Below are 144,179 nucleotides of genomic sequence, written 5' to 3'. Positions count from 1 at the left end.
AGATTTATCATAATGAAGTTCATTGTATAAAAAGCATTTTCAATTGTTTTGTAGTGGCTGTGTTGCATTTCTCAACCCAACACTTATACTAGGAAAAGGAATATGACAGATTATATGTAGTAGATGCTGATATCATTTAAATCTGACCACTTTGAGGCAGCAAAAACAAGCTGTAAACACAACAGTGACACACTGTATAATCTTATCATATCAAAGTTTTGCTTTTAGCTGTTTTTGGTCTCCACCGTCTCACAAGGGAAATATCTGCCTCTGCAGCTGCTAACTGCTGTTTAAGCTCACTGACTACAATCACCTACTTTTCCTGTTTGTTGGTGCACATGGTAAAGTAGCCAACTGATTTAACAGCTGAAAATGGCACTAAGATTTGCAGCGGCAGTAAATACAAAAAGCAAAGCAAGGAGCTAAAAAACTAAAGTGTAATCCAGATCTGTGATACCAGAAATGCACAAATGGTCAAATAAAAGTCTGGTACTATTCTCCGAGTAAATCCGTCTGACACTTGTGTTTAGAAATCCTTCACAAACTTAATCCATCCAACCAGTTTTTAAGTGCTTATAAACTCGCCTCCCTGAAGTACTGTTTGCGTTTCAGTTCCTGAATATGTATGATACTATTTACTCGGCTCCTAATTTAATCAATTAGCAATTCAACGCCTCATAAATTAAATATCAGACGCTCTGTTGGATAACGAGGATGTCATTAACTCGGCTTCCTCTTTGTTTCAGCGCGGATTTACACCACCACGGTGACAACTGGAGACATGCAGGGTGAGTCAGTCTGAATCGCAAATAAGGAATATTTAATGAAGTCTGTAAACATTTCAGAAGGAAAAAGATTTGTTTTCTAAGTCACTTCCATCGTGGTGTCAAATGAGGATTTTCTTTGGTGGTTTTTATGGGGAATCTTGGTGTGCGCTTAGAGACTCACATTTCATCAGAGGGCTGCTTGACTACAAACAACACAGCCATATTATTATGTTGTTGTTGTTTTGCATTTATTTGTGGTCTGTCTACTTTTAAAATGAGCTTTGTGACTTTTTGACAAGAAATGTTCACGTCAACCGGAGGCCTCCTGACCACTTTAAGCACCTGGATCTGATCAGTGATGTGTCTACGCATCAAAGTCAAACTAATTCTACACAACGTAGGAAAGTACTCAGTCGGGACTGTCATTCCTGTCTTCACATAAACTCAGGTTAACGTGAACCAGGCTGCTGAAAAGAGGAAATTCTGTTGGTAATAATTGCCAACTTTGAAGCCAAATGAATGTTTTAAACAGGAAGTGAGATTAGATTTATGAGTTATTTGTATTTTTTTCAATATAAAGAATCCCATTTTCTGCTGATGTCTCACGATCTTCTGCCGTGAATGAAACTGATCTCGTATCTCTCGTGGTACATCTTCTAAACCGCAGATCTTTGAGTGATCGGTATTCATTCAGTATTTATAAATAAAGCGCTACTTTACCGAGACGATTCACGCCAAAACATTTTTCATCAACTCGGTTGTTTCCGTCTCGCCATCTCGGTTGTAATAACGTCTCCCGCTCGTCACAGTTCTGGTGCGGTTCGTCGTGATGACCCTGCTGAACCTGTGGGTGCTGTTCACCGTGCTCTTCTACCAGAGACGCAGAAGCAGATCCAACAAGGACGACTAACGTCTTCAGAGTTGCATCGTGGAGCTGACTGAAGTTCATTCTTCACATTTTGCTGCATCAGTCATTAAAACAACGGTTATCTTAGCAGCTGTTGCAAGACTTTTTTTACATGTTTTTTTTTTTAACTCGGTATTAAATCCACACATTTTTTTCCTCTGACATTCCAGTGTGTAAAAATGAACCTGTAATGAGAACAAATGCTTCTTTATACTGACTGAACAAAATACTCATATTTGATAGTACAACTGAGATCGTCCTACTCAGGATAAGAAATACTGTATTTTAAAAAGCTTTTATAAATGTGAAGTTATTTTATGAACTATTTTAATAAACCAAACATTCTTCCAATTTGCTTATTTCAGTGTTATTCATGAATTTTTTTTTTTTTTTTTTTTTTAAATCACTCAACTTGTGCAGCTCTAAAGAATTTACAGCATCCAAGACAGAGAAAAATAATCCAAAACCAAAAGGCACATCCATGTCTTTATTGTTGAAGTGGTTATTATTATAGAGCTGTTTGGTAGCAAACATGCAATCTGGATGTAGAGCCCTTAAATACAAAGTGGACAAGGCTGTATAAATAATATAATGTGCACTGTATGGCATGTAAAATATATACTGTGTATATTTATATGTATAAAACATGCTTCTTGGGTAAAGGAGAGAGCACACACACGCACGCACACACACACACACACACACACACACGCACACACACACACACACACACACACACACTCACAGAGTTTACTCTCCACCTGCTATAAGTCACATACACACAACGAAGTGTCCAAACTCTGAGTCTGGTTACTTTTAATACAAAAATATCAGGACAAACACTTTTAGAAAAACTTTGAATGGTATAGTGCTGCTCAGTACTTGACTGGTGGATCAGGATATGATTGCATACCTTCATTGTTTCTGCTTCTTACTGGTGAACTTCCTCTCATTTCTACATTTAAGGCTGAATAAAGAAAACAAAATGACATTTGCTTGTAGGCGGTGGCCTGCAGGGTGACGGCACTCGAGCGCGAGGTCCTGAAAAAGCAAACGCATGCAAGTTCACTCAAGAGGAGTTGGTGATGAAATAAAAAGGGGGCTTCAGTCAAGTATATTTGGATACACGTAATACAATGCCTGTGTGTCGTCTCTGGTGACGCCCAGATGTACATTCAAAGCAACAAAAGGAGCTGAGCTCGGATCAGAGAAGCATTAACGGTGCACCCCTTGGATTCAGTAAACATTAACCCCTCAGAACTGACAGTGCAGGTTTGTATTATGGGATTGTGAGGATCTCGTGTGCGGCCCCCCTCCGTCTAATGCCGTCCGACGAACCGGTGGTTCAGAGCGACGCCCGAGTCAGAAAATCTGAATAAGAGGCACTCAAGGAATTATTTGCTCAAACCCAGGAGGGATGTGACACTCCCTCCCCGCCTGAATGTCCTTCCAACAAGTCACAGCTCATTTGCTTAAGTACCTTATTCAAGATCCTGTGACCCCCGCGGACACGCACCTGAAAGCAGAACTGTGTGGAGCAAAGAAGCTACAATCATTATGGTAAAGAGCTTGAAAAGTACAGACCCTCCATCCAGGATCAAGTTCAACAACCTCAGCTGTGGGTTTTTTTAAGCTGACAAAATACAGAAATCTTCTGAGTGTAGTGTTCCCCATTAAACCCTTCATAATCATTAAACACAAGAACGTCCTTTTTTTTTTTTTTTTTTTTTTTGGCCACAAGAATCCCCCAAGGTGACGGCGAGGAGTTGTCCTGTCGGGTCCTTCAATCAGACCGTGTGTCCTGGTGAGAACTGTTGAGGTAAAGTTTCATCCCCTCGTGGCCGGCCTCAGTCACGCCTACGAGAGTTCTCCTCTGCTGTGCGGGGGCTGAACGAGCCACTCCAGCCACGGAGACACCAAATCGCTCCGGCCGAGGACCCCAGAGAAGACTTTGACTTCTGTGTTTACGAGCCGCCCGGTTTGTAAGTGTCCGGGATACAAAGTTGAACAGAGAGGGGGAAGACAGACTTTGTGACTCTCAGAGGCTTGAAGCAGGGCGGGGGGGGGTGGGGGGGGGATGCGTGAAGTGATGTTGGAGTTCAGTGTGCTGATCTGCAAACAGAGCTTTGTATACAGTCTTTGATTTAGGAGGAAACACACCCCCGCCACCTCGGAGATGCACCACACTGCCGAGCAAGGTTAACTGGAGGAGGAGAGACAAACAGAGGCAAGGTTAATCTCACTAAATATTTCATGTTATGTCTGGAAGATTGCACTGTGATTTAATGGTACGGTGAAGTCATCCTGTTGCACAACTGTCAAACCAAGGCTGCGGCTGAACTTCAGACAACAGGAGAGACGATCCTGGATTTTAGAACCTTTTGAACTCCGGGCTACTTTCAGGGCGATTTCACTACCTTCACTTTTAAGCTCATGTCTTGGTCATTGTTGAGGCTCCCCATTCATGCTATATATTCATGCTAGTACACTCAAGGCCATCAAATCTGTCATTATTTAAGTTGATAATACTTAAAGAGATTTTGTACATTAACCTTTATATCAAGGAACATTTTTTTATTTCATCTTGTGAAATTGGTATGTTTCTACATGTATCTCACCAGCAAATATTGTCAGTGGCGATATCTTTTCATAGTTGAGTAGGGGAGATTGTCTATAAGCTGACAATATCAGAACCATGTTTGTGTGACACTGTGTGACTCGGCAGTTTAAAAAAAATATATGTTTAGTGGATAATGGAAAATAAATGTAATGAATGACTCCGTGTGACCAGGAACCCAAACCAGGGACTCGCTGGTTTATTTAGATATTCAGCATTTTATGAAGCGACCAGGACTTTGAGAATTATTCAATTAAGAGTAGAAGGGGAGGTGGAGATGGTTCATGCTTCATGCAGAGAGTAATGATGACGCAACTTCAATTATCTTTGCAAACGCCTGGTCGTACAGCACAGATTGGACATTTTGGAAAGTTCAGGTTGTCCAGTTTCACAGGATCAGCATTACATCTCTGTGATGAATAATCGCTGCGCTATTTTACTGACAAGAGGAGCATGTTTGAATGCACTTTGCGTTCATCGGATTCTAAGAGTTAAATGTTTCCCGACATTTATTTTAAATCAAAAATCTAAAAAAAAAAAATTTGCGTAACTTTTATTCGTTTTATAGCACAAATAATATGAAATAAATATATACATTTGAACCTTTTTTCCTGATATACAAGATGATAAGAGTCAAGTCGCATTTGGACCAACTATGCCCAAGTCCCGCTTTGGTATAAAGTGATAATGTACCTAGTATATCAAATAAATACAACCCATGATAGTCTAAGATATCTTAGATCCATACATCTGCTTCAATTTCCACCCATTGGAAAAGTGATCCCAACTATGAGATGAACGGATCCCAAAACGTCCATGTGTATTCACCACCTCAAAGTGCCAACAACAAAGTGGTAAACAAACATAGACACACATTCAGGATCTGAGTCAGCGCAAAGGAAGAAGCCGACGGGAGAAGTCGTCATTGGTAGTCAGTGACTACCGGAGTCTTCTCGACTCATTTTGATGCCATTTGACCTGCGAGGGCTGACGTTAGAGGAGGTAACGTCACCAGGGGGGGAGACAATTTTAAAATGGAGTTAACAGGATAATGTGACCAGTGAGCAAATGACATCAGATGGTGGACGTGATAAGAGACGTTTTTACAGTTCCACCACACAAACGGCATCCTGCTTCTCCTGTTTTTTTTTCATGGTCGGCACTGCACAGCACACACTGCACACAGTGTTACCATATGTGGTCATCAGAAATGTATAGAGGAACAATCATCATCGATATCATCCAACGCCCAGTGCCAGTCCTGAAGACTGAAGTCCTCCAATCTGAAAGGGGAGATTGGTTTTCATGGCCATGTGACGACTACTGAACACACACACACACACTAGTATCCGTAAAATAAAGTCTCCTCCTTTAAAGTGCAGGACTGTTCTGACCAGAAGGGAAAATTAAAAACAGTCAATCATCTTCTGCAATAATCCCAACATATATGAAGACTGAAGCTCCGCAGATAATCACTCTCCAAATAAAAACAGGTAATAATCACTTAAAAAACAGCTCGTCTGGATAAATAATATCCAACGTGTGCAGAAATGTCTTATAGCTTTGGTTGCTTTGGGTAACTCTTGGTGCACGATGGAGGAGACGAGTATTTTCAGGCCCAAAGTAAAAAAAAAAAAAAAAATACAAGTCTAGTACTTCGATACTTGCCCTTTGAATCTGCTTTTTATCGTGTATTAAAACCCACAGCCTACTCTTCCTCCTGTATGTCCTTCTAATGTGTCTCAATAACATGTAGAATGTATTCGTGTGTTGCTGAAGTATAACGGCTCTTTAGTTTGGTGCGTCCTCTGCTACCTGCTCTTGCTGGTGGGCAGCTGTCGGCTGGGCCTCCTCATGGACTGGCTGGGCTGAACCTTCATGGAGGCGCGCGGCGAGGAGCGCGCAAAGTGCTCCGGCGGCGGCGGCTTCTTCGGGATCTTCTTCACCAGCCGGCTCACCCACTTCTGCTGCTCCTCCTGGGACACGGCCAGCACCAGCAGGTTCTTGGCGGTGGACACGTCGTAGTTCACTGGTGGGAGAAGACGGGTCAAATCTTCAGCATCGACACTTTTATTTTCATTAGAAATGTCTGTTGTAAACCTGAAAAAGCTGCACTGAGGCTGCACCTGTCCTCAGTGGCTGGTCCTTCCAGGATTTAGCATTTTTGGGGAGTTTAAAAAATGCCTGATGGTGCGGCAGATTTGATTAAAAAACAACAACAACATTTTTTGCAGTTTTTAAGTGAAGGAATTAGAAAAAAAATCACAAGTGGAGCATTTTTTTTTTTTTTTAATAATATATCTTTTTAAGCACTACCTAACAATATGTAATCACTTCTTTTGATAATAATCATGCTGCACATCGCAGACATATTTTATTTATAATCTTTTATTGAACTTAGAAAACCATGTGACTCAAAGTAACCAAAAAAGTCATAATAGTGACGTAGCTTTACAAAATGGAGTCTGTGACTAATATAGAAACAACGACTACATGTGCTGTCAAAATAAGAGCTTTAAATGGTGTTTAAGTTATGTTAAGTCAACACATAGGCCAAAGTGGAGTCTCTTACAACTTGACGCGTATAAAACTAATTAAACATATAGTAATATTTAATCACTTCCTTTGAAAATAAGCATTTAATTAGATCATTTTATTGTGAAGACCACATTTCCACAAACTCTGTCACTTCCAGGTTTTCTGCTCATTCCTGTTTGTGAGTTTGTTTTGGTGCTGAGAGGAGAAGAGGAGATCCCTGCTGGTTGTAAATGATTATTTGTGTTAATAGTGAGTTTTGTTCTTAAAGACTACTTTATTGCGTAATATTTTCAGCACAGCTGTCTTTTTTTTGGGGGGGGGGGTGGGGGGGGGGGAGAATTGCGAGAATAAAAAAAAAAAAAAAAAAATGACAAGCTCCCGCAGATATTACAGAGATTGCTTGAATTTGTGTCAATTATTCGCACTTTCCTGGAGGGCCTGAGTGACCTGCACTTCTCAGTTCACAGATCAGTCCGTTGATAAAACCCTGGACTGGAGCGTCCTACCTTTGCAGGGGGCGATGATCTCCTCCTTCTTGTCCATGTGGTCCTTGTGGCACTTGATGTGGCAGCGCCGGCACTCCAGAGCCGGCGGCGGCTTGAACATGTTCCACAGCGGCTTGGTGCACGCCTCGCAGTTGGTGGGGAAGTGGTAGAGCGTGGGGATGAACTCGTGGCCTTTGTGGCAAATGTAGCTGGACTTCTCTCCGATGGCCAGCGACTCCACAGGGAACTCGGGCTCCTTTTTGCTTTCGCCTTCGTTGGCATAAAGAATCTGGGGAGGAGGACAGAGAAGGAGGGTTTTCAACTAAATTTAAGCTGTTTTCATCTTTTTTTTTCAAGAACTATCTATATCACCCAGAAGTTCAATAATAAAACGAATAAAGCAATGCGGGTGCAGACCTGGAATATCCTGGGAATCTCTTTGGCGTCGGCGCGGTACACGTCGGTTTGAGTGACAGGCCTCACGTGGAAGAGTTTGCTGTGTGATGGAAACAAGTATTGTGATGCTTCTTTATCAAAGTGTTTGAAACGATGCAACTCAATCCAACAGAAAATGTCTCTACAAGAAATGATCTGATGGGTGTCCTCTCAGCGGAGGTGCGTTCAGGTGTCACACTCACTCGATGTCGAGCACCATGTAAGGGATGGACTGCTCTTTGTCCTGCTCGCTCTTATAGAAGAGAATCTTCTTGCTGCTTACGACAACATACTACAGCAACAGGAGAGACATGATAAAGACTCACGTTAATCAGCGAGACTCCGTTTCACATGATTGAAGCAGCTTCAGGGGTTTTATTCATACCTTCTTCTCCCAGCCAAACTTCTTGGTGTTGTTTCTGACGGGAAGAGACAGCCAACCCTCGAGCCTCGTTTCTGAGAGAGAGTTAGGAACATGAACTATTACAAATAAAAGCAAACAGATAATCTTATCCTGAAATAGTGGTTATTCAAAACAACAAACAAAAGCAAAATAAATAGTTGCTTGACTTTCACATCCCAGGAGTGAACTGGATATCGTATTTACAAGCGTTTGATACGAACTGAAAGAAGTGTATAAATCCATTATGTTTAGATTTGTTTGAAGCAAAAGTGTATAAACTACGCTGAAATGAAATGCGTGTCCTGTCAGAACTACTGAAAAACGCTGCTGTATTTACAGTTGCCGAGCGTTTACCTGTGTACGCATCATCGGCATCAAACTCCGGCCCGCTGCTGACGCTGGTCGAGTCCATTGACTGAACACTGAGCGACTGCAGGAGGTTCCTCAGCTGCTCGATGTCACTGTCCTTACTGTCCAGAGCCATCTGCAGCTCAACACGCATCAGGCTCTCATCCGCCAGTTGCTGCGCGTTAAAAACAAGAGAAGAAGCAACGTACAGTTAAAGATATCGGAGCAGAGTATCTTCTCTCAGCCGGGGAAACCACGAGACTGAAGAAACTAATCGAAATGTGGGTGATTCTCACTTACTGCCTGCATTTCATTGATCTCTCTCTGGTATTTGATGATGCTGCTGTTGAGCTTTTCCTTCTCCGACCTCAGCTCCAGCTGCAGCTTCCTGTTCTCTTTCTCCTTTCGCCGCATGTCCGTGTCGTTACCACGGCGACTGCCTCCGCCACGCACTTCCTTCCTGTTCATGATCTCCGCCAGCTTATTGACGGCCTGTGAAAGGAGGCGAGCACCACGGGGTCAGGTCTTTTCAGAGTAAAAGAAGACTTGGGAAAATAGTCGAATTTATCACATGAATGGTGCCATTAGGTTCAGTGGTCATTGGTCACGTTGTGCGTTATGTTTTTAAAAGCACCGACCTGAGTCTTCAGCGTCCTCTCTGACTGCAGCTGCTTCTCAAACATCTGTCTCATCTGGCTTATCTGCTGCTCACAGTCCTTCGACTTGTCTGATTCTGAAGAAAAAAGACACACAAATATAAAATGATGACTCTGATGACAATATTAAATGATTACACATTACACCTTTAAACACTGTTAATTACCTTCCACTGCTTCCTTCAGTTTGTTGTTCAGCTCTTCCTTCTCATTGGCCAGGTTGGCGACGTCACTGGTCAGAGTCCTGTTAGCCTCCTCCAGCTGCACGAAACAGGAAAAATACTGTCATGTTCACTGTTATGGGTCATAGTGAGCACTGTCGAAGCTGTCTGAAGCAGCAACCTAAACTCATATCAGTCTTTTTTCTTTTCTTTTTTTTACTTAGGACCTTTATTTGCATGAGATGTGCATCATATTGTATTACGACAGCAATGAGGAAAATGACCCTCTTTATCTAAAGGTGATGAACAGTTGAGTTACTTACCAACACATCAGAAACAGCTGTTGAAGTGCCGATAATACAAAAACATGTTGGAGACGGGCACTGCTGCAACTCACCGAGCTGATGGTGATGTCCTTCTCAACGAGCTCTTGACGATGGCGGGCCATCATCTCCTTCAGCTCCAGCTCCTTCATTATCTTCTCCTTCTCCAGGTCTGAGTACTGCTCCTCAGCGATGGAGCGCGCCAGCTGCTCCGAGTCAGCCTTCGTCAGCGTGATCTCCAGTTGAGCGGCCAAAGAGTCCCTGGAACAAATTCAAAACATAAATCCAACACTGAAACGTCCATAAATCCAAAATGAACAAACGTGTTATTCAGAGATGAATAAATTGACTTTTTCAGATCTTTCATTTGTCTTGGTTTTGTTTAAGTTTCAAAAAACAGCCAGTAAAGTCTCGAAGTTTAAAGTGAATATATCTATTTTATTCAATATTTTCAAACAGCGAGACCCCACCTCTCCTCCTGCAGCTCCTGCAGCGACTGCTGCACGTCTTTGTAGAGTTTGTTCCTCTCCTCACATTCCTCCTTCAGTTCACGAACCTGCGTCTTGTACAGAGTCTGGAAACCAGTGAGCAGGTCAAGTACAGCTCACAGCTGACACACTTCTCTGTGCCTCTACACACCTCATGAATCCTGCAGTCTCTACTGGGGAGACCAGACGATTCCAAAAGTTTCTTCAAAGCAAGAACTACTTGTCTTGAGTAATAATGGACATGAACAGTGTGTGCGGATAAATGAAACTCTGATCATGGAAAACATTCAATTAGGTTTCATTATTCACGAGATTATTATTATTGTTATTATTATTATTATTACTACCATGTACTATGTGCTATTTATATGATCATAAAAACACATTCACTAATTTGGTGGTCATTGAACAGTGAACTCTTCATGCATTAGCAACTGAAATAATGATTTTATGTTACAGCCAACCAACTAAAAGCTACAGAACTACAATGTGTTGTCATTTTAAATGCTCATTTGTAATCACAGAGCAGACTCACAGAGAAATACTGCTCAGCCTCGAGCTGGTCTTGTAATTCCTTCATTTGTCCGTCTGTGTCCTGCCTTTCTCTGTAGACAATAACAAAATTCAGTTTCTCATCATCTGCCAAAACACGAAGTCTTGACAACTACAAAAGAGTGAAACCAAACGGACTTGCGCAGCTCTTGGTTCTGCTTCTCCAAGCTGCGTTTGATGTCCAGCAGGTGATTGGTTTCCTGCTTCAGCTGCTTCTCCGAGGTTCTCAGGGCACTGAGCTGCTGGTTCTGGGCCTTCAGGTCGTTCTGGGTCAGGTTACGCTTCTGGGTCTCCTGCTCGATCTTCAGCGTCAAGTTCTTCACCTGAACGAGTGGATCAAATATAAAAGGTGGAACATTTGAGGGGTGGTTTGTACACATGATTTAATATGCACACTTATTTCCTCAATTGGAACAGTTTTTTTTTTTTTTTTTTTTTTTAAATCTGCATTGTTTCATATATAAAAATGTATTTTATATCACTGTATTAATGAGCTCTCCCATCATTTCCTCAGTTGAATTTGCTTTTCTTAATGTTTTCCTGTTTTTATAAGTTGGAACAGAATAAAAGTTCAACTCAGACTTCACACATTGTGATGAAGGACAGAAAATCGGTTTAATTAGTATTTGTTGTTCCCGTTACCTTCAATTCTGTGTGCGTGAAAGTTACCAGCAGGTGAACGTGGAATTTATTGTGGTTCATCTGTTTACTATTGTCCAACATGTGGCCGCTCGTTTGGTGTTATAGTTTTATTTACTGCCTTTATTTTTGTGTGTTTCAGCTGTTCATGTTATTGAGAAAGCAGTGATTTGTGTATATATAATATTATTATTATTACTATTATGTGACTATTAAATTGCTGGTTTCACTTGTAGTCACAATCATTTACTGCTATAATGTCACGTGTATTTCATGTCTCAGATTGGTTAAATCTTCAATCGTTGGGGAAGCGTTGTTACACTGCACGTGCGGACCAGGTGAAAACAGAACTGTTCGTACTCTGTAAATATGATTCGAATTTTGTTTTTGTTCCAGAAGCACACGCAAACCTATAAATAAAGACAACCTGCAAACATTTCAGAAGTGCGTTCTGATCTACGTTCCCACGGATGCCATAAATGAATGTAAACCAGCAAAATTACATTCCATGTATTCACCATGACACACAGCGCTACAGGAGCAGCTGCAGGATTTGTGTCTGTAGGTGGCACTTAATATCTAAACACACACTTCACTGCTGTCCCGTGTGGAATATAAACACTCACTTCCTCGGTGAGGCGGTCCTTGTGTCTGCGCAGCTCGTCGAGCTTCTGTAAAGCCTGTTTATAGTCACAGTCCATCATGCTGCTGTGCTTCTCCAGCTCCAGTATTCGGTTCTCCAGCCGTAGTTTGGCCGCTCGTTCCTCCGCCAGCTTCTGCTCCAGCTCTGGAAATCAATTATTCAATTAGAGAAACATATATTTTCCACATGTTGTTATTTTCGCCCATCGTTTTTTTTGAAGCTCATATTAATAAATGTACAATGTTTATGACGAGGCAAAAGCTCAGTTTTCCACCGGCCTCCAATTATTTCACAAAGTTCAAATCTTGCATGAACGGCTTCTTCCTGGTACAAACTGCAGGGAATAGACTGTGAGAGAACAACTTCCTGGAAACAAAAGGTCAGCGCCCTCACCTTTCATGGACTCTGACTTGGCACCCTCGATGGTTACTTTGATCTTGCTCTTGTCTGCCAGCAGCGCCCTGGTAGCCTTATGAGAGCTCTCCTCCTGCTCCAGCTCCTGCTGCAGCACCTTCAGCTTGTAGGTTAAATCGATCTCCTTGTTGCTCTTCTCCTGCACGGAGACAGAACAAGCAAAAAAAATTAATATATCTCTATTAATAACATTGCGGCGAAAGCACTGCACTCTTTGCATTTCGTGAAAAACACGAACTGCAGCAGAACGGAACTCGCATCGTTTATCATTTGCATAAGAGCGACAGCGAGCTGATTCAAGTGTTGAACAGTTTCAGTACTCCTGGTAATCATCTGCATTATGCAGCGTTTCCCAGTTAAATTATATCAGTGGGTTTCGACTTCTAACTTGTAACTCTGATCTTAGGGGAACCTTATTTCACTCATTTCAAACTTCTATGTTATTGGGCACACACCTGATTGAGATGCGTGTGCTACAGCAACGTACCCTGCCTTCCAACATCCACACTACCGTACTATTAAATATGCCAGAAAAAGATTTCCTGTCTCCCACTACATAGTATGTTAAACATAGCATGTCAGAAGTACCAGGATGTCCTACTACATCCCGTCATATTTTGAAGACTGCAGACCATCATGCTACTCTGGCTGTTGTGACCCACAATGCTTTGCGCGGCGGAGTGAACCGCCGAGACAGTTGGTGGCGTTAATGCTCCGCCCACAAAAGGAAGAAGGAGGAAAGAAAGAGACGGTAAAAGGAAACGTACTCGTTCCAAATCACAACCTTTTTCTTTTTACTTCATATGTCCTGATCGCGACGGATATGACCAAGAGGGTCAAAGTTCAAGGCGCATTTTTGTGATAAAAGTAGTATGTCTCAGTTGTATACATGCTACATGCATACAGCGTAGTTTGCAAGGCCAGCTGCAGTACGTACTAAAAGTAAAAAAGAAATAGTCAGTGTGTGTATTCAGCCTCCTCGCTGGCATCTACTGCTCACCTGCATGTGAGGGCAGCCGTAATGTTGCAAAGTCATCTGTAATCTAAAGAAGAGGCTTTCAAGTCTCTCTTCTCTAATTTTGTAGATGGTTTATCTGCCTCTCTGTTGTGATTCTCCAACTGTTGCAAACAGCAGCATGAAGACAAGACAGCACCAGCTGCTTTAATAAAAGAATCCACTGATGCCAAACAACCTGAGTGGTCTGGACTTTTGAAGTTTATGTAACAGTCCACCTAAACAAATAAAAGTACTATTTGTGTGACGTTAAATCCAGAGGCACATGATAAACTGTCTGATATCATTTCGATGCCATTCAAACTCACAATAAAAGCCAGATAAACTTAATACCAAAAAGTGATATATTTAAAATCCAATAAAAGATGAATATGGTAAGTAAGGTTTAATCAAAAATAATGTTTCATTTTGTTTTCATATTTTTCTGATTTACCTTCTCCAGATCGGTGAGTTTCTCCTGCAGCTGTCTCTTCTCCGTCTCGCCTTTGGACAGAGTCTGTCTCTGCTGACGAGCCTCCTCCTCCAGGCCAGAAATACGTCCTGCAAGATGAAGCCAGCAGAGTCCTCAGAGGAGAAAACTTCACAAGCGTGTTGTCTATAAAACCTTCAAACTAACTATAAGACAACACATAATTCTAGTAAGCAGACGTGGGATCCGTCGTGGTCCGTCTATTGTCTGTTACGTCCATCTCTTCATCGTATGTATTACAGCACAACTTGACATCTACCAAGTGTGAGTGTGTTTTTTCTTTCTTGTAGCGATGACATGTGATACAAAGGGTTTATTTATTATCTAAATATTTGAGGAATTCATTATTTTTCTTCAACATCCTGGTTCACAGATTCACTAAATGCAACACACAAGTCGCTGCATCCAAAGACCTGCAAATGCAGTTTAATCACGGCATATTCACAATAATTACGACCTCACCTTAATGAACACGATCAGATAATAGGTTTTACGTGACAGTTTAAGGAGCCCGAGAACCACTTTAATCAGATTATGGTTGAGTTATTAGCCTTCATGTAAACATACATGTACAGTCACACACAAGTGTGCGTGGAGCTGACGACTACAACCAGTCTGCTACTGTAACACTGACAAATACACTTAACTTCACCTCTTTCTCTCTCACACACACACAAGTAGTGAATGTGATATTTTCTGAATGAACTAGAATGGTTTTCCAGCACAAACTTCTTATTCAGGCCTCAAAGCCTCTGCTGCTCTGAGTTTGGCTGAACCTTTACTCTTGCCCATCCAGCTGCCCTCAGAAAACCTACAAACCATGCAAACTGCAAATCAGGCAGAAAATGACTTGAGGCGACAGCACTACTCGTCTTTTATCAAAAGCACGTAATAGAAATTTCCGCCTCATAAAAATACATATTAGAAACTCCTGAAAAACAGCATTTCATACACAGGAGTACCTTGAATTTTGAATTGATTTCCAAGCTGCAGCAACCTTCAACTTTAGAGCCATTTAACTCTTCAAAATGTTCATAAAGACTGCAGAAATAAATATTTATTCAAAGATGGAGCTCGGCCGCGACCAGATTAACACAATGAAGTGGTCTGAATTATACCTGCACCACTGTCTTCCCAACTTAATGTACACACACACACACACACACACACACACACACACACACACACACACACACACACACACACACACACACACACACAAACAAACAGGGCAATAAAGGAGAGGAAAAATTTAATGAGCTCCCGGATTCTTAGTTTCCCCTCCTTTATTTTTTTGTTTAACATTTCGATTCTTATTTTTTAATCCTTTTCTACGTTGTATTTTTGTTCTACTTATATTATATAGTATATTTATATTCATCACTATATTGTGCTGCACTTGTTTTTGCTTTATTGTTTTATGTGTTTATTATTTCTGGATGGGTCGGAGGGGCACATGTGTAAGAACTTGGCTTGTGGACTGAGAAATAAAATCACTCACTCAATAATAAAGACAAAATTTCACTATAAATGAATATAAATACACTGGTCCATACAAACTAAAATATAAAACGTCATCTCACCTTGAAACCAGATAAGTAATATTTAGTTGTAAATTTATGCCCCTTTTCAGCAATTCCCAACTTTAATAATCACTATTAAAACATATGAATGGCCATTGTTTGCAGCCTCTACAGGCCTGTTTAAGAATCTTTTTGTGTGAAATGCATGGCGAGCGTTTCACCCACCCATCAGGTCGCTGATGGTCTCCGAGCCCTGGCTGTGCTCCCTCCTCTCCGTCTCCAGCGCCGCCTGCAGGCTGATGCACTCCTTCTCCAGACTCAGCTTGCTGCGTTCCAGCAGGCAGCATTTGTCCTGCAGCTCGCGTGCGTTGGCCTCCAGCTGCTGCAGCTGCTTGCTGCTGTCCGTCTGCGTTTTACGGAGCCTCGTCGCCGCCTCGGACTCGGCCCGCAACAACGTGTTGGCTTCTTCCAGCTGTCGGAACAATAATTACCCTTTAAGAAGCCTCCGCGTGAATGTGAATATGGGCGAGAGCAACAAGCTGACTTGATGTTCAGCCACATTTTAGTCTGACTGGATGAAGTCATCACTTTGACTCATTTTCTCTCTCCACTATTCTATTTAATGCAGTTAAAGTATGTTCTGATATCCCCAAAAATAAGCATATGCACCATACGCACTTCTTTAGTGACACAAATGTATGAAATGTGTGATTTCTTCGATAATATTCCTCTTTTTACAAATAAATCAATATATTTATAATACTATTCTAAATTTGTATATTTGTAGGAAAATAATTAAACAAACTTGTTAATTTATTTCAAAGAGCTCATCTTCAAAAAAACAACAGCAGGTAACTGACCTGTTTCTGCAGGTGGATGTTCTTCTCATTTGAAATGTGTGAATTTTGGTTTCTTCTCTTCATATCATCCAGCTGATCTCGAAGGCCGTTGACTGAACAAGGCAGAAGAACACGGAGCAATGCATTATGGACTGTTTCAATAAAAGGACGTCTCAATGTCAAGTTGAAATACTTGCACCAAGTCATTTATGTAAACTGTAGGACAAAAACAAGAGATGAGAAGTTTAAAATCTTTTTTTTAAATACAAAACTCTTTCTATTTAGTTTTAATCAGTGAAGAATTTGGGAGTAAGGGAAGACCACTTACATCCAGTAGTACAATATTATCATGCACATTAGACATTACTGACAAGTCATTTGTAATGCAAAGCAGACAGTAGCCTTATTTAACTGTTTGCCACCGGTCCCTTTGACCAGGCGATGGCAGTATAATCCACACTTTCTCAGTCAGTCAACTTGCATCCAAATTCATTTACTATCAAAAGCACAAACAAAAAAGTTTTGAAATTTACCCGAGAAGCTGTCAAACCGCAGGTGATCTTTAATTAAGTGATTTAGAAAATAAATACTCAACGGCACCTAAAAGAAACTCTCCACTGCATGTGTTGACTTCATAGCTTGAGCATCAAATTAGCTGCTAATTATTAAGGAATCTTTTTTATAGTGCCACTCTCTCAATAAATAAAATTTGCATTTTATTATGCAGCAGGACAATGTATTTATTGCGTCACATTAGCACATGACATCCGCTTCTTTTATAATATTTTTTTGATTATTGCCATTTGACTTGGTCTCATATTGGAAACCAGTGAATTGCAAATGACTTGAAAACACTTACAAAGCATTTAACTGAAATATTTTAATCGTACGTGCAGAATCTACTGTGTGTTTCATTACAATATGTCTGGCGTCACCTTCGTTCTCCAGACAGCGCTTCCTGTCGGCCTCGCTCTCTGCCTTGCGGTGGCTCTCCAGGCTCTTGTGCTGCAGCAGCGCCTTCTCCCTCTCCAACTGCCTTAGACTCGACTCCAGGTTCTTCCTGCTGCTCGTCTAAAAATCAATCACGCCAGACACTTTGTTCAACATTTCCTACAGGGCTACTTTCACGCTGCTCTGAATCCATAACTCACTTTATGAGAAATGGTTCCTGAGAATCCAATGGGGGCTTAACACAAATCCAATTCCAATAGATATATTAATGTGGCTGTTAGGATTCAGCGAGCACTCCAGCCGAACCCCGGTGGAAACGACGCGCTGCCGTTCAACCGGAACATGGTCAAGTGTGATATAAGAGTCATTATTCTGCCTCAAAAAGTCCACAGAAGGAGAGGAAGATAGAACTCATAAAATCCCAGCAAGGACGACGGTCACAGCACCAGCAAATATTAAAAGTAGGAGAGAACAAAGAGTATTCATGTAATTTCCAACAGTTCAAAGGTGTCTGTAGATGTGTTTGTTTCCGAGTGATGAAACTCACCTCTTCCTCAAGTTCTTTGGAGATTTTATCCAGACGACTGGTGGTGGCTCTGCAGTGACACAAACAAAAATCTGTCAAAGTTTGACCAGGAAGATGTAATATTATCATTTATATTTAATGTCGTCACACATCCCGTACCTGTATTTGTGGTCCAGCTCGTCTTTGACTTGCTTATCATTATTAATCTGCACCTCTAGGTGGCGGAGTTTCTTCTGCAGCGCTGCTGACTGTGAAGAGAGAAACAAAAAACATCAACTCATCACACGTCTCCCAGGTCACATAAAGATCAAAAACTTGTCTTCATTGTCTCCTCACTTGAATCTTAGTTGCTCCCATTGAAGTCGCAAAAAAGAAAAAAAAAAGAGAGTAGGATAGAAACAGAGAGGAGTTAAATAAACAAGTCTTTATAGAAGAACCAAGAGTGAGTCTGCAGGTGTTAAAGATGGTGTGCACTTTTGAGTTTCCATAGAAAATGTGATAATAAGGGTGCACAGCAGTGTAGTGAAATATTAGATTAAACACATTACCATGCACCGGTCCAATTATAAAAAAAAAAAAATCAAACAAAAGCACATAAAGCAGCAATGTTTTTGTTCATTACTTTTTTGCACCTGCATCATATTCAGTTTGAAAATTATGGAATAATTCAGGTAATGATGAGACTGCCTCAGAATTTGAGGAAATAATTTGTGTAATTACTTCTAACTGATGGTAAAATGTTTTTACTGCTGAAAGACAACAGACAGAAAAGATTGACAATGAAAAGAAAAATTAAATCTGCTCCTTGATCACAGCTGTTTTATGATTTATTAATGAGACCTACCACAGATAAGCACAGTTAATAATAATAATAATAATAATAATAATAATTCTCTGTAGGTTTGTCCCTACAGAACAACCTGCTTCACATTTGATCCTTTGCTTTAATGATTTCAATTCAACATAAAACTTAAATATGTTGAAATGTTTCTCAATATTAACAGTGAAATATAATATTGCTGTTTGAAGTATCTCCTACATATTGCCAAGTTTTGCTGAGCTGAATTAAAAAAAAGAAAAAGTAAAGTGAAATTCTAACAGTTGAAAAAATGAAGTGTATCAACATGTAATCAGGTCAAACTGAAAATAAAACCTGGGCCTTCGCCTTCCTCCTGCAGACTGTCGTTAATTGTGATGGGCGGCAGCCTTTTAGCACTGAAGTCAATGAGAATTCCCCAGATTAGCGTTCAGCTCAACCACTAACGCTGAAAGCTGCTTAAGTCTCTATGTGCAGCTAAGAACGCTGAAATTCTAACAAAGTACAAATAAATCATGGGATCAGTGAAAGAAATCCCATTCGGAGTCATTTCCATCGTAATCCTGAACATCTTACGGTCTGAAGCTGGACTGATCACAATGTCAACAAGCCTGCTCTGTGCGCTCGTGTAAACTGACGCCCGTCTTATTTATTTCCCGAGACGTTCGGGCCAACGCTGCACTTGATCGATGTGCACCTGGCAGCCATTGTGTACTCACCTCTCCTTTGGAGTTCTCATGGGTCACTGCGGAGTTGTTGCTTGCAGTTAGTAACCTAAAGGAAACGAACAAAGTCAACACAAGATCAAAACCGCAACCAAGAACAAATCTATAATCTAAATTATGCATGTGGCAGCATTCAGGTCCCGAAAATCATCAGAGACAGATGGAGGATTTACTGGTTTTCTTTGAAGTAGGTGAAGCCAACGAAGGGCAGCTGATTTCCTACAAAGGCCTTCGGTGTGGGGAAGGTTTCCACATCGCCCTTGTCATCTTCGATCTCGTCAAAGTTACTGGTGTCTATGTCACTGCTGAGCTCTGGGACCACAGGGGCAACGGCTGAGGAGAGGCAGACACAGAGAGGAAGAGAGGAACAGGGCAAGCGTGAGTTGCTGGAAAAAGGAAGTGCTGTGTAAACAAAACTAGCTTCAGTGTAATAAATTACTCGAACATGTTCTCTGATTCTGTTCTGAAAGGAATTCCTGCTTCAAGTTTTCGTGACCGGTTAGAAATATTTCTCATTACTCGCTTCACCGAAACTGTTCGAAAACACAAACTTTCCACCTCCACGAAGAAAACAATTCATCCAACAAAATGAAAAGCGAGGTGGAAGAAAAGGTGACTTAATCCTGGGATGATGCTATAAACCACAGTTACAAAATGATGAGGTCCCCTTTCGTTTGGGCACGTTAATTTATCCTCGCATGCTCACATTGCCTGAGTGTCCAGCGTAAGGTTTATTTTAAAAATGCTTTTGTTTAAATGGAGCAGCGCCAGCAGCTCATCTGTCAGACCTGAGGCATCCCTGTACCATACATCTCCTGCTGAGGTCATTGGACCAGCAGCTTTCAATGGTTCTTGGATCCGGACGGGTTCTCAGGGTCGATCAGGTCTTCTAAATGCTCCACTTATAGATCAGGTGATAAACTCCACTACTGGTGTTCAAATCTCTTTTGAAAACATAATTATTCTAGTTGTCGTTTCCAAAATTGGCCCAATTTTTGTTTTATTTTATTAGTTACTGATCATGTATACATTCAGTGTCTTAGCATTTTTGACTTTAATTTGTTATTTTGTTCTAAATGCTTTATTTGGTTTTTTTTTTAATGGCCTCATTTGTATTAGTTTTATAGGATTTATTTCAATTTGTCTGAAGTTGGGTTTAAAATGTTAAAAGAAGGGTTTAAATGTTCTCTACAGACAAACGAAGGCCGTAATGGCTTATGCTTGTTTTTCAATTTCTTTTTAAATCTAGATGAAGCAGAATGTAATAAAAACATTAATTTTGATAAAAGTCCGTAAATGTGCAAAAATGAGGCGTTTCTGGTGGTTGCGTTTGAGAGAGGAAACAGTTTATCTAAAGATCCACAGTTTACTCCAGACTGACTTCTGTTGAACTAGAAAAATAAACTCTGTTGAAAATGAATGTTGTAAACAAGAATAAATAGAAGAAAAAGGCTGTTGATACTAACTGTCTCTGATGGTGTCGAAGGTCCACTGGTCGTTTCTGAAGAAAGGATGACGCTTGATTTCCTCCACGCCGTTTCTTCCCAATCGCACCTCCCTCAAAATAAAAAGAGTCAATGAGTTGTAGAGCGAGGAATAAATCTAACCATTGTCCTCCGTTCAGGAACAGGAAAACATCATTTACATGACTCGACTAAGGCAATAAATTAAAACTTTCATTTTCTTTTGGCATGAAGAATAACACAAACCTTCCACGTTCATAAACACAAGTGTTCAATGGCTCCGACATGGTATGTAATATCTGAGTGTTGGAGCACTAAAACCCTTTGTAAACAGTCCCGCTGTGCTCCTTCTGCATCATCATCATGAAAAAACTAGATTAAACAGATTAAACATTATAAAATATAAGAGATGAGTCGTATGAATCTTCTGCTTTAACTCTCTGCAAGAAAATGAATCATTTTATTTCCCATAATGTCAAACTGTCCCTTTGAACTCCTCCATGTAGCTCTTCATACCTGTCAGTCAGGAAGGCACAGATGATGTTCTTGGCATCTTTGGAGATCTCCACGTCGTCGGGGAAGTTCAGGGAGTTCTTGTGGTCCATGATCTTGCTGTAGGTTCCCACCAGAGAGTCGGCGTAGAACGGCGTGTCACCTGGCAGCCAGAAAACAGGAGTGAAGTAAACTGCTTCACCGTATCTCTGCAGTGAGATTATTTCAACATGCTATTAGTGCAGAGGTGGGAACATCAGGCCACACACCGGAAACAAATGACCAGAAAGTTATCTCTCCATTACTGTTTTGTAAAAATGACTTTATGAAATGTTCACTGACCAACAAGCATTTCGAAGATGAAGACCCCGACGGACCACCAGTCGCACTCTCTCCCATAAAAACCATCTCCTCCCTGAGATTTCAGCACCTCAGGAGAGATGTAGTCTGGAGTCCCAACTGCTGTGTCACAGTGCACCATGCCGGTCTGCAACACAAACCCAGGATTCATGATGAGTCACAACCTTACAGGTGCACTTTGACCTGAGAGTGTCAAATCAGTCTTTGAGTCCCGTCTTCGGGAAACTGGCATAATTCATCCAAACGTAACAGTTTATGAGAACCTACACTTTCTCTCTGATTGATTAACCTTCCATGTGAGTGGAACTGACTGCCAGCATGGTCGAGTTAAACACTGCAACAGATTTGCTCTTAAATTAAAAAAGGGCTCCTACAACATTTAAGAAAAATCGAATTCCAAACTCTTACTTTTGCCCAAATTTTGTGTTTCTGCTTTTCACGCATGTTAAATCTGATAAGCTCTGACAAGCTGGTTGCTGACAAGTCACACTCAGTATTTCAGTCATTGCAGTGTGATTCACTGACTGAAGGGTCGATCAAAAAGTTCCATGACCTCCTGTTGTGCACGAACGGAGCAGAAGGAAGCCATAACTTCTGTAAGTCACATCACTTGATCAACATCAGCACGTGTTTCACATGTTTTTGGAGCCACTTGGATGTGAGCATCTTGCCATGTCACCATGTACTTGATCAGAGAGTGCACATCAAATTATGTATCAAAATCGGGGAGATCAGCAACGGAGACCCAAGAGGTGCTTCGAGGAGCTGACGGCTGACGGACGCAATGAGCCGGCTGAAGTGCTTTAAGGGGCAAATCAAAGAAGGTGGGTCGGGTCGGGAGCAGAACCAGCAGCATGCAGGTGGTTCTCTTAGACATTTGCAGGGTTGTGCATCATGAATTCGTCCCCGAATTCTACTCTGGTGTTCTGAGGCGGTGGAGGGAAAATATATTCGGCACAAACGACCTGACTTGTGGCGCGAAGGCAACGGGGTTTCTCCAACATTGGAACGCGTCCACTCCACGTTTACTGGACAAGGGGTCTACTTCGAAGGGGACCGCTGGCCAAACTTAAACCTGGTACCATTTTTGGTTGTCGTGGGCGCAGTCTCCGAACTTTTTGAGCCGACCTTCAATTAAGCTGTGATTTACAACAGTGTGTACAAGATGCTGATCACAGTTCAACAGTTCTGCCTTTGCATGCAACTTTTCCCTTGTAATACAAAACAAATGTGTTTTCGCTGTGCACCTTGTTTTCATGTACCACAGAACCATTTTGTTGGCATCCAAACATACTCAGAGGTTCCTTAAATAAACAGATGCATGTCTGGTTTGGGTTTCCTCGCATCTGTAACTTGGTAGCTCGGACGGTGAAGTTTGAAAGAAATAAGATAAGCACGACATGCGGCTGCACTGAGGTTTCCGCTGACATGCTTCAACTCACAGCGTCCATCTTCATGCACGTGCCGAAGTCGGCCAGCTTCAGGTGTCCGAGTCTGTCCAGCAGCATGTTGTCGGGCTTGACGTCCCGGTGGATGAAGCCCATGGAGTGAATGGCGTCGAGGGCCATCACCACCTCCGCCGTGTAGAACTTGGCCCACTTCTCTGGCACGTCGTAGGTGCTGGTGAGGTTGACCAGGTCGCCGCCCGGCATGTACTCCATCACCATGTAGAGGTAGTGCTCATCTTGGAAGGCACAGCACAACTAAACACACAAATAGTGATGTTTTTAGTACCATGCAGGTTGGCTTTAAAATGGACGTATCTGCAGAACTATCATATTTCCCACTCGTTTATATAATCAAATAACAAATCAAAAAGATCAACACTTAACCAACATTTTATCTGTATTAATTCAATGAAAAATCTTGGAGAATATAACAATCAATGCACCAGAAATCCAATTATCTGCTGATCTTAAATGTCGTACCTGCACAACCCAGGGACTGTTGGAAAAAGCCATGATGTCCCTCTCCTCCCAGAAGAATGCAGAGTCTGAGCGCTTGATCATCTCAAACTTGCTCAGCAGCTTCATGGCGTAGACCTTCTGCGAGGCTTTATGTCTGACCTGAACGATGGCGGGAACCAGTTACTCAAAGTTAAAGAAGGAATAGCAATATGGAGATTCTCCAGAGTTTCTGTGAGATGTATTTTGACATAAAGTATATAAATTACAATCATAACAAAGATGCAGTGCACCGCTTCATCTTTTACAACGTTTTCCCCCTTTGGACCGCAGACATCCTTGTGGTTCCTAAAGTTTCCCCTCAGCTGTGAAAGCAGCTCCCTGTTTGGGTTCAGAAGGCGGACACCTTCTCTAATTTTAAGATGAGGCTTCAAACTTCCCTTTTTGATCAAACTTACAGTTAATGCAGGCTCAGATGACCCTAAACCCTCTCTTCGTTATGCTGTTATAGGCCTGACCTGCTGGGGGACCTCCCATGATGCACTGCGCTGCTCTCCTTCTACTCTACTCTGTCTTTCATTCTCCATTGCATTAATAAACCACAATTGTCCCACGCTAACTTTGTGTCTTATGTCTCCTTGTCTCTTTCTGCAGGGATCTCCGGCCCTGTAAGCTGCATGTTTCTGATCGACGGTCGCAGGCCTCATCAACCTGCCCAGTGTTTATTGTTTGTTGCATCTCTATGCTGTTCTTTTCTCACTCTGCTCTCCCATCAATCCAACCGGTCGAGGTAGATGGACGTCCACCTCTGGGCCTGGTTCTGTCCGTTTAAAAGGCAGTTTTTTCCTTCACACGGTCAACAAGTGCTTGTTTAATGGGGAATTGTTGGGTTTCTCTCTATAATACTGTAAAGTGTTGACCTTCCAATATAAAGTGTCCTGAGATGGCTGGTATGGTTCGGGCCTATATGAATAAAACTGAATTCAATTGACAGTAAACACAGTCATTATATTTCTCCACAGAACCCCTGATACCCCAAATAATAAAGCATTGACTGTTCAATACGCACCAGTTGGACTTCACCAAACGCCCCTCGGCCGATGACTTTAACCCTGTCGAAGTCTTCAGACTTCATCTGGAAGTCTCGAGCCTGCGATATGACTTTCTCATCTGAAGCAGAAGCGTATTAAAAGTACAGAAGAACGAAGTGAGCATTTAATAGTTTAGCTTTGCGAAAGTAAACATCCTCGATATCGTTATATCACTCACACAAAAAAAAACTACTCACATCTGTTCAAGAAGGTTTCTATGTTTTTGTTTTTGCGTAGTGCAGGGTAGTCCAAGTCCAAGACCAGAGCATTTAGGGAGTCCTACAAACAGAGAACAATCCTCCATCAGCTTTAATCATTGAATATGAAAAGAGAAAAACCTCCCAAACAGTTACGTGTCCAAGTTATCTGCTTCTCATTAAAACCATTAATGATACAGAGAATCTCCACGATCCTAAAATATCGTAAAGGGAGGCCAAAATTGTTTTAATTACAGATCATAGCATCGTTACGGCAGTAAATATCAAACAGACTTGTTTTGAAGCAATGCTGTGCCAAATTTGTGTTTATTTATTTTTATTGTGTGACAAATGTTCAGCGTCATATCGTTTATTTTTTTGTGTTGCAAATCACTCTTTATGGAAATACTCTGTGTTCTTCCACACGGTTCAGACGCAGGCAGGAAATTTGCATGAAGGCAACACAAACAAACATGGAGGAGCGTGAATGGGACACAGAACGAAGTAATTAAAAAGGAGGAGCTGGTACCTGGAACATGGGCTACTTCTTCCACTTGCACATAGTTTGGGTACAGAAAGTCTGACGTGAACCCGAAAACGTGTACTTTACTGCACATTATACTGCCGATGAACATCTTTAACCACCGACGAAGAGATTCTACGGGCGAGAGCCACAAAAGTACAGTTGAGTGACCAAAACAAACCCGACCGACTGAAACGCAGCATGAGGCTTTCGTCCGCGGCCCACCGTACGGAAAAGAATCCCAAAAGTGGAAGGAGATAACAGCTGACGTTAAAACTTACATCTGCAAAGACACAAAGTTTTAAATATAAAAGGAGAAATCAAATTGGATGTGAGTAGGTTGTTTTATTTGGAGTAGTTAGAGTAGTTCACATCAGTGTTAGCACCGTCATCACCCATCGGTTTGTGATCTGGCATTTTGAAGCCTCGAGCCAGAAGTGACCATATTTGGGCGAGCTGAGGAGGAGCAAGCTTGACCAAAGGTATGTCAATCAAACAGAGCCCCTCCCCCAGAAAAAAAACAACTTTTTGAGGCTTAATATCGAATTAATGACAGGATTATTTTTTTAGATGCACTGCCAGAAAAATAAGAAGAAGGATACTGATTTGACACGTGAAAAAAAAAATGTATGGGCTTTGTATTTCATGACATAGACATCCATTTTTATACACAGTCTGTGCATCAGGAGGGTTAACAAACTAACAACATTTTGACCCTCCATCTTCTCCCCTCTGAGTGACAGCGTTTTTAAAAACCTGCTGACTCACCAGCTTCTGCAGCCACTGAGCTGTTACAAAGCAAACGAAGCGATAACACATTCCCCAAGTGGAGGAGTCAAGTCACTGTGTCGCAATTAAAACATGACAACTAATCCTGACCAAACAAGGAGGCGCTTCTCTTTTCATCAACTTTCATTCGCACACAAGAAAGCAATTGTGAAATAGTGTGAACACTCACAGCTCAAGTTTATTGGAAATTCACATAACTTGTTATTTAGCAAATTATATGAATGAGATTTGAATCATTCAGCCTGATGTTGCCCTTCCTATTTGAAAAGAGTATTCACACCCAGCTACACAGGAAATGTGTCATCCATGACGAACGTACTTTCACTCTTCATCACTTAATTTACGAACGAGGTGTCTGACATCTTCCTCCCAATCACGCCGACAGAGAGCAGGACCGACCACTTTCTGAGGAGAGTTGATTTTCTGTCTAATTTCTCCCCACGGCACAGAACAACAACAGCAACAACAGCAAAAATCCTCGTCACTGCAGCCCAGCAGGTCTGACTGAGAACGACCAGCTTCCCCTCCAGCAGTTCATCCAACAGCGATAAACTCGACCGACTGTATACACAAACAGCAACTACGTGCAAAGAAAATAGTTTGAACTGGACGCTTCGTTCTTTGAGAGACACAGAAAAGAGACAGGGAGGCTCGATGACTCATTTTCTTTTTTTCCATCAGCAGCTGCCTACTTGATTCTGTCGATGATGTTCATCTGCTTACAAACGACGAACGCTGTTTCTGTGACCTTTTGAACACAGTCAGACTGACAGAGATGAAGCCTCCACCACAGCATGTCGTCACGTCCACATTTCTGTCTGAACACAACAAGAAACAGATTCTTATGAGCACACGGGAAGAAAAATGTGCCGTGTATGACTCCGGCCTTTTTGCTATTTCTGAAGAGCTGTGAATTCAATCTGTCCTCACGATTTCAGTGACAACGACATCTGACTCACCGGGTGTTGAACGTTGGTAAAAACTTGTCATTGGCCGACTATTACAGTCGGTATGCGTTTACCGTTTTCAAAATCCCTGTTGCGATGGGAGACAATAACAACCACCGCTGCGTCCTGGGCTTAATGTCCCCCAATGCTATTTAGAGTGGTTTAAAGAAATAAAAACAAGCCTAATAACCCTTCAGCAGAATGATAGATGAGCAGCAGATCTTTCTCCAGCGCTGCATTGAAGACACTGAAAAGCTACTAGATTACACACAATGTCTTCTTTCTGAATAAAGACAAAACATTCTGCAGCTAACTCAAACAAATCCAGAATCTTTCAGGCCGTACCTCCCAGCAAAGACACATCCATCCCCAATATTTGATATATTATTTATAAATACAGAAGATTTCCAAGCTTTTGCCTGATTCTGATGCATTAAGTTCTCGGGGATCATCGCTGGGAGCCTCAAATGACAAAATGCACATCAGACAAGTCAGAACTACACATGAATTCAGCGATTAATAACGTTGTTTGTAAAACAATTACGGAATCATTGAAGTCCAAGATATATTTCTATTATGGTCCTGAATGTTTTTGCTATTGAAGATGAGGATAATGAAATAACAATAGAAGCATGGTGTCTTTGAATTTCCAAGTAGCGACAGCAGGCTAACTAACTTCCTGGCTAAAAACACAGACTACTGGTCCAAGAGTTGATCCAGTGATAGTCGAGCACGACGCAGTGCAGGACACGGATGATTACCATCAGCAGCACCACCCTGCACACTTTTATGATGGAAGATAGTTTCAGCTTAACAGCAAGCTAAAATGGGTGTTGCTTATTTAAGCTCGCAACAAAGTTCTGTAATTTGCTTCGGTGACGTGACACACACACACATGTACACACACACACACACACACACACACACACACACACACACACACACACACACACACACACACAAACACACACGCACACAGCCTTGACTGACCACCTCTTGACATACTGTTTCATGGACAAACGAGGAAAATGTGTGCAAAGAAAAACAAACGGGGCAACAAAGGAGACGAAAATCAAATGAGCGGGTAAAAGATAAATAAAAGAGGAAATAAAGTTGTAATTTATCTCATCAAACTAAAAAAAGCTTCTTCTTTTTTTGAAATCGACGACCTTCCTTTTAGACCCTTTTTCTTATCATGTATTTAACAATATTACTCTGATGGATTTCCGTCCCGTTTCGACTCAGCTGATAACCTTTTACTTCATTATGACAGTTTCCATAAACATCGAAGAGTCTCAAGTTCTTTGGTTTATTTCCATGATGCATGCTGTTATATTATACTGAGTGCACACTGCCGCAGCCCGAACAGGAACACAGGTTGGGAAATGAATTGCGACACCGCAGTGTGTTCATTCAACTCAACACAAGCCTGACTATTTGTGGCATTCAGACATTTTATAGTTATAATGGACTCGGGGCGATGCAGGGAAACCATTAAACAAGCAACAGACAGACCGATGCCGACCTCTAATCGTTACAGTGTGTAACAATAAGGAAGTCATCTATCAACTTTTGTCAGCTGTGCATTCCTGAACAGTCAATACGAAGCCGTTCGACGCACCGGACGAAGCCAAATGTAACAACTGAGACCGCAAGAGCCCCGACGTGACCCGGAGCTGGAGCTGCTTTCTTTAAAACACATCGTCCACTTGTCACTGTGCTTTCTGCTCTTGCTCTTCCAGCATCGCAGTGCCGGGCGGCGGTGCTGCGATCTGTTTCGTGTCTCCCTCACTTTCCCTTTGTGCTCTCGTTCCTCCACCTTCCTCTCGCCTCCTCCTCCTCTGCCTGCTCTCTCCCTCGGCCTTATCTGCCCGTCCTCCCGCTCCCTCCATCGCGCTCCGCTCGGCTGAAGTCGGACCGCAGCGCCGCTTTATCATCTCGGCTTCACTTCCCCATTAAAGGACTGACCTCACACAAAACTACTATTTAAGGGAAAAAAATAACACACGCCGAGATGGAGGTGGGGGGAGGAGATGGGGGAGGGGGTGGTTTGCCGGTTGTGTAGTGCGCATACATCTACACGCACACATGCAGAAGGATCTCCCAAAAAAGCATGGCAATACAGGAAATGATCCACCCCACCCCCGGGCTGCCAGATAATTTCACTGTCATTTCCTCTGGGGGCACATTTCTCTGCTGCTGCTGCATTCGACTGCTGCTGCTGCTGCATTCGACTGCTGCTGCTGCTGCATTCGACTGCTGCTGCTGCTGCATTCGACTGCTGCTGCTGCTGCATTCGACTGCTGCTGCTGCTGCTGCATTCGACTGCTGCTGCTGCTGCATTCGACTGCTGCTGCCGCTGCTGCATTCGACTGCTGCTGCTGCATTGCTGCTGCCGCTGCTGCTGCTGCTGCTGCATTCGACTGCTGCTGCTGCTGCATTCGACTGCTGCTGCCGCTGCTGCATTCGACTGCTGCTGCTGCTGCATTCGACTGCTGCTGCTGCTGCAAAGAAAAAAAAACTAAAACACACAAATGCATGGCATCTCCAGATACAACCATGAATGCATACGTGCGTGTGCATGTAGGCTGCGTGCACTTAAGACTCCAAAAAACATCTTCAAAGCAAACACAACCACAGTTGAAATCATTTCTTGGCACAGAGTCACTGATTGATGCACACCGTTTGTAACTTCCACTGAGGTCTGTTTTAAAGGCGTGACTGCTGTTGGGTTTACATTACCGCTGCGGTTATGTGACGTTGCAGATGAAACAAGACAAACGACCACAGGTGACTTACTGTTTCCTCTTTCAACGGTTCTTTTTATTCATTTTACTCCCTCTTGTTCAGTCCGACTTTTCTTTTGTGATTTTGTTATATTACATCTTGACTGGCTGCACCTCTGATTTTGTACGTGCATCTCCGAATAACAACAGACTCTATCCGTGGTTGTCCTCACTGCTTCATTGCTCCTGATAAATCGATATCATTTTAGATGGTTATGAAACCAGTCGCAGCATGTGATGCCGGACGTCCATCAGTTACACTGTAGGTCCACGGAGCCAGATAACAGGTCCACTGCGCATCAATCAGCAATGCTGTACATCCTTCTCATACTGTCTGCAGCAGGGCTCGTACAAATGGGGCATTTCGTTTTCAATGCTGATAAGAATTTAAACCGTGAACAATTGGATTGTTACGTATCTCTGTGCTTTTCTGACAAATGACTGATTTATTGCCGTCATCCTTTAAACACATGATTTCATAGCAACTTACGATCCAAACCTCAGCAGCCGGAGGGTGGTAACCGAAAGCAGCTTACACGCCTCTGCAAACCAAGTGTGATCACTTCGTAAACGATCATAACGATCTGGATGAATTATTGGATTGTCGATATTCCTCAGAGGCGTAAAAGAAAACCATGAAACCACAACATGTGTCATGAATCCCAGTAGGAGTGAGAAATACGGTCGTAAAATGATGTCACGATATTTTGTGGTATTTTGCTGATAACAATATTCTTGATGACGTGACAAAATACTGAAACATATCTAATTATCAATCGTTAGTATTGTTTTTTTTATGTCAGCATGAACCTAACAGTTTGCTGTAAATATTTACATAAAACCGAAATAAAAATGATCTCACTTCATTTCATGTTGAACACAACAAAGTGAGAATCACACCTTGCAAGAACCGGCGTGTTGTTGCACGTAACGGTTACGTCAACGAGTTCGAATATTGTAATTATCTTGAGATACATTTTATTACAAGGAAGTTTTTAAAAGGAATTTAGTTCGTCTTCGGTCTCTTCAGTAAATGTGAAGCAACAGCGACTGGTTAGCTTAGCTTAGCACAAAAACTGGAAACGGGGGGAAGCTTTAGCCTGCCTGCCTGTCGGGAGGTAACAAAAGCCACAACTCAAAGAACTGCTGTTTTACTGCTGCAGCGATGTGGTGACGGGAATTATTCAGCAAAAGTCTCTTTTACAAACAGAAAGATAACGATAGTTTAATAATTAAAGGGAGAAAATAATCAGAAGTGCATCTTTGGGTTTAGTTGAATGAGATGTTTCTGCATCTGTGCGTGAGCCAAAGTCCAAGCATCGTATATATGATAACGTATGATATTACTGTGGACGATACAATATGGCACATCCCTCATTACAGGCAAAAATGTAGCTTTGCTTGCAGAGGCAGAACAGCCGGACACATGTGCAGCTTGTATATGTGGTTTGTGTGCGTTTGTGCACAATGACGTGTGTGGAAACATCAACAACTCGCCTTTCAAAAGCAAACAGATTCAGTAGTTTGGATGTATTTCATGTTCATCACAACAAACCACCTTTCACATAAAGTCAGACTGCAGGGGCTGGAGGTCCTGAACAATCAGTGTCTGAACAACAACAACAACAACAACAACAACAACAACACAGCAGCATGGCAGGCCGCAGAAGTCGCTGGTCTGTACCAGAGTGTTCAAACTATGAAGACCTGAATGCACGGCGGATTCAGCTCCACAGACTTCCAACTTTGGACATGAAAAAGTTGACAAAAGCAGTTCGCTGACAGTTGCCGTGAGAAATGAGAAGTAAATGCTTGTCGTAACGCTTGGACTCTGCAACGGCACGTAGCAAACATTCCCCGTCTACAAACCGGACCCGATGGTGACATATTATTCCTTTCTCTGTCATTTCTACATCTCCTCCTTAAACAAGATGAATCAAGTGTGGGGGACGGATAGATAAATAAATAAATACATGTTGCCCTGGTGACGGCGAGAGGCCGCAGTGGCTGTGTGCATCTCTGCAGTGAGGAAGTGGTATTGTGTTGGTGCATTTTGTTTGCTCAATTAAAACCTCACGCAAGACTGTTTGGCGGATAAAGTGGCGTTTAGGCAATCAGAAAGCTTTAGTCTGAGACGACAGCGTTTCTTCCAGAGCAGAAGAGGATACAGGAGGAGCTCCACTCTAAAACGTAGCCGTTAACCACATTTGCAGAAATTTGAAGACATCAGGATTTGCAGAGGCCCCGCAGGTCGTTTAATGGATTGCAATTACACAACAGAAATGACTGCATGCAGCTCTTCCCATTAGCATTACTGTAAAAGACGCCAACAGGACTCTGGAGGACATTTATCAGCTACTCAGAGGAAGTGGCTATTTATGAATATTAAATAAGTGACAAATGTCTGGGGAGGTGTAAAGCTGTAGCAGTGGTTCAAACTTGAATGCGTCTGGCTTACTGTATCCGGACAGATCCTCCCTTCCTTATCCACAGTAGCGTTGGCTTCACTTACGTAACGTACTAATAAACCATATCGTCAGGGGTTGTTTTTTTCCCAGCACAGTTTGATGCATGTATGCGGGACACTTCCACGTACAGCTGCACTAACAATCTCACAGTGAGCTGATACAACTATCTGTCCGGTTATTCTTATCAGCAGGAGTTGTTATGTATCTATTAGATAGCACTTTATCTTTGCTATACTGTAATCCAGCCGGTGGGTTATGGCTGGTTGCTTAGCAACTCCAGCAAAATACAAAGAGCTGAAAGCGGTTGAAGCTCCAGAGAAGCAGCAGGCTGGAGTTTCATAAGTGCTCCGTTTTCTGCACATTCTCTTCTTCTGGATGTTATTCAGCCAACCTGCTGTTGACATTTTGAGGCGGTCGTTCTCCCCTCGCCTGCTTCAAATCCTTATCACCCTATAAAAAGCCACGTGGATGCACCAGTCAGGAATGCGATGATGTGAACGCGAAAGGGGGGACGAACACAAGAGAGCAATAACGCAACTTTTAGTTTCACGTCACAACTTCTTGTCTGAGCCGCGTGCAATTCGTCCCACTGAAAGAAATAACAAAAAGAAAACCCTCTTCCTCTCCTCATACCCATCTCATCAGCAGGCATGTGGAACAGAAAACAAGCAGCACTGCTCTGGGCTTAAAAGGATTTGAGCAGAAAAGTTAATGTTTTGATCGAATTCCAGCCGTTTTAAAAATAGTTGTGGGGATAAACGGTGGTCCGGGCAGACGGAGGGGACGGTGCCAGGCAGGTCCCGTAAACCCTCCAAGAAAGACACAACGGCAGGAATCCTGTGCCCACAAATAGCACGGCTAATGTCTCCCCGGGGAATAACAAGAGTATGTCTTACTCTCGCCATATGACAGATTTCTGTCCCATGCTCTTGTGCCCTGCACATTTTTGGCACCCACGTTATATTATAAAGAACCAGCATATACTGAGGAGTGTGCCAGGAAAAATAGCAAAGGGAGTACTGCATGTACAGAAGGTCCTGCTGCATGTAAGCCTCACGCTCTGCGCTGTCTGAATGCTCAACGTGTCCCGCCAACAAGCCATAACGTTGCCTCAACATTTACATTTACAACAAGTTTTTTTTTTCTTTTCTTTTATGTATGTGGTAAAACTGCGTCAGTACTGCCAGGAAGTGGCAGCACCTCAAAGCAGAAGAAGAAAAAGAAGAACAGGTTACTGTCGTTGTCCAATAAAACGTGTGTGTGTGTGTGTGTGTGTGTGTGTGTGTGTGTGTGTGTGCTGCGATACAAACAGACAACTACAGCCAACAAAAAGCTCTCGGAGGAACTCATTCAGAAAAAAGTACACAAAAGGAGCCGTTCAGACTCTGCCAGGTATCAAATCATAAATATGCAACAGAGCAAATAACATCTCAGAGATGATCATAAAGATGTGCCTCTCGTCAGGTTTGTCCAAGGTAAGAGTTGGATGGCATTTGTTGAGAACAAGGTGAGTCACTCTCTTTGTGTGTGTGTGTGTGTGTGTGTGTGTGTGTGTGTGTGTGTGTGTGTGTGTGTGTGTGTGTGTGTGTGTGTGTGTGTGTGTGTGTGTGTGTGTGTGTGTGTGTGTGTGTGTGTGTGTGTGTGTGTGTCAGCAGGGGTCTTTGAACAATACTTGAATAGTTCCCCAGCGAGTATATTGAATTGTATTTTTTGCTTAAAATGCCCGTCCCTAATATGCAACTTGGTTTATGTGGGATATATTTAAAGAATAGGAAGTCTGCTGTTTTTAATCATCCACAGGACTTGAACAATTATTTTCAGTAACAATTACTTTACAATTATTACAATTTAAGCTGAAGGGGTCAAAAAATGATTAAAGAATGAAAAAAAAAATCATCTTTCTATAATTATATTTTTGTGTGAATTTCTCGTTTTTTTTATACGTATTTTTTCAAGCTGAATGATAAAAAAATAGTTGGTTAATCATGCAAATAATTTTTTTATTTACAATTTTTTTTTTTATTCTCCAATTCCAGCTTCTTAAATGTGAATATTTTCTGGTTCCTTTCGTCCTCCATCATAATAAACTGAATATCTTTTGGTTGTGAACTGTTGGTCGGGACAAAATAAAATATTTCAGGCTGCAACTTCAGCTTTTGGACACAGGTTGACATTTTTCACAATCTTCTGGCATATTAAATACCAAACAACTAATGGATTAATTAAGAAAATGATTGACAGATAAATCAATAATGAAAATCCTCAGTAGTTGCAGCCTTACTATTTTCCAGTAAAATATCAAGCTTTGGGAAAAATGTTTAAATTAAACAATCACAGAGAATTTAACTTTGATTGAACTTTAATTGAACTACTCATAATTCATAAGTGGATATTGCCTCATTTTAAGAGGGTACCAAGATACAAAAATTGGAAAGCACTGAATTATCACGTAATGATTATTTTCAGTCAAAACAGAGCACAAATTGCCAATCATGAGTTCCCAAAGTCATCTGATTAGTAAGATAGAAGAATTTTAAAAAATAAATTTACATAAAGCACTTAAATGATTCTTAATTTCCAATGTTTCACAATTTTGGTTTTTTTTTTGTAACATTATCCAAGACATTAAAAAAAAAAAAAAAATCTCATTTTCATTAATAAATCTGCTTCTGTGCAACTGAATAAACATATGGGGCAAACTTTGAGCAAAAAAAACCACAAGCCCCACAATGAGGTAATTAGGCTTGGTTTAATTTGAGAGTTTCAATTTCAATCCACTGGTATGAACATTATTACATTTGTAAATAAATATCCTCAGTATTGGCACAAACTATTTGAATTAGCAGTGCCAGCGTCGGCACTGAAACACTGCCGGGTCCAAACTCAGCCGCTCACATATAAACGTTCCTGTTTGGGTTTTGTTAAAGCAAATGAAAGCTGCACGAACTCACTGACGATCCAGAGCTGTTTGGTAATGCGCTGCATTGTTCCCTTGTTGCTGCTGGCTGCACACAATGCAGCTTGTGTGTTGCTAAGATCAACCGAATAATGTGTTTGCTTGTGAAAATCAACACAAATGCGTGTCCATGAGTAACTGAAGCTGTGCATATTGTGTGTGTGTGTGTGTGTGTGGGAGGTTGTGCTTCAGCAGCAGGTTGTGATGGAATGATAAGACTGAGGCCAGATGGATGGGGTTGTGCGTTATGCGTGGGAGCCTCCAGTTCTGCTCTTCTCACTCACACGCCTCATTTGAAACCAAAAATAGACCAAGGTTCAGGTAGAGAAACTCTTTAACACTCGCACCACGGGGTGAAGATATTTTTGTAATAAATTGAACAACGGAGGGATTTGGTCGGTCGTCCGTTAGCCGCGGCGCACTTTGCATAACTGACATGCCACTTTGATCAGTGCGAGAAGGGAAAGTCTCTCAAAAGTCAAATCTTCCACCGGGTCTGTAAAGTTTGCCTAAAGACACTGACTAATGCTACTGACTAACTTTATCACCACAATCACTGCGGTTAGTATTCACTAGTTTAAATCTCAACTACACCCTTTATGTCTAGACAAGAAGATCCACCAGATTAAGACGAACCTCAGGCTGCATACGTTTCCTTTCACACGAGAACCATACCGCATCGTCCTATTAAGAGGATGGAGGAGCTTTACAGCAGTTTATTTAAAGGTTCATCACAGGAACTGGACGGGCAACTCGGCTGTAGTAGAGTAGTAATCATTTTTAATTCAAGCAGCGTTTCAGTTTTTCTGTACTTAAAACACACCAATTAAATTCTAGCGATAAGGCTCTTCCTCATTTTCTGAATTCGTCCTCGCAGCCCTGCGAGGTGGATCTCGGCTCATGTGTTATTTCATTAGTATTAATTTATGAGCAAACAAAGTGCAGAGAAGAATGTGCCTATTTATTAATTTATGTGTTGAGTGTGGGGGTGTGTAGACTTTGATTTTTGTCCAGTAAACAATGAATGTTTAACAGTCGCCTGGGGGAATCATGTTGCCTTTAAAAAGCAAGTAACAAGATTGGAGAGTTATCAGTCATCAGACATATTTGTTCCCCAAGACGTTGTTTCTGAAACAAGAACCAGAAACAAGACCAGTTTTTACCCACAGGCCATCACTCTGTCAAACAATTAACATTAGACAAGCAAAGTCAAACCAAAATGTCCATTTATGTGTTTGTACATTAAGAAAGCAAGTTATAACCAGAGTTAAACTCCTTGTTTTTGAAAACATACGTTGCCAATAAAGGTGATTGAGTTTCTGATTCTGATTTCTTCAATAATTTTGGACATAATATGAACACAATGAATTGTGAGAAACCAAAACAGGGTCTCACATCCAAAATAATAACATCCAAGCAAATAAATATATACCAACACAACAATGTGACCTATAACGTCTCCTCACAAGATCTGGTACCAGCTTTGTATAATACTGCTAATCAAATAATAAACCGTGTGCCACATAAGACCCTTTTATATTCACTAATATTATACGTGGCAGCTTCAATCCGCGCAAACACCAAAAGGTAAACATGACAGGTCGCGATTATTACCTGGACTTTGACTGTGTCCACAATCACTCCCTGTTTTAATAATGTGGCTCATTTACTGTCTACCGTTTTATCTGAGAGTCCGAGTGTAGAAATCTATCGACTGCAAAATGTGGAAAAAGTACTGGATGTACACTGCTTTCTGCGAACAATCCCACAATGCAATGTGATGCATTTCACAGAAGTAAAAATAGCCGTAATGCAACAAAATGACGGTGACAATTATGAAGTCTTTACAATCTCAAATTACTGCTGCTAATGAGAGTGAACTCTTCGGTGTTCGGATATGACTGCTTTCTTGGTCAGGTGCCGTGTCTTTTTTGCCAATTTTTTTACAGTGGAATTAAACAAATGAGATATAATGAGTTAATTAGTCAGCTTTAATAGAGTTGATTTTGTGAACTTCAGCGAGCCAGACAAGCCATTTACCTAATTATAAAACTACGCTCAGCTAACCAGCTGCAAGGAAACGTGCAGTCGTATTAATCTTTCCGTCTAGCGCTCCGTGAGAAACAAAATGAGCTTAATTCCCCAAATGTCCAACAAGTCCTTCGACAACATTAACTTTCAAATGTGAATACTGTGAGTGAAACGGGAATAAACTTCGGTGGGCCGTTTATTGGTTTGAGTAGAAAGTGGAAGTAGAAAGTCCAGTTTCTTTGCTCCGACCGCTGACGATGACCAGAAGCCTCGTGGCTGAAGTGGAGGGTGACATTTTCAGACTGCCGAGGTCTTCTTCACTGGAGTGGAGCAAAAACCAAAAAAAAGCCCACGGAGAGGCCCGACTCACCAGAGGAGGTGTGGAGCAGAGAGACTGGCTTGTTTTGAAGAAAAAAAAATTGGCCAGGGACACCGTCCCCAGTGCCTTATAAGGCAGTGTTTCTATCCAGCTAGCACACTGAAGTCAGGACTGCTGCTGCTGGCCTGACATCAACACAAACTGCACTCCAGAGATGAAGTCTCAGGTTGACTATCCGGGTGAGGAGAACATTACATGTTGAACTTATCTCCACCTCCTCCGAGAGCTGCACAGTGCAGGAGGAAGGTCCTTGTGGGTGATGCAGTGAGCAGTGAGATAAAAGGGACGGATGGGGTGGGGAGGAGGGAGGTGGGGGAGGTGAGGGGGGCGGCAGGAGACGCTGGGTGAAAGAGTGATAAATACTGGGTGGGAGATGAGTGGGGAGAAAAGCATCACAGAATATATGACTGGAGATGAAGGGAACAAAAGAGAGCGGTTCAAAGTTCCTGTTCCCGGCATCCGACTGAACAACTACAGGAGAGAACGTCGGTACTTTTATGGCACCTACAGAACCGCTTCGGTACTATCTGGCATCCAAAATTAACTCGTCACTCGGTGCAAACTTTCGATACCGATGCTACATCCGAGACGTATAAAACTTTGGCTTCATTTACGTGGGATTAAATGTGGTCGGGGTCAGTTAGCTCCAGCATGTAGCCTCTACTTCTGTAGATCTGTGCTGGCCGGCGTCCGCGGACAGCGCGTGAGGTGTTTAGGGAATATCGGTAAATCGTAGCTCCAGAGAAGAACACAGGTTACACTCTCCGGCTCTACGCTGCATAAAAACTAGAAAACTCGTACTTCAAAGTGAAATGTAAATTTTTTTTTTAATTTTTTTATTTGATCTTAAAATGGATTTAAATTGTTTTTTTTTTTTTTTATCAAAGTCTCCAAATCGTTTGCACTTTAAAAGCTGCGCACAAACTTAACCGGACGTACCGGGTCGGCAGCAGGATCACAAGACGTCGGACTACAGTTAAAATACCTGCCGAGTGTTTAACGAGGCTGAGAGAGAAGCAGAGCCAGAGAAAAAGAGATGAGGCTAAAAAGTGAAAGGGGAAAGTGCAGTCATTCGTAGGGACTTTGAGCCCCATATATAGCTGCCAACTATTTACTCAGTGAGGTCATTTCCTGTAGGACGGCAGAAAGGCAACTTAAGCGACTCGCAATCAAGTGTCCATATTTCTCTTGTTTTTTCTATCTTTGAAATGCCCCTTTTTCTTCTGCTTGCCCCTTTAACAATCACCCGCTGCACTCGGAGCTGCCAAGTGAGTCCGGCGCTTCAGTCAGCGGTGGTGTGCTGCCAAATAATGATCACAACAGTTTGCAGCAGAGGAAGGTTGCTGAGACTTCAGGTTACACTTGATCGAATGCTGATGGAGGCAATACAGAGATTTACAGTTTGTATAACCGCAGCGAACCGCAGCATTAAAGCACCGCTTATGGGATTTCTGCCGGCTCGCCTGGTCTTTGTTGTTTTTTTTTAAAGCAGGGGGTGAATTGTTGTCCCTCACAGGTCACAACGTCTCTGTTTTTAACGTCAAGAGTACAATACTCTAGAGTCAGCTGTCTTTAAAGGAAAGTGACTCAGTTTCCTTGACAGATGCTGCAAATTCCTCCCTTTCAGTTTTCCGTATCCTCGGGGAAAGCCGGCCTCCTCGGTAACTCCCATATACATCAAACTTCGTGCTGACCCAAAAAAAATATATATACAAAGCTTAAATCAATTATCGAGTTTCTTTTGCAAACATATTATTGCGAAAACTAAATAATGGACAACAATGCAGCTTTTTCCTGTTTTTTCCTGTTGCTACGCCACAATGGCAGGAGATTAGTGATTCGTTATTTACTGAATATGAGCCTGTGAGCAATTATCAAGGCACTCTAAGTATGTGTGTTTTTATTCCACCTGCTGCTGCTGCAACAAACAAAAAAAAGGGCATATCTGCGGTCTCTCTGTGTTTGAGCATGTTTTTGAATCCCAACCTGAGCAGCAGCAAAACTTCTTGATCCCAGCGATGGCACCTCGGCTGCTAAAAATGGAAACCTGCAGCCTGTTCTCTCCTACGCATGCTTCCCACTCAACTTTTGTCTCCAGCGCTCAACACCTCCCTCTCTCTCCCCGGCTCGTGTGCAGGAAGTAAACACCACCTGTGTTAGAGTCGGTTTTCTGCTAAATGTTTTAAGGGAAGAGGGAATAGTCGAGGAGTGTCTCCAGGAGGGGAGGTTTGGGGGAGGGGGACGTGAGGGGGGTAGGGGGTACAGGGGGCCCCCAGCTAGCTGGGGGCCCATTAAAAGGGGGTGAGGTGATGCTTTTCAAGATAGACCTGACAGTGTGTTTGCCCTCTGTCAGGTCCAGTTAGGAGGGCGACCCAGGAATTCAAACACCGAAAAAAAACCTGCAATGGATGTTACTTTACAGCGAAAGTAGGAAACGTTACACAATGTTGGTTCAAGATTACAGGTGGAGTTAAAAGTTAGAGACACGGGGTGACAAGGACAAGAGATGTTAATGATTCCAGATGTGATCATTCCTGCACATAACCAACACCAGAGTTTAGTTTGGGAAAATAGGGTTAATCTAACGACTCCGAGGACCTTTTTTTTTTCTTCTTCTTCTTCTTCCTCCAGCAAAGTGATGATATACACTGGAGTAATGGAAGGATTTTTCCACTGTCTTATGCAACTTCAGGCCATCACCAAATTCACCAGAAGCAGCTGTCATAGGGAACATCCTCTTTACTTCATCGGGCACGACTTGAGCAGCATCTCAAGCTGTAAACTATTGATTCTTTGCCAAATAGTATGACCACAAAAAAAAAAAAAAAAAAAAAAGAGATTAAACTTGTATCTGCAAAAAGGGGACAATGATTTCCCTTTGGCTCGCTATCTCTTTGGACACATGCGGGCATTCGGCTGTGTCAGTAGCGTAAGTTTCAAACAGTGATCCCGTGTCTGGCTTCATGTAACGCTTAATATCCATTAATAGCACCGGGACATTCACAGTCTGGTCAATCAGACTGAACTGCCGTTCAATTTCACCTCATCCACCGATCTGCCGAACAAATCATCAGACGTGGGCGGTAAATGAGACGTCTGCAGCCAAGCAGGTCCGTCGCCTGTCAGGAAAAATCCTTCGAAATTTGATGTCACGACACATAAAGGAGCTGCATAAACAACACCGTAAACAACACAGTCAGTCCTGCGAGGGCAAACACGGAGGAATGAAAGTTTGCTTACACTTTCTGACCACTTCAGCTCAGAGGAACAAATGTAGGAAATGCACAAGCTCACTTCCTTTGATTTTATGAGGAATGCAAAATAAAAATAAAAATGCTTTTCTGTGGAATAGGTTCAAAACGCATTTGTGTATTTCGGTGGTTTATAATTAAAATGTATAATTGGGCTGGACTGACAGGTTGAGGGTGGTATTAAAACTCATCCTACCAAAAATTTGCATCCTGTGTTGTTGTTGTTGTTGTTGGAGTAAAACTACCAAACAAATTAAGGCAAATAGTTGTTGGAAATGTTCCATAACCGGCGGACAACATCCTTTTATCACATCAATGCAGGATGACCACAATCCGTCAGGGGCCAGTGGTTCTGCAGAGGTTCTGCAGGGCCCAAAGAGTTTCAGCTGGAAATATTAGTCTCCACGAAACACACCGAGTGGGACATTCTCCACAAGTTAATCCTAATCTGTAGACACGCTTCAAAGAGCCCCAAACTGCCCCGTCTGCACTCAGTCTTAACTATTAATCAGGCCTGTCTGCAGTATATATCCACCCTGTTGATCTTATTCTGGCTGCTTCTTATTAAAAAAAAAAAAACAACAAGAAGAAGAAGAAGAAGAAAAGAAAAGAAAAAGGGGGGTGTTATGACGAGGTGTCTGATTTCAGTGCAAACTGTGCAGCTTCATGTCAGACTGACGTGAAGAATTAATAAAGAATAACACAGAGTTGGAAACACAATGCCAACACCTCCCAGCAGCTCAATGGGAAGAACCCATCAGCACAGGGTTGTGTTTGTGTTGCAGTGGACAGACAAACACGGCATCATTCATAACCTATGAATCCCACTTGACTTACCAGCAAACTTTCCAGGTTTAGGGCAGATCTGGGGTCTCGGATCATGTCCTCCAGCTTCTTCAGCCGGGTTTCCATCCTCCTCTCGGCGCCCAGCGACATGACGGCGGTTCAAAGTTGAGCTGAAAATATATTTATATGTATATATACATATATATTATATATGTATAGTTGGGGGTTTTTTTTTCTTCTTTTTTTTTTCTCCCCCCGAGCTTGTTTTGAGTTTTACATGTGAAGCCGTCTTTGTTCCTGGCTAATGGCCGAAGGGGCCTAGCGGAGCGGCATCGGGCTCCCGGCCCGCCGACCCGCGTCCAGCGGGAGTTAGTTGCGCACGATGAGGAGGAAATATTCCCGAAGCAGGAGAAAGAGAGAGAGACTTCACCAGGAAAACAAACAAAAACAAAAACAAAACAAAACAAAACAAAAAAGAAAGCAACTTGTCCAGTGAGCGGGCCTTTCTGTGAGTTCACCAGCGACTCGGAGCCGCTAAAATTAAAAAAACCAAAAAAAAACACCCAACCACGACGACACACTTTGAATTATCACCTCCCGTTAAACTGGAAGATGGGGTTGTTTTTTTTTCTTTTTTTTAATCCCAACTCGGGACGATGAAGTTTGAATTTGGAGAGATAGCAGCAACAGGCAGCGGGGCGTTTTCTTCGTCCCCCCCCCCCACCACCACCACCACCACCACCACCACCGCCTCTCCTCCCCTTCCCCCTGCGCGCTTTGGACGCTTTGGAAACGCTTTGGACTCGAGCGTTGTTGTTTTGTTGTTGTTGTTGTTGTTGTTGTTGAGGAGGAGGAGGAGGAGGAGGAGAAAAAAAAAATTCCGCTTCGTTTTCACCCCATTCAACAACGTTTGCAGCCCCCCCTCGCAGAACCGTCGTTTTTGTTGTTGTTGTTGTTGTTTTGTTTGTTTGTTTTTTTATCCCCGGTGCTGCCACAAGTCACCTGAAAGGGCGATAAAGTCTGTTCTCCCGCGCTGAGTTTTTAATAAGCACTCGCTCGCTTCCTGGATTTCTTCTCGCATTTTTCGCATCTGTCCTCCTCGTCTTCGTCCTCCTCGTTTCCGGTGCGGAGTCGCGGAACAAAAAAAATAAATTAAAAAAAAATAAAAAATAAAGTTTTCTTCGCGGAGAAAAGTCCTCTGGCAGCGGACACCTCTTCACCGACACACACACACACACACACCCGGAGGCTGGAGAGCGTCTCCTCCCCCCTGACATCAACCATCAACCACACCGAGGACTCGGTTACCCAGAATGCCTCTCAGTCTGCAGGCTGGTTGTTGTTGTTGTTTTTTTACTGGAATATATTATAATCATTAACTGCAACTGGGTTCAAGGCAAAGCAAACAGTCACCTGATTGGCTGTTTTAACTTAACTGGGTTTTTTTTTTGTTTTCCAGCTTTTTAAACGTCATAATCCTGGCTAAAAATGCACCAAATTATAATCAGCTGTTCAGACAGGAGGTCAACATGTCCACCAGATTTGGTGGAAAGTTCTGCACTTGATTGACTAATAAAAATAAATTTAAAAAATAAATCCTGCTTGTTTGTATTTCTGAAACAGTTAGGCCACGTATTTACACGATTTACCTGATCATCTTTTACCTGCGGCAGTTCCCATGCACCCAGGTTGGTCCCTTAGTTATACCAGACTTAATAAATGAACACCTCTATTCAGGCGGGGACGAAAACCTTTCATGATGTGTTTACAGTGGTGGAACCTGACGAAGCACGTTTGCTTAACTCTTACTTTAGTCAAACTTTCCAGGTACTATAATTTGTAATTCCACTGCACTACGTTTCAGAGGAAATTAACTCTCTCCTCGATCGCTTTTATTCAACAACTTGAGTTACTTTTCAGATAATTTGGCGTAATGGATAATATACCAAAGCTTTTTAAATACAACGCCGTTGAAGATTAGGTGTTGTATTTCGGGTGTCTCACCAACAGCAGCGTGTTTGATCCGGTATTTCACCATAAATCAAAGATTAGAGTCAGAAAACTGAAAACAAATTTGTGTGTCAGAAACTTTTCTTCTTTCTTCTCCCAGTAATCATCTGATGACACTTCAGATTTATCTGCTGTGCCTCCATATATATATATATATATGTATATATGTATATATGTATGATGTAATGCAGTTTTAACTGGCGTCCCCTGCAACAGCTACAACAGTAAAATGCTGCTTTAATCACAGATGCTTCTGTATTACTAATCTAATGATGTCATCCATCGTGATATATCAGTCAGAGGGATCAAACCATTGCTTATATATACATATATTTCACTCAGGTACCTATGTTATTTTCCATACAGGAGTATTTTCATATTTCTTTAAGCCTATTGGTACTTTTACTTGATCTGAATACTTCCTTCACCACCGTATGTTTGTCTATTTTTTTTCAGCCAATTAAAAAAAAAAACATTCAAAGTACCTTCATGATGCTCAAAGCTAATGGTCACCTACTATTCCACATCAGTCATTCAACTTGTCGCCCTTTACATGAGTTATTCAATACAAAGCAGGTGCGTGAATGCTATTTCCTGGGAAAAGTCTGGCATCGTGAACAGGAAGTGATGCACTTGTCCAATTTCTTTATTTGGAGCTGTTATTTTGCATGTGGAGGAACAGCCAATAGGCGCTGGAAGAGATGAACACTCATGCGCCACCTACAGAGACAAAAATGTTCCAAGGAAAAAGCCCTCACAGCAGCAGACTATTTATTAAACAGGTAATTTCTGGGAAATGCAGTCTGAAATAGCTCAGTGAACAGCTGCTGAGGACATTTATCACCCTTTGTGGATCTCAGTGAATCATAACTTTACTAGAGAGTAAACGTTTGGACAAAGGCTGATGAACTATGAATGAGCTCATCAGGTTCGAGTTGGATGTTATGCTATAATACAGAAACCATGTCAGCCTTTAGTTGTAGAAAATATCAGTACATTTACATTGGACCGTATTCACCTGTTTATGTCTGTAACAAACACAAAGTCAGTGTTTTTGTCTCAGTTGATATATTGGACAGGGAAACTAAAAGATGGTGGCAACCAATAATAACAATGATATCTAATAATGATTTATTTGCCCATAATAATCACTACCTCCTGTTATTTTTGATGAATTGAGGATATGCGTGACCACACAAGGCTGTATGATTGTTTGACACGATGTCACGGTGCTTATAAACCGAATGAGTCCACAGCAGCAGTCAGAGGTCATAGAGGAACAACAAGCTTCACAAGTCTGAGACAATGATCAGTAAATTTGACACTTGTGAATTGATCAGGGTAATAAATTAATCAGATTACGTGTTTAAATTTGAACAGGTTTCAATTTGTGGGTCCGACCAGCTCAATTCCCATTTCCAGTGCCTCTGTATGTGTTCGGCTACTGTGTCGCTTAGTGCAGATATTTTGACTGATAAAGCAAAGTTGTTACGAATATTAAAATGGCTTCGTTCCAATGAAGCCAAAACAGTGTGACAGTGAGTCACCTGAAGCTAAACAGCAACTGGAATTTATTATTCATTTTATTATTTGTTTGTATTATGTGACATGTCAAACGGTTTTCTCTGAGACGGGTCTGTTAATACAGGACCATTTTATAACCATGTATAATTAGTACTTGCCTTATTTAAACTGTGAAAACACCCAAGACAATGATGGAAAAGTCCAGGATTTGTGGTTCAATCCCAAATATAATGTGTACTTTATATAATATGTATGTAGTATTTACCTGATATGATGGTATATAGATAATATTTTGTCTGTATTTATTACATAAGTGTTGCAAAAAATACGAGGGACACCTGAGAGTATTATGCAGTGCAATAATCTATAATAAAGCTATAAAATGTTATTTACTTTGTAAGGTGCAGGGTTATTTTTGCCCCAGCCTGTATAGATGGTGATATAATATGAGTATTTTAATCAACTCAACACAGTATATAACTGACTCACAAATGAAAAAATAAATAAAATCAATCAAACACACCTGTTGTGTTGGATGCATTTTATTGAGCGTTCATTAAACTGTATCCACCACTCTTATTTCTCCCCTGAAATCAAGCCTTCATCCCATCACCTCCCTGCTGAGGAGAGAGACACTACCTTCAGAAACCATAAGAGGGCACTACAGACCATCAAATCCACAGTTCTTATCTGAGAGCACTGCAATTAAACAAATTTACAAATGAGATCATAACAGACGGAATAATTTGAAAAAAAAAAAAGTTACTGAAACGGGTAATATCTCATCATCAGTGCTTTATGTCTTCTGGTGATTTATTTACATGATTTATCAAACAACAATTTGCTATCTTTTATTGGTCCAATAACAAACGTATTGCTTAATTCATAGCATCTGTTTTGGGCTAATTGTCAGTAATTACTCAACTAATTCTTGGTGCACTTACTCTTTTTTTTGTTCAACTGACCCTATATTGACCATGAATAATTAAATAATATAACCAAAGCCTGGCTGGTGATGGATGATTTAATATTCTATAATGTGTTTTAACACGTTATTACTTTTGCATTAATTATTAAATACATTTCATCACGACTGTAACCATGATTTTATTTGACTGACATGTAAGATGGCATTCTTGTTTTCAGAGGCAAGTTGTTGTTGTTGTTGTTGTTTTTTAATTGCTGAGTATTTGTTGCTTACTAACCACTGAATTCTAAAATGGGTGTATGTACCAAGTTTATAGTAGAGTATCATTGATTCCCAGCATTAAAATGCAATATGGACACAATCTTTCACATCTAGCTTCTTCATGTGGTCTTGAACTTCATACAAAGAGAGAAAATATGGGAGAAGAAGCATTATTAGAGATGTAATTTGCACAAGGTTGACACTTTTTCCTGAAACATTGAGCTGCACAGCCTTTTCTGTGTGTATATGAAAGGTTTTACTGTAGGAAATTATGACAATGAACAATGGGACACCTCTGAAATCCAAATATAAACTTATTGATTGGGATTTTCACAGGTTTCCACTGATTCTGGGCGACGTGTGATGAAGAGGTGAATCATGTCAACACCTAAATAATGCCGAAAGAAAGTCAGTAGTTTCTATAGTTTCATGTTGTCTCTTGTAAAACTAACATGTTGTCTGAGCTGTATGTGTGTAGGATGTTTGTATACACAGAGATGTAGTTGAACAGATGATGACCCGTCTGAAACACAGTTGTGTGAGCCTCTTATTTATTTGTCGTCATGGGCAATTCACTGAATAAAACAAATACTGTTACAACACAAAAAATGATTATTTTTCCAAAGCAATTTTTGGCCACATGTTATGTACATGTTACAACGTCATAATAAAAAGACCTCCTCATATCACTGTTTTCTCCATTTTAATAATTAAAAAAGCATTTCACTGTTCACCGGGCATTTACATTGGAATCGAATGCTCAGGTCAAACCACCTTCACTTTTTTTTATTATTATTATTTGCAAATGCAAAACTTGTCAACAATAAATAATACTATAAAATGTACACAAAAAGATTGACAGTCCACCACGAGTTAAAACGTTGAACAGATCGGATGTTTAGGAAGAAGGAACTGGGGAGGAGGGTTTTTCTTAGCAAAAATGTGACGGTCCATACAAGTTACAGAAAAAAGCTGATCGTCTATACATTGACACTAGCAAGATAACAAAGTCGTTGTTTCTGGTATATTTCTTTTTGTACAAAGAAGGGAGAGTCTTCTTTACAAGCGAGCATCATTGTCTTAACTGTAGAGATTATACAAGCAAAGAGTTAAGGCAACTTCTCTGTTGTTTTTGAAAAGTAACATGAAGTCCTATCATGTTTTATTTTGTCGGTGGACCACTTGCTGCTTTTAGGTTTGGAGTTAGTTGTCATTGCATAATTCAGGCTGCTGACCAGGCCTGTAGTCCATCATCAAAAAAGGAGGAATGCTGGGAGATTTGTCACGAGTCTGGTAGCCATCTCAAAGACTCATTCAGTGGTCCAAGGTTTCCACATGAGAGTCAGGCTTTCATATCGCCGGTATCTGTCTCAGGCACGGACAGTGTACCGCTTGTATGGTGCAGATTAGGATCACACATAACTGGACATGTTGTTGTAGTCTGTGTGTGTCTGTATGTGTGTGTGTGTGTGTGTGTGTGTGTGTGTGTGTGTGTGTGTGTGTGTGTGTGTGTGTGTGTGTGTGTGTGTGTGTGTGTGTGTGTGTGTAAGGGTGTCAAGCAGGAGGAAAAACAGACGTAACAATGTGGTTTGTTCCTCATCAAAATCAAACCCTCTCAATGTTTTTAATCAGTGTGAACTTCTGGTTAAGATGATGACCTACTTAGAAAAAAATTGGGGAGGTCAGTGACTAGTCGGACTAAAATAAAAAATGTGGCCTCTTGGTGGCGCCAGCAGAAAGGTCAGGGAAAGGTCACCAAGACGATTAGCATTTGTTCTCTGGAGAGGAAATTTAAAATGATAATCTGCAGCGAGATACAGAATAACTCACATCTGTCCATACTGTCACATCTGCCTCTCCCTCCACACCTCTTTCTGCGTCTCCCTGACCTGTTGTCACTGCCTCAGTGGTTCTCTGCCTGTCTGTGATTGTCTGAGTGGAAGTAGTGCTGTGTTCCAAATAACGTATTTTTGTGTCCTGACTCTCACTATTTTGAGTGCATGCAAGTACAGGAACCTGCAGTTCACTACAAGTACCAGAATGATGCATTGAAAACGGTCCAAAAAAAAGAAATGTTGAAAAGCTGGACACTTTCCACCCTAAACGGTCGCCATCTTGGCTACGTACAGGAAGGGGCGGGACTTCTGACGTAAAGAATTTTAAAATTAAGGCGTCTGAAGAAGCTGCAGCTGTTCCTGAACACCTCACAAAAGTGTTTCTTTTCCACTGCTGCTGCTGGACAGAAGAACCCGTGTGTTTATTCAGTGTGTTGAACAGAGGGCACGAAAACATGTTGATTTCTGGGTAAAATCATTAAAGCTGCAGATATTTTGGCGGGTGATGTGTTCACATGCTAGATTTAAAACTACACGACCCTGTCAAACTTCCTGCACTACACAAGTAAGAGTCCTGACATGTAAGAGCCATATTTGTTAGTGTACTGAGGGAAATATGTCATTTTGAACACAGCATGTGTGTGTGTGTGTGTGTGTGTGTATATGGTGTCAGAGCAGCTTCACACCTTAATCCGGCCGTCTACCAACACCCATCTCTGCCGCTGCCACCCTGCCACATCACAGCCTCCGCACCCCTCGCTGTACTTCCTTCTCCCTCCTCTGTGGCTCAAGCCTCCGCTTTCTCACCAGCCTGCACCGCTGGTCTCATCCTCAACCACAGCACCATCATCTCCATCACCTTTCTCAATAAATTATTTTTTAACCAACAACGGGCCAAGATTGTGTTTTGTAGCTGCACGACTGCAGCATCCAGTTTTTAAAATTACATCAGCCCTGGTTTTTGTGCTTTCACAAGGAAGGAAAGAGAGAAAAATCAACATTTTTGAATATAGCAGCTCATAAAACAGCTAAAATAAGAAGAATATGTTCTATTCTGTTAACATAAACTAGAATTTAGCAAATGCTGAGCATATGGATATTTGAATATCTTTTTGTCTAAAGATGAATACAAAAGGCAGACAAGAGACTTAAAAAGCCTGTTTTCACTGACTTTGCTTGAAGCGGGGGCAAGGAAATGCTTAAGGTGACACCAAAGCTGGGCCTTGGCAAGCTAAGTCTAAATGCCTGACTAACAGGCAACAGCTAGAGTTGCACACTTTTTACTCCGAGTCAATGCTCTGTGATATCAGCTGTGCTCTCTGCTTGCACCGGCCTCACACACAAACATGTACACAACGTTACATATTCTTTTATGTGCAGTTTGTGTGTGACATGAGTATGTAACGCTTTGTGATTCGTGAATAAGTGTTTAAATAAACGTTGGGCCTCATTTGGACACAGTGGGAATCACTCAGTGTCCGACCATGACAGAAGGCAATAAAGCAAAAGGCTGCAGGACAAACAGGATTTAAAAACAGTGTAGACATTAAATGTGATGTTTAGTTGTCTTTTTTTTTTTTTTTTTTTTTTTAACCAGAACTGTGTTCCCCTCTATTTATTGTGACATATCATAAAGTGTTAACAACAATACTGCTTCTGACATTCACTTTCAGTACTTTTTCCGGTTTCTTCCTTTCTTTCTTTTTTTTTTGTAAGATAAGTGCTTGTTATTTTGGCAACTATAAATTATCCGGTCAAATCTTCAGTTTAAAGATCCCATTTCCTCTGAAAACGACAGGGACATGTTGTGTTTCAACACACCAGAGGCCTTTGGCATATGATAACACCTTGTCTCACACTGGTACAATGTACCTCCTCCATAGGAGCGTGAACTAAATGCTGGCTTTGTCCGAGAGCGTCCCAGCTCACAGGCTTAAGCCGCAGTGTAACCGGATCACATCAAACTGGACAGGTGACAGTTGTGTTGCATTTACTTGCCCTGCTCTAAAGGCTGTACACAGAGCGTGACATTGAGTCAAGGACAACACTGACTCTATAAATTGGCTTAAAACAGATGAAATTGGCAACAGAAAAAAAATGAAGTAAATTGGCAGGATTATTGGACAACGTGTTTTCAAATTACAGCCAGAATGAATTTGTTTTCCAGTGTGTTGAAATATTTCCGGCTGTGTTACTTCAGCAGTTTCCCTCCAGGTCCCAAAATAATAATTTATGAAATAGCCGGCTTCCCTCTTCCCACCCCCCCCCTTCCCTCCCCCCCACCCGCCCTCTCAGCGCAGTCAGTCTCAAACTAACCCATGACAGGAACATCACTGCTAATGTATTATAGAAAAGATGAAGTACCAGTCTGCGGTAGCGAGTACCCGCTGCAGGTTGGCAGAGTTTCCACGCTGCCATGCCGCTGCAGCTCTTTTGGTGGTGCAGTAAGCCTTGAAATGCTCTCAAACAGCAGGGACCTGTGTTACTGTTACTAGCATGTGTCATGGCTCATGCCCCCCCCCCCTCCTCCCCCACCTCGGGTTCTCAAAATGTCAATAACAGGAATGATTATCAGGACAACTTGGTGTCAGTCTTGTGTAGCAATGTTTCTCAAATTCAGTGGAATTTTGAGAGCAAACCAGTAGATGCCAAAGGAAAATGGCAGAGATTGCATGATTCCACCCACACGTCTCTACTTGCTGGTGAAGGTTAACATTAACTCCAGTTTGTTGCTGATTCGGTAGGAATAACTCACAATACCACTGAGGGTGATTTTTAAGTCCAAGGACGGTTTTCCAGCCTCTGACTGAAAGATATCTCTACATTGCCTTTCGGTCAAATTACATCAGCTGGATTTATGCTTGTTCGACTTCCCACCCGCTGCAATCCCCCAGAACACTTGGTGTCACGTTGGCAAGTAGATTTTTATTTATTTTTTTTGCTGGTTGTGAACAAGCAAAGGCCAAGAAGACTTTTTTTTTTTTTTTTTTTTTTTTGCCAGCTTTGTAGCTCTACAATCTAAACTTTGTGGAATCAGTTAGTGACAAATAAGAAAAAAAAATAACACTTACAGGAGGAGCGATTTCGTACCTGTGGTGTGGCACTAAAAGCTTTTAACTGAGGGATGAAACCTCTCTTTTGGGGGCTCCTTCGCTAATTTCCGAGCAGCGTCAGCGTTGAATATCAGACACCGCAGTAGTAGTGAAAGACGATAAAGAAGGTTGTTGTTCAATAGAGGAGGGTGGATAAAGTCTACGGGGGCAGTGTGGGCTGACGGTCTCTGAACGAGGAGAGAAGCAGCGGGGTGAAGTCCTCCTGTTCCAGGAATAAACTGTCCTCAGTTCAAAGGTCAAGCGGTCTTTGCTGGCCACAAACATCCAGTCTGTCACACAGACAGTAGGAGTCCCGTCCGCTCTGCTGTGATACACATCATCATGTTCACTCGGACTCTCGTCAGTCGTCGAAGGCGGTTTGTGGTGCTGGTAGACTGGACGATGGGTGAGAACAGTGTGTGTGTGTGTGTGTGTGTGTGTGTGTGTGTGTGTGTGTGTGTGTGTGTGTGTGTGTGTGTGTGTGTGTGTGTGTGTGTGTGTGTGTGTGTGTGTACACGTGTAGAGTGGTGTAGTTGGGAGTGGTTGGATTTGGAAGTGGGGTGGGGGTGGGAGGGTGGACAAGTGAGTGTCGTTGATGGCACTGCGGTCCTCAGAGCATCCATCTGTGAAACAGAGTGGGAGGAGAAGGAGACTGAGTCAGAGCTGCTTTGGCTATAAAGTTGATGCAGGAACTCCAGCCGGCAGCTCCACCTTTGATTTGAAGGTAAGTGGGGGGAAAAGTGTTTGTTCAGTTGAGAGGAAGAAAAGGTTTTGTTGTTCAAACCACCGTGGATCCAATTAAAGAACATGCAGCTTTTTGGCAAGCGCTTCCTAATTTGGGGTTTATTCTCTCTGGTACTCACAATCAGTATCAGCTCGAGGACACTTTTGGGCAAATAAAGAATGAAATATTCAGCATCTGCTTCTCCGGTCACATACATTTTACATAATGTTTTACATATTTCATAATGAATGCCTTGCGATATCACAGGCGAGTGAGAAAGGTGAGACGCAGCATTTGACATTTTGCCCTTGCCCATACCAATAATGATAAATAGTGAATGGTACCTGAAGGTTACATCACTTCGGTTCACTTCAGCTGTTGCTCTGCTTTTAGCGATGCCAACGGTGCACCGGGCTGGATTTCCATCTTTTGTGGTTCCTAATTAATCTTATTCAGAGCGCCCGCCTCGTGTTACCACAACCTGAATTGGTCTTCAATTGCTCTTGAATACAATTTCATTTAATTAATAACTCAAGGAGTGCATCATTAAATTTAGTATTAATGTGCTGAATAAACCCTTTGACATGAGAGATTTCCCATTTCCATTCTGGAGCTCGTGGAGGTGAACTGCCAGTTTACCTTCCTAGAAAATGAGAGCAAGCTCAGGTGGAAATATGTCTTTGGTAAATTAAAGTGTTGGTTAAACACATGGTCGAGCAAGAAAGTCATAAAAAATCATAACAACAAAGACTGCACAAATACAACATCTAGTTTGTTGACATTTGTATTTAAGCCATTTGTTTATCTGATATCGAGTCTTAAAGCGGTTCTAAAGCAGTGCATTCAAGGAAGAAAAACAAATTGGACTAAATTTACTGTAATAGTCAACATTAGTGCCGACTGGCTACACCTTCACTTAAAAGATCTCATAATTACGAGATATGCTGTAAAAAAATTATTTCTTACATAACCGCAATCTGCTTCCATCTTTCGTGAAGACGCTCCTGGAGACCACCCGCCTGCCCTGGATGTATCAACGCCACCTTTTAGTCGTACTTCTATATCTCATCTTTTCACAAATGGCTTCATGTTCCCTCCAGGTTCACAAACCCTTTTATAGCCTCTTCCCTGTGAGTGCCCATCCATGTGTGTTTCAAATGGACTCTGACATTATTTTAGGCTATTAGCTCAGCAGATGCTTGTTTGACCTCTTCCACCGTCTGTATGAAGAAACACCGCATTCACCCCTTGAATCAATTATCTCCTGGTGAAACTCTGATTCGGTGATCAACCTTCTTATGTCATTTCAAACTGATATAACATATAATAACCTTTCTGCCAGAGCTCCTCAGACTTGAAACACTAAATATGTCACAAACAACTCATTAAAGACTATTTTAGAAGTGAATAATTCAAAGATGCCTTCTTGGGAGTGAAACATTACAACCGAGTGACAATACAATGCTGCGAATTATGAAATGTCACTGAATGAATCTGTGTAAATTTATACTGAAAGGCAGAGACATCGTGGTGGGCCCACCTCATTTGTTTTGATTGCGAATTCGCAGACACCTCCTCTTCAGCGGCGGCTCCAGCTCGGGACTCCCGTCTGCCGACAACGGTGCACTGATGGAGCAGGACAAGATGGCCGCCTTGTCGGCGGCGGGCTTTGGCACGGGCTGGATGACCACGCAGCCTCCGGTCGACAGCAGCGGCAGGGCGTAGCCGTGCTCGCCCTCCTCCACGTTGGAGTCGGGATCCGGCTTACCCTCCGCCGTGTCCACTGTCTCGTCTTGTGCCGAGACCCGTTTCCCCGGCTCCCGATCGCCCACCGAGCAATTGTTCTCCTTCAGCGCCTCGTGTTCCAGCTCGCCGTTGGCTGGCTGCTCCTCCGCTTCTCCGTCTCCTGCGACCCCGTCTCCTCTGCGGTCGGGGCAAGATTCAAAAGCAGGAGTGAGAAGTGGATGCCATCCCGTACCGTTGACTATGACATTACACGGGGCAGCGGGGTTGGTTTGGAGCTGGGGCGGGGGTGGGGCCTGGGTCTGTACTGTGCTGGATAAAGGTGGTGCGGTAAGGTTGGAGATGCAGGAATTCAGCTGGCTCACTGGGGGATCAGCTTTGCTGAAGGGGCTGCTGTTGCTGGAAGGTAGGGCGGATGACTCCAGTGTGTTAAGGTGTGTGGTCCCTTCCAGCTCCGCAGGACTGAGGAGGCCCTGAGACAGCAGAGCCCCTTCCCCTCCATCCCAACCACCTTTCCCTTCCCTCCCTGTCCCAGCAGCTGGTGGAGACCTCGATTCGAACTCGGCCTCTACTTTGACCTGCACCCCGGGTAGCATTCTCTGAATTACCTGCTGTTGGCATGACCTTTGGGAAACAGTTAGATCAATAACCCCGTCCATCGGTCCAGAGCCACTGGCTGGATAAAGGTTGCCTGAATTGTCCTCTGCCTTCACAGTCAAGTCCACTAACGCTGTCCTGCCTCTCTCTGAGCGCCCAGGAGAGACACGCTCTCCACCAGCTGGCTCCGTCTTCTGCTCCCCTCTGTCCCCTCCAGAGGAGCCGGGCGAGTGGAGCCCAGACGCTGACGCTTCTGAGGACTCTGGAGCGCTGCGGAAGAAGCCACTGGTCTCAGGTTGGTCCCTGGACGTTTTGGGGTTGAAGGGGATCGGGATTGGAATCGGGATTGGGACTGGGAGGGGTACAATGACAGGGTAAGGGACCAAAAGGGTAGGCGGGGGTACCAATGGAGCCAAGGATGGCATGCCGAAGTTCATCATTGGGGGTAGAGGGATGTGTCCGTTGGGCATCATGTTGACCGGGGGGAAAGGGGGCAGGCCTGGCATGGGGAGACCAGGGTGTGGGGGCATCATGCCAGGGTTGGGATTGGATGAGGGGTGGACATGCGGGGACAGCATGGGCCTGTGCATGGGGCTTGATGCTGGACCAAGGGACCGAGAGGGAGGTGGTGGACCGATACCAGGGATCATAGGGTTCGACAGCGGGCTGTTGTGCCCTGCTGAGTGGGCGGAGGGGCGAAGAAATGGTGGACGAATATGCTGCATCATTTGGTGCTCCATGAATAGAGGCAGCGGCATGGGTCCCCGGGGGGTCATCACCATGGGAGGGCTACCCGAAGGAAGCCCCATTGGTGGGTGCAAAGAGGGAACAGGCGGATGGGGAAGAGTGGGGCTCTCGTGGGGTCTGGGTGTGGGGATTTTGGCGGATGAGGAGGGGGACGGGGAGCAAACAGCAACATTGTCTGATGGTGAGGTGGCAGAAGAAGTGGAAGGAGCCAAAGCAGAGGCGGCGCAAAGCCCCCCCGGCGAGGGAGCTTTACGCCGAAGGTCCGTTAATGGCGTTCCCCAGGATTCAGGAGTGAGCAGCTGTCCTCCGCTGCACTCCGGCTTACCCTCCCCACCGGCCCCGTGTCCCGGGTTACACAGCGCACCGGGCAGGGCGGCCTGGGTCTCCTTGTAGAAAATGTCCATCTTATATTGGTTTAGGCATTTGGCACTGCAGAACTGCAGCCTCCGCTCACCAGCACCAAAGTCCAGGTACTCCTTCGTGTGGCGGATGTGTTTGCACCAGTCACACACCTGCAGGAAAAGATAAACACAACACATAAACTGCATCAGCGCCAGTCCCCCTGCATACAGAAGACTTCTAATTTGCTTTTGATGATAAAACCTGAAAAAGAAGAAGCTGCAACGCCACACCATCTGGATATAAGCTCATTAAGGAAACTAATGCTGTTTCTAGATTCTTTCATAGATGTGGGTTTGTGTTTGTGAATGAATCGTCATTGTTGCGTTTCCTCTGCTCTACACAGACAGAAGTAATTGTGCGCTTAATGGCGTTCTGCTGCTACGTACGATTGAAGTGACTTTGCCTCTAACTTTCTGTCCTAACAAGGAATGCCCATTTACACCTTGTGTTGGCAATAAAGGCACTCTCAGTCTTATTTAACCACAGTCTCCTTGGGAGACCAACGCCTCAAGCACAGACGAAGAGATGATTTCCCTCGAGTGGCCTTGCATACTTAGTATTGAATTGTGTGCTGACTAGTCAACAGATATCAATGTAGTTATTTACAGGTATCAGCTTAGTGTAGAACTTTCAAATTTCCTTATTTTAGCTCCTAAATTTATAGCTGAAGTATATTCATCCTGTGGATGACTGGCTGAACATCTTACTACTAAAATGCAGTACTAATTGAAAACATTCGTGATAAGTGTGAGGTTTTGGTGTCAATTAATTCAAATCAGACTGCAAGTACCTCTTTTTTTTTTTTTTTTTAAAGGATCTGTGTCGGGTCCTTTGGGACATTCACGTGTTACTTTCAAGGCAAGATTTGACAATTTGAAGTAATACCATTTACGCATGTTGTGATGGAAAGTGAAACAATGCATATTGCTTTATTATCTATTTTAACTCTATTTGTGTTTAATTTTATGCATTCTATCTGTTCTTATGCATTTGATTCCCTTTTTTAAAATTTCCATTTATATGTGAAACATGGGATGTAATTTTCTAGCTGTAAAGCACTTTGAGCTGCATTTCTTGTATAAAAGGTGCTATACAAGTCAAGTTTATTATTATTATTGAATGTATATTCTCTTTGAGGAAATTATGCAAAATTATGCACAAATCTATTAAAAGAAAAATCTAAAAAGCATTGAACTGTTATTTCACACCAACAATGGGATCTTGTGTATTTATGATTGAAACAACTGGGTGGAGCAACACAGCCTTGTTCATGGTAAGGTAGTTGCATCATTTTATCTGCAATACATATAATAATGGAATAATTTGGTAGAGGATTATGAATTCATTCATTTTAACTGATCTCTGACTTCTAATTCTAATGTCCACTGATATCTAAACAATAGGATTTTTTTTTTTTTTTAATTTTATGTCATACTAATGAAATTCTGTAGTAGCAAATCCTTTTTTGAAACTAATCCAATTACTAAGTCACGATCAGATCAGCTTCTAGAGTCACATTGGGATTTTCAAAGTGCGGTCAGAGCCAGTGATTTTATTTTTAATGAGCTAGCTTAGCTTTGTTTCTCATCATATGTTGTGCTTGAGATCAATTCTGTGTGCAGAAAGCAGCGGGATCCAAACACGTGGAGGCTCGGCTGAAAAGTTGTCTTTCTCAGTCGCTGCGGTGGCAAAGATCCCCGAACGCCCTGCTGCACTGTTTCATCAACGTTATGCACCTTTTCAGTGCTAAACGTGCACATTTTTCTTGGTGAAGAAAATGAATGTGACCCTGGCAGAGCAGATAGCGGTGGGCGAGCCCCGAACACGGCGTTACTCGTCAGGCCACACACAGCTCACTCTGTCAGCTCTGGGAGGAGTGGCAGGTCCTCGCTGCAGATAATTAAGGCATTAATCAGTTGTCAGACCCTTCAACGACATCCATCCATCACACGGACCCTTAAGCCCCCCTGCTGAATGTTAATAAGTCGAGGGATGCAACCGGAAGGTGGATAAACTCCTTTTTGCATGCTGCATAGCAACATTGGCTTATTTGGCAGGATCGTGTCTGGCAGCAGCTGAAAGACTCACATGGTCTGTTTGGGCAGATGCACCGGACCACTGGCCAGGATTTCAAAAGAATACATGGCATGCTGTCCTGCAGCTGCGACATGTGTAAAACATCAGGTTCTTTGCATACATTACGTGTTTTATATCCGATTGTCTCGGATAGGCTGGACTGATTGGAATCCACGAAAAGTATTATATCTAATAAGTTTAGAGTCATCAAGCAGAAACTTAATAACTGATTTGAGTTGAGAACAAGCAGCTGGAGAACATAAGGAACCAAAGCAAGAACAGATCAGAGACGTGAGTACACAGCGACTTCTCTGCTTAAACAGTGCTGGAAGGACTCGGATGTCGCTCCCTTGAATTCTACACGTTTTAACTGCCCATTTAGTTCTCGCTAATTCAATGAGCCATGACTGAGTAAAAGTCAAAAAGGTGCTCTCACAAGTTGAGTTTGATAATGGCAGGCCCAGGATATTTTAAATAATAAATGTGCTGAAATTTTCCTCGACTCAGAAAGACAGATGGAGAGCACTTAACGACTTTCTGCACCATGAGTGAAATTTCACTGCGCATTACACTAATGGAGTTGTGCTTTCTCTTTCTCGCTCGCTCCCCACTCCTGCACACAGATGTTTGCAGTTGAATGTAATTATGGTCATTTATTTCCGTCGTGGCCAACGAACCAGCGGCGGTGGTGCAGTTTAACCATTTGCGCTACAACAATTAGCGTACTTCTGAACAAGCACCATCGCCTCGGCAGTCGTCACGTTCTTCCTCCTCTCGCCCGACGACCCGGCGAAATTTAAGAATCACCAAATGACAACTAGTTTTAGCGCGTAATTAGTTTAAACTAACAAGTTAGGTGGGATGACGATCGCAGGCGGTTCTCAGGGGGTTTAGGGGGGGGATTGGTACAAGAGGATTTAATTGCTGCAGTCACAGAGAAGAAGGAGAGGGTCGTGGACCAACAGGTTGCAGAGGAAGATGAGACGGTGAAGAAGAGGAAGAGGGCGCAGGTGTTAGAGAGATTGCAGAGGATGTGGAGGATTTAGATAATGAAGAGGAAGAAAAGAAGGAGAGTTGCAGAGGGTTAAGAGGTTGGAGAGTTTCAGACGGTGCAGAGATTGTACGTTTTCACAAGAGGCTGCAGCGACCGAAGTGGTTTTATATTTAGGATGAAGCGGTTTCTGAGAATGAGGGGGTTTAAAGGAGGAAAAAGTGCATCAAGGGACAGGCTTGTGTATCCCACCCCTCCCCTTGTTAAGGTCGATACGCGATTCTTCTGACACTTCTCAGATTGCTGGCATAATCACATCGTACAAAACAGGAGGATTAAACCCGTGAAAATGAACCAGGTGCTCGAAGTGAGGCGGTCTCTTGGTTTTTTGTTTTTTTTGTTTTTTTGGTTAAGTCGTCTTACACTCCAAACAATCTGCAGCGAAGTATCCACTCCTGACAAACACAAACACTGCACCTGCTGCACAGCCCCAAAAAACTAGATTACGTAGCAACCGAGTGCCATCTTAAAGCACCTGGTCCATCGGAAAGAGAAAACACAGTAAAGATTATGCTGAGCTGTACGCAAAGAAATTTAATTTTGGCGATGCTTAAAAGACCATCTGTAACATGCGGACTTATTGCTATGATTAGCCGAACTATCAGATTACAGTGGCCTCATTCACTGTTGCAATAGTTATAATTACCTGGCTGATAAAAGTGGAAACATAGCCAGGTCGTATGCTTTCTGCTTTATATTGGCTGCACTGTGAACCTGACTTCTTCATTAAAACCTGAATGTATCATGAAAAGTTTAAACCGCAGATAAAAGCCAAAGAAGACGAGACCTGCACTCCCCGCGAGGCTGCTCTTATCACAGCCAGGCCGTCCCATCACTCATTATAGATGTGACATACAAAGGCCATTCTCACTTGGTCGGTTGAAGCTCAAGTGCGCCATATTTCACAGCACAAACTCACGCACGGCGAGTAGAATAACTCCGGCTGCAGGAGTGATGAGACGGAGCTGGCGGACTGTGTTGGGATGTCACCGCAGCAGACCGGTCCGCGTTTCCTTTCCCACAACGGGGCGTCTTTGCTTAGAGCGAAAGAAGTCACTTCGCTGGGAAAGATTTAGACGAGAAGATCAATACTTCTCTCATATCTGAACTCCAAATATGAACCTCGTGCCTGCCACTAGTTAGCTTCGCGTAGCATAAAGACTGAAAACGGGGGGGAACGAGCTCGTTTGTTAAAATCGAACAAAACCCACCGACTAGCATCTTTAAATCTGACGCATAAACACTTTATACCTCATTTATTTAATCTAAAAGAAACAAAATGTAAAAAAAAACATTCTGTGTTGGACTATTTTTTTGCAGGGAGCAGTTACTTCTTTACTAGCTTCCTGACAACTTTGACTTATAATTATTTTTACTTTTTCTGCCGATCAAACAATAAAAAGGTGCAAGTTTCGCAATGAGGGGAAGATGTGATATAATTTAAAAATGGGGATAACGGTGGCAGTCTTTCTCAGGAAGACATTCATGGGTTTGCACTATTGTATATAATCCATAATTATCAGTAATCATTTCAAAACGTGTGATCAAAGTTTAAATTCACTGTTTCTCTCCGTTCTGAAAATAATGGTAGATTAAAATATACGCTGTGATCTTTCTTTCCTCACATTCAGTAAATATTGGTAGGATTGAGTGGATGAAAAAGTTGTTTAAAGTGCCTTCATATTAGCTCCAGAAAATACTGTCTTTGACTGTTTGGAGACCTCCAGTAAAGTGCAGGTATCTGATGAGAAGGGCCAGAGTGGCCGTCTGTAGCCACATATTGGTGGAAAAAACCCCAGAAATGAACTTTTAAAAAATAGAGTGAACAATCTTTAGCCACACACCGTACAGGCGTAAGTTATCTTTAGGTGTAAAAAGAGGAATCCTCAGTGATGCAGCCAGAGGCACTTTCCATGGACACCAACTCTCAGATTTGCTTTACTGTCTTTTGATGTGCAGTAAATCTTACATTTCTTTGTATTTTTGTCTCACTTTTTTGTATTTTATTTATTAAACTCTCTACCGATTGCTAGAGAATAGATCATTTTGAAGAATCTGAAGACTCCTGGCCTGAAAAAAAAATTAAGATTGTTGTTTGTTGTTTACATGAAAAGTAAACTGGCGCCTGAATTTTCAGCAAGATAGCATAACTTTAAAGGAAAAACTTCTTGTGGCCTGGGTCCTTTTTTTTTTTTTTCCCCTAGTTTTGGCTACTATTTAATTTAATTGTTATAACACTCTGCTCTCTGGAGTAAAAGGTTAAGATCTGGAAACACAGCAACATTGTACAAAGAAAATCTGAAGGGGTGAGAAACGAGCAGATTATCAGACATTTGGACGCCTTTTTCTTCAGAGGTCAAACTGATCTGTGGGTTTGTGTGGAGGGTTTAAGAAGCAGCTGTTTGTAAAGTGTCATTTGTGATCAGAGATTAAAACATACAGTTTGGGTTGTAACTTTACAGTCTGATATTGTTTAGATTTTCTTATCTGGTGTGTTTTTACTTAGTGAGTACATGGAGGAATTGCTATTGTAATATTATTAGACATATGCCATAGATTGCCAAAGAATTGGTAAAAGCTATGAAAGTTGGAGTGAAGTTGAAAGTTCCACATTAGTAGCATAAAAGTGGCATGTTAGTGGATATATTTTATGAATCCCAAACTGTTTTCTTTCGCTAAACACATTATTTACAATGCTCAATAAATATGATTAAATAAACAAAATGAGCTACACATTGCATCTTACTTTCACCATAAACATGTTACAGTTGCAGCAATATTTTACCCTCTCTAATTCTGGATGAGTTTATAAATGTCTCAATACCTACAACCCCCAACACAAGTCACTGAATGTGATGTATAATGAAAACGAGCAAAGCAAATGATTAAGCATGAAAGAAATTATGGAAAGCTCAAACTGAAAAGTATGCAAACTTTACGTATAAACATGACTTGTGTGCTGCGAGCTGAGGTTGAGTCTGCTGTTTGATGTCTCCTTTTACAGTCATGCCCAAATATGAACCATCCAGTCACATGTCAGGAAAGAAATGACTTGAAAATGACACACCAACAAAGAACAACAGTCAAAAACATATTTGTGCAGTAGCCATCAAGCTTAAACTCTATCTGGTGTTAAATGGTTATGATCCTTACAAGCACATCGCTGTTTGTCTTGAAGACAAGCCTGGGCGTGTCCTGAGTAAAGCTGTGCTGGGGTAATTTCCCACCGAGGCCATCGTCGTCTCTCGCCTGGGGGGGGAGAAATAATGGCTTCTTTTTACGAATGGACAAAATAAACAGGTGAACAGAGGCAACAAGGAAAAACTCAGAAAATGGAAAACAACACTGAGGAAGATGAACAGAAATGGTTGACTGTAAAACGGGTGGACAGTCATTGGTTTGTGGACAAACCAATCTACAAAAATCTCTGGAACGAAACAGCGTGTGAGTGTGCAGGCATGCATGTGCAGGTTGAGGCGTCGGAGAGACATTTAGTTCACACATTGAAAACGCTGCCCTCTAATAACAGCAGCGTGTTTTAAAACATCCATTTATCTAAGTAGAAAATATAACATTTGAAATATAAAACAGAATATATTAATATCAATCTATACTAAGCATAAATAAAACATACGGAGGGCTCTGAAGTCTGCGTGACATCGTTTTTTTTAAACTTTATTTGTGTTAATATTAGCGTAGCAAAGTGTACCAAGCGGGAGCCATAAGTAAGAAAGTCAAACTTGTTTTCTAATCACTCAATAAATTCATAATGAGGTTTGATACCGTGTTTAAAAGATCTGCAAACTTTTGCTCAGGCTGACTGTGGGGGAGCTTTGCTGAGAATTACATCTCAATGCTAACAACGCCAACAGTGAGGGAAATGTTAATTAAGTACAATTAAAAGCAGATAGAAACAAAATCGATTAAATTAGAGCCAGCGCTGGACTTTATTTTGATGTATCGACCAGCCGTAGTGGCGGCCATTTGGCGACACTTCCTAAAGTTGCTGATATCTCTGACTTGGAATAACAACACAAAATTATCTCCGACATCTGACAACCAGGGAATTTATAGGTTTTGAACAGAATAACAAGTCGCTAGCATCATGCATTACTCGTTTGTTAATGGATGAGCTTACAATCAAAGTAATTCCCTACAAGGTGAATAAAACCTCAGTCAAAAGAAGGCAATTATTAATATTGTTGAATATCTTCTGATTGGACAATAAACAGACTTTGCACCAACCATTACTTGAAGCGTTTAGGTATAAACTTGCAAATTAATTTCAGTTTAGATTTTTTTTATTTTATACTAAAGTCATTGGTTAGTTGCTATGTAATAAGCATTGATACCATAATATTGCTGAATACAAACTGACTATGATAACGAGTTAAATTGGAGAATATTATGGTTGACTGTAAAGCTGTATAGCAGAGGAGGAGAGGGAACCTTGTGACCTCAGCCTGAAATGTTGTGGATATTGTTGGTCATTATTTGACACACTTTTCCAGTAGCATGACGTGTCCTGTAGCAATAAAATGCTTATAATACACAATAAAATGATAACTTTTCCCCAAACAGTAGCTGCTGTGGATTCCTTCTCATGGCTGTGCTGTTACAATGCCAAATTTCTTTAAACATTCACACCAGCAGGAGAAGTCGCCACCCTCTCCTGCACTCTGAGAGTCATTCATTATGCCCAGTGTGAAATCTGAGTGAGTCGATGCCGTTATGCCAGGCGTGCGCAATTTGGTTACTAAGAAGTTATTGGAGATGCCTTGTCTGGCACGGTGCCCAATTGCTCCATTGTGTTTCATTAAATGAAATGCACTTTTATATAATATAAGCCTCAGTATGATATAATTAGTTGATATTTTACAGCCGCGGGGCACCGAGCCGCCGCTATCAGAAATGGAGTTTTTTACGTCAATTATAAATGTTCATCGTGCCGTTCGCCACCCTGAAGCTGACATTTCAAACTAAGTCTACACCACTGACAGGTGAACCGCTGGCCGGAGCAGCTCTCTTTCATATTATGTTCCCTTCAAATTGCTCCCTGCAACCTTTGATTTATCGCAGGTAATTTGGCCTCCAGCTTTGTTCATCTCTCGCTGATACCAAAGGCCAACTCTGGCATATATTTTACATTTTTGGGTCCAAAGACTGATTGAGTTTGCCTCCGCTTCCATCTGCTTCCCTCACCTCCAGGTAGGGTTTCTCATTCCAGGCATACTGCCGTCGTGAAGCTGGTATTTGTACCGTAATCGACACATTGTGAGAATTTGACAGTAAAACACGGTTCTGCAACAATTTACAATGTAACGGCCAATTGTTGTTGTTGTTTTAGCTCTGTTACAAAACAAAACCAGAGACTGTCGGGCTCATAGTTAACCATGGTTAGAGTCAAGCTAAATGAGCAGTAGGTGTGGACACACACAGGTAAACGCACTTAAATTAATACACAAAGCTGGGCAGGCATTTGAGGACACACACACACACACACACACACACACACACACACACACACACACACACATACCTCTCTCTGTGACACACACATACAAAGATGCACCATTGTGCTATTATTCTGTCTCCAGTTTGTGCTCTGACCCTCTGGCCCTGCGCCAGTTCATTTGCATATTGTACTAATGAGGTGTTGGCACTGCGAACGAGGCGTGAGCCGCACACAGGGAGCCACACAGATAAAGGAGAAGGGGTGAATAGATGGATGGATGGATGGATGGATGATGGATGGACGGATGGATGGATGGACGGACGGATGGACGGACGGATGGATGGATGGATAGACAAACAGATAGATAGATAGATAGATAGATAGATAGATAGATAGATAGATAGATAGATAGATAGATAGATAGATAGATAGATAGATAGATAGATAGATAGATAGATAGATAGATAGATAGATAGATAGATAGATAGTAAATTGTAGTCACTGCTTCACCTTTGCACAATGAGGACATGAAATGCCAGTTGTGTCTTTCTTTCTTTCTAAAAGCTGTTTTTTTTGCTGCTGCTCCATCATGCCAGTAAACTGCAGCTGCCACACAGTTGAAGTTCCTTATAAGAATGACAGCGCAGGACATCGTCCGCCTGTCTCCCCTCTGGCGACGCCACCGTCCTGAGGGGGACGTCATGCCAGCTGCCACTGCGCTAGCTTTCCATCTGGCCATGCATACACGTCCAGGTGTGTGGTGTGTGTGTGTGTGTGTGTGTGTGTGTGTGTGTGTGTGTGTGTGTGTGTGTGTGTGTGTGTGTGTGTGTGTGTGTGTGTGTGTGTGTGTGTGTGTGTGTGTGTGTGTGTGTGTGTGTTTGTGCCCGTCACCTGCCAAAAGAGCTGCGCTTTCCCAAAGAAAGACGCTTGTAGGCAGGCTTTTCCAAAAATCCAAAGCCAAACACTACGGAGCGCGCTAGAGCTCATCCTAAAGCCTGAAATGAAGGTGCAGTCCCGGCACGGTGCAAACACCAGGTAGGAAAACACACTCTTACCCTAAAAAAAAATAACTTTCAGTTTACTTATATTTACACGGCGTTGTAGATGATTTACAACCACATGCACAGGAATATTTCACACGCCTGTGATCTTTGCAATTTAAATTTCGAGCAGGTTTTTTTAAGGGTTCTCCGGAAAGGGAAGTCATAAAAAAAAAAGTACATGAGAAGAGAGTAATACCTTCAGCCCGTTAAAAATTTAACACTTTCTTCACAGCAGAGTACTGATCTATGTTTCTATTTGAGCGTATTACTGTGGCTGACATCTCTACATTTTCTTTTTATTACAGAAAGAATGATGTAGGCCCATTTCCTTACACTAAATCTCTCTTTAAAGAGCTTTTCTCAGTATAAGTACCTCTGGAATAACATCGCTTTGGCATACTGACTTCGAATTTAGAATTACTGAATTGCTCTTGGAACTTCACAAGGTTACAAAGAGCATTTTCTTGCTTAAATCCATCATCACTACAGCTGAAATGTGTCTGCAAATGAAGAAATTAAGTTTGAATTTGTTTTTTACAGCACTTTTTTTGCGAGAGTCGAGTTTATCGCACCAAGTTTAAAAAAACGACACAAAGGAAAGGCAAGTTCATGCGTGCGGTTTCACCTTTACGGTCTCGACGCCTAGTTAGTCAGAGTTACTTTTGTCTTTATTTGAGCTGAATGGCTGGCAGCTATGAGATAATCACCTTCCTCTCTGTGCCCCGAAGCTGTGTCAGGCAGGCCTCAAGGCTTCCTAACCGCCAGTGAGGCTGAGCTATTGCAGACACTTCATCACACACACAAAAATTTCCACAAGCAGCTACATTCATATATACACACACACACACACACACACACACACACACACACACACACACACACACACACACACACACACACACACACACACACACACACACACACACACACACACACATGCTCAGACACCCTATGAGTATCTCTCTTATTAATTTTGCGTGTGTGCCCTCCCTGGCAGCCGATGGAGATGCAAAGTAAATTGCAGAGCGTTCGGGTGCAGGGAGGCAACCGACAGGGCTGCGTGTAAGGGGAGCAGACGGGTGTGTGTGTGTGTGTGTGTGTGTGTGTGTGTGTGTGTGTGTGTGTGTGTGTGTGTGTGTGTGCGTGTGCGTGTACGTGTACGTGTACGTGTACGTGTGTGTTGGAGGTAATGTGACATTTCTGGGCTGACATGAAGCGACACTCTGCCCCCTCGTGCCTGGAGGGAGCTCCCGGGGAAAGACACTGATGGAGGTCTGGGGTCTCCGGGGGGGGATCTCATGGTGTGAACAAAAAGCCTCACGCTGCGGCAGAAACAACCTGCATAACACAAGCTGGAGCGTCCTCACTGCCTGTTTCAGCCTTTTTTTTCAAAGTAATTTTTGCTTTATTTGCACGATGCATGAGGGCATAATTTAACTGTATATACACAAACAGATCGTATGTGATGCTTTCGTCAAATTCTGCATGAACAAATATTATAAATCACCCTCGGGATGACACATGAGCAACATTCAAGCCGCTTGTAGGAGCCAAAACATGTGTGTTTACTTTATGTTTGTGTGTTGATCACCTTTCGTTTATCTGTTCGAGGCATGGCGGCACTGAGACACAGTAACACAGAGGGGGAGTTTGGCTCCAGTGTTTTCTGTTGACCGTTGAACGACAAGCAACACGGCAACACAGTTGATGAATTTGTTAAGACTCCTGCATGCAGCATTTTAAATGCGACCCTAAATGATATGTGTGTTTCATGTGCGATGCATAAAGCTGGCTAACTCAATGAGGCGGCAAAGTATTCTCTAACCTGCACCTTTCTGCCACTGTGCTTCCCACTCACAGAGGGTAATTCATCACTGCTAATTGCCTAACTTAATCTTGGCACTGTGTCCAATGAGCAAGCATGTTTATCGGTGTATGTGTGGGTGTCTGATAAAGGGGGAAACCATGCGGCTGCATGTAAAACCGTGACTGTTGAGCAGGTTTTACGTCCGGCTGAAAAATAAACTCCAACCCTCAGTCATAATTCACGGTTTTAAACCCACAACCTGTACAATATCGAAGCTGAAAAGTTCAACTTTCCCTTCAGTTGATACCGCCACAATGTGTTCACAGCGGTGCCAGAGTTTCAGTGCATCACCAAATAAGAAAAAAGAGCCAAGCTGTGTCACTGAATTACCAGCGGACGGTCAGAAAGAGAATGAAAGTGAGCAGGCAGAGTGAGGCGACAGACAGAATAACTGAGCAGCGTGAGCGGCGAAGGAAGCACCACCTTCCATACCAACTAATCCGGGAGCTTAAGGCACACGGTAAACAGGCACATAAGTGATTAGCTTGAGTTAAACTATCAATCATCTTTCGCCCCACACACACACACATACGCACACACACACAAACACACACAAACACACACAAACACACACACACAACACACACTACATAATGTGGAGTTATGCGGCGATGTGAGAAACTAGCAGCCGTAGTCACCCTCGGAGGGGATTGGGTTTCATGGATGAGGCAGCTGAAGATATTTCATGCAACATAATGCCCACCCTCTACATCCTCTCTCCTCCCCCACGTCTCCTCCCGCCTCTATCCACAGCACATGCAGACATGAGATACTTTTTTTTTTTTTTTTTTCAGCCATGACAATTTTTGTTTTGTTTTTTTCCAGCTGAAAAAAAAAAAAAAAAAAAAAAAAGGAGAAAGCCTGCAGGCTGTGTTGTTGTGGCCAACCTTGTGGGTGCATGAGAAAAGAAACATGTGGGTATCGCTTTACACAAATGGTCTGCATGAGTGTGTGAGAGCCAGACAAAATACAGAATGTGAGCCGCTGTGGCAGAGCAGGCCTTTCCTGTGTTTGTGCTGTTTGAACATGTGCATTGCGCTGATGGATGAGAGAAATATCCAGCAGGTCCGACTGCTTATTAACAGGACTGTGTGTAAAATGATAGTATTTATGTAAACTGTGTGTGATGTGTTGGAAACTGTTGATGACTTTGTTGGCGCATTCGTACAATTCTCTTCTGCAAATGAATAGCTCCGATAAATGCAGCGTTTATGGAGCTCAAATACTAAAAAACTGTCACATGCAAACCATCATCTGTGGTGGTGATATTTCACCATCACAGATAAGACTGGCGGCATTTGCCATGTAACATTCGATTTTAAAATGTGAGTCAACAATATCGATCCAAAGGGATTGTCCAGCACAGTAACTACACCATGTGGTAACCTCAACTGGACTGAGTTAAAAAAAAATTCCCCTCGGGGATTAATAAAGTAACTACCTAACCTAACCTAACCTACATCTAGTTTAGTTCTTTGTTGTTATTCTAAGGGCATCACATGCTGCTGTTTGGTCAAAGCCCGCCGGCATCTCCGAGACATGAGGAGGTGTCTCAGGTGTAGGCACCAAGACTAATTGATCAGGGTCAGAAAAAGATCACGGTTTGCGGTACTTTACTTTACGTATGTTAAATACTTTACATAAGTTTACCTACGTACATTACTTAAAATAAATCCAAGTTGAGTTTTGTTTTCATATCGACATGGACACAAAGTTTCATCCCTCCGAACCTCATTTCAATGCGGACTTTCTCCCTTCCATCAACCTGACTTTCTTCTGTGAATGGTGTGGTCGTGGCACCGATGTCATTATGAAAATCTCCGAGGCACCAAGTGGGCCTTGAAGGAATGGCAGTATTTGACGCCCTGGGAATGAGGCCGCGCTCACCAGGCTATATTTACCCGTTAGATGGCGAAAAGATATCAAGTATAAGATACAGTTTGTACTATAGCTAGTGAGATGGATCAGGTTATTGTCTCTCTCAGAACTAGTTTTTTTTAGTTTTTTTTTTTAAATGTGCTGTTTAACCACGTTGGAATTTAAATGTGTTCATAGTTCATACAAACGGTCACACTGGAAGGCTCAATGGGACACAAGTGAGTCACTTTGCACATTATTTTGAGACTCCAGGTGATGCCAGAGTTTAAAAATGTTAACTTTTTAAGGGAGAGCAATGCAGTGATGGGCAACAAAGTTCAGTACTTTTTTTTAAAGATTATGTTTTGGGCATTTTGCTTTTAACGGATCACTGAAATAGAAAAATGTGGGTAAAGGGAGGAGGGTAATGACATGCACCAAAAGTCCAACCAGCCGGGAGTTTAACAGGCGACTCAGATGCTGAGCACATTTTTAACCATGTGGTTATGAGCCCTAACTACTCGGCCATCGAGTCTCCCCTTAGGGTAGTTTTTATTTGGTGATCATTCATACCTGTGGAGGAGAAGATTTTTATACTCCCACTGTCTGGATGTCCGTCATGGTCACAGAATACAGTATAAATGCAGCTTAAAGAGCCTGTTATTCCACTGACATAAACATTTAAAACATTTTCCATGAAATTAAGAGAGACAGCTCTCAAATGCTGCAGCTTTTCTGCTTATAGCTGTGCTGAAGACATCTAAATTTATAAAATCGTGTATTGGGACCATTAAACGTACTGCCTCCTCTCATAAATTAAATGAGTTAAGAAAACACAGACATGGTGCAGGTCCCAAGTTGTGCAAACAATGTACAGCTTTAAAGGTCAACGTTTTGGAAGAGCATTTCTGCCACTTGAGAAAATAATCCACCATCATTTTTTTTATTCATCTGGTAGAATTAGTCGTCCATACAAATACTGTATGTGCTTAATTTTTAAAAGGCTACCACTCAATACTGGTTAACCTGCTTTATTAGGCTCAATCTGAAGTGGAAAACGTAATTAAATTTTACTGCATTAAGCGATTGAGTTCATGAAGTGGTTTTGAAGAAGCAGCACACTGATTACATCCTAAAATTAAGCAGTCAAAAGGTGCAATATTAAGGTATTTTGAAGTATTGGTATTATAATAAGAGTTTATTTTAGATCACTAGCTGAACAATAAGTCAGAACTTTGACTTCTTACCGTGTCAGAAGTCAAAATGTAGATTTTTTTTTTTTCAGTTTCAAGTTTGAACTTTTCTATAAGTAGTGGAGCTGTCACTAAACTGAGACGACATGCTGTGAAATATCTGTCAAAAGTCTGGGGCGGGTTAACGTGGAGAGCAGCGAGAGAATTTGTATTTTTTTTCTCACCACACATGACGACAATATATTGCAGCTCTATTATGAACAAAAATGCCATTATGTATGTCATATAAAGTCCAAACGTAATGCAGAGATAATGAGGCTGACCAAATGTCATATCTGAACTAAAACAAAGTAAAAATGTTCTCTACAGAATGTACAGGAGACTATTATACTTATAATTAGCTATGATATACTGTGATATACTTTATATATAAAGTTTACATAAACTGCTTAGACAAGGCCCCTTGATTCACAGCAGGGAGCTTCCCTCACATCAGCTTTTTATTTGATGTCATGTGACTGATCTCTGACTGACATGGAGCTGCCTTGTCAACTTGTTTGTATGTGAAATGGCACAGACATGTATTTGCTTTTTTCTGACCTCCTCCGGAGCTCAAAGATCGAAATGAAAGAACGGTTCAAAAGCTGTGTTTTGATGTGATTTGATTCTTCGACCTGTCACATGCTCGACTGAGAAATTTCACCGTGTCAGAGACTCTTTGACATCGTCACATCACTTGTCATCCTTTCAACATTTAGTACGATGAAAACTACAAACTTACTATAAAAGTAAATGAGCTAAAATGTTAAGGAAGAAAAATGAAAAACATACTATGAGCGACAATACAGTAGACGCAAGGTTCAGCTTGATTCTCATGCTTTGGGAATAAAGTGTCAGAAAAAAAAAAAAAATTGGATATCATTAAGGGAAATGAAAAGACATACTCTTAGTGCACCCCTGTCTGCTTCCTGCTTCAGTGCAGTGCTTGAAAAGTGATTATGTTTGGATGAATAACTGACTTCAGGACAGACAAGCAGTAATAGTAAAACACGTCATACTCACGGCATAATTCCTTATATATCCCAGCTTTGGTACAAGAGAGAAAGGAGATTGTTTAACTACAGTCACTGGGGGGAAATGAGAACATAATGACAACTGATATTTGCTGTCTTATGCATCACAGTGACCAAGACATTCGAGGAAGTCGATCGCCTGAAGGAGTTTTTGTAATAAAATCCATGATTTATTCCTTATGGTTTCTGGATGAATGTATTACGTATAATGCATTTCATATTAAAGCCAAACCTGAAAAAGTAATGACAGGGTTTTCAGATTGCCCTTTTGAAACAGGTTTTTTTTTTTTTTTTTTTTTTTTTTTTGGGGGGGGGTTAAAATGACCTTTTGATGTCTCGAGTCAGAATTTAGGGTGATGATACAACAGATAAAACAACCTTGTCACAGCGTAAAGACTATTAAAAAGTAAAGTAAGCTTAATTTTGCTGTCGTCTTATACAAAGCTTGCCTAATGATAAAATATTTTCTGGCTCTCTGTTCAAGCCAATAAAACAGATACAGGAGCTGCATCTCTGAATGGAGCCTTAACAGACAAAACTAAGACCTACAGAACATATATGTCATTTGTTTACATGTAATATACAAATGAAAACTGTAATTTTGTGTGTAAAATCTTTCACTTTTGTAAAGATTTTAAGTGCATTGACCTTTCAAGCAGCGCTGGAGATAAGAGTTTACTCTGACAGCTAAATTAGGATATTATCTACTCTCTTTGGACCTTTGAATTTTTCAGCCTCGCATCTGTTCAAGTTCTACAATATTTGCTTCAAGGCAAGTTGCACTAACATTTTCCATATCCAGGACAATAAGATTACAAAGGGCTAAATGAAAATGTGAGGAGAAATTGGACGCTGAATTGGCACAATGGAAAGAAGAGGATCTGTGGGAGGGTGGTGGAGGAACTCCTATCAAAGCACCTGAGCTCAGCTGCCAAATTATACCAATTACATATACTATGTTTACATTTTTCAAGATTAGCATCAGTACAACTAAACCAAACTGTTTCTGTTCCCCCAGACATCGAGCTCTCTACTTGCCCAAAGTTAAAGAAATTGTTTCACATTTTGGGAAATATGCTTAATCCATGAAGAAATGTCTAACATCAAATAATTCCCTGTTAAACCACCAATATTTTTACATTGTTGTTCTTTCTGTGAAAAAGTCAAATAGAAGGCAGATTTATTTTTTTTTTTTAAACTTTGGAGAAAACTACAGCAATGTGCAAAGCAGCTCTCGTCAGTGTCCTGAAGCACGACAGAGACAGTTATTAAAAACATCGATCCAAAAGATTCTAATCATTCAGTGTTCGACCGGAGCGACCGACTGAACTCAAACGGTGAATATTCCTCACAGTCCCCAGCTTCCTGGCACTAAACTCCATTTATAATTCTCGATATTTTAAAAGTCTCCTTGCTGAATGTCAGACATGAACGCTGACTTTAATGAATTTTACAGTCTTTGTAACTGATCTACAGTTTGACGTACTTTACATAAAACGTTCTAGGCCTGTTTCGGGCAGTTTGAGCCGTTGACTACCGAACTCATCAACGCATTTAAACCGTTCCCTCAGTGAGTGAGCGTCTCCCTGCAGCTTGACTCGCAGCTTTACTGTACTTTGCTGTGCTAACCACCTCTTGGGGTCGAGCTGCCGTCGTATCACAGAGATCAGAGAATAGTAGCGTATTTCCCAAACTGCTGAACTATTCCTTTAAATGTTAAAACCTTTTCAGCTGATGAACACGATTTCCCAGCAATCGTTTCCTTCGTGGCAACAAGTGTTTTATAATATATACATTTATTTCACGCTTGTAATTTGAATTTTTGGATTTGTCCATTTTCTATGGTCCTACGGGCCTCACTGATGATGATGATGACCGTAGATTTGTGTCTCAATGTACCTGCAAAGCCTGTTAAAATATGTTACATTAAAGTGTGCGGCTGATGATGAATGAAGGGACTTCACCTTGTTTCTCTTGAAATAAGCTCTGCGGCAGGCGGCGAAGCACTTCTCGCTGCAGAAGCTCTTCAGCTCGCTCCCCATGCTCAGAGAGTAGCGTTTGACGCCGATCTTCTGGCACCAAGCGCACATGATCTGCACATTGGATGCATCTTCATCTAGAGGGAAAGAAACAGAAGTGAAAGTGAGGATGGACTGTTTACACCCCGGGACTTTAAAGTGCACATTCAGGCCCAGGAGCCAAAACAGATCATTCCAAATCTTCCATTTTTTTTTTCTAATTCTGTGGCCAGTGTCGACATTGTGTTATACGTCTATCCTTATTCTGATTAGAAAGTATGTTATATACTAAAGAGTCCTTGGCAGAGAATAAGCATGCAAGAACTAGAAGTATTAAACACAGACCAAAAGGGATTAATTCCACTGATTAAGCCCAGCTGCTGGGCTGGTTAAATCTTTTCAAGATTCAAGCCACAAAACCGCTGCAGGATTTATAATGAAGCCCTGCCATGGGTAAATGCAGCCGAACCAGATGAGCCAGGGATATGGGAAAAGGCCTATTTGTGGCTGTGCTGTGTGGGATTCAGAGAGCACTAAGAGGAAAGAAGCATGTATACTGATGATGCTGAAGATGACACGTGATAGAGGGTGTCGTCTCCTCTTCAAATTATGCTCATAGTTTGTGTTAGCCAATATAATTGTCAGTAAAGTGAGGTTTGGTTCACAGCGCAATACATTTAAAATAAAGAAAACCTTCTCTCCAAACTCAATTTTTTTTTTTTTTTTTTCCCCAAATTATTCATGTTGAGGCCACTTTAAAGCCAGAGAGAAGGAAGAGGAGGAAGAAAATAAAAACATGAGGGAAATAAATACATAAACAAATTTACTGAGCAGCCCACAATGACAGTCACAGTGACAAACAAATATTCACATTAAAGACAAGACCGGGTGATAATGGAATCCACATTAAAGAGACATTCAGTTCGAGTCATTTAGGGGGCACTGAACTGTGTGGTGACTGAAGACCGTCTGTTAACTGGTGTACGTTAATATAAATTGGCACAGTTTTCACTCAATTTAAAATCTTATATGTATGAAATAATATAACTAATATAATATTAAGTACAAAAGAGGAAAATACTGGTGGAATTACAATGACAAATACTGAGTAGTATTTGGTGTATATTTGTATGTTAGTGGGCATTTTTGCTGCAGAGCTCTGGCAGTAAAGGTGGACTGCAGCAAGTTATCAATAAACGTGCACTATTTTTTTTTCAGTTGATATGTGCAAGTGTGTGGATTTACGCCTCATTCAATGCAGCTTTGTCCAAAATTTATGACCTGAGTGGGAGGACGGCAGTAAGTTTCTTGCTAAGTCTAAGAGAAAGCACTCTATAAAATACATTTGTAGGACTAAAAGAGTACCAAGATCTCATCTGTCTCTTAAAATGTCTATATAAATCTGCATCGGATCGCCACACATTCCTCTTTTAATCCTTCTTATTCAAAGAAAAAAAAAATGTTTTGGACAACAGGCAACGGCAGCCTTTTGTCTACCCTTTAATTTAAATGTACTGTACGAAGCCGCGGTGTTTCTGTGCGGTCAGTATGGGCAACAAATTATTTTAACAATCCCTCAGTGCCAGTGCAATGTCTCTTCTGTGGTAAAGTGTGACTGCCGGTGAAGAGCTGCGGGCTTTTAGTGCCGTCGCTGTTGAAATGAGAGAGATCCTCCGAGATTCCCTCCAGTATGTCCCAATTATCACATTATGACTGTACGCGGGTGTGAGGGTGAAAAAACGCAGGCCCATTAGTCTTTCACCTCCTTTCACCTCCTTATCGCACGCCGGCCGGGCTTTTCACCTCTCGCGGAGCTTAATGGATCTACAGGGCCATCAGATTTTAAGTAAAGACTAACTCACAATTAAGGGAATAACTCCCCGGGGCCCTAAAGACAGCACAGTGGACCCAACATGCATATTTTATGTCTTTCCTTCCCCTCTGCTCTGTCATTCCTACAGTCTCTCTGCCTTTTTGTGTCTATCTGGATCGCTGCCCACTGCAGTGATAAGAGAAAAACAAGAAATAGCATAATTCTGAGCTGACTGGGTGGGTGGATCAGGGTTTGAACGCCGCTCGAAGAAAATGCGAAAACCGCGGCACAATGAACAGGATCGAAAGGCAACATGAAACCACAACATTTCTCACAATATCTCAACATTCACACAAAAAAAGACATCTCGAGGTTGGAGTTGTTTTCGCCTAACCACGTCCTGGCACCTCCTAACAAGCACATCTCAAAACACTCACATCTGCATGAGGGGGGGAAAAAACATGCCAGTAATTATGCAGCCTCCGTACTAAATGCCACCGTCGTTCGCCGTACCTGCGCCTCAAAAGGTCCTTTGTCGGATTTTGCGGGGGCACATGAATAATTCAGAGTGTGTGTGGAGGTGGGGGGTAAGAAGGGGGACGAGTTGAAGGAGGTGTCGGGCCGGGTGGTTAGTCGGCGCTGGGCTTTAAGTGGGACCGCACCATCTGTTTCCCCGCCTAGGCAGGGCCAGCAGGGACTCCTCTTGGGCGATGCCAAGGCGGCTCGCTCCCTCCACCGGGGCGTACCAGCCTCCTGTCCGCAGCAGACGCAAGGGATAATGAAGCCCAGTGTCTGGCGGAGGAACGTGGACATTTCCTCAGAGAGTTGATGGGGTAATATTGACACTCGGGCAGGTGGAGAAAAACAAGGTGTACAGCAGGTAGCTGGCTCATTAGTCGCCTGTCTCTGCCCGGCTCTCAGGCCGTTGGAAAGACTGAAACTTTTTAACAGTGTGCAAACATTCAGTTTTCATGCTAAGTGCCGGAGAATCGGCAAGAAGGTTTATGTCTTCAGTGTAATGAAATCAGTGCCGAGAACAGCTGCGGATGAAATCTATGACATTTCTCCTTGCGTGTCTGTTTGTTTGCATTTCGACATTTGGGTGAATACATCAGAGACGGGCTGAAGATGACCTTGATCTTTTTGGAAAAACTTGAAATGTAACTTTGCCCGTAACATAAAAGCTTAAAACAGTTTCTACACTTCATGAACCGGCTCTAACGTGGGCTGCTTTTCCCATTTGAGGAAGTTTCATATTGTATCATTTACTGGGGAGTTATCATGTTAAAAATGTTTTTCTTGACAAACAACTACTTTACGATTCATCTCCTGCATTGATCCCTCCAGAAATGCGTCAGTGCTCTGTACCTGCAGGGGGCTTGATCAGTGGCGGGGGGATCATGGGGACTATGATGGGCAGGTTGCCATGCTCCTTGGTGCTGGGCGTGGAGGTGGACGGCGTGGTGGAGGGCTCTGTCACTCCGTTCCTGGAGGCTGGCAGGGACAGGGAGCTGTTGGCTCGATCCAGAGAGCCTTCGCTGTTGTCTGCTGAAGCTGGGAGTTTTGGCAATGAGTTTTCTAGACGAGACAAATCGAGCAAAATAAAACGTTTACTGACCGACTGATGAGTGGCACTTTACTGCAACTCCTGTCAATATGATAGCTCTGAAACTTCACTCAATACTTTTCATCATAGAAGTGACAGTAGTGCTTGTTAAGGTCGGTTTGGATAAATCTATGTCAAAAAAAAACCCTGAACAACTAAATGAGTTATGCTGCACCATTCATGAGTTTGACATTAATACATGTAACGTGAAAGATTTGCTCGTCTTGACAATCCCTCAGAAAATGATCTATTTACTTTGCAATGCCCATCAGCTTCTTCTTCTTTAGCAACTTTCAGCTCATTGTTTTGGTTGTACAGCTGCAACTCTAATGCTTCGCTTCAGTATCACTGCTTTCGTTAGGATCATTATCGCTGCACCAAGCAGCTGTTTACAAATAAAAAAATAAATTAAAAAAAGTTAAATACCACCAAAAATGTAAATACCACCAAAGGACACACAGACAACTATCTGCTGAACACATGCAGCAGCGTAAATGCTGGAAAGTTAAAAGAAGAGTAAACACTGGCCTCAGATTTCTCAAGTGGACACCCAATAAGTCCAAATAAATGCATTGATGGTCCACGTCTCGTGGATGTGTAAAGCAATGTTGGTCCACAAAGAAAAAACATATTAGTTACACGCTAAAAACTAAAACTGTGAGTTGCCTGTGTTTGAGACTGGGTGGTCAAAGAAGGAGGTCATGTGATGTAGTAGAAAGAATGACAGCGTCTGCGTAGGAAGGAGGATGACGGATCAGACAAAAGACTTTCCCCCAGGAGACCGTTCAGGTCCGGGAGAAAGAAAAAGCAAATGTGTGTTTATTTTAAGTAACATATTTATTGTACTGGGTGTAATGGGACTTAGCTGAAATATGCAAACGTGTGTTAATAACGTACTTATTTCAATCCAAATCAAGATCTTTTCCTAAACCTAAGAACGTGGTTTTGGTGCCTAAATCTTCGGAAACCTTGTCTGAGACACCAGCAAGCTTCGTTGAACAGTCCCGTTACCTCAACGCAGGCAAATAGAAAAAGTGTAGGCCAAGAAAAAAATGAAGTATCTCACAATATGTGAGCAATTTCTGAAAAACAAACATGTTTCGTGCCGCGGACCACCACAGCTGTTACACATTCTGACGTGAGACTCCGTTTGTATATAGAAATAGAAATAACTGTTCGCTAACATGATTCATGAAAGTTCCTAACTGGACTCCACCCTCTTTAAAAACAAGACGCAAACATGTGGAAATCTGTGATAAAAACGAAACCGTTTTAACTTTGGAGGTCTAGGTACTGAATACCGTCCATTGCAAACATTACTCACTGTGAGAAGTTGTTTCAAAGCACAAAGACTTCTCACACGTCAACATATATAACATGCATTTGCCATGTTTCGTAATCGATTCATGAGCACTTTTATTTCCACTAATTTCAATATCTTTTTTTTATGCAGGACATGATCCCCTGAAATAATGAAGGAGGGCAGCCATGCATGAAAAACAGCCCAATGACAGAGAGTATGTTGGAGTCGTGTACCTTTGAGGACAGAGATGTGATGTGGCGTCTCCCCGATCTCCAGGTTGTCAGAGTCTCGCAGCTCCACCTTGTCGTAGCCGTACCAGCCCAGCAGCTCATTCATGGTGTTTTCTGCAAAACTCTGCAACACAAACGGACGGCTGGTGAATTTCACGACAAAAAAAGAGAGAGTTGCAGTGCACTGTGCTACAATACTAATGAGCAGCGATGAATTCAAACGGTAGCAAGTCAAAGGGGAGGAACTTTTTCACACATCAAATGTGAACGTTAGAAAAGCAAACATTTGGAATAAGATGAAAACAAATGAAGTTTAAGGTCACTTATTGCAAAAGCTAACGCAGCAATCTCGTACTCCGTTGCGTTTCTTGCACCGTTCCTAAGACCTTCACCAGCTCTTTAAATGTGTGCATATTTCTCCAACTAACTAGGCAGAGATATTGCGATCCCCCTCCAAATTTAAAGCTGCGTCCAGAGTAAATCACGATGTGGGTTTTCCCCTCCAGGTCTTTTTCATAAGTACAGGTCAACCTAATTGGAGCCAAACTCCCGTCCAAACGCTGCAGTGTGCATCCAGCTGAACTAATGGCCCCTATCAGGACACAATAAAAGAGGAGGATCTTATCAGGGTGTAATAAAGAGAATGGGACCCGTATCACAGTCAATGTAAAACAGAAACCGCAGCACAGTCAAGAGACAGAAACAGCAGAGACAATGGATTGATGTGATGTTTAATTAGGTTTCATTTGAAATCTGCACCATTTATTACAGCTGATTGGTTGAAAATGTTTTTCCTGCATCATTGAAATGACACAGGTGTTGGCACTGACTCATTCCTGCATATCATTGGATGCTGAGGAACTGAAGAATACTCCAAAGATTGATTATTCAGTGGGAACTGACATATTCTATTTACTTATAAAAATATATATATATTATTTGGTTTATGGTAAAAGTTTTCTTTATCGTTATTCTCAGTTGGCTTCAACACTCAACCCAACTTCAGCTTACAGTTTTCCCATTTTGTTTCTTCTTAAGTAGCACTAATATTGGTCAAATCATCTTATCCCAAATTAAATATTTAAGTGAAACAATCCCTCATTTTATGCAGGCCTATTTAATGTCATATTTCTTTAAATGAGAATATTCTCGTTGTGTTGCACATTTTACGTAAAATTGACCTCGAATTTAAAATAAATTGTAGCGGATGTGAGCAACATCAGTCACGACTGTTATAAGATACATTCAACAATCAAGGAAAAGCGGCTCATTTTCTTTCCCTAAAAATAGCAGCTTAATTACAGCTGTCAATTGAATATAAAGGAGGTTAGCCTAGCTTAGCACAAAGACTGAAAACAGGGGGGAAAAGCTAGCCTGGCTTTGCACAAAGGCAACAAAATCTACCTCCCAGTTTGAGCAATATACTGTATATTGCTTTTGATTAATCTCTAGTACAATCAAAGCATAAAAACGTGGGTTTTATGGACGTAATACACCACACTACTTCGTAGCTGGATGCAGGTGGATGTTGTCCTGATTTGTGAGTTGTTTACCCCTTTTTCCAATCTCAATATCCTCATCAACTCTTGGCAATAATGTCCAACTACTGCTAAATTTAATTGATAAATATCACTGGTATATAATAAAGTAGACACAGTACAAGTCTAATAACAACAGAGAACCCAGTACATTAATACATCACAGTGGGAAAAAAAAAAACAACCATATCACAGCACCATAGAAACACAAAGACAGTCAAAGAGCATTACAGCAGTCACTGAGCAGTAAATAACATCTCACAGCAAACAGACAGTCAGAGTCCAGTAAAGAATAAACAACATGTCTTGTGACAGGGTGCCTCCCTAGTTGCTTTGAGCAAAGCAGTAAAGTCTTAACAGTCTCCAAAAACACAGACATGCAGGGTGCTTGTGCATATATATATATATATATATATATATATATATATATATATATAATATATATAAAACTGAGTGCAGGTGAAACATTAAAGTACTTCCTCCGTAGCAGCACAGTCAGTAAACACTGTACTCAAAACAAAACCATAACCTTGCTAATGCATGCAGCCCATTATCACCATACATCTCTCAGCTGCAACATTCCCAGAAGCGTCTGATCACTGAACCGAAAACTACTGGAAATGGTTCTGCTGTCATTTGGCTCTACAGCGTGGATGAAAATGTTCCTTTCTGGAAACAGATTTCTGACTGAGAATGAATCAGCTGTAATTATTTGGTCTGTGTGATGAAATATTAGCCACAGGTCACTAAACTATGAGCTCAGAGGGAACGCCGGCACTCTGAAGACATTTTTTAAAGATTTTCTCAAATTAATGCCGCAACGTTTGGGCCCTATTTTTGTAGCTTTAGTGCAATTTTACCTTAAAATTGTCGCCAGAATTGCATTGCGGGAGCGCATGTTAAAGTAGACATCGCTTCGCTTCGCTGCGTAACGGGGAGTTGGCGTAGCCGGAGAGATGGCAAACAAACTCGTGGCTAATAAAAAATAAATAAATAAATATGGGAATTGTTGGGTTTCTCTGTATAACGCTGTAAACTTCTGCTGTAAGGACTTTAATGTGTTACGTGCCATGATTGTGATTTGGCGCTATATAAATAAAATTGAATTGAATTGCATTCATAGAGTCAACAGACGCGGGACGCAGAAGGTTAACTAACCACTGTCGGGCTTTTTTTTCCCGACTTACTATGACCTGACAACGTCATGTCCCGACGGCGATGCAAGTGCTCGTCATACATGAGCGCTAGAACGTGTCGGAGCTGTCGCGTGCTTAAACTCTCAGCTGATGAGGAGTGACACCTGCTGGCCTCACTCGGTACTGCAGCGAGAGCCACACAAAACATACTGGTTGTAACAGCTAATTTCGGCAGGGTTCACGCTGAGCCACCAAGATTCGAGGCGCGAGGACAGAAAAAAAGCCCCTCGCACTGCACCAAAATCAAAGATCGAGGTTAAAGGTTAATTTATTTTGCACTCCGACCATATCCATATTAAAACGCATACAGTGGAACGAAAGGACGTTCCTCAGGACCAGGGTGCAAAGATAATTAGAAAAGGATTATAATAAATAAATGTGCTACTGTGTCTGGGTCTGTGCTGGACCAGGTAAAACAAATTGGCCCTTATTAGACCTTGTCAATTAACCAGCTGGGTATCCCTCAAATGGGTGTAATACAGCCAAGAGTCCACTACAGGGATGTTGTGTCAGAGTCACCTGGTGCCTCGCCAGAAGGTGTGAAAAGTACACGCGTGTGTGTGACCGGGGTGGAAAAGGGAGGTCATGTGACGGACGTCATGTGATGAAGTACAATGAGTGATAAAGTTCGAAGGAGGAAGTAGGAGGTGATAAATGAAAACAAACACCGGAAATTCCTGTGGACGTCTGGTGTACACAAAAAAGCAAAAGTCAATGCATATTTACACACCAGTATGTTACGTACAGTATGTATTATATTTAACTTACACAATGTACATTAAGTAGGCTAAATTACATGTGTAATGTTACTAAGGTAAAATTCCTTCTTTTAATCCAGACCACGATCTTTTCCTTAACCTGAGCACATGGTTTCTGGTGCCTAAACGTGACACTGACGCGGTGTCGTCCAGTGGACCGACGGGGCTATTAGACGCTTTAATAGCTTGTAGAACCGTATTCCAGGTTTGCGAGGACAAACTGAATGTACTGAACTGTACAGTGCATCGCCACCAGCTCCAGTTGAAACGAACAGGGCACAAGTCAGTTAATTATTTTACCGCCAGTCCCACTTTACTGTGTACATTATCTCTTCACGGCAGCAGCAGTCACTCATCAGTCACTTCATCAAGCAGTTAAATGTCAATTGCACGCAGCTCCTGTCGATATACAAGAGCCAGAGCGATCATGTCGGAGTGGTTCACTGCCACCCAGCACATCCTCCGACTCCTCGCTGATCTAAATTTACTCGTACGTTATGTGCGTCTGTTGTCTGAGACAGAAACAGAAGCACCCAAAATAAAATAAAAAGGGCAAAAGCTATCAGGTGGAAAATTCCCTTCCTCAATTTTGGATCATGATCATGAAAGCCAAGCAACAAAATGTATTGGCATGCAAGTGTCCTCCACCGCTTCCAAGAGCAATGTCAGATTTGGAAGAGAGGGAGAAGCAAGGCGTCACGCAGACACATTCAGTCAATTTAAAGCTGCACCGGGCGATCCCGCATGGGAGGGAAATGTATTTGAAAAGTATTTGAATTTCAACAGACGTTAATCGTGAAGGGTGATGAGGAATCAGTACGTTGCACTAAGCAGGTTTGCGTCTGTCAGCTACATTGGTTTTCATACCAAAGAAGTCAGAAAGAAAACTTTGGTAAATCCAGATTTCCAGCCGGAAAGGAGCTTTGAAGGGTCCATTCGTGTTTTCCTGTGGGTGGAAAAGTGACCAAACCTGAGACCAGAATTTATTTGGAGCCAATAAAGTGAATCTATTCGGTCTATGTGTATTTTCACAATAAAAGTGCCCGATGTAAGCTCTGAAAAAAGGAAAGAAAGAAATTGCTTGAATGATCCTGACCCAGTGCTGCCTGCAGACAACAGGTTGGTCCACTGACTCAATTACTTGATACAAATTCAATCAACAGAGCACCAACACAAAGTGCAGTTTGGATATATTGCTTACAGTGGTTTTATAGTAAGGGAAATACAAGTGGAATGAGCCCCCACACACACACACACACACACACACACACACACACACACACACACACACACACACACACACACACACACACACACACACACACACACACACACACACACACACAAAGACAGACACAGACACTTGTTTAGACAGAAGTATCTCTTTGCATATTCGAGACACCGTGGCACAGTATAGGAGTGACAGAGGCAGATTTCTTTCTTGCTACATCAGCACATTTGCTCCATTTCTAAGCATTTTAGAGAGAACTTCCTGATGTGTTGTATTTGTATCTCGGAGTAGTAGCCCTGAACTCGGATCGGTTTTGCCTCCGCTTGCTTTGTTCATACGGAGCATGTTGTTTCTGCTGCACTCTGCAGAAGTGCCTGTGCCACAGTTAGAGGAGGGACTCCGTCTAAATGCTGGGAAGGAATTCGTAATGAAGAATGACAGGAGTTATTGATCTGTCTGTTATGAAATACCACTGTGGTGGGGTGGTCAGTGGGAGGATGAGGCACAAAAGGTCGGGCCGCCCGGCTCGAGACGATGACAGGCGAAGTCAAAGCAACCTGTCATGGTGACGAGCGACATCGTGCGCGCTCGTCGGTGGGCACGGCAAACACTGAACTTCAAGGTTAGACAGCATCCGCATTCGACCCGGCATCACGGCGAAGCGTGAGATAGCCACGCCGGTCCGCTACAGCAAAACGTGAGGACAGCCACGCTTTGTGCTGTCTAGGCGTGAAAGTTACACGTTTTGAAAAGCGCCGCTTACACGTAATTGTCAAGTGACGCGGGGTCATGTGACCAAGGTCCCACAACAAAGGGCATTTTTTTGTCAGGGAGGCGGGAGGAGGGGCGGCTTAGTGGGAGGATGAGATTCGGATCTAGCAGGTGACAAAGATTTTCATGAGTAACTGTTTGTTTACAACCCCCAACCGTTTTCTTTCTCCTGACCCAAACTTTAGTTTTTTTTTTCTAACCTCAACCGCGTGGTTTAGCTAAAAGTTTAATTTTCTGGTAAATCCTGGCTCCACGTATGCAGTAGGTTTCATTTTACATCCAGTACAGGAAAACATGTAATTGTCACGCCAAGACAGCGCAAAGCGTGACTATTTCACGCTTTGCTGGGATACCGGGTTGCAGCATTCAACAATGAAAGCATTTGCAGTGATTATTCACAGTAATTTAAGCCTAATCCGAACCCTAATACTCTCCGTTTGTTTTTGTTTTTTTAGCCGCAGAGGTTTTTAAAATGATGATGACGGCTGTTAATGAGGACAGCTCATGTTTGCAGATGTAACAACACTTCTGCCTGAACAATTATGAGTGACAGCAGTGCCCTCTCTGCCTGAAGGTTCCTGGAAGTCACATTTAGTGCACCATCCTGAGCAGAGCTAAAGTTAGGGTACAACAGCTATATATATATATATATATATATATATATATATATATATATATATATATATATATATATATATATATATACATAAGCATGTTGTCACCCATGGAGACGCATGTGTCTTCTATTTACATGTTCTCTCGGTGTTCAGCAGGGTTTCCTTCTAACGTCCACATACATGCAGGTCAGATTAACGGGACACAGTAAATTAGGACTGTACTTTATCATTTTCAATATGGATTAGTTTGCTGATTATCGTTTTCTGTTAATCAATAAATGTTTGGACTATAAAGGGAAGCATCTTCACGTGTCTTCTCTGTGCAACCAAAAGTCAAACACCTGAGATATTAATTTTGAAATCGCATAAAACAAAGAAAAACTGAAAATGACACACAAATGAGAAGATGGAACCAGGAGTTGCCTTGTTTTTGCACTTTAAAAATGGCTGGCGTTACTGATCAATTAGCAAAAGAGCTGCTGATTTTTTTTTCATTTGTTGATTGGTTGATTGATTAATTGACTCGTTGTTCAGGTTTTACACTCGTTCATAGATGTGAATGCAAGTGGCCTGAGCAGGGTGTTTCCGAGCCTTAGACACATACAGGACGAGATCCTTCTCACACAATTTTCGAAATAAGTCTAATGATAAATAAAACTCTAAATAGAGGAGCAGAAATCAGTTTTGGGCACCAGAGTCACAAAACAATCAGTGAAAAAGAGGCAGAGCTCTGACAGGCTTAAAGTGCACACACTGGTAAGCACAAGTGCAGCAATTAGCCCAACAGCAAGGATGAAACCTTGAGAAGCAAAAATCCTCCAGGAGAAAATCCTCCTTTTGAACAAATGACTTGGAGCATAACCCGGCCTGAATGTACTCCTGAGTAAAACGGATGTAGCTGTAAAATAAGCACAAAAACACTGCATCTCTCTGTGTCTCCCTTTCCTTCTTCCATCCTGTCCTCTGTGTCACCCTACTACTTTCAGAAAGTGGGAGTATTATTAAGAGTGGAATCTAATCCTTGTTGGCGGCTCATCAAAGCGGCGGCACCAACTTTGGCTCTGGGTGTGCAGGGGAGGAAGAGGCACAGTGGCAGCTACAGATCTCTGTGTGTTACACTGGATGTATAGTCGTTTTATCTGGTTTAACAGACAGAATCTCCGTTTATCAGCTTTAGTCACAAAGGCTTCTCAGAGCCTCCAACAAAAACTGAGGTCAACTGGAAGTATATTTCTTGGATGAAGCTGCCAAAGTACAATTTTTATGTATCTAGATAGAAACGTTCCAAAACGGTTTGGCCATACGAAGGTGCGACCCGGTATCACGGCAAAGCGTTAAAAAAAAAAAAAAAAGACACGCCGGTCCACTACAGCAAAACGTGAGCTAGCCACGCTTTGGCCTCTGTAGGCGTGACAGTTTCACGTTTTGTAAGCCTGAAACTTACACGCACATACAAGTAACATAACAAAGAATTATGTAACCAGGTACAAAGGACATTTTTCAGCACTATTAGGAGGCAGGAGGTGAGGCCTGGTGGCATGAATCAGAGGCTCAAATCCAGGAGGGGACAACCATGTTTTTTTGTCTGTTTTACGTTTTGCTGTGATACCGGGTTGGAAGGTGATACGAGTTACTTCATCTACCTCTGGTCAAAAGCAAAATATCTTGACAATGATTAGACATATCTCCATAAAACTTGAAGTAAATAATCATTATCCCTAGAGGATGATTCCTAATTTTGTTGTTAACACTGTATGACCTGTTAAACGCTGCCTCAATCCACGACCACGTTATCTTGGTTAACTAAATAGCTGCATTTCCTTAAAATCTGTAAAAAGAGAATCAATCCCAAAGAAGACGGGAAAAAAGCATTTATCATTTATTGAGTGTTTAGGTGTCCTGTAAGGTTAGTTATTGGAAGAATAAATCATTTTGAATACCATTTGGATGGAGATGCGACTGTGTGGGCGTAGCTCAGACGAGCGCAGCTGTGGTCACCATGAACAATCTTCTACAGCACAAATTTTAAAGTTTGCCTATTATTATCATCATAATTAAATGCCTCAGGGCCTACCTCCTGTAGTATATTGTAATAAACTAAACCATTGGTTAAAAAAAAAAAAAAAAAAAAAAAAGATTTAATGTGGGGTGGATCTCAGGATTCACCATCCAGCTGTTATGGGGTGCAGTGAATATTGCAGTCTTCAGGGGATTTTACACATCATCCTTTGTCAACAAATCAGTAGCAATGGGAGCGAAAAGACTGAATAAATAATAATGACAGCAGAAACTGACTGAGTCATTATACAGCCTCAGATAATTATATGCTCTATTTAAAACAAGGATCTGTTACTTTTGAAAGAAGAAATCTCTCTTTTACAAATGAGAACTGAATTCATGAGCAATGAAACACACGCTTGCATACTTCAGTACATTCAGTAGATCTGCCGCTACAGTTTTAACTGGCCTGGTAACTTGCAGTGGGAAATATCATCTAACTGTAGATTCACATAAATTACAACACTGAATTGGTTTGCTGACTTTATGACCCCTCTGTACTTTTACTACTTTAACATTTTAGCAATTATTATTATCCTGCATGTGTATGTTGTGGCAACAGGGGTCGCTGTTGAGCGAAAACACGAAAACAACAAAGTCCTGCTTTAAAATCCTTTTAACAGCTGCACAGGATACTGGCAGTAAGAAATGCCAAATTCTTTCCTATGAAGGGCCAAAAATTAATCTGGACCAATGGCCGCGGACCAAAGATAAATATTTATTTTATGTGAAATTACATGTCGTTCAAACGTAAATCAGGAGAGACAGAATACCTTCACCCTTTATAGATAAGACGTAGGCTGATGTGATTTAATGGGGAAACTAGACGACACTATGCTGTACATTGCCATAAAACCTATATTCTGTCCTTTTTAGTTTCACAAAATGACAGTTCGTAGTCGTTATGGTTCGGACTTTACAGATAAGGAGAACAAGACCGAGCTCGTCAAATGCCGTGGTGGGCCAAAACAAAGAAGGAGCTGACCAAACTTGGTCCACGGGCCCCAAATTGTGCAACTCTTCTCTAAGATATGGAGGACATGGACGGATGTAAAATTATTATTGTCCTCTTAATATTGTTGTACCTGCTGACTGTCAGAATATATAAGATACCCGACATGTTTTTCGAGACCCTTGATTTGATTCATTTATTCATTTAAATCCGTCATTCCTGAATTCCTCTTGATTTTGGTCATAACTTCAAACAGCTGTGTGCCATGTTCAGGATTGATTCCCCTGATTTAAACGGACTCAGACTCATTAAGTGGAGGAATAACCACAGAGGGATGAGAGCAGACGCTGCGTTCGGCTGCGTTCGGCTGCTCTCCACCTCGAGCAGCAGACAGGAGTTCGCTACCTCTAACACACTGAGTGGCCACTTTATCACTGTACACACCTTCGTCCAGTGCAATCGAATACATCAGCGCTTTAATAAGTCCTGCATTTATGAAGCTTATCATATTCAGCCGACACTCTGTCAGAGAGGAGCCAAACCGCAGGGTCACTTTGAGCTGTCGAACTGGATCACATTTTTCAAAAGTTTCTTATATTTTGATCATCAACAGACATCGTTCTTGAGTGTTTACTTTGTTTTACTTTGGGAATCCTCGCGCACATTATAGTCATCTGCGGATTTGTACAATAAAAGGCTATTAGTGTCATAATTTTATAACTCCCTCTGCTTCTTTTGATACCATTGTTGTGCACCGTGGGTTGTGTGTCACACCGTATGATAATAAACTTTTGGCGTATTAATCGACACTGTCCAGAAGAAGAAGCCATCAGCGGTAAAACACCAGTGCTTCCCCTCTTTGAATCGGTCAGTTAAATCCAAAATGGTAGCTTTTACAGAGCCTCTGCTCTCTGACAAATTCACATCTAAATCTGCAGGATTTAATTGGTGATGTGCTCACAAAGACCTTTAGTGTGTAGCGGACACTTCTCTGCCATATTTTCAGCAGCTGACACACAACATTTAGGATCCTGCTTCTGTACGGTGTAATCTTCCCCCTTGTTTCCCTCTAGTGAGACCCAGACATGGCCAGTAGGGCTTGTGGTAATGATGATGGTGGGAATTGGATACCTTGTGGGCAGAAACCAGAGCAGGTCACAGAACACCGTGATAAAATTCCCGAATCCACACGCCAAGTTTCCCTTTGCCTCCTCCTCCTCCTCCTTCGTCTCCACTTTTCCCCTCCCCTGCTCCCTCTCTCTCTTTCTCCTCCTCTGCCTCTCTCCCTCTCCTCTGCTTTCATTTCCCTCTACTTTCCTTGATATCTGATCTAGCAGAGACACTCGGGTTACAGTTTTTACAGCTTAGCCAGCCCCAGCGCTGTATACATTCCTTTCTCCCCTGTTTCTTACCCCTCTCCTCTCCTCTCCTCTCCTCTCCTCTCCTCTCCTCTCCTCTCCTCTCCTCTCCTCTCCTCTCCTCTCCTCTCCTCTCCCCTCCATGCCCACTCCTCCTTCTCCCCTGATTACTCACCGGGGCTTATTTTACCGTGGCGCACATTAAGCAGCCAGATGAAGGAAACACTGTCAGACTGTTTGGTTTTTCAGACGAGTATGATCCCTCACAAGGGCACATTGTGTGTCTCTGTGCATGGTTTCAGTTTTGTTTTTTTTCCTCTGGCTTTGGTCTGAAATATTGAAGATGAGAGAATCTAAAGAGGAGAGGGGAACAAACTTTGTGTTCTGAACACTTGGAACGGAAGAATATGAACGTTTTATGCAGCAAATCAATACATTGAATTACAGGATTTACTGTTTACTGAGGGAAGCTACCATCATGCAACGCTGGTATAATGTTAATTAACTGCAGTCCTGCATGGTGCAATGCAATGCTAAGTCCAGCTTTATATTTTGCTTTATAATACTGCATGCAACAACCTGGTGCATGTCATATTAACAACATCCATATTTACCAAAACCAAATTTCACGTATTAATAAACGTATTTTCAAAGTTTAAGAACCTTCAATCAGTGTCAGTGTCTTTAATGAACTCTATAGACATCAGCTTCGGTGAATCTGTATGTGATGCAGAGGGACTTGAAACAAGTTACAATTGAAACCTATTTAGCCTTTTTAAAAGTGTTTTGACACCTTAACCACATCTGCTCCTCCAGTTAGTCACTTGTACTGGTGTTGATGGAGATATTGGACTTTTCATTGGAGACCGTTGCCTTTTCCACCGCAGAACTCTATGTCTGCTGTATTTTATAATGACATATCTAAAAATCCTCAGGCTACTGACATTTTTATTGCCTCGCATATCAAATCGTTTAAAAAAAAAAAAAATAGACAAATTAAAGCTGCCTCCTGTAAATGAGATGCTTGACGGGCACGTGACCCCTCCAAAACATACAAGATGTCAATTCTCTGAATCCTAAATGATTACTCATGTCACACAATATTTCATCTAACAGCAAAATCTAGACCTGCACGTGAAAAGTCACTTCAGAGTGATGACTGCCATCACATAATTATTGTGATAAATTATCAGCGGAGACATTCACTGTTGTTTTTTCTTTCAATTTCAGGTTTCTAAATAGATTTCTGCCTGATAACTTTGCTCTGTCGACAACAAAATCAAACCTGCTCGTGCCTAAAAATGCCACTCAAAACGACTTTGTCCATTTAAATGCACCACTGAGACTGTATACCCTCAGTACTCTCCTGATAAGGAAGCAGGAAATTTCTCCATGAAGAGACCCCCCTCCCTGCATCCCTCCCTTCTGTCATCAGGACCAGACAGTGAGAGGATGGGTTAACTTTATTCCTTTAGGTACTAAAGAAAATGACAAATATTCCTAATTTCATCACAAGAAATGTGTTTAACAAGCTGTTACTGAATGATCTCACCTTCCTCTATACCGCCAAAGCATTTCAGGTGACAACCAAGGACAACTCAAAGAATTAAGACTTATCTGTTCAAGGAAATACTTAGAGTACAGTATTTTGCATATAATTTGTGGTAAATTGTGCAGTATTGTTATGATTTACTGCCTGTTTCTCATTGCCATATGATGATAATAATAATAATAATAATAATAATAATAATAATAATAATACATGCATCCTTGGCAGCTAAGCTCACCAACAAAGCCTCTACATTTTTAACAATAAAATCCACATTATTTTTGTCCTTTTTACAGTAAGTAAAAAGAAGCAGTGACACATGAGCGCGGTGGATGTTTTGGAAGCGAGTCTACATACAAAAAGGCTTTTTTTTTTTTTTTTTTTTTTATCCCAGGGTTGTTTCAGGACTCGCTCACAGCCAGCACCCTCACGTTTCCTATGTCAGCCCTAAAAAAAAAGATATCTCTATTTCCGCGGTTATTCCTGGTGTGATCACCTGCATATCCATCCCATAACAGCAAAAAAACAACACTCAGCGTTCCCGGGTCTCCGGCCAAATGTGTACAAACAATGAAGAGATGTAGACAAAGCGGACACACAGCCTGCCTCTCTCACACACACACACACACACGCACACACGCATACACACAAACGCAAGGGCCACTTTCTTTGCTCCACAATGAACCGCTCAGAGCTCAAATATCACAATGTGCACCGAGCAACAACAACAAAAAAATAGATAAACATGTGGTTGAATTTGGGGGATTGAACCGTGGAGGCCGAACACGGGAGACAATGTGCTCCTGTCGAGTGCGTAAAGCTCACAGACTCACATCTGGATCACACGCCTCTGGGTCGCTGGTCAACACATAAACACACACAAAAAAAAAAAAACCCACACATCTCGACTCGGGAGGCAAACCCACGCAGACCCACGAAAAGCACCGCGGAGAGACGAGTGTTCCCCCATTGATCTGTACTAATTATGCACATTGGCTGCTCTCCCCTTGCGCCGTAGTATTAATAGTAATAGTAGAAGCAGTGTTGACGCCTTCACTGACGCACCGGATTTTCCATTAACTCCGGGTAAACTATGAAAGGCACGGCACAGAAAACGGCGAGATTGTGACATGAAGCGACGGGAACGCAGCATTCCTTCCGCCGATTCAAAAACTTAATAGTAGGAGAGTAGCAGTGAACGGGTGCCGCATCCATTGTGCAAGGCGGTACATTGGCAGGGTGCGCAGCTGAGGCTGGCGTTCAGCGTGGATGTGACAATGGAACTTGGGGTAAAAAAAAAATAACAAATCGCAAATCAAAGTTTGACTACCACGCAGCCGATTGCACTTCAGTGCATCGTATATTTCCACTGAGGACGTCTGATTCGTGCTTCAACAACACACATGCATGCTTCCCCACAAGCACTCCACGCGTAATCACATGCAGCTGGGCAGAGACCCCCTTTTTTTTTTTTTTTTTTTTTTAATTTTTTTTTTTACCTTCATCTCTTCATTTATTTCCCTTTTCACTGGGTGAGCTGGCTTTCGGCTTCTTTTATTTTCCGGAGGTCTGCCCTCTTTTTCCATCTCTGCCATGTTTTCTCTGTGATACTTCTGTCAATATTTGCGGTGAGGAGGGGAGAGGAGGGGTGAGAGAGAGGCAGCAGCAGCTGTTTACAGTCGCCAGACGGCGGATCTCCTGCAGCTTTTCGGCGGCCCGCGCGACGCTGGTGATGCCGCCGAGGGCTTGCGGTCCCCGGCTAAGTCAGCCATCTTCCGCCCGCGTATCCTCCACGGTCCGTGCGCCAGTGGTGAGCTGCCTTAGTGAGTCAAAGGAGAGGTTGAGTGAGGGGAAAAAACGAGACAGGGGGAGGGGCGTCCGCTGAAACATTATATGACGCGTTGATGATCCGAGGTTCTTCTCGCTTTCCCCGCGGAGTGCAATCAGAGCAGTCACATCCACTTAGCGCGGCTCCTTCACGGTGACAGTCTGCCAGCGGCAAACAGGTGCCCGCACACAACCGCCCAGCCTCTTCAGGGGAGTCAGGTGTTGGTCAGAGTCACATTTACCCCTGCTATTAACGACTGACTCCACTGCTGTCGTCATTTAATTCACCTCTCCACACCCCCAAACAAAAATAAATAAATAAATAAATAAAAAATCTAACCTGAAGGCAAGTAAGTTCCAGAGTTTTTAATGCAGGTATAAAGGGGTGGATTGCCTTGCTCAATGACACTTCAGTAGACCAGATGTTGCAGGGTAACTAGGTCTTCTCAGGTAAGGAAAAGAGCATGTGAGCACTCAGAAGTAAAGCTGCTAAAGCGCAACCCTCTGTGGTGACTGAACCATCTTGCTTCAATGAAAGTTTCCCTCTGTTCTTGACAGGGTTGAGTTTTCCTCTCAGGGTCTTTCTTCAGGTAACAATGGTACAAATAGTTTTAGTTTACTGGTCTCGGCACGGTGAAGTCACACATGTTTGCACAGATCCTACAGGTCAGGTTTTCTTTTCTTTTTTTTTTATAATCTGAGATTTAGAAGAGGTGAGAGATGCAACAGAGTTCCCATGAGGCTTTGCTGTGAGCAACAGTCCCAACAGTTTAATATAAATCAATTCAGCTGATTCATAATGTTTTTTCTTTACTGATCAATAATGCTCACTGGAGTTGTACCATCCATTACTTTAAGGTCAAATGTTTATTCTAATAAATCATATTAGGTCATAATGATTGATTTTATTGTTCAAACACATGCAGCTGTGAAATTCATACATGATCACATTCGCACACGATCTCCACATGTCTGTACATACAGTACACATGTATTTGTTGTATAAGATCATGAACATGTTGAAATGACATGTGATGATGTGACAATCTCATTACATGTTGTTTTCTTGTCAGATTAAATTCTAAATAGTGTTGTTATTGTCAGACTCAGGACTTTTTATTAAAGGATTTTTTTGTATTTATTTTTTGCTTTGGGCATGAATTACCCGTTTTCACCTGCGAGATACATGCAGACCTCTGACTTAAAGTGGAATTACAATGAGGGGAGCCGCTGAGGGTGCCATGTGAGGCCGCTCATGCCATAGTGACATCCATTCGAGCCGGAAAATCAGCAGGAACAGGAGCTGTGAACCGTGATGCGGGGTCAGGCTGAGATGACTTGTGTATTACAGCGCTGCTCTCGGCATGCTTTGCAAACCAGCAGCGCACCTGCTTTCATAAGATCCCTGCTTTTTTTTAATCTGTTCCTCCAGCTACAGCAGCTCGCCTCAATGTAATTTAAGTGCAAGGCTCTGTTCTGCTGATGAACTGAGCAGAAGCTCCCCTCTGAAACCAGCACCTGTGCGAGTAACAAACTGTGAAGAAAATGAAGAACATGCAAAAAAAAAAAAATTTAGTTTGTTGATTCTAAGATGCAATAAAACATCTTCTATCTAAATTAATCCGTTGCATTTTTGGTGCAGTTATAGAAAAGCTAAAAGTGACTCTTTATATACAAAAATGGATGGATGAAGTCCTGACACGTCAACGTTAATATACAGTGTTTGTTTTGTGAGTCTGTTCAGTAGAAGAGGATACAGCTCCACGGTGAAGCGGTCTTTGACAGACTTTCTCTCCAATAAAAAGCAAATATAGGAGGAGTCAATGAAAGCATTGTTAAACCACTGCGAGGGCATTGAACCTCGTCATAGTGTGGAACTGTGATATTGTCACGATGATTGTTTTACATGAATGGAAACATGAGGTGGCTTGTCTACATAATGTCAACAGTTTTGGTTTGAATAGATATTTCCATCATTGCGATTCAAAACCAAGCACGTGACATTTCAATGTATGCTTTGTCACCTGATATTCGCCAGAATAGAAACATATAATGAGACAGAATTTGAATAGTTGTCACCAAGAGCGTGTACATAAAAGCCTAAAATCTCACTGAATGGGTTTGTTGGATTTGTAGTAATCTGACTTAATGAAACATGCAGCTGTTCCCAAGATATTTAATGATCTGACAAAAGCAGCGACAAAATATCAGGTGCATCAAACTCCGGATCAGAGTGAGTGTAACCGCCTTTAAATATACTAATCTACAAAGAAATAAAGAAAGAAACAAACAAACAAAGATCTCAGAATAAAGCATTGCATAACACCAAGGGGGGACTTTCCTACAATAACTGAGGAGACTTCATGATTTCTAATGACCAGATCAGTGCTCAACCTCTTTCAGCTGATTTGCAAATGCGACAATAATAACATTCACAGCAAACAGAAAGCAGATGGGTCCTCACATTAGTTGACCACAGATGCTCTGAGACTCCCAGTACATATAAACTATCTCCCTACAGAAGGTAAACTGACAATTAATCTTAACATCATTTCTGTTTATAAAGACAAAGTAATCCAACTGCTCAGGACATATCAACACAATAATTATTTGCCACGCAGGATTTTGTGATTACTCGTCATATTTAGTTGTTTAAACAGATTGAAGAACACTTTGATTTGAGGTACAAGCAGCAGGTGGGAAGTTCTGCTTTTAAATCAAGACTTTTCTGTTTGACTTTTAATATATCAAATAATTACTTTATTTCTTACACTGCAATGGAAGTTTTAAACATCATCTTTTTTTTTTTTTTTTATTAGCTTGTGTTAGTATTTATCTCTTTATTTTCCAAATTAATCTTTGGGAAATCTGCTCGGCTGTGAAATTTCAAACGACACTGTAATTCAAAGTGCTCTACACAAAATATAAAAGATATCAAGACAAAATTTAAATGTAATATTCAACAAAATATTTAAAAAAAAAATTTTTTTTTAAAGTACTACGATTGTTTGACTTCACATCTTGTCCTTTGTAAAACAGTGACGAAAAGACAAGAAATTTTAAATTACCTTATTATTATTTTTTCGACCGGAAGTTCTCTTGAATGAGGCGTAGCAGCCGCAGACGTCATCGCGTTACGTCGTTGTAACGCGATGACGTGAGCAGAAATGGCTGCGCGCAGTGTCAGGTCGTGTGTCGTGAAACACGTTGACATGAAGTCTGCCGGGTTACGCAACACGTGCATTTATTTATTAACACAAACGCGGTGCCGTGCAGTAGCATGTCACAACGTACGCGGTTTAATTCGGTCATAACATTTAAACACGGCGAATCCGCAGTTTTGAAATAGAAAAAAAAAAAAAAAAACAACAACAACAACAATCCCAGCTGGAGGGAGATAAACATGCTCACAGCCACGTGGTCGCGCCTGTCCCGCGCGTCTTTGTCCAGCCGAAGTCGGAGGACGCTGAGCCTGTTCAGCTCCGGATCCTCCAACTGGAGCAAAGTTGTGTCCGACGCGGAGAAGATCGTCGGGTACCCGACCTCCTTCATGAGCCTCCGCTGCCTGCTCAGCGACGAGCTCAGCAACGTCGCCATGCACGTCCGGAAGCTGGTCGGGACTCAGCATCCTCTCCTCAACACCGCGAGGTAAACACACACACACACACAAAACAAAAACATCATCATCATCATCATCATCCTGCTTTCTACCCGAGCTTCGACCTCTTCCCCGGAGTGAACTCCGAACCAAACTCCATTCAAAAAGTGTCCAAATAAAGCTTCCCCTGGTCGTTATAGCAAAACTATAGACATAGATGCAAACTTCCCAATGAAACTCGAGTTATCACGGAAATAACTATTTATCGGCGTTAATACAATCCGTTGTCTGGCTTTTTAAAAAAAAAATTAATTAGAAATTGATCTTTGAACTTTCAGCCTCAAAGTCCAGACTGAGAGAAGAAACAGTGACATGGAGGATGATTTGGGGTCAAAGTTCATCCTCATCAGTGCTTTGCTCTACTTTGTGCCTGCCCTGTCCGATGGGTGTGTTCGTGTTGCACTTAATTGATGACGTAATTTGCCAATTCAATACTCCCTCTGGCGCGACTGTGACATATTTGACCACCAGGATCCCCCCCCCCCCCCCCCCATTTTTTTTAATTTTTTATATATATAATTGCACATAAATGTAAACAAATGCACCTTAAACCACCAAACACTCACTTGCATTACATCTCTGAGAGACTTCCTGTAATGACGACAGCACGTGACGTCATCTGCAGCCACATCAGCTGGGAGAAGAAGTGTGCCAGAGAAAGAGGCTGTGATGGAGGAAGCTCTCTCCACAGATAATTTACAGTCTGCGGCTGTCGCTAAATGCATAATAACAATAAGAGTGGAGCCACTAGCCGGTCGCTGACGTTTAAGGATCGTTTGTGTAACTTTTCAGAGCGTTTCTGCGTTGAATTTGTCCTATTTTGAAATCCGAAGACCGGTTCGTCCTTGCTTCACTTTCAGAGAAGGACTTCACACGCCGTTCCAACGACTGAAGCTAGAACTGGTCACATCTTCCTACATGTTATCTTGTTACTTAACGAAAGGAGTCAGCCTGAGCTTCGTTGTGTTTTATCGAGAGAAATCAGGAACTCGGATCGCGGAGGAAAGAGAACGAGAAGAGAGAGTCCTCGAACTCAACCCCGCCGTACGGACGGGTGTGTTGGAAACAGGAGCCCAAGGGTGTAATAACCTATACACCTAAATCTGATATGACAATCCATTTGGGTGTTGTAGCAGCAGGGGGGCGGGGGCGGGTGGGTGGGGGCGGGATGGAGGGGTGTAGCAGACCTCTTGACAGTCTGACTCCTCACTGTCAGCTCGGGTTGGCTGGTTCGTATTTCCCACTGTGTCTCGGCCTTAGACGCGCGGCAGATAAAAATATCCACAATAGCAGACAGGCAGACCCTCGTGGAGTCCGGTTTCGGTTTTTCCTTTCCTTTCATTCTCAAAAACTGCTGCTCAGCTAACTTTGCCCCAAAGTGTGGAGTTACAGCGAGGGGACTGCGGCCCGGGAGATGAAACTTTACTTCGCCCGTTAAGGACAGTCCTTGAGAGTTTGACTCCCGACTGGAACTCCCTTCTCCCGGTTTCTGCTCTCTTTCTCGTCTCTTTTGACGAGTTTCACCCGCGGCGCCTCGATCATCATCGAGAAGACTTTCGCAACAGTCGGCCTTCTTCGGCTCCAGCGAGGACACGGCGGAGGGTTCAAATTGAACTGCAGAAGGTCCCGCTTTAAATACTGGAATAAAGGGTTGACGAGAGGGACTAAACTAGTCTTTTTATTGAAGCCGAACCAAATCAAGAACGGCTGAGGAGATTAAAAGCAACACAAAGCTATGTCATCTTATGAGAGGACGTCATGGCTGCTGATGTGCAGCCTTCAAATATCTTCACAAAAGCCTTGTGTTTCTCTGCTTCGCTGTTCATTTAAAGCCCTTGAAAATGCGATGTTTTTAAAAGATTAAATATTAATGGCTTGAAGAAAACTAAAATGCGAGTCAGCGTTTATTAAGAAAAACAGTTCGCTTTGATTTACGGAGAGTTCATCTCTTAAAATCTGCTCTTATCTGAAGCCTTTGGGAGTGGTTTGATCAGATTCGTTTGATAAACTGCTGATAAAGACATCAAGTTATATCTAGCCTCCGTGTTGATGTAACATTTGGATGATGTCACAAACTTTGAAATCACTTTTATAGGCTCTGGGAAAGTTTTGCAAATAAAAACAATCTGTAACGGAGAGTATTGATCCAGTTCGTAGGTCAAAGCGCTGGATTTGTCTTGCAGTACCACCAGTGGCCACTTGGGGAAATTGGCAGAACCGGTGTTATTTTGTTTTATTTGTTATTTTTAGTAAGTAGATATACTCATTACATAACATGACATAACCATAACCAAACAATCTGAAAAATGACCCAATTTATTATAATGTAATTAAATTAACTGATAATTAAGTAGATAAATAAGTACATGTATAAAGTGGTATACAGTGTGTTCCTGTGAAGTTTGTTATTGCCACTTTCATGCGCTTCAGGAAGTCTTCTTATAATTGTAGTTTGGGGGTGGGGGGGAGGCTTTTTGGGGGAGCAGAGGATTTTTGTGTTGCAGTACTGTGAGCGGCCACTGGGGGCAAACTGTCAGAAAGCCGTCATTTCCAGCTCTGAATCCAGATCTCCTTCAATGTAACACAACGTGCACAAATCTACCAACGAGCACTCAAATTCAAGTATTACTCAATCTTTTTAAGAATATTTATTAACAACACAAATTTACAACATGCATCACATCTTGAAGGAAATAAGGGTTATTATACAAATTATAATTAACACAGCCACACTACCAAACAGCATGACAAAATAAATAAATATTATCATAAATACATTTATATAATAATAAATAAACAAGATGGTACAGAGAATTCATGTGAAATTGAGAAAGTCCAGCCACAAAGCACTGAGAGGGGCGCAAAGTAAAAAAAATATATAGAGAAAACTCATGTAAAATAACCTAAACAGTTTGAACTTCAGCTGAAAACTGTGTGTGGAAGCCCTCCGATCAAAGTAAGAAGCGGATGAAAACAAATATTTGGAGGGTCTTTTATAACCAACTGCATATTTTTACCATAATCTCTGCAGTAGATATCTACCTGCTGTGAACCAGGCTTTATTTTGGAAAAGTGAGATTCAAATCCTGGAAAGTGTTGTTCGATATTCTGACCATATCCTGATCTTAATCTGGAACTGTACCAGCTGTGCACAGAAGAGGCGGTTACACTGCATAAAATCTGCAGACATATTGGGGGGGGGCACGTTCGTTCATTCAGACTTCCATTCATTACTTAGGGGGAAAAAAAAAAAAAAAAGGCAGACAGAGGATCAATATGACACCACATATGAGGTCATACATTTGCATGCATTAATTCCAGGTCTCCGCGTGCAGCGGCCGAAGTTCCCTGAATTCCTGAGCAGAAGGCGTGGTGACCTGTTCGCAACCCTTTAAAATGACAGCAGCCCATTTCTCCCACTGCGGAGCCCTCGCTATCTCTCTTCTTCCACATCATCGTTGCCCCCACCTCTTTGCAGGAGGCGGTTGTGATTGATTGATGTATGCCGGTGTGGATAGTGACATAAATATTAATCATCTTCCACCCTCAGGCCACTGGCTCACCTGGACTCCCCAGGAGGAGAAGCGGCTTCATCATTTTTTTTTTTTTCCCCCTCTGCCGTGCGCCGGTGCAGCAACTATTCTTCAACTGAGTAAAATTTGTGGAGGCGCCGTAAATAAATCTCATGATGAAATATATAATAAAAAGGCAGCTCTACATAATGTCAGCTGTGTCGTTAATTTCTGGACACGGACTACGTGAATTTGGTTGTTTTTTTGGGGGAAGGAACAAAGCTTTTGTTGAATTTTTCCTTTCAGCACCGAAACACTGTTAATTCACTGGTGTATTTCTTCATGTCATCTTTTCAAGCGCTCCTGTTTCTCCCTGGCCTCCATTCCCTCCATCTCCCTTCGTCCCCTCCCTCTCTTCATGCTCCATCTCTCACATCCACTCTGACTTGCATCCCCCCCCCCTCTTGCCTGTGGTGCAGGGGCGGGTCAGAGAGGGTGGGTGGAGGTGTTGGGAGGAGGGGGGGGGTTGGGAGGGGGGACCTGGGCTCAGAGTGGAGGGGGGGGCGTGGACGCTTGTCTGCCTCGGAGCCCCTAACGAGAGTGTGATTCATGGCACGAGGGGCTCCCATAGGGACAGGATTAGAGGTGCTCTGTCTAACCGCTCCCCAGAGAGAGTAAAAAGATATTTAATCTGCCCACCACGCAGCCAGCTACCACTGGCTCTCTCTGTGTGTGTGTGTGTGTGTGTGTGTGTGTGTGTGTGTGTGTGTGTGTGTGTGTGTGTGTGTGTGTGTGTGTGTGTGTGTGTGTGTGTGTGTGTGTGTGTGTGTGTGTGTGTGTGCGCTTCTTTGGATATGTCAGAAGGGATGTTGGCGAGGGGGGCTGGAATAACCCCCCCACCCCCTCCTCCTCCTCCACCTCCTCCTCCTTCAAACCCCAAAGATAAAATACAGTCCTGCAGCAAAACTGATCAATTACATGTCAGCACGTGAATTAAAGGTTCGACAATCCTTAAAAATGTTCTTTCATAATTGTCCATCTTTAATAAATTGCCGAGGTCTGACGTCAGTTGAGAAATATTCAAGCAGCAGTAAACCAGCGGGAAGCTGCTGCTGTACAATATTCGGCACGTTTCAATTACCTTGTGCCTTGAATGGCCGTTTTCTTGTTCCCTCTTTTGTTTTATATAATAATGGAAACAGAAGGACCACAAACATTAGTGTTTCTCAGTTTTAAGGATGCGTCCTTGCAGGCTGCATTTCTAGACTGCTACCACATCATATCCATAGAAGGACCGCTCCAACGTCGAGGAGCTCCAAAGGACCTTCGTTCACAGAATTTTCAGGGATGCATCAGGTGTGTCCTCGGCGTCCTTAAAGCTCCCACAATCCCATCCGAACACACAAGGGCGGGACTGTCTATCCAAATATATGTCGCCTAACAATAGCTGAGAACTTTTATTTTTAATCATAGACCCGATAAATTTACATTTTTGTAACTACATTGTTTATATGCAATGAAAATGCACTTTCGGTGGAAACATTAGAACATTTGCAAGTTCAGTGCTTTAGGCTGGTTTTCAGTTGGATCTGAAAACATACTTTGGTTAGAAAATGTTATTATTAATATTCAAACAATCCTAATTTCTCCAGCAATGAACAATGTGTTATGAACTTGCTCATGTTTTTAGCCACATTTTTCCTTCCTAAAATGAAGTTACTGTGTTGTATAACAGATCTAAACATATACCTTCAAACAAACAAAAAAAGAACTCTTGTGAGTTCATATGCATTTTGTGTTGAATCATTTTTCTAAGCACCATTTCGCAGCAGTAGGTGGCGATACTGCTCCACCCAGGTGCAAATTACCATTAAAACGCAGAAGAAGGTTGACGCGCAACTGCACCCTCGCTGGACTGTTTCAGTTTGTGTTGTCCGAACGATAAGAGGGAGTCTTGGCTCGCCGCCGAAGGACACGTCTAACGAAGGACGCGTCCTTGAGATTGAGAAACACCCAATATTTTCACAGTAAACGCGTCCAAATAGTGTTTTTAGTGACAAACCCTCATCCAACTCTGCGCTTCCCCTCCGCTCGTCTTTCAGCTCTTTGTTTTGGAATGAAAGCCCTCAGCTTTATTATTTTTTTATTCCGCCTCCGATCTCATCGGAGTATATTTTCTAGCCCCGACAGGCAGCTTTTTTTTTTTTTTTTTTTTTTTTTTTTAGCATTTGGAGCACTTAGCAGCTAAAAAAAAACAACCATATATTTCCCTCAGAAGTTGGTGGGGACCAAACTAGAGCTAAAAGGAGAGTGAATATTAAATATCTGCTCACAGGTCGCTAAAAATGTGACTCTTACAAAAATAGAATTTCCATGAAATAAATGCAAATATAACTCTGTTTCTGAGTGTTTGAATTAACAACTATTGCTCGCGTGTTGTTTCAGCAGGTTAAAGTCAGTGTTGTGTTTTGTCCCCGCTGCTCCCCTCAAATGGCCAAAAAAGTCAGTTAGTGCAGTTTTAATTTGGAAAGGTGTTTTGTATTACATGTTTACTTACTAACTCATTTGCATATTATTTGTTAAACAGGATTACACGAGGATTAGCAGCCTCTGCCAGACCGTGGCTGGCAAGGATTATAAAGCTACTTTGGACGTAATACTTTACTTTTTACTAACTACGCATCCTCCTGGGAAACATGTTCTCCCTGTGGACCTCCGGGCGTTCCCACAGACATGACGCGGTTACTTGGTGGTTATAAATTGGCCGTGTGAATGTGATCTTCTGATGGACTGGTGACCGGTCCAGCGTGGACCCAGCGATACCTTCAGTAGGATATTTTCTGTCCGGTGAGATTGGAGTACACGTTGTATGACAGCGTGACTCACTTAGTACTCAGTTTGTAGCATGTCTGGCTTTTATTGTCATGCCGTCATTGCTTAAAGCCTGCAGATGAATAAATCCTCTTTACGACTGTACCTAATGTACGGATGGTGTTTCTTTGCAGAGGGTTTGTCTACGACAGCAAGAACAACCTTCAGATGAGAGGACTGGTCGTGCTGCTCCTGTCTAAAGCCGCAGGGCCGAGCCACGCAGCCTCCGATCTCTTGGCTCAGGACATGGTCAGCGGCATCTACCCCAGGTAAGACACCTGAAACCCTGGCAGACGGGTTTAGGCTAACAAGGCATGGCCAGTTTATTTGTACAGCACATTTCAACAAGGCAATTCAAAGTGCTTCACATTAAACCATTAAAAGCATCAAAACATCGGGCAAAAGAAAAGGACATTTAAAAACAATTAAATCCATTGATTAAAACATTAAAAACAGCGATTAATACATTAAGCAAGTTAAAAAAATATATGCTAAAAGTTACAGTGCAGTTTAAGACATAAAATACAGAATGCAAAGTTTTTACTAAATCTTTGCTTATTAGCAGTACGATTTCTCAACAAATACCTATTAAAGCATTCCTCTGTCTTTATGTTCACTTCCTGTTTACGTCTTTTGCACCTCTATGGTGTCTGAATCAACATCAGCAGGATGCACTGATGGTTCTTCCTCTTTTGCAGGAAATTCCCTAAAGCTCGTCCAACTGTCAAAAAGCTAATCGGCTGCGATTGTCCTTCAGTGTTTTCCTAAATAAATGATCAATTCTGGCCTTTTCATACAGAAGATAGCGTACGTCAAGCAGCTTCTCTGGTTAAACACTTTAAATCCAAGCTGCTGATTCAAATCCACAGCTATTAGTTCATATCTAACGACCCTCCAGCAGCCAGTCGTTCTGGCCTCTACACTTTTTTTATTGTCATGTGTGTGCTGCCTGGGAGGAAACAGCGGGCAGCGAACATCTGTAGCGTTGCGTTGTAGAGCCATAAATGTGCGTGGCAAGCAGAGCGAGAAAGGCGATGCCACTTTTGTCCCTGTTACATGGCTGCTGAAGGATAAATAGTGAAATAAAATCCTAACGTCAGGTAATTCTATCTCGTCCTCTGTGGTTATCGTCCATATCAATTCCTGTAAATGAAGCACTACATCATTTTGCAAATATGATGAAATATGGGTGAGACGCGGCCACAGTTACAAGATGGAGGAATTATTATTTTTTTATTCACTTTAGATGTTTAGATTTGAGCTAATTGAAAACTTCATTCAGCTGCTTTTTTTTTTTTTTTTTTTTTTACTTTTTTTAGAGATAGTTTGGACTGGAAAATGTACATATGGTCAACAGACTTTTGTTTATAAGTATGAATATACAACTATAAAATTACCTTCTAGGATCCAAAGCAAAAATTATTGAGCAACATGCAATCAGCGGTTTCACATATTTCATATTTCTGTGTAAAGACAATCTCTCAGTACTAAAGTAATAAAATGAATCAACTTTAAATGGATTTTATGAATATGGTATTTGTATATAGTACGTATGTATTTCAGGACAAGATAACAGAAATGCAAGTGTTTATTTTTTGTGGGTTTTTTTATTTGTCTTTTTTTTTTTAGCTTTTAAGTCTAGAGATTTAAAGACATTCATGGTCCACAGAGGCTGAATCCTAACAGACTCTGGGGATTCTTCATCACCAACAGATCAACATTTCTGTTAAGATATCTCCGTCTGGAAGATGGATTGACATAAATTTCCCTCAGTGCTCCCCAGAGGTTGAACCCTGATGACTTTTAGTCCTAAATCCCCGTCATCGGGTCTAAATTTCATCCTTTCTGTTGCACTTTGTGTTCCGTGCTAATTATCATAAAGTTATCATTTTATACATACATACTGAATATAATGGGAAATAATAAATTAAATGAACAATAAACAAAACTTTTCAGTTCCCATTTGAATACTGAAACCAAAGACTGTCCGTTTTCTATTTTAAAGGTGTAGGCTTCATTTTAAAATAATTTGAGCACATGACCTGAACAGTTTCTTTCTGCCGCTCTGCTTATTGTCACTATTTGCAATAATTTGCATGCTGTTGTTTTTATTTTATATATATATATATATATATATACATATATATATACATTTTTTATCTTATGTGTTTTCGAGTTATTTGCAATGAGGATTAGTATTGCTGCAGATTATATCATCTTGTTACAGTATTAATGACAGAAAATTGCTTAATGAAATTTCTGGAACATCTAACGGCTACAACACATATTAATTTATGATCCATAATTAAATGTTGGTATTAATGTGCTGCTGCCGAAAGGCTTCAGGTAGCACACGGAGGTCCTCCCAGGCTGCTTCACACACATCAACCAGCAGCATGCAGCTCAGAGCAGCGGTGTGGGTGCGTGCCAAGTGGTTTCCAGAAGTGACTGCTGTGTTTGGCGTGGCTGAGCGCCGGGTGCCTGAAAGGCTTCTTTCTTACTGCGCGCTGGCACACGGCACACGTGTGTGTGTGTGTGTGTGTGTGTGTGTGTGTGTGTGTGTGAGAGAGAGTGAGGGAAGCTGTGTCTGTGCAGAAACATCCTAACATTAGAACTAATTGGAATAAACCAGGCGTCGTGCGAGCGCTGTCCAGCCCCGTCCACGGCTCGGCGTGCGAGGCCGAGCCGTGCTTTGGCGGCGTCGTGCGTCGCTACACGCTCGCCTCATGTCAGGACCCTGGCACTCGCATCACTGTCACACCAGATCACTGAATCCAACATGCAGCATTCCCTTACTCCTGAGATGGATAGTACGCACGCACACACGCACACACACACACACACACACACACACACACACACACACACACACAGCGACACACACACACACAGCGACACACACAGCATGACTTGATCACCTCATTTGCACTATTTTGCTCTCTCTCTCTCTTTCTCTGCCCCCACCGCTGCTGAGCTCATTAGCACCTCTGCTGATGGCGAGATAGAAGGATGCAGGGAGTCAGGGTGGGGCGGGTTGGTTGGTGGGTGGGGGTGGGGGGGAGGGGGAGGAGGGGGAGGGTGATTGAAACCTCCGGGGGATAGTCTCCTCCCTCCTGACAGGCAGCATTTGTAAAACATTTCCCACTCGGCTGCTTGACACTGATGATTCACCAAAGCACCGCCGTGATAGATGGATAGATAGAAAGATAGACAGACGGGGAGACGCAAAGAAAGACAGAAAGACGGACAGATAGACAAACACACAGACGGACAGACGGACGGACGGGTGGATATTTTTGAAACACACTCATAGATGGTTCAACTTGTGCCCACCACACCTCTTGATTTCCTGGTGCAAATGAAAGCCGAGCCACTGAACACATCACGCGGGGCCGTCTTGACGGACAGGCCACCTCTTTAAATCACACACACGGACACACACACACACACACACACACACACACACACACACACACACACACTCAGATCTGCAAGGCTGCGTTTGATGGCGAGGCAGCAGACTGCAGAGGGAGGAAAAATGGAACCGAACAGTCAGGACAAGGGGCGTGGCAAGGGGCGTTACACCTCAGCAAGATGGCATCGGTTGCTATGCAACTGGGCACCAAAGCTATTTATACACCGGCCCCCTTGTCCCCCTTTTTCCTCCCCAAGCTCCACTGCTACTGATTAGGACTGCGAGGTTGAAGGCGCAGCTTTGGAAAGTGTTTATGCACCGGGGTTCGACTGATGGGGGGGCTTTAGGAGGCCGGTGCTTTGTGCTGTCGTGTAATTTCACAGGTTTTTGTGTTCCCTCGTTTGAGTCCGTCGCTGTCAGGAGGGTCGGAAAAAGTGTCAAATGAAGCCAGACTGAGAACATGGTGGTGATGTCTCTGTTCGACGTACGAGTTTGGTGAAATGACGACATTAGAAGTTTATACCGTTAGTAATTCTTTCACACTAGTTATACCACAGTAGCTGTCACTGTATAGAGTACGCCACTGATTTCTAACATCGTGCTTCTATAATAATGTCAAAATGAAGTCAGGATGAAAGCTGGAAAACAAACCAAATTCAATGCAACAAATCAGGGATGTTTTATTATTATTATTATTATTATTATTATTATTATTATTCATACATTTTTCTTCATTAGAGTGAGAGCCTGAATTACTCGTAATGCGACATGTCCACTGGCAGACTGGTAAAATCTTACCATAGAGAGTTAGTATACTGTAATTAAACGAAGAAACTGGTATTTATAGGCTTTGGTCAGTTAAACAGTTTTTTTTTCTTGAATAAGAGATTCATTTTATAATGAATAAAATATGAGAAGATAGAAAAAGTCACAAATTCCAAGAACCCAAATGTAGATCTTCAAACGTCTGATTAACTCTCCACAAAGCAAAAGTATTATAAAATGACAAAAGCCACAAATATCGATATTGATGAAGCTGAAACCAGATCATGATAAATATTTACTTGAAATATGGCTAAAACAATAGATTATCATGACAGTTCTTGTTTATCAGCAAATCATTTAATTGTTAGATTTGGAAATGTCAGAATTTTCTATAATTTTTGCAATGATGTGATGAAGTACTTCGATTTTTGTTTTTCCCCCGGTGTTTTATTTCAAAACCACTTTTTTGAGATGCATTTCCAGAAAATTAAGTCGTGATATATTCTGATATTTCAATATAACATAGCGCACAACATATCGAGGGTTTTATAGTATTGCACAATCCTATTGTGAAATTAAAAAGTATAAATTGAGATGTATAAGTAGGTGAAGAAACTCCTAAATCTGTGTTGACGTCCATTTCTTCGACAGATGAATGGTAACAGTGAGGTCTTGACATGGAGCACAATGTTTATCACAATCATGTTGTTCTTTGCTGTTGTTTTTTGGTTCGAGTGAAACCACTACAGTCGCCGTAAGGCCGACTTCGGACTCGGGATACATTTTTAAACTGTTATTTGTATGACCTGAAATCAGCCGCAGCTCTTTGTCGCTGTTCATCTTGCTGTAACAATAAGTTCTCCTCTGGAAGCCCGCCGAGCGAAGCCATCACTGCGAGGCACCTTGAGAACATGCGACATGTCGAGCTGTTAATTTGCTCTTAGTTAAACCCTGAACTTATTAACTGTCATTCAACACTGACTGTGTTGTTGCTCTGCGTCACCGAGCAGAGAAACCAACCAGACAATGGGTGTGATTGAGAGGCAAAAAAGACGACATTATTGAATTTTAATCACATCTTTTCCACGCCGACATCGAACACGGCAATTACCTGGCTACAAGTGTGCTGGTGTGTGTGTGTGTGTGTGTGTGTGTGTGTGTGTGTGTGTGTGTGTGTGTGTGTGTGTGTGTGTGTGTGTGTGTGTGTGTGTGTGTGTGTGTGTGTGTGTGTGTGTGTGTGTGTGTGTGTGTGTGTGTGTAGGAAGGGGTTGGAGCTCGAGGCAGACGACCGGCTCATCAGGTTCTCGCGGCGGTTGAAAGAAGGTCGTAAGTGGCTATCAGCGTGCCCGACCCTGTCTGGATGGATCCCTGCTGTCGCTGCGTGGCGAGCTCCTTCCATATGGAGAGGGCCCTAATTATCCCCCACCAATGACTGAATCAACATTTGATTATATCCTCCCCAAGGCTGCTCTGAAAGCCTCGATTCAAAGACCCCACTTTTATGTCTTTTTTTTTTGTTTTTTGTGCTCATAATCAAGAATGGCTGTTATTTGCTAATGATAAGTGTAATTATTTTTTTTTTTTAACTGAACCCCTGACACGCTTTGCAGCAGGATATGTGACACATCTGCTGGCGGATGCCCTTCGGGAAGCTGATGCTGACTCGGTTTTTAACGGTTTTAGACAAATTGAAAATGTAGAGAATCTCTTGTTGTATTTTTTAACACAGTCATTTCTAAGTTGTCTCGTTTCAAATTCTTCCACGTATTGTTTGAAAGAACTGTAATGAACCCGACCATTGGAGCGGTGTTGTATGTTTTAGTTGAATCCAAAACAAGACGCCACAATATGAAAATTGTAGTCTTTAGTAAATGCGTGGTTGTTGTTTTTTTGCTCTGTAGAAGAAAAAGGAACTCAGAAATTCTTTATTTATACAGAAATAATTTGTTTTGATTGCTTCCTTTGTGATCAGCACACCTGTATGAGGTTTCAAGCTTTCCAAACCTGCATAAAGATAAATAAATTGAAAAGGTTTCTGTTGTTGAAAGCAAAGCTGTGATTTTTTTTAAAGTCTTCTTTTCTGTTTTTCAGCCAGAGGAACCTGGCGGAAATCACAGAGCTGATCCACACGGCCTTCCTGGTGCATCGTGGGATAGTCGACCTGAAGGAGTGGACGGGGTCGGCCGGCCCGCTGAAGGACATGCAGTTTGGGAACAAGATGGCCGTCCTGAGCGGCGACTTCCTGCTCGCCAACGCCTGTACTGGACTGGCCCAGCTCGACAACACCAAGGTAACCTGTCGGCTGGTACCGAACCGGACTCCTGAGAAACATCCGACCTGACATCAGGGATGTTAATGAGAGACGACGCTGTCTTAATATGAGCTCTCAGAGGTCCTCGCATATATCACTGTCGGTCTTCATCAGTACATCTTCTCTCTCACTCAGCGTCCAACGTCTCCTGCCTGCAGCTGTCAGATATTACAGGTTTCCTACTGATCATGGAATTTATGGAAAATCTTTGATTTCTTTGGGAGGTTTTTATTTCTATTTCAAGGCAGAATACTCTTTTATTTTGTCTGAATTACCGGCGATGAGTAGGCACCTGTGTGATGTTTTGCGCTGCACTGTGCAGATATCCCTTCGCAGTTACAGCTGGTGGTTCCCAGCCTGCGGTTCGGGACCCCAAACGTGGCCGCAACGTCGTTAAAAAGGTTCCTGAACTCCGAATCGCCACTCGTGTCTCAGATTTGTTCAGCGACTCAAATAGATCTAAGTTGTCCTCTTTGACGTCTGTTGCTCCCGGTTACAGAATCAACTGACCAATCAGAGCGGAGCAGGTGAGATTTCCTTGCTTGTTACTTAGCTACGTTAAAACTGTAGGAATAAATTTATAAAAAAAAATGTGGATCAGATTGATGTAGCTGTACAAATACATTTACAACTCACCAGAGAAGGAGAACACTGCAAATAACGTACAATTTAACATATTTATATAAATCAACTTTGCAAATGTGAGAAAGGAAATGTGTTAAAGTTTCTTGTTAGACCTCTTATTGACGAGCTATTCAGTTAACTGCTTCTAGCAACTGGTACCGCAGCTTCCATGTCAACGGACACATCAGCCAGATGGAAAAGGCCGCTGTCTGCTGATAGGTCAGGGCCAAATACAACAAAATACCCTCCGTCCCAACAAGAAATCAACTAATACGAGCACATTTTTATTCTCAAATCTGTGAGTAGAAGGACATTTAGGATCCAGTGGTGTAGGTGGGATTGGGTATTTTCTTTACATCCTCTCATGATACCTGGATTTTCAGCAGTTGGCCCTCTTTGATTGGCTTTTCTGTTCAGCCACAGTGAACGTCTTTCTAATACTCTCTACCTAGTTTATATTTCCTTTGCGTTACACTTTATAAATCATTTCTCATGCGGGAGACATTTTTTACACAAAACATTTCAAACGTGGATTTTGATTTTGATTAAGGATTTATGATAAATGGAGAAAAAAAAAACCCTCTTTGGAGTAGCCTCGGCTGTTTGACGAGCTGAAGCCCGCTCTGTACGTTGGATGACGCGTTCAGGAGACGCCACAGACACGTCTTGTGGTGGCGGTGGTCTCGTAAGTGCACCACAGATCATATCTGCTGCGTGGCCTGGTAACTCCTCGCTGACAGACGCTGTCACCGCGCCGCTCCGTCAGAATGCGGTTGCCTGAGTAGATCAAAATAACCCCCCCCCCACACCCAGACACCCACCTCCCCCCTCGTGCCATCAGCCAGACCGACCCCTTATCGCCTTCCCCCGCCGCTTCTTTTTCAGCTCACATAGTCTGGGTTTGTGTCTGCGCTGTGACAGCCGAGAGACGCCCTCCCAAAAACATGATGTGAGCTGTATCCGTGGTGCTTCTTGGTATGAGAAATATGACAGGAGTTATAAAGAACCAACATTTCCTGTTAAAGCTAAATGTGAAGGTGAAGCATTTCTTTTACGGTGCTAATTAACTTTCATCAGGATTTGTCATTGTAAAAATAACGAGAGATTATTGTCACTCTGCGGCTGAGCTACAAATGACAGTAATGGAATCGGTACCGTTGTTTCCCTGAAAGATGAAGAAAACTACCCTGCAAATATAATGGTGACAGATCTGCTGATGACTTGAGCTGATGCTGATTTAATCACGTTAAAGATGCATTTAAGCCGAGTGACATCAATTGAACACAACGTTTGGAGCATCTTTTCCTTTTTCAAGGTGAAAGCGATGCCTTTGTGTTTTGTTTTTCCCCCCACCAAAACAAACTGGCTTTTCTGTTTGTAAGTCATCTGAAAGTAATCCGAAGCAGCCACAGGAAGCGGCTGCAAAGTGGAAGTTTTTAAGAGTGTTAAAGAGACGGACATCTGATAGCCAGAAGTTACTCAGGTTTGAAAAGGTTAGCAAAACAAAGTGAACCAAAGGGAGGCCACACCACAGCGTGCACTGATGCTCATATTTTCAGCCTTTTACACGTGTGTTTCACTGAAACATCTGCACGGCAGAGATGAGTCCATCCTGCTTCGCTAACGATTCAGGAATGTGATTTGTTTCTACTGCCAGTTCAGCAACATGCTGTCCTCCTAAACTCCCATTCAGGAGTTGATGCTGAGTTTTGGTTGTAAGTCTGCGATGTAATTTAAAACACAACAAGCTACCTGTAAATGTCATTTTCATCTTAAGTAAGAATTACAATCCTGACAAACCTTGTTGTTGTACCAGAAGGCCGAAACAGATCATATTTTAATTTTAGACAATGAATTCTTGACCTTGGAGACAGAAGTTGGCAAAACAATTTCACTCACTCATGCGGGGACTTCTGACCCTGTTTTAAGGTATTTGTGAGACCTTACTTCATTTTTGCTCAAAGCCCTACAAGCGCCAGAAAGTCCAGACAGTTAGAGACATACGGTTCCACGACAATGGTGGAAACTCAACGTGTTAATGAAGACAGTGTCGTGTGACTGAAAGCTCCAGATCAAGTGAGTGACTGGGCTCAGCTCATGCTCATGAGTTTACATACGTTTACATCCAACTGTCTGGTAGTCAGCTTGCAGGAAACCTAACCAAAAAAAAGCACCAACATCATCATCATTAGTGACTTTTTGCAGAAATGGAAAAAAGCGAAAAGGAAATAACAGAGATTTAGTATTTTACCTCTTAAGTTATAGAGACTCAGCAGAGATAGATTTTTAAAAGACCGATTAAGTTCTTTGCAGCAAAGGTTGAGGTATAAAACTAGTCAAGTGCCAAAAATGCTGGATCCTACATATCTCACGATGCCTTTGGATGGAAACCTGAACCCTTAAAATTACAGTACCATGGCTTGTTGGAGACCCGGGACAACACGTCCGGTCTAATTCATTTATCTCATTCAGTCCAGCAATCAACTTCCCTTTATTACTCAAACTTATTTTAATGTCCAAAGTGTATATATATATAAAAAAAAAAATGGTTTTATGAATGTATAGTGTTTGCAGAAGTGGATCTGTTTGGCTTATTGTCACAGAAACATGACGGCACTAAGTTTGTTATTGCTACTAATGTCTTGAACATGTGATTTGATTCATCTTGCACGCTTTTTCTTTACTTTTGTTGAACCTAAAGACAGGCTGACTGTTTACCATTTTAGGTCTCAAACCTCATCCAACATAGGTTTTTTTTTTTTTTCAAAGTTAAAGTTCCCTGCAGAGTCTCCAGAAGACATTTTTTTCCAGGCTGAGTGGTACTCTGTGATGAGTAAACTGAACTTCATGTATAAAGTTGGTGGTTAGCTCCTTAGCATGAAACAAAAAAAACATATAAATTAACTCTGGCAGTTTCAAACTTGTGTAATTACCCAAAGATAAATGCAGTAAAGGCTGGAAGAGATTTCCTTTCACTCATTGAAATCTGCTGATATTTAAATGTCTGCTGATACTGAAAGCCCTCCAGAGAAGTTGGATAGAAAATATTTGTCTTTCTTTTCTCACAACCTGTCTGTGGTCACTTTACCACATCTTTTTAATACACAGAGCGACAGATGAGTAGTTGTTGCAGCTTTCGAAGTTTTTCCTCATAAACCAGACTTTTCAGTTAAAGCAGTGAGAGCGATGGAGATTATGTGTCGTGGCCTTGAGAGGAAACCTATGCCGCTACTTGTATAAACTGTAAAGTAATCTCTCCGTGGAGCTCCGGTTTCTCCCCCCCCACCCTCTTCGCAGACCTGTCGGCAAAACATGATCTGGCTAGATTTGGGAATGGAGTAAGGGGGAGGCAGGGGGAGAGCTTATCTGATACTTTCCAAAAAAAGACCCCCGCTGGCCCCCACTTCCCAAAGCAGGCCAGGCAGAGACACCACATCTGGTAATACTGTAGGCACATTGTCCTTCCAGGTTTGTGGGCGCGGCTCAGGTTTCCTCAATATTTTCCCCTGGTGGATTCAGTTACCCAAAGGGCAGCGCGAGGCTGACGGAGCCGACAGCGTCACCAGACTTTTCCTGATGAACCAAGGATGTCTGGGATGAGCTGAAGGAGCTCTAAATTTAACCTCGCCCGTCTGAACGGTTCAGGCGTGGCCTCGGCTCCTCTGGCCGCGCTGCTCTGTGGCCATGAATGAAGGGCCGTGAGATCCACTTCACATTTTTTACTCATTCATTAGATCCACAGAAGTAGTGATCACTTTTAAAGATGCAGCCGCTCGTCTGGTGGTGGATGAGGAGGCTGGACGGGTTTCTGTAGGCTGAAATACAGTCATGCATGCCCCCTGTAAGAGGAAACGGGCAACTGCAGTCTTAAACAAACAACACTCAGGCAGCTTTTAGCTTCTGTTTTGTTGTTGTTGCTCCTTTTAAATGTATTCAAATGTTTTTACAGTGTATTGATCCACTTAATGGACAGATTTTCTAGCCTGATCCCTAATGTTATGCTTATTTACCATCTTTATGATCCACTTGAGGCCCATTTTCCTTTTTACCTCTGCCCCTCATCTGCAGCCTTGTAAGCCAAACCCAGAGGTAGGAAGTTAAATAAATCTTTAAATGATTAGCGGATTTGTGAAAACCAAGAGAAAACGAAAGACCCCGAGGTCAGATCATCACTCCAAAACCTTGTTAACCCCCTCTGCTCTCCGGACTCCTTCTTATTTCGTCTCACCATCTGCCTTTTAGCTCCATTTCAGCGCCTCGGACTGCACGGACACCCGATCCCGCTCTGTCGGCCGGACTCCTCTATAAATACAAAGTATAATGAATGAGGGCTGGAGTCTGGATGTACTTCATGAAATCGCCAGGAGCTCCCCGATGGGCTGATAATGAGCAGCTGAGTTGCAGTTTGCCCAACGTCCAACTCATCTTGCCGCAGACTAATTCTCCAAACCAGCTGTTCAGATGCAGCCGTTGTTTCCTCGTGCTTCAATCACGGAGGGGAAATTGTGTTTTTTTTTAACTACAAATGTCTGATCGACTGCATGGCGGGTCAGTTTGGATCAACTTCATTTACATCCACATTTTAGCAGTTTAATCGGTGCTGTTAGCCTGAGTGATTTCCATTGAGGGAGAGAGTGAGCGGTTCAGTGCCTGAACACTTTAACTGGTCAAGTGGCTGCTGGTGGACATGTTGGACTTCTTTGGAGATCAAACCTGAAATCTTTGGCTCCAAATTTGATCTTTTGCTTTGATGACTTGGCATTTTCTCAACTTGGCTTCATGAGGGTTTGCGAGGTCATCACCTTGAGATTTTCCAACCGTCTTCACGGAGTACGTACATATGCTGAGGATTGGTTGGCTGCTGTTCCTCCACTCTGCGCTCCAACTCATCCCAAACCATCTCAGTTGGGTTTAGGCCGACGGTGGTGGAGGCCAGGTCGTCTGATTCAGCGTTACATCGCTCTGCTTCCTGGTCAAACAGCCCTTTCAAAGCTTGGAGGTGTGTTTTGGATCATTGATCCGTTGAAAACATCTTTTTTTTTTTTTTTTTAAATGGTTTCACTGAGCTCCAGCCAGATGGGAAGGATGTTGTGGTTGCCATGCTAGTTTAGTTTTTACTCTAATTCTGAAATCTGGAAGAGAGTCACCACCGAGGTGCCCTCGGCATCACACCTCCTCCGTGCTTCAACGGTTGGAACCACACATGCAGATACCATCCGTTCACCTTCTTCATGTCACAAAGACACAGCAGCTGGAATCTAAAAGCTCACATCTGGACCGTAAAAACCAAAGTCCAAGGTCTTAATCTCCATTTGTGGTGTTTCTTGGACCGAGCAGTTCTCTCCTTCTTCCTGGTCTCCATCAGTGGTTTGGAGTCCGATTCACACACTGATTCTCCTCCCAACAGTAATGTTGAGATGAATCCTGAACTCTGATGTTTTCTGTAATCTGAGATGCTGTTAACTGGTGATTTCTGGAGTTATTGGGGAAAGTAGCACTAGTAGTAGAAGAGATTAAATTTAAACGTGAATTTAAAGTAACTACAGTTTGAAAACCAGAAGTAAGAGACGGACCTTTGTATGACTAGAATTCACCAAATCATTTCAAATAAAGGGTTGAAGTGAAAGCGGAGCATCTGATAACTATCTGGAAGATGAGTATCATTTTGTTTGAATGTAAACACTATGAATTATAGAGAAGATTTCTTTCCAAAGTACTATTTAGATAACTTATCGGATTTTAGTATTACAGCCTGATAGGCTGGTCACTGTCAGGTTCGGATGCCTTTCTGAAATAATTTATATTGTATTTCATTTCTGCCTGGTGCTCCCGTTTCTGATTGTGTTGTTGTTATATGTTTGTCCTCCATAACACACAGGCCAACTCCTGAGTCAATAAAATCAATGAGATCAATATAAATATCGTGACTTTTTCTGTGTCGACAGGTCGTCGAATTGATCTCCAGCGCCATCGGTGATTTGGTTCAAGGAATCTATTACGAGAATTCCAACAACACTGAGGTAAATCATTCATTCCTATTCTATAAATCCAACCTAGATACGAAGAGCAATAAATGTAAATGAATCCACCATAAAAGAGTGTCCGAATGCTTGAATGTATTATTGTTAGTCTAATTTTCAAAAAACTAAAAGATAAAAATAACAACTAAAGGGATCATTTTTTATATATTTTAAACTTAAGATCAACTATAATCAGATAAGTCAGAAAGTATTAAAAATTGACTAAAACACTGTAGGTTGTGGTCGTTTCAAAGGATTTGTAAAGATATAACACCAGCATTATTGTTTAAGAAATAAATAAAATAATCCTGTAGTAGAGTTAGCTTTGGGTGTCTGTAGTTTAGAAAGTTGTCTCCAGCTGTGAGCAGCAAAGAAGGTAAATTCTTCTTCGTAACTGGTTCTGACACAAGGCACGACTAGCTGACTATTAATGAGAAAAACAAAAGGTATCCTGATAAATATTAAAAGCTATATGAATATACAAAGCCGTCTTTATTCAAATTGATCACAGGGCTGTCAGGTACTGGTGAGCTGCCTTTAATTACAGTCTTTTTAGCTTCTGCACTGAATTTACAACGAGTGAAGTAGCACTGCAACTCTGACAACAATTTTATTATTCTTTTACTTTAGTTTATTATATTAATATTACAGTGGAGAATTTATCTCTGTTATCATGGCCTTTACTTTATTTTGCCAACAACACCTACCAAGGTCCAACAGTAACTAAATTTGTCCTGAAATAGTCTGTTAACTTTTTTCCACCTGTGATATGTTTTAGGATTTACTCAACTTTTGCAGAATAAGAGACAAATTCAAAGTTTATTGAGCTCAAGAGGGTTTTTTTTCTTCAAAATAACGACAAACTTGTGGGAAATAACCGTGTTAGATGTGTCACATGCTGCAGCATAAAAAGTTATTACCGAGGATCTGTGAGGTGCTCGGTGGGAAACTTCCAGTTTTTCAGTATAAGCAGTGAGAGCTCCGGCCTCTGTTCGCTCCGCAGGAGAACGGTCTCACCGACGGCGTCGACGTGGCGTCGTGGGAGGAGCAGACGTTCCTGTCCAACGGGGCGCTGCTCGCCAAGAGTTGTCAAGCTGCGATGGAGCTCGCCAGACACGACAAGGAGTCCCAAAGACTGGCCTTCAAGTACGGCAAGCACCTGTCACTGGGCCACAAGGTGAGTCTGGTCTGAGCATCTGCATGTACTATTTTTTTCAATGATAATACCTATTAAGTTTGAAGTGAAGCCACAACTGTCGACTGTAGATAAAGTATATAGATAAAGTATATGTATATACAGCCGATGCTGAAGTGCCTTCGAGTGCAATACCACTGAGGGGCCAGTAGGGGCTGCATCCAAAATACATCTGGCTTCACAGACTTTTATTCAAAAAGTGTCAACTTCTCTCATTAAATACAAAGTCAATAAATGTTTTCCACAACTTATTATGGCGTCACGAGCTAAATTCACTTCTGATCAGTGTTTTGGAGGTCCTTTTGAAAATAATTCCATCATTAGCAATGTCTGGTTTGATTGACATGGCTGAAGTACAGTCAGGTGGGTTCTCAGTCAGATCCTCCCTAGCTCGACCAAATATGGTCACTTCTGGCTCCAAAAAAATCAAGATGTCAGTGGTCAAAATGACAGACTGGAGGGTTCAAAACAGCAGTTCACAAACCAATGGGTGACAAAACAGCAGGTTGCCACTCAAACAAGAACTCACTATTTTCTGTGATAAAAAAAAATAGAAGCTTGGGTTGTTTAACAGAGATTTTTGTGTCTTCGTCTCGGTAGGATAAACATGATGTCATATTTATGTATACCAATCCACATCACACTTCACTCATAAAATCATGATGCAGCAGCAATATCCCAGAATTATCCTTTTAGATAAATGACAACTTCTTTCCCAACTCATAACTTTGATAAAATTGCTAATGAAGTCACAAATGTATAAAGTTACAGGGGAATACTTTCACCCTCTTTTTAATTGTTATTCTTTGTTCTGTTGATCAATCACCCCTCTGTTTGCATTTTTCACTCTTTTAGCTTCCTGTCATGGCCTTTTGTGAAGGCGAGTAATTAAATCGCTGGCTCTTTTTGTGCAGTAAAGATGTCGGGAGACATTTCGACATATTTTCACTTGTCTACAATCGATTTCCTTCGTGCCAGAAAAACCCAATTCACATCAGAAAACCCTGCAGCCTTCAGCCCAGAAACATTACAACTACAAACAATCCACAATGTAGCTGACTTCTGCACCACTTTTCAATTTTCTAGTTTCTGAAATAACCAGTTATATTTAAGTCAGTACGGAGTTTTCTAGGGCTTTTCTCTTTTTCTGAACTGAAACTTTGTCCCTCCTGACCAGCGTACTTTCTTTCTCTTCTGACTGTGATCAAGTTGAATCAAAGCAGACAGGCTACTGATCTACATGAAGCAGCAGTGTCTGACTTCTTCTCTCCTGCCTGCATGGATAATTGGCCTTATTTTAGTGTGGCTATATTAGTATTTCTTTTCATCAGATGCTTCACACTGCAGCTGATTTGTTACAAAAAGATCTTGAAAGGGGGTAGGGGGTGATGTATTTGTTCAAAAAAACAGTGTGAATGAACTGTGGAAAGCTTTAGTTTTAATGTGCTTTATTAATCTTGCATCAGATTCAGACACAAAAAGGTGGAAACAGGAAGATGGTTGAATGGTTTGGAGCTTAAATGTCGTTAGTGTGTAATGTTAATGTGCCAGATAATGCAGATGCTCAAACGTTTTCTCAGGTTCAGAGGTTTTCAGCTGGTTGTTATTGGTGCCGGTGTAGAAGTCAATCATAATGATCCCACTCACGGTGCTGCAGGAGTACGTCCTCTCCTGCTGAGGCTCCCTGTAGCTGCCTCAGTGGATACAGGGAATCTCAGCATGGGAGGAAACCGAAATGAGGTCTTTGAAGGAGAACCGTCCTCATCAGGCTGGCTGCGTCTTCCAGTCTGTTCATCACGCTGCTCATTAACGGGGTCACTCAAAGTGTCGGCAGGAAAAAAGAAAAACGTACCGTAAGCCTCGCGCGTTCTCGCCACCGGGTCGGTTTTAATTGGTAGCCGGCAAGTTACAAAGTCAAATCTCAGGCTGATTGACTCCTTATTGACAAACGTGCTCCTGCCTTTTCCGCAGCTGAACTCTGACCTGCAGCCCTTTGTGAAGAGCGGCGTGGTAGACCCGGTGTCGTTCGGCTTGAGCGACGCCCCGGTGGTTTTCCACCGTCAGATCGTCGGCCAGGAGAGGTGGCGTCAGCAGCTGCAGCAGGTACAGTCAGGACGGTCCGTCACACCACAGCAGCAGCTGGATTTACTGCATCTGTGTTTCTAACAGGAGCTGTGTGTTGCTGCTGATTCCGGCCAAGTTTCAGGAGATCTACATCAAAATTGAATGAACCGTGTGGGAGACGTAGGACTTTTAGCACATAAGAGTCCAAACTGAAGAGTTCAAAACACACAACACACAACAAAGACGACAGAGCTGCCACGCAAGATGGTCACCTGCCACAGGAGAGCAGCTCTGGGTGCAGCGTCTTGCACAAGGACACTTCGGCATGTGGAGTGAAGTGAAGTGAAGGAATTGAACCACCAACCTTACAATTAGTAATACTCTACCACCTGAGCCTCTACCGCCCCGCTTGATTGAGAGTTTCCATTTAAAATGAATTCAAATCCAAATTTTAATTGAGTTTGTGTGTCCAAATGTGAAGCAGAGAGGTGACCGTGCAAGTTCAGAAAAGTACGACGATATTCCAAAAACAAAAATCAGAGCGAAAACAATTTAATTCACTTTTTACCTTTGAACCCCAAAACCAGGCGGCATCTCCCACTCTTCCATCTATACTGATGTAAACCTACTCAAAGCTGAGACTCGGCATGTTAATGTATTACGCACTATTATCCATCCATCCATTATCTATAACCGCTTTATCCTGAACAGGGTCACGACGCACTGTTATATTTCGCATTAAGAGTGCAGACGTCTGAGCTGAACTGATAACAGTCTTCACGTAGCTCATTTTAAATAAATCTGTCGCTGAAGTTGTTATTAACATGTAAAAGAAAAAGTGTATCAACAAAAAAATATAGCGTTGAAAGTATTTTACCACACGAAGTTGTAGAAAACTGTTTTATCTCAGTAAATATGGAACTTCATTAGTCCAGGAGATCACGCTGTTCTCTTGATGAAACTCCACAGTTGTTATTATGTAAAAACTAAGTGCACTGTAAATTATGTTTAATTGCTAGTTTGCAAATGGATGTAAACAAAAATTGCATCCATATCAAAATCAACAGACAAACTTCACATTTCCATGCTGGGCATGAAATATTTATTAAAGCAGGGTGAAAAAGAAAATACCATCTGAGCGTCATTATGGAAGGACTTTGAAAAGTATTTACTTTAATTGTGACCAGATTTTAAACTTCCAATGTTTGAATACAACCAGAATGTTGGCTGAACTATCCTCAGAGATTAATGAGGTAGAAGATAGTAAAGAAAGAAAAGGAGGTTTGCAGGACTTTTGATTGAATAATCCTTATTTGCATCAGTTCTTCCTGTTTTAATGTCTTAGTTGGTTCAAGACTCCTTTTTTTTTTTTTTTTTTTTTTTTTTTTGTGATAACTTGTTGGAAGATACTTAAACCAGAGGATTACATGGTGACAGGTGATTGGAAAGTGAGGGCCGATCAGGGGACTGAAAGCAGGTGAGGTGGGTGTGGCAGCCAGGTAACACAGCAAGTGAACACGAGGAGAAACAGGGCAGACACAGAGGAAAAAGACTTTCAAAATAAAACGGGAAACAAAACAGAAAACAAGCTCAAACCATATCAAAAGCAACTTCCAAACTCAAACAGGACTCAAACTCAAACAAAAACAGATCAAATCAAACAAAACCATGACAAAGCAGCAGCTTTTAAAATGAAGAGTTTTACTGCCGTTGTGCTTGTATTAGGTATTTGTTTTGTTGTATTTGTTATGATGTGTATGTAGGATTGAAGAAAGGCCTTTTCATTCTCCTGTATATTGAATATTGCATATAGATTCTGAAAAGTTGTGCAACATGATGTTAACACAACTTTAGAAAGCAGAGGAATTGAACCGATAATAACTCCGTTCTCTTCTCATTAAGGCAAAAACTTTGAGAAACCAACTGGACTACTCAAAGGTAAGATCGCTGCTTTATGTATTCCTCTATTCTCAATCTGCCTCTCTTAATGAACCATATTCAAAATGTGCCTCTCTTGCTTTTGTCCTACATTTCATTCATATTCTCAGAAAGTAATCGTACAAGTTTGTTCGATTTTTCTTTGTCGTGTTTCAGTGTTTTCACCTCTTCACTGTCTGACCGAACCGTCGGAGAAACAGGACGTCTTTTCACTGTAACCTATATCGAAGTTGAGAAACGAGCTTCCCAAAGTCAACGTGTGAGAGGCAGCGAGGGGACCGATAGGGGTGCAAAGAGAGCCTGAAGCTGCAGAGGAGGGGTCTGGTGGTGCTGGGGGGGGGTTATCTGGTCCCGTCTGAAACCAGAGCAGGAAGGATTAGTTACCGAGGCCTATTTGTGGAGGAGACACTGAGGCTCTGAGACAGTGGCATTGTGAGAGAATCTCCTTCAGCAGACCTGCTGGAAAAGGAGGACGTGGAGGGAAGTTTGAGGGGACACGAGGAGGAAAGATGAGAGCAGCACCGAGGGAAGGAAACTAGGTTTTGGGATGTAAAAAAGAAAAAAAAAAAAAAAAAAAGCACAAAACTTTGCTTTAAATCAGCAACAAAGACACGAGATTTCGATCTATAAGTCGTTCATTGCTAAGTAGCATCAAATCTGATCGTTACGGGAGAGTTTGGGGAAAAGCTGGATGTTATTTGAAGACATGAATATTTGGGCTTTAGTAATATAAGACATGAAAGAAGTGAGGATGACATATTTTAGCCTGAGGTCAGTCATTGTTTTCCAGCTGCTTCAACCGCTCACTGAGACATTAATAGCACCCACAGCACGATTAAATGTGTTCAATTTTACATAAATGGGTAATTAAATAATAAGAAAGGTCTCCTTGTTTGGCTCCCTGAGGCCATCGTGGTATCTACAGCGACATAACCATGTGTGGAGTCCAAATGACAGCTCTTCATCACAATTATTACAATTTCTGTGATATTTATATATGAAAATTTGCAGGACTACATTTAATATTTGAATTCACATTTAAAGGAATAGTCTGTGAATAATTTAATTAATTTTTTTTATTTTTAACTGACTTCTGACACTTATGTTTTCCTTAACAATGGGAAATAAATAAGAAATAGCAAGAGACAGATCTGTTGACAGGGTTCATAAAAGGAGAAGATAATATATTTTCTGTGGTATATTTTGGGGGGGAGGAAGGGTTCTTAGTACTGGGGGGGACACGACCCCTCCAAAGAGGCCCCGGTTACTCCCGTGTGTAGTTATGTAGCTAATAGATGCTGGGCCTGCTGGGAGGTTGGAGCATTGTGATTGGCTGAAAGATGGAGGATCAGACAGAAGGGACATTGACAGAAAAATTCAGTTATTTCTACATTGGTTTCTATATTTGACTTTATATATATATAGTCAATGTTTTCTTTTTTCAAGTGACTGATCCTGATCTCACTTTATTAAAGAAAACGCCCCGCTTAATATGCTCACATGTGCACAATAGAGTATTCTCATGTCTGAATACTGCTGTGATCAGGAGGCATTCGAGGCCACGAAGACCGAAGAATCGGGTCAATAAACATGTCGAAAGAACAGGATGTGGAACTTAACGAGGTCACCCAATGTAATATTCAAACAGGGGAGGACGGGGGATATTAGGAGACGAGGGAATATTAAGTTAGTGCAAAATATAACAAAGTTAGATGATGTGAAATTAGGGCGGAAAAATAATCTTTTCTAAATTGAATAAGCAGCCAGGGTGATGCTCAGTTCGACACCTGTAGTTTTCTTTTTTTTTTTTTTTTTAAGAAAGAAGGCCTACGGGGTTTTCCACCTCCAGAATTTATGAGGTAAAATGCCTTCAGCAAAAACAAGTCCCTACACAGCAGCGGGAAAGACACAAGGAGACGCCCAAATTCACTCTGTTTTACTTAAAGCTGGGCTGATTTGAATTGATGTTTTCTGCTTCCCAAAGTGTGCTTGATGTGACGTGTAAAGCGGTGTGTGATGGTATTTCTGTGTGTTTTTGTGTATCAAGTAGTCTCGTTTAAATCAAATGTTGTTTTAAATGAGCACAAACATTACATTCGAATTCATTCACGTATTCAAGCAGCGGCACCGCCACATGAAGGACAGACGGAGGGGGGGGAAAAAATCAGCACAAATACTAACCGGCGTCGTCGGCAGGCAAGAAATTGTCATTTCCATGCTTCGCACTTCAATTCATTACCTAGATTGTAGCAAAAAAAACCTGTCTGTGCAGCGGTTCGCTGATTTGATGCCGTCATTAGTCAACTGAAAAGACAGGAGAGCTGGGAGCTCCACGGGCAGCACCGGCAGAGACATCAAATTCGGGGCATTTCCTTTCTCATTGGGAAGGAAATTACTTTTTCTTTTTTTTTATATATATATATATATAAATATAACTCTCCGTGATGAGTCTGAAATTCCCCCCCCCTTGTAGTTAAATGTGGTACGCTGCCTTCAGTGGTACCAGGGGCAGCGACATTCTGCTTTCCGACGGGTTTATTAAAAGAAACGCTTCGCTTCTTCCCGTTTTTTTTTTTACCCTCAAAGTGAGCTAACTTCAGAGGAAACTAAACTTTCTCTGCCTCTTAACAGTTTATTGTGTTGACAGCTGGATAGTAACGGGAGTGACACAAATGTGACAAACTGATGTGTGTTTTCATCCCTCCGCAGCTTTTGGCAGCGGTTAAGTCGGAGAAAGGCGTGAGCTCAGCGGTGGACTTGTGCTGTTACCATAGCAACAAGGCTCTGGAGGCCATCCAGGCTTTCCCCTCCTCCGAGGCTCGATCCGCCTTGGAGAACATTGCCTCCGCCGTCACCAAATTTTGACCTGGACACACACACACACACACACTCCTGTGCAGCCTGGAGCGTCTTTGTCTCCAGAGGCTGCAGGACAACGACACTCAAGAGACAAATGAACTTCTTCTGATCCAGATGCTGGCTCACGTCTGGAGAACCTCTTCAGTGGATGACATCACAAACGGTCATCGTTAAATAAAAGGACGTGACCTCAGCATCATGTCATGTGTTTTGTCGGCTCTGAAACGTACCCTTCCTCTCCTGCGCGCAGAAAATATCACATCGGGCTGCATTTTAAAACCTGGCAGGTTATTGTTACCTTCCTTATCAGCGACGTGCACATACCAGGCGGAACGTAATTTAAGATGTTTTGAAGGATTGTTATTGTCATGTGGAAAATGTGCCGTGAACACAAACGATGCACCAAGCAGTACTTACTCTTAACATCTTCATTATTTTTTATTTCTAGAAATCGTTCACCTTGCTCGTTGCTGCGCAGCACAGATGCTGCTGAAGTCGTAGCTGCTGGATGTGTAGTGGGTGTCAGCCAACTTGAAGAGCGGCACCAACGTGGTTGTAAAAATGTCTCAAAGTCATGTTCTACCTGGTATGCAACTCTGCTGATAAGCACCGCTTCCAGGAAAAAAGAAAAAGGTCCTCTTTTTTTTTTTTGAATGGGGTTTGGCGTGACGCTCGCTCTGCTGTGGGGAAGCTGGCATGAATCAAGAGTAATGTCGTCTATGTTGCCTTATTATGTCTGTCCCCGTGCCTGTTTCTGTGATCCAAGTCAAGCCAGGGGCGGGGAAAGGTCACCCAGCCTCTCCCCTTGGCCCCAGCCAGCCAGCCAGCGCATTGAAGCTCCGCCAAGCAGTAATTATTAATGAAGAGACCTGAGCAAATGGACAGGAAATGCAGAGGTATTGATTGGGCCGGCTGCCCTGCTCTAAGCCGTACAGGCTGGCGCCAGCCTGGTGGCCTGTGGTTTCCCAGGCTGCTGTCTGCGGAGGGAGGGGAGGGTGGAGGGGAGGGGGCGGGAGGGGGGAGGAGGGGGTGCAGCCAAGGTGTGAAACCAGGCCACCGCTGGCAGTTGTCTGTCACATCCAGGCCACACCTGAAGGACAGAGCACCGGAGACAGGGCGGGGGGGAGGAGGGGGGGGGGGAGGAGGGGGGGGAAACTCTGAGGGGGCACGCTAACAAAGAGGATTCTGTGTGCAGCGGCCCGTGTCGGTACCACATCACAGCGTCGCTTTAAAGATGTTGAATTTGCAAAGGAGGTTGGCACCGGAGCTGGAACGGCCTACTTTAAAAACTAAATATGTGACTTCAGGGTCCGTCTCTTCAGCAGTTAGGAGAACAGTGCGGCCCGTCAGCCTCTACAGGAACACGTCAGGAGCGGCTTTACTGTCAATTCAACCGTACGCGATGACAGGACTATCCTGCGGCACTACGGTGCTACACGAGACTACACAGACCTACATAAAGTAACAGTACAAAAACACGCAGCACACACAATAAAGGAGTGCAGCAGCGGCCGGTTCAGTGTCGCGGTGAGGATAAAGTACCGCATGGGACAGGATTTAACAACGTTACAGTGAAATGCTGCCAATCTACGTACCGCGTGAAACGGTGCATTTTCGATGAGAAATCCAGTGTCGGCGGCAGGAATACAGGTGGTTGATACGGTGTCGTGTTCACGGTGTTTTAGCAGCAATTAAAGAAAGAAAAATGTGAAGAAGAAAAAACTGCAAGGGGAGTTTTCATGATTCCCATATGATTTAAAAAAAGAAAAAACAAAACATCTTTAAAATGTGCTGATATGTCTGAACGACTGCTGGATTGATTGACGTGATAATCCGATTTCTTGCCCCCGCTGTAGGATGAACTGTAACCACCCTGGTGATGCCCTGACCTTCCCTGTAAAGTCAAGGTCATCAGGTCAAAAGTTGCGTTTGTCTAATACTGCATTTAATTGATTTTAGCCCGCTAACACAGTCCGACCAACGTGGTCAGCATTTAGCTGCAGAATGAGTTCAGCTGCTGGAATAGATCATCTGACTGAGTTGTCGCTGTCTGGATGCTTCCCTGAAGAAAAACTACAGCAAAACGTTGCAGTTGGAAGTTGCAGCCAAGTTGTGAAGAAGGCAGCAACTTTAGTGCCCTCTCGTCTGCACAAACAACGATCCGACGCTGTTGCTTTGAATGTTACGCGTAAAATTCTATGATCAAATGGTTCAGATGGAGTTCTGAAAACGAGCAGCGGTCACAGAGGGAGAAGAGGATGAGGACGAAACAGAGGGAGGAGGATACGAGAGACGAAGGTGGGGTTGAACCGCGAGAGGAGAGGAGGCGATGCCGAGCGAACTATTTGAAAAACAAGCCGCTGTCTGTTGCTGGGTTTGTACGTCCACTTCCTGCGCTGCTTTGGTTTCCGCTGCTCGCTCGGTCTTCCCGGGCGGCAGCGAAGCATGTGCCAGGGAAAGCCTCAGGCTCCTAATGAAATATTTATCCTCGCCGTGAGGAGACATGAGGAAAGCTACATGGAAAGTTAAAAGGACCAAACAAGGAAAGAGGTTGGGGAGCTGCCAGAATGACAAATATAGTTACCAAACAAAACTTTTTTTTTCTGAGGATGAGGTCTGGCCTTAGAAATGAAACAGAAATCAACCAGGCATTCGCTTTTAGATTCTGGTTTTTTGTTTGCAACTTCAAAGGAAAACGGTGGTAAACAGCAACAGACTTGTTTTTCTTCCACGACAGCCCGCGTTAGGTTTTCGATATCTCCTCTTTGATATCAGCCCAAATAAAGAGCAGAATGAGTAAGCAGAAGAGGCGAGTCCGGGTTTTTTTGTTGTTTTTTTTTACACCCGTGCGCAGCAGAAACACGACTGTGTGTTTGCTCCCGGTTTCCAGTTCGAGAGTCTTTGGGTATCACCACAGCAAAGACTTTGGCAAGACTACGAGTTTACATCCAAAACATGAAGCGGGTAACAGCCGCCCCAGTGTGCCCGGCACCAGACGACGAGTGCTGTAATTACATCAAGGTCCGGTGGAGAGAGTCGGTCAGCGCCGTCCAACAGATTCCATTACTCGTGGAAACACGGCCGTGGATGCTGGCCGACAGAGCGGCTTGTCCTCCTGCAACTTGTCAAAAATCCCATTTGCTCACACCGGATGCCAAATGTTTTATTTTGAAGATGTTATTTATGGTGACGTTCTGTCAATTTGAGTCGTGTTACGTGAAGTTTCTGAAGTGGCGTTTTGTACCATCGTGGAAAGCGACAACTCCCACTGACACAAACCAGTAACGGTCTTTTGGAGCAGGTTGAACAGCACAGAAAGACACACAGCTGGATAAAATGGAGTTTAATCAAGAATTCATTTATTTACTATAAGAAAAAAAAAACTATGGCTTCCCTTCATTTCAGGCCCGATATTAAGCTGTTATTACAGGCATTCATTTCTACTTCATAAAACATGAATAAGAATGTGCTTTAGTTTGCAAAGTTACAAGAAAAAGACTTGCAGCTGGTGTCTTAAATTCAACGAGAAAATCACTCCAGTTGGTTTTTACAGAGCTTCTGACCTTCTGGGAAAGATTTGCAAAGTATCTGGACCAATATTTATGATTAAAGAACGTATTAAAGGGAAAGTCCACAGAGTTATCAAACATTTCAGAGAATCCGTGAGTGACAAACAGACACTGTAGAGTTTGAAGGACGTGGATCTGATGAAAGGTGTTGTCCAGATTGCATCATGGGAAGTGTAGGATTCACCGTTTTCAGAGCTGCCGCGGAGATTTGGGCCGTTCCTTCTTTCTTCGATATGTTTTAGTTGCGGCAGGATGCCAACATTTACAACTTCCGGTTGAATATAATTTATTAATGGCTTAGTGACAGTTAGAACTGCAGTGATTACAACTTTTTTTAGACAGTGATAAACCTGTGACCCATTTAAACAGAATTATTACCTAATTACATGCAGTATAAAAGTTGATTTTAAAATGTCTGTGCTTTAATCAAATCAGGAACTTTCATCAGGTCTACAATGGAGGACATTACCAGCTACAGTCTGATAAATAGGTTTAGACCTGTGTTGCTCCGATAATTCTGCATCCTTTTACTGCACACTAAATATATTATTAGAAAGCGATATCACCTGTGTTGCTAAGAAAGTCCACAACTTACGAATTAACGTTATTCATTGTTCACATGTTTGCGGTGGTGTGATGGTTCAGTTTGCATCCTGGTTTCGTCTCCCATGTTTGGACCTCAAGTTCTCACAGCACAAACACAGAGATGTCAAGTCTCACATGAATTAAAGTGATTTTTCTGTCCGTGTTTAAACCCTTTAAATGGACCGATGACGCAGCCACGACGTTTCCCCTTCCTTCCTGGTGAATGCTGGGACAGAGTCTCTGCTCCCACTGTGACCCCCATAGAAATAAGCCTCCTGCACGCGAAATGACTGCGTGAACGTGATATTAGAATCTCCATTTGTCTTCCTCTGAATGGCCTCTCAGTAAACACCTGCTAATATCATCATATGGCTGACGGTGATGGATGAAAGTCATTCTCCCGAGATGGGAACAGTATGGCTGATTGGCCTCCTCCACGCAGACGAGCATATTGGCCAAAAATGACACTTTAACGAGCTCTTCCCTGTGTTAAGTGCCGCGCGCCGGCCCCTCGTCGCAAGCCGTTGCCTGGCTGACCTCCGGGCCGTGCCCCCCCCCCCCCCCCCCCCGAGCACCGGGCCTGCTCGCTCCACTGGCTGACAGATCAGACCGCCGTGGAGACAGCTCATTAGTCGAATAATGAGAACCACACCGGCCACACGTTGTCTTGTTATATCATCTCCGAATCGACATATTTGTGGCTGGGGACAGAACATCGGGTGCCACCGTGTGCGTGAAACGGTCAGTGATTAAGATGGAGTTATGGGACGCTGAGATCTGCTGTTCATCTCTGACCGACATCAAGAGGGAACCGGTTCAAGCTCAGCTCAAGTACTCCGGCTCTGTTTAACAGACAAGTCTAAATTGCCTTCTGATGGCAGAAATATGGTAGAGCTCCAGCTCATTCCCCGGTCTTGTCAATCAGCAACTTAAGTCTAAACTCAGCTGCTTTCAGCTGCCAGCAGCTCCACGCTAAAAGGGTTTCGCAGCAAAGTTTTGACTCCACAGTCTTGGATCTCGGGACGTCACCTGGATTCATTCAAGAACAGACCGTTTGTTGTCAGTTTTCGTGCCATCGGTTGTATTTTCGCTGATAAGAAACCACAACTCCGGATCCTGCGTTCTTTTCTGGAATTTCTCTTTTTTTTGTTGTTTTTGCATATACAATTGTTTTATGGTAACGTTTTTTTTTTTTGTTTTTTAATGTAAAAAGAACACTAAAGTTTGCTGATACTTTAACCAGTAAATGTAGCATCAGTCACTCTTGATTTATTTGGAGAAGGCATTTGATATCCTCCTGGTTTTACACGCAGCCAGAGAAACTCCCGGTTATAAACAGGCTCGGGTCATTTCTGCATACTTTGTCCACTTGAGGGCGATGTCGTCCACATAATGTTTCCTCTGCGGTTCAACTCCTGAGAGATTATCGTTCCGCAGAGGGATCACTCCTTCCTACTTCTGTTTACTTCACTAAACCATTTACAGCCTATTATGAAGGAGTGTTACTAAGTCTGGAAGCAACTCGAGGCCGTAAAATTTGTATTCATAAAAAAAACAACAACAAAAAAAAAACATATTTTTCCTAATATATTTTGAATACGTTTGTTTTTGCAATACTTCTGTTTTACATGTGTGCGATGCTGCTGCCAAGCAATGGCTGCAGGAAATAATGAGTCTTGAGTGGCGACACCATGTGTACTGTAAAAATATTGGTTTATTGAGGAGAGGTTTTTATAAACAAACAAACAAACAAACAAACACAGAACAATATTACAAGTAAAAGTCCCATAGTTTGAACTGCCATATGTAGCATGTATATATTTTAATGGTGAGATTTCAGATGGCAGTTATATTGTTGGTTGTTTTTTTTTACCATGAATGTTTGTATATCTTGGGACACCCCACTGTATTTTAATCTGAAACTTTTTATTGCAGCGATGCAGGAAAATGATGTTAAAACAGTTTTTAATGACATATTTTATGTACATGATGTGTAAATATATCAAATCTATTTGCTTTTTTTTATCGGCAAAAAGAAAAGTATAACTAGCCAAGTTAATCCAATTATCTGAGCTTTGCAGAGGAGCAACAGCCTCCATTTTAGCAGGTGGAATTTGGTGTGGTACTTTAAAATCATATTCAATTGCAATAAATTAGGAATAAATAAAGTTACTCAAATTACAAACGGGTGAAATAGTGAGCCGAAATGACTTTTTTTTTTTTTTTTTTTTTTTACATAAACTGGGAGTTATAAAATATTGTTAATCTGATAGTTTACCCTGAAAACTAGTTGTTGTTGGGTTTTTTTTCCTTCAGTTTCCTCAAATTGTTGCTGTGCAGGTGCAGCCGCCCGCGGGCCGAGCTGCGTGACGACAGCTGTAATTAAACATGACTTATTCAGATGTATAATGATATAAGTTTAGCGGCGGCGTCCTTCATTTAGACGGCGCAGAAACTGCAGTTGTAGTTTGAGCTTGTAGTCCGCTTTATTTTTCGCCCCTCTTGTCCACAGCTGTGCGGAAGTGACACAGCAGGCGCGCGCCCCGTCACGTCACGCGAGAAAGCACAGAAGCCGTAGCGAGGAAAAAAAAAAAAAACATCAACAAAAACAACAATTACCTGCGAATAAACTACCGCGGTAGTTCCGCGGACATGTCCAGCAGTTCGCTAACGAGCCGACGGGATGGCGGGGACTCGTAAAGGTGAGCTCGAACAGCCGGTCACGCGCGTCTTACCGTGAATTTACCAGGAGTCAAGAGCAGGAGCGGAGGGAGGAGGAGGAGGAGGTGGTGGTGGTGGGGCAAAGGAGGGGATGGGGTGGAGGTGGTGGAGGAGGAGGGGGGGGCTAGGTCCACGCAAGCGTTGCCGCGTCATTAAAAATTCACCAACAAAACGAAGCGGTGTTAAATATATATAAAAAACCCGCTTGTGCGTGAATACTCACGGTGACGCGCGTCGTGGACCAAATGTGGAGTTAGTGGCGGCGCTTCGTGCGCAGTTGCGTCGGCGCCGCTGCTCGGACTCGTGTTTTGGTTCAAGGGTCCATGGGCGGAAGAATGAGGAAGTGGCTGCTTGGAGACGCTGGAGAGGGGAGCTGAGGAGGAAACTCGGCGTTTGAAGGCACGCAGGCGGAATCTGCACCCTCCACCCTCCAACCCCCGCACCACCCTCCAACCAAAAAAACAACAAAAAAAAAAATGGCCCTGTTTTTTGTGTTGCATGAGAATAACAGAGCTTGCCGGGACACCACATTTGTATGCAACTTTGACGACGCGGGCAAGAAAGCGTGCTGAAGCAGAACCAGATGGTGTTTGGAGCTGCAAGCCTGCAGCTGGTCACATGGTTGTTTTCCATAACGGCAGCAGACCAACCACAACATGCTTGTTTTCTTTTAAAAAAAAAAAGAAAAAAAAGATGTGTTTTAAAGATGATAATTGAATACAGACGAGCACTGTAAAAGTAAACCTGAAATATGGATTATTTACTATAACAAGAAATACGCGTAAGATCCATTAAGCGTGTTAATAGATCCGTTGTTGTTCCAGCGTTCAATCAGCTTTGATCCTGTTTTAAGTGTTTGGCTGTTAATTTATCATCAAATTAATTGACGGGATTATTATCTTGATTACTGAGTTTAGTGTTTATAAGTGTTGTCGGTTAAGTATTAGTGTTTATAAAAAAAAAAAAAATGTCAGCAAATGATCCTCAAAAGTTCCCGGTGACATCTTCAAATCCAAAAGATGGTTTATTAATTATTATACAATACTGGAGGAAACAGAAAAAACTGCAGCTGGCACATTTGTGCGTTTTTCGCCTTTATAAAATTACAAAAACAATTCTCAACATTGTTCTTCGTCAACTAAACAGTCGACTATTTGCTTCATCTCTACGGTTACGTTCGGTCGGTGAAGGTTTTAACTTGTATTCAGTAACTTTACATGCTTGTGATTTATTTTTGCTAGGCTATGAATTCCTGTGAGCATGGAGAAGTTTCAGATGAAGCGATGCTTGAGAAAGGCGAGTGTGACACCTCTTTATATGTGCAAACAGCAGATATCCCCGCTCATTTATGTTGCAATTCAAAAAAAAAAAAAAATGCTTTTGAGGAGGAAGGAAGGAAGGAAGGAAGGAAGGAAATTCAAATATGGGCTTGTTTTGCAGAACACAAGCATGTCCAGGACATCAAGGAGGAGATGGAGGACTTTGCCATTTGTGAGCCGTCTCCAGAACACGGAGGAGGATCTCCTGAGGCCACCGAGGCGGGTAAAAGGTCGGCTGCAGAGTTGCGCCCTGATGCGGACCAGTCCACCAGCAGCAAGAGAGCCAGAGTGTCTAGTGAGGTAAAAGAAGCTCAGACCACGATATCAAACTAGAAATATTTAAAAAAAATACACCGTGCGAAATGTATATCCCCTTTACATACTACTATATGTAATGCTTTTATAAGCTACGCATATCTGATTTTAGTTTTTTTTTTATTCTCTCTAGATGAGGCGGCACTTGTTAAACGAGAGCAGCAGACATGAACCTCTCTGCCTCGCGGCGTCCGCGGACTGCGTCCAGGAGAAATCCAGAGTCTCCTACAGAAAGCCTCTCTTCAGCATCTCCCACAGGATCTCGGAGAAGAGGAACACGCCGAGTCTGGAGCAGCAAGCCGGTCACGGCGGCTTGAATCAGCTCAATTACAGCAACGTCCTTTCATCCAAGCTCCAAAGTCCGGAACAAAACGGCTCGGCGGAGAGCTTCCTCGCCGCGGACGCTCCGGGCCACGCTTCAACGACGGACTCCGGCCTTTATCCGCTGATTGAGAAAATGTTTTTCATTCTCAATACCCTGAATTCAAGCATGACGCAACTGCACAGTAAAGTGGACTTGTTAACCCTGGAAGTCATGCGGATAAAGAAGCAGATCAAACCAGCTGAGATGGTGACGGAGTTCCAGCCTCCCCCCGAATATCTGCTGACAAGCGATGAATTGAACCAGCTGATGGAGCAGACATCCACCGCCGGGGAGCTCGGCTGTCGGCTGCTGGTGCATCTGTTCCCGGAGCTGTTCAAAGCGAAGGAGTGCTCGAACGACTGCGTGGCGAGCAAGAGGACGCTGGAGTCTCTGCACCTTCAGCTGATCCGTAACTACGTGGAGGTCTGTTACCCCTCGGTCAAAAACAACAGCGTCTGGCAGGAAGAGTGCCTCCTTCAGGTTAATGACTTCTTTAATCGCTTCTGGACGCAGAGGGACATGGAGAGCGCTCGGCTGCTCAGGAAACAGGCGGTCACGGCTGCCGGGATAAAAACCGAGCATCCGCAGACCTATCGCTTCATCAACGAGCAGGGTCAGGAGGAGCAGATATCTCTGGACAACCAGCAGACCGTGTCAGACCTCACGCTCGGTACCGAAGCATCAGAGGAGCTGGACGAGTTCTCCTCCCCTGAGGACTTTGTTATTCTTCTTGTGCATCGCCTCTTCCCCGAGGTTTTTGAAGAGGGCAAAATGCCAGAAGGCTTCAGTAGTTTCAGTAGTGTCGGTCAGCTGATTCTGGACTCCGACAAGATGGAAATTATAAGAAAGTATATGGAAGCGAATTTTCCTGACGTGCCTGAGGACAGCTGGCTGCAGGTGTGTATTCAACATATGGAGGACGCGTTGGAGGGTTCTCACAGTAACGGTAACGGAAGCGAACCCGACAACATCAACGACGACGGCTACGACTTGGCCAGCCTTCCTGAAGACGTTTCTATTATTAGGGTCCCGGAAGTGAGCGAATATGAACGACCCGGTCGCAAGTCCAAAAAGTCGCTGCTTCCTCCTGTGGATTTTGACAATCTGGAGATCCCTTTGCCTGACTTTAACGTTCCCCAGGAATTCTTCCTGTCCAGGGAACAGCTGAAGAACAACTATGAATGTAGCTTGTCCATCGGGAACTTTGCTTCTCGGCTCCTGGTGCTTATGTTCCCCGAGCTCTTTACCCAGGAGAACGCCAGGAAGCAGTACAACTGCAGCGGTTCTCTCGGGAAAAAGCAGCTCGACCCCATTCGCGTAAACCTGATCCGTCATTACGTGCAGTTAGTCTACCCGCGGGCCAAGAACGACCGAGTGTGGATGTTGGAATTTGTGGGCAAACTCGACGAGAGGTGCAGGAGGCGCGACACGGAGCAGAGGAGGTCGTACCTGCAGCAGCGCAAAGAATCGGAGCAGGACTTCCTTTGCCAGCTGAATCAGCTGAATCAGGACAACAGTCGGGAGGATCCAGATATTCCCTCGTTACCTCCTGAGAAAAGTAGCAAAGACTTCTGCAAAATTCCCCTCGACGAACTGACCGTCTCCAAACCCGACTTCCCCGTCCCCTCCGCCTATCTCCTCTCGGACACCGAGGTTCGGGAAATCGTCCAGCAGAGTCTCTCGGTCGGGAACTTCGCCGCCCGCCTGCTGGTGCGCCTCTTCGCCGAGCTCTTCACGCAGGAGAACCTGCGGCTGCAGTACAACCATTCAGGGGCCTGCAACAAGAAGCAGCTGGACCCCGTGCGGCTGAGACTGATCCGTCACTACGTGGAGGCGGTGTACCCTGTGGACAAGATGGAGGAGGTGTGGCACTACGAATGTGTGCCGAGCATCGACGAACGCTGCCGGCGTCCTAATCGCAAGAAGTGTGACATTCTCAAAAAGGCCAAGAGGTCGAGCACTGTGTCCTAGTTACCGCACTCTGCAGTTAGTCAACACTTTCTGTCATGAAAATAATAATTGCACAGTATATAAGCTGAAACTGCATTATTTAACTTTTACGATCTGTCCTATGTAGGATGAAGCCAACTGTTATGAGTTCCTTCAGTACTAATTCTTACTCATCTTTTACCTTTTCACTACGGCAGTAGATGTTCTAGTTTATCTCGTCTTATTGTCGGATTAAAAACTAAAAAAAAAAAAGTAAAACCTGCTCTTATTTATAAGCCAAAACTGTAATAATCTTATCTAACATACTTGGTTGATAAATGTCGTAGCCTTAAAAACAATAACAATGATAGTAGCTAACAGCATAGACCACGCATTTTGCTCTATGAATAGAAATGAATCACAGTGATGTGATGCGGTATATTTCCATTGCAGTTACTGATGTAGCATTGTGCCACCACTGTTTTAATAACAATGTGCTTATGTTAAGCCTTCTTATATAAGTTTATATGATAAAGATAATTTAACATGACAACAGATCATGATAACCTGTTTCTAATAAAAATAAAAATCACAATTAGAAGTATGTTATGTAATTGGACTGTTTTACATTAGAACCCGTTCCTGTTGTAGGGATGTAACTTGAGCGTACCGGACAGGCGAGACTCTTTCCTGAATCCTGAACACCTCCCAACAAGCTCTGGATTGTGTAACATAAATATTGCTTTGACGAGTACAACTACTGACTGTTTTATATTTTTGTCACAATAAAAAAAAAAACAGAAAAGAAAAAAAAAGATTTTAGAAGAGCTCTCCGTCAACAAAGTCACCAGGACACGATTTTCAAAGCTCCAAACTTCAAAGTGTACTTTTATTGAGGGACTCTCACAGTGTCAAGAGTAAAGGTACACATTAAAAAAAATGTTTCTCCCGATCCACCACCTGCTGTTTACAACCACTCAGACCTGTTAACATTTACCGTTCACCTTTGTAATCCAGTCCAGCTCCCGTTTTAAATACCAGTCATTCGAAAGCGCTCGTTTCTCCGTTGTCGACCTCACAGGCAGTACTGTCCCGAACGAGTTCACGGCTTGAAGGCCTCGTCCTTGGCGAGCTCAAGAGATTTCCAACGTCTTATGGCCACTTTGTACTTTTCCGTCGTACTGGATTCACCAAAAACCCTCCTGACGACGACTCTCATCAAAGTAACCTTGTTTGTTTCTTGGTTTTCTGACAGGACCACGTCCAGGATGTCCCCAACTTTGACCTGAATGAAGAATGAAACGTGAGATACAGTAAATGAATGAGAGGACAGACTGTGACGACTTGAGGAAGACGTTGCCGTTTACGAGCAGCGCTCACCGATTTACTTTTCTTGATGAGTTTCTGTCCGTTGAGTCTGAGCTTGTTGTTGTAGAAGGCATCGTCGATTTTACTGTGAGAAGACGAAGGAAGGTAAGTCTCTATTCAGGTTTACAAAAGGGAAACATTTTAAAGTCCCTGCTTTTGTTAAATCTATGCATGTACATTTTTAAAACTAAATAATGATGTTCATGCGACAACAATCAGCTTCTCAGAAACAGCATCACAAACCATGAAAATCAACAAATGTAGCAGCGGCCCTTTATAAAAAAAACAACAATATTTGGTGGTCCTACTCGTCTTGAGCAGCATTGTCCTCCCTTACTGGACGACTCAAACCATTTCTCCACCCGACCTCAGGTTCCTCAGGTCCAGACAGATGTAACTCACTCACTTGCGCGCTACGTCCAGGCCAGCTTTTATGATGACGTCGTATCGGAAAGACTGCACATATTTCTCGATGTCTTTATAGTCCTTCGGTAGATTCGGGTCCACGTCTTCGTAATCGCTGTCCTCCGGGTCTTTCTCATCCTCGTCTTCGTCCTCCTCCCGCACGGCGCTCGACGCGTTTTCTTCTTGTTGCTTTTAAACCTCAGCTGATGGACCGACGAGCTCCTGACGGCGTCTCTGCCGCGGATAGCGGGCCTGTGACAGCCGAGCCCGGGGAAGGCCGAGCAGCCCCACAGCTGCCGCGTGTGGATGGTCCTGGGACACCACTCGGTGTGCCTCAGTTCGTATCCGGCAGCCAGCAGGTGGCGAGGGTTCAGCCTCCCGAGCTGCCTCATGGCCAGCGCCTGCACCACCAAACTCTGCATGTTGGCTCCCCACCCGGTCACTGGAAGAAGAAAAGTGTTGGAAGAATAAGGCCGACTGAATTCATTCATATCATCAAATTCATCCAAATGACTGAGCCACCGGGATCAGATGCTTAATGAAGCTCTATATGTTAGACTTGTCTCCTTAAATGTCCCATTTCATTATTTATATTACAATTGTTCTTACATAAATTTGATAAAAGGGATTTTTTTTTTTATTTATTATTACTTTACTTCAGAATAAAGTTAAGATTATTTGCATTTAAGTCTGCAATACTATCCAAGAAGAAACTAAATTTTGCGTTTCGATAAGATAAGATAAGACTTTATTCATCCCATAGTGGGAACATGTTGTCGTGACAGCAGCGTAGAAACAGTCAGGGGAAGAAAAAAAAAAAAAGGTGATCACACAATAAGAAAAGATTACCAAATAAAAATAAAAATTTATAAAAATATTTGAATAAATACACAAAAATAAATAAACACAATAAAAACATTAAAAAAAATAAAAGCCTCATTTTATTTTCGAGCACCGGTTTGTGCTGCTCGTGTTACAAAATACTTTTACTTTACGACATTATTTCGCTAAACAGCGATAATTTATTTAGAAATAAAAAAAAAAAATAATAATAATTTAAAAAAAATGCGTTTGTTGTTTCCGGAAGTGAAACCTTAACGCGCACGCTTGACTCAAACCAAACAAACACTTCTAAAAGTGAGTGTTTTTTTTATATATATATATTTTTATATATATATAAATATATATTAGCAGCTGTTTGTGTACTTTTCCATCCCAGTTTTAGCGAACAGAAAAAGAAAAAAAATAATATTTATTTATTTTTCCAGCTGTTGAAAACGAGCTGAAGCAGAATGCAGCTAGCTAGCTTCGCTTCGCTTCAGGAAAAGCTCGCGCGTCGGATGACATCAGCCCACGTGCGAACTAACACGGCGCACCTTCGCTTCACCTCCACCTGAGACGGGTGGAGACGGGTGGAGACGCGACCACGCGTGTTTTAATTCGGTCGTTGCACTCACCGAGGGAATAACCTTTCATAGCTGGTCGCTGCTGCTTCGTCGACTCCTCTCGACTGGGCGCTGGCGAAGGCAGCTGATGTGGACGTGCTGCCACCTACCGCATCGACGGGGAACAACACGGTGAGTGGAAAACAAACAGCAAACAGGGATTTTGTTTACATTTTACATGCAAAATATTAAAATGTATTTTTTATTTATTATTATTCCTGAGCATGACGTATTTCACCTCCAGTAAGATAAATGTTTAAATGTAGAGTGGGGCTCACAAAGTTCAGAGAATCTTGTTTAGATTTTAATGTAAACCTGGAAACATTCAGAAAGTTTTGAGGATTTAAAAACATTTTAAAACACAAAAAGGAAGATGGAGAGGACGTATATACGATTCTCCACTATTTCTGGGTCAGCAATCAAATGTAGGCTGAAGCAACATTGTGTTATTGACCATATTAAGTGTTTTGTACAACAGGTTATATGTTTCCTGGAGCTGAATCCTTGGATGGTAGATTTTATTGACTCTGATGAGGCTCGTTCCAGTAAATCAACTTGCAGCCATTGTTCACCTATGTTAGAAAAATTACTCAGAGTGTGACAAACAGTTGACAGTCACCCTCATTCACTTTGTACCTGCTTTCGTACGGTGATACTGAGTTGGTTGTAGGTCACAAGATAAGGACACGGGGGAGTCGTCAATTAGATGCGGAAAGTAAAACAAAAAGGAATCACTTGCAAATAAGAGAGAAAACAGAAGAAGCTTTCCAGATCCACAATGCAAACGAAAGGAAGAGACACGTCTTTTTTTTTTTCCCATCAACCTAATATTATCATTTGTAATGAAAACATTTGGTATCAAGTCTAAGAAGCAACCATTATTCACTGTTACTATAAAATCATCAGTCATTCATTAGCTTCATTCTTTTCAAATAGTGTAATTCTTTTTCTTTCTTTTTTAACTAGAGACAGACCGCAGTTTATTGTCAGCTCGGCTATAATAAAGGTTAATCTCTTATGGGTAATCACTTTCTGCACAAATGACTTCATCATATTTTTTATTTTTTTATTTTAACCAATTATGCTAATATTATGTGCCACAGTATTTAAAAAAAAAAAAAAGAGTACAACAGCAAATTTCAAATGAATATAAAGTGTAATGTGTACAAGCTGCAGTTATAACATGAACAGTGAACGTGCTCTGCCTTGTATTTACATGAGCAGCAACACATTCAGTTTTATTGGTCTTTTGTCACAGGTGGGAGGAATAATACCGACAGTGTGTTCCAGTGAACCACGTGACAGTACAAACAACACCGCCATGTGAAATCCAAGCACCTAAATGAAAGTCAGCGTTCATATATTTCATGATTTCTACTTGTGCTTCTCCTGCTGACGTTTAAACATGTCTCCCCACCCAAACTTTCCCAGTGAGTGTGAGGAGCAAAGCCAGACACATTTTTTTTTTAACTATACATGGGTGTGCCCCCAGACATTTATTGCAACTTTTATTTGTCCAGCATAAGATAAATTGAAATACATATTCAGAAAGGTAATTGAGTTATTAATACAGCCTGTTTGATTATAACTACAATAACATTTGTAACTTTTTTTTTTTTTTACAAGAAGCTTGTTTTTGTTGTTTGTCTGAGCATTTGTGTACGTGTAAATACATCAGCTTGAATATTTTATTACTTAAAGAAAAATTTACATCAACATCCAGCTCCACTACAATTCATAATGTCTAGTGTCACTTGCCTCGAGTGCATTATACTGGTGTCACAACATTATTGAAAACAATGTAAGAACATGATGTTATGTGCTTGAACGCATACAAGATAAATCGAAATACATATTCAGTGAAAAGAAAAAAAGTCTGTATTATAAAGTTTGTGTGTAAACGTAAGTCCTTGCATATACTGCCTGTAAACTCTGCTCCAAAGACTCCTCCAGATTCATTAAAATGTCAACATCCAAAGTCTCTTTTAGTAACATGGCGGCATGTCTGCCTGCGTGTGCTCTTTTCACATGGGGAGCATGTTTCATATACAACGAACAGTGAAATCATCGTTTTACAGATTACGAAAATGGAGCATTATTCCTTTACTACAGACACATAATGGACATAAAGTACAATATAGATCACATATGCTGGTGGTTTACATTCATGTATGTTTGATGGGGTTTTTTTTTAACACAGTGTCTCAGGAGAAGGAAATCATGCAAATTCAGGCGTGGATTTAATGATCTTCTGATCTTTTTGCAGGTAAATCCGCACCGTGTCTCTGTTGTATGACAGAGGACATTCAGCTGTTCAAACGTGATAAACACCACATGATTAATGTGACGACACGTTGATGTGTTTTGTACCACAGGTTGCCGGCAGGGTTTTTTTAATTTTTTTTATTATTTTGTCGTGGCAGTAGGCAGCAGACAAGTCCAATTTAAGACAAACTGTTCAAGCCATTCATGTATTTGCTGAATTGATTGTGGATAGTTAAGTTTTCATAACGTGTTATAGTCTGTTTTTAAGGTTATTTTTTTCACGGTTCGGGATCAGTCGCGACAGATTAATTAAGTGCTAAAATAAAAATCCATCTCTGTTAAAAACGTTGCAGGTTGTGTTGTTTCTTGTTATTCTTGCAGATACCGTCGACTTAATTCCAACATGTACAGTGCAGTTTTGAAGGGACAATATGTTACAAAAGCACCAACTGTAAACATCATGTTTATGCATCAGTCACTCCACATCCTGAAGAAAGGACGCGTCTCTCTGGAGCTGCCGTGTAGCACCAACAGTCAACAGTCAAACACGGAGAGGCAGAAATACAACAGAATGCAATGCTGTCACTCTCTTTTGTTGTTGTTGTTGTTGTTTTTTTGCTGTTTTTATGACACTTTCTGCCAACGTATAAACCTACAGTAACGTATAAGCTGACGCCTGTTGTCTGCAGTTGTTGAAAGGCATTCTGGGAAATGTAGAAAGTCACCAACTGAAGCAGAAATAGATGAAAATAAATCACAGCTCTTCACTCTCGTAATGAACATGTTGCATTACAGAAGGGTTTAACAGCGAAGGAGAATATCCAAGAGATAATTTGTCTCTTTTGATTTGGAGGTTTCCATATTGGCCCGTGTGTCTCTTTGTAATTTGCATAAACAAAACGCGTTTGATTGATATTCTTCCTATACATTTTTCACTTGAGAAGATGGTATTTGTTATCAGAGTTATTGCAGTTATTTGAAGCAGTTTAAACTCCTCCACGTTATCGATGATGACAATAAAATCATCCAGTTTCAGCCGTCCGGTCAATCGTGAAGCGTTTTGTGTTGCTGAGATGTCGCTGAATGAACGTGAGATATTTAAACCTGTCCATCCCTGAACTCTGAAAAAGGTCTAATGAGGTAACCGCAGCTTCAGTTTCAGTTGTGTACATGAGACCTTAAAAGCTATGGCGATGGTGTACAGTTTAACAGTCTTTCTCTCCTTGGTTTTCACAGGAAGCCAAGCAGACATCAGTTTTCCACGTGTGCGTACTCGTATATGTTCACAAAGCAGTCCACTCGTCCTCCGCTCTCCAGCCGCTGTTATTGCTTTGGTGATTCACACATTCAGGTTTCAGGCAATCGAGCGTGAATCTGTGTATCTGGCATTAAGACCTGTTTGCAACTCTGATGTCAAAGTGTTTGTACGCTACAGAAACGCCGTGTTTCGTCAGTGACTGCATAGTCATAGAGACGTCTCCACACAGGAGCCGTTCCTGTGGAAAGATCTGTGGTTGTGGCAGTTCTCGCTGCAGTGGACGATGAGCACCGGGTAGCACAGAGCGTCCTCGTAGTCCGGGGGTTCTTCCTCGTCTGCGGCGACGCGCTCCGAGAGGCAGCGGGTGTTTTCGCTGGGACTCTCCCGGTCGTCCAAGCTGCCGCTCCTCCAGAAGCAGCTGCGCTGGGAGCCGTAGCGCCGCGCCAACGAGAAGCGGCTGCCGCTGAAGGGGATGCGGGCGCTGGCGCCGGTGCAGACGCTGAGGGCGCTCCTGGAGAACACCGAGGAGCAGCTGATGGCTCTGTGGCAGCGCTCGCAATTCTGCCGGATCCCGTTGAAGCTGGACGGACACTGCGCCAGGTCCATCAGGCCGGCCTCGGAGTAACTGGGCACCAGCTGCTGGTTGGAGCGAATGTGCCACTCCAGCTCCGTGCTGTCGATGGTGTTAACGCGGGGGATGCGGCGCCAGTAGGGCCGGTCGTCACACGGGGTGACGGGGAGGTAATCGTGCCCAAACAGCTTCTCGACCCGATAGTGGACGTACGCGGTGCGATACTCTGTGAAGACTCTGAGAGGCCAGGAGAACGTGAGGAACGAGGCGAACCAGAAGACGTAGTGGGACAGGTACCAGGGGTGGTGGTCGGGGTCGCAGAGCACCATGACGTGCTCCTTCAGGTCGATGTTTTTCAGGTGCATGCCCTCCCTGGCCTCCATGTAGTCATCAAGGCCCTCGTTGTCGGTGAAAAACCTCGCTCTTTGAGTCAGGTAGGAGTTCTCTGACTCCACATTGGCAAAACTAAAGCACTTGGTGAACCGCATCTTTGTGAGAGCAGACTTCTCCAAGCCCAGCAGCTGCTTGGAGACATCTTTGACACCACAGTGACCGTAGTCAAATTCGGCCTCTGCCACGTGGGTGTTGACCCGCTCGTGGTAGACCTGGGTGCTGGTGTACGCGTCTCCGTTGCGGTAGCGTGTGACCTGTCGAGTTCGGCGGACGTAGTGGTAGCTGATGGCCTTCCACCAGATGCAGGGTTTAGCTTGCTGCATCCTCTGGATGCGCTCGGAGATGCCCTCCACGTCCCCTTTGTGCTGCAGCTCGTTCTTCACGTGACAGTGCCAGCACTCAACGAGATAGACCAAGTACAGCATGCCCAGGAGGGCCAGAGGGATGTAGATGTAGCCATCGGAGCAGGGGCTGTCGTGGTACATCATGGACTTCCCTTTGAAGGCACTGTCAAAGGTGAGGCGGGTCACCTTGGTAACATGACACCAAACCATCGCTCCCATGCAGCCGTACATGAGGATGGACAGGAGGAGGCATTTCCAAAAACTCTCCCGACATAAGGACTTGCTCAGGGATTGCCTCAGGGGTCTTTGCTGTTGAGTCAAAGCAAAACAGAAAAACAAGTGGTTGAAAAAAATGACGGCTCAAATCAATAATCAACCAGAGATAAGAACATTCCTGTAAAAGAAATGGATAAAAAGGGATATGTGTAACCACTGAGGACATTTCCTGTCATTTTATAGTTCTGCTGAATGGTTGTTGTCCAGGTGTGATATCACAGGCCTGCTGCAGCAGGAGGAGGTAAATGACAGGTAAAGGCACTGGGTGGATGATTATCATAACGTGTCACCCACCGCGTTACTGCAGGCTGCAGGATTATAGAAATTCAACCATGTCAAACTATACAACAACGAGATTTTTGGTTACACGCTGTAAAATAATCCACCTGCAGTGTGTAACAAGCATGCACATGGATTCATCAAACCTCTTCCGACACATCCAACAAAACAGACCGTGACACAAAATGCATTAGCTCGGACGAAAGCATCGCGGAAAACGATACCTCCTCTCTGGTGTCCTCCTCGAAGGCGGCGGCGGCGGTGGTGGTGGTGGTGGTGGTGCTCTCACTCGCTGTCGCAGCCGACGCCGGAGGAGACATGGTGCTGGGCAGCTACTGATGATAATGATGACAGGGCGTGGAGGAGGAAGAGGAAGAGATTTCACTACCTTTGCTCTGCAGCGCGCCTCCACCAAGACGTGCGACCGTTTAGAGACATTTAGAAAAACCAGTCGACGGAGAAACCCCCCCCCCCCAAATAAATAAATAAATAAATAAGGGGATCTCTCCCACTTGATGGAGGGTGGAGGGTGGGGGGGGAGCAGCGGGGGAGGTAAGGGGGGTGTCTACAGGAGAGCCCGCATCCTGCCCTCTACGGTGTAGCTGAGTGCCGCAGTAACATGATGGTAGATGATGCTGTGTCAGCTGGATCAGTGCGAGCCCTCATGCCCTCATGCCCGACATGCCCGACATGCCCTGCTCCTCTGGGCCCGGAGGCGGCGGTCTGTGCGGAGCTGGCGGGGTCGCTGTCCGCGGTGCTGACCGAGGCAGGTGCACCGTGAGACGTTTGTTGCAGAAACCGGACACTTAAAGGGAAAGTCCACCCCAAAAAAAACAAAAAAACAACAACCCGACTCTTGAATTGTGCCGTTTCAGTGATTTGAGGGAGTGAAATCAATGTGTGTTGAACAATTAAACAACTGTTTTGACTGTTGGAGGCTAAAGATTTAATCTGACTGCTCGACTAGTGTTTCGAAGAACAACTTCATGAATATAATTACATTTTATTCGTGTTGTCATCAGACATTACTTCACTTTATCTTCAAAAATACAGTATAACCAGGTTGTTTTTTGCATTTAGTAAAAGTCCTGTATTCAAAATGGTCCAAAAGTATTATCATCAAGACATACTTCAAATATCATATCATTTAAATATAATAATTTAGTTTGTCAACCACTTTGATAATTACTTATGTGACCACATTTTCTAAACATAAATTAATAGTACCTTCTTCCAGCCTCACTGTTGTGAGGAATTGCTGCTTTTCTGAATCATTTATGTTGATAAACTGGATATGTGTGGATCTGAGCACAAATCTTTGGCTTTAGGAAAATGTGATTGACAGGCCTTAATTTGGTTAATTTGGAAAATAATCATTAGGTTAATCAATAATACAAATTTCCATTAGCTGCAGCCTTACACAAAATATATTGGATTAATAAACAAATGTCTAAGAAGCATTTTAATGTCGTACTGAGCTAGTGAAAGTGGAGATCATTTATATTCTGGTATTTCATAAACTGATTGTGTTTTGTTTGTAGAATTTGCATCTGGAAAGAACTGGAACAACAGCT

At 42.4% G+C, this 144,179-nt stretch overlaps 7 protein-coding genes across 9 annotated transcripts in view; 3 read left to right on the top strand and 4 right to left on the bottom strand.

Annotated features, from left to right (window-relative positions):
- Positions 1–2,042, top strand: part of slc66a3 (solute carrier family 66 member 3) — a 5,825-nt gene extending 3,783 nt beyond the window's left edge. Inside the window, exons 6-7 of the mRNA XM_069723901.1 lie at positions 747–788; positions 1,577–2,042. Of these exons, the coding sequence (XP_069580002.1) occupies positions 747–788; positions 1,577–1,677 (143 nt within the window). The 3' untranslated portion in view covers positions 1,678–2,042. The remainder of the gene's footprint in view (positions 1–746; positions 789–1,576) is intronic.
- A 99-nt stretch (positions 2,043–2,141) lies between these two features.
- rock2a (rho-associated, coiled-coil containing protein kinase 2a) lies at positions 2,142–42,369 on the bottom strand. Its single transcript, XM_069723900.1, has 32 exons — positions 41,716–42,369; positions 24,749–24,830; positions 24,530–24,630; positions 23,485–23,622; positions 22,999–23,259; positions 21,539–21,683; positions 21,221–21,359; positions 20,708–20,799; positions 19,415–19,574; positions 19,236–19,290; positions 17,859–17,947; positions 17,721–17,769; positions 17,158–17,293; positions 16,244–16,335; positions 15,609–15,855; positions 13,825–13,931; positions 12,356–12,515; positions 11,946–12,106; positions 10,819–11,003; positions 10,664–10,733; positions 10,111–10,214; positions 9,715–9,901; positions 9,324–9,417; positions 9,139–9,233; positions 8,801–8,992; positions 8,507–8,675; positions 8,135–8,205; positions 7,953–8,041; positions 7,732–7,810; positions 7,336–7,603; positions 6,107–6,320; positions 2,142–3,877 (listed from the first exon to the last, which is right to left on the bottom strand). The coding sequence occupies exons 1-32, from the start codon at positions 41,812–41,814 to the stop codon at positions 3,874–3,876; spliced, it is 4,134 nt and encodes a 1,377-aa protein (XP_069580001.1). The 5' UTR covers positions 41,815–42,369; the 3' UTR covers positions 2,142–3,873.
- An 8,145-nt stretch (positions 42,370–50,514) lies between these two features.
- On the bottom strand, positions 50,515–92,144 carry sobpa (sine oculis binding protein homolog (Drosophila) a). The gene is made up of 8 exons (XM_069723904.1): positions 91,640–92,144; positions 78,116–78,236; positions 76,342–76,551; positions 73,107–73,258; positions 71,132–71,155; positions 61,808–61,903; positions 53,579–55,637; positions 50,515–51,937 (listed from the first exon to the last, which is right to left on the bottom strand). The coding sequence occupies exons 1-7, from the start codon at positions 91,733–91,735 to the stop codon at positions 53,580–53,582; spliced, it is 2,757 nt and encodes a 918-aa protein (XP_069580005.1). The 5' UTR covers positions 91,736–92,144; the 3' UTR covers positions 50,515–51,937; position 53,579.
- A 3,004-nt stretch (positions 92,145–95,148) lies between these two features.
- On the top strand, positions 95,149–123,392 carry pdss2 (prenyl (decaprenyl) diphosphate synthase, subunit 2). Its single transcript, XM_069723906.1, has 8 exons — positions 95,149–95,615; positions 102,143–102,277; positions 108,280–108,478; positions 115,069–115,143; positions 116,147–116,320; positions 118,310–118,441; positions 120,305–120,340; positions 123,050–123,392. Exons 1-8 carry the CDS (start codon positions 95,371–95,373, stop codon positions 123,203–123,205), a joined length of 1,152 nt encoding a protein of 383 aa, XP_069580007.1. The 5' UTR covers positions 95,149–95,370; the 3' UTR covers positions 123,206–123,392.
- A 6,492-nt stretch (positions 123,393–129,884) lies between these two features.
- bend3 (BEN domain containing 3) lies at positions 129,885–134,867 on the top strand. 3 transcript variants are annotated; one of them, XM_069723913.1, is made up of 4 exons: positions 129,885–130,055; positions 131,316–131,370; positions 131,515–131,693; positions 131,842–134,867. In XM_069723913.1, exons 2-4 carry the CDS (start codon positions 131,319–131,321, stop codon positions 134,041–134,043), a joined length of 2,433 nt encoding a protein of 810 aa, XP_069580014.1. In that variant the 5' UTR covers positions 129,885–130,055; positions 131,316–131,318; the 3' UTR covers positions 134,044–134,867. The 3 variants fall into 3 exon arrangements, with proteins under 3 accessions (XP_069580014.1, XP_069580017.1, XP_069580016.1); XM_069723916.1 differs by lacking the exon at positions 129,885–130,055 and adding an exon at positions 130,221–130,473; XM_069723915.1 differs by lacking the exon at positions 129,885–130,055 and adding an exon at positions 130,221–130,855.
- On the bottom strand, positions 134,860–137,298 carry mtres1 (mitochondrial transcription rescue factor 1). The gene is given in 5 exon segments (XM_069723917.1): positions 134,860–135,286; positions 135,382–135,454; positions 135,776–135,951; positions 135,954–136,216; positions 137,232–137,298. Coding segments are annotated over 5 exon segments (714 nt in total). The 5' UTR covers positions 137,251–137,298; the 3' UTR covers positions 134,860–135,103.
- Positions 137,299–138,893: 1,595 nt separating this feature from the next.
- tmem151bb (transmembrane protein 151Bb) lies at positions 138,894–143,277 on the bottom strand. The gene is made up of 2 exons (XM_069723920.1): positions 142,830–143,277; positions 138,894–142,359 (listed from the first exon to the last, which is right to left on the bottom strand). The coding sequence occupies exons 1-2, from the start codon at positions 142,923–142,925 to the stop codon at positions 140,950–140,952; spliced, it is 1,506 nt and encodes a 501-aa protein (XP_069580021.1). The 5' UTR covers positions 142,926–143,277; the 3' UTR covers positions 138,894–140,949.
- Positions 143,278–144,179: the final 902 nt, after the last annotated feature.

This window comes from Brachyistius frenatus, unplaced genomic scaffold (assembly GCF_029030835.1).
Source record: "Brachyistius frenatus isolate BFR_SWC_R1_liver_20210118 unplaced genomic scaffold, ASM2903083v1 Contig_350, whole genome shotgun sequence".
NCBI lineage: Eukaryota > Metazoa > Chordata > Actinopteri > Embiotocidae > Brachyistius > Brachyistius frenatus.
The sequence above is the reverse complement of the archived record's forward strand: the minus strand, read 5'-3'. Positions and strand labels throughout refer to the sequence as shown.

Bases quoted from the DNA above. Each gene is read 5' to 3' on its own strand.
- rock2a (XM_069723900.1), bottom strand. From the start codon at position 41,814: ATGTCGCTGGGCGCCGAGAGGAGGATGGAAACCCGGCTGAAGAAGCTG. The intron at 19,575-20,707 runs GTTAGTATCAAC...GCCTCTCCTCAG, and splicing joins CTTCGACACCATCAGAGACA to CCGTTGCCCCTGTGGTCCCA. The intron at 16,336-17,157 runs GTGACGCCAGAC...TGCCTTGTTCAG, and splicing joins GCGCTGTCTGGAGAACGAAG to TCAACGGCCTTCGAGATCAG.
- sobpa (XM_069723904.1), bottom strand. From the start codon at position 91,735: ATGGCAGAGATGGAAAAAGAGGGCAGACCTCCGGAAAATAAAAGAAGC. The intron at 76,552-78,115 runs GTACACGACTCC...TGTCTCGTCTAG, and splicing joins TCACATCTCTGTCCTCAAAG to AAAACTCATTGCCAAAACTC. The intron at 71,156-73,106 runs GTGAAGTCCCTT...CTTGTACCAAAG, and splicing joins CTTATTTCAAGAGAAACAAG to CTGGGATATATAAGGAATTA.
- pdss2 (XM_069723906.1), top strand. From the start codon at position 95,371: ATGCTCACAGCCACGTGGTCGCGCCTGTCCCGCGCGTCTTTGTCCAGC. The intron at 102,278-108,279 runs GTAAGACACCTG...TCTGTTTTTCAG, and splicing joins GTCAGCGGCATCTACCCCAG to CCAGAGGAACCTGGCGGAAA. The intron at 120,341-123,049 runs GTAAGATCGCTG...ATCCCTCCGCAG, and splicing joins ACCAACTGGACTACTCAAAG to CTTTTGGCAGCGGTTAAGTC.
- bend3 (XM_069723913.1), top strand. From the start codon at position 131,319: ATGAATTCCTGTGAGCATGGAGAAGTTTCAGATGAAGCGATGCTTGAG. The intron at 131,371-131,514 runs GCGAGTGTGACA...CTTGTTTTGCAG, and splicing joins TGAAGCGATGCTTGAGAAAG to AACACAAGCATGTCCAGGAC. The intron at 131,694-131,841 runs GTAAAAGAAGCT...TATTCTCTCTAG, and splicing joins GAGCCAGAGTGTCTAGTGAG to ATGAGGCGGCACTTGTTAAA.
- tmem151bb (XM_069723920.1), bottom strand. From the start codon at position 142,925: ATGTCTCCTCCGGCGTCGGCTGCGACAGCGAGTGAGAGCACCACCACC. The intron at 142,360-142,829 runs GTATCGTTTTCC...TTGACTCAACAG, and splicing joins AGGAGGACACCAGAGAGGAG to CAAAGACCCCTGAGGCAATC.